The sequence below is a fragment of the Anopheles bellator genome, chromosome 1 (genome assembly GCF_943735745.2).
Source record: "Anopheles bellator chromosome 1, idAnoBellAS_SP24_06.2, whole genome shotgun sequence".
NCBI lineage: Eukaryota > Metazoa > Arthropoda > Insecta > Diptera > Culicidae > Anopheles > Anopheles bellator.
In genome coordinates, this window is record NC_071285.1 from 49,795,541 (window position 1) to 49,932,343 (window position 136,803).

The window sequence follows — 136,803 nt, forward strand, 5'->3', positions numbered from 1 at the left end:
GAGAGGGGGGACTGGCGGGTGGCCGGGGCACCAGACTTTCTTTCGCCAAGATCTGCCATTCCTTGATCCTCCATCCAAAAGCGACAGCAAAAAGCGGCGACGACGTCGAGGACATCACGACTTTTGGACGGGCGACCTGACACGATCTTCTTCCGCGCGGTTCGCCGCGATTCTTCACCCTGCCGTGGCCCGCGGGCCTGCGGGCCCCGTGAGCGTTGCCAGACGATTGACGCGTCCTGTTGACGGCGTCCTCCGTCGACATACGCACGCAGCCCGCACGCGGAGCATCTTCCGTCGCATAACAAAAGAATTTTTTATCGACCAAAATCTTCGATTGTCTTCGCTCGGTCGCGGGTCCCCCCGCGTGGTCCGTGTCCCGCGCCCCACGATTTTCGTTCCGTTTTCCTGTCGCTCCATCTTGTTCCACACTCTTAATTTTGGCCCTTCAATCCGCGGCCGAGGAACGCAAAACAACGTACCTCACGGCCGAAGGCGACCGGCTACAGGATGTACCGATCAGCGGCGATCGGAAGAGGATCGGCCCTCGGAGCCCGCCGGGAGCGCCCCACCCCACCTTGCAGCGAACGAATCCGGAATTCGTCAACGTCTCGGCGTGGTCCGTCATCAATCTCTGAGTTTTGATTTTTGCCAACTTTGCTTTCGCGAGCGCACCAAACGGAAGATCGAGAAGGAAAAAAACACGGCCGCCGCGTCCCCGGTAAATGTCAACGCGGAACGACCCACCACAGGACGGGCTGGGCACCCGATGTCCTTCGCGCTTGGTTTGCGGCTTTACTTTTCGGGGCCCGCGCAGGTTGGTGGCCGCATTTCGGATCGCCCGGGACGTGGCATAAAAATGGAAGCCATGTGCCCAGGTTTGTCAGCGGCCGCTGGGCAGCGTTCGATAACGAATAAACATGTTAAGAAACGCGCCCCGATCTCCCGAGCAGTAACTCCCGATAGGCCGCCGTAAGGGTCAGCTTGACCATTGTTAGGAGCGCGTCGCGCTGAAGGGATTTTTTGGGGACGCGCCACGGCGACAGCGACTCCTGCGGAAGCTGTCAATCACTGTGAGCGACGCTTCGAGCGACGCACCCAGCACACCGAGAACCGGCGCGCGGATCTTCGCTGGTTGACAAGGGGATCCGCTTTCGGTCCGCGCCGGGACGATTTTTGGGCGAAAGATTTGGTACTTAAAGGGGCGAGAGAAAATTTGCTTCCCCGCACGGGGGATTACGAGCTTTCGCTTGCGATTCCTGTCGCGAGAGGTTATTTGGGGCGGGTGTCTTAAAACCTCACCTAGCCGTGTGGGGGCCACAAGAGTTGAGCATGTTCTTTTGGAAAAGATGCATCCATTAGGTTCTCTTTAATCTCTTTATTCAAGCATAAATTAAATGGCCTTCCAAATGGCCACCGGTTTCATAGAACCAAGAAGAGCCCTAACTTTTAGAGTCATTCGTTAGGATAGGAGTCGAAACGAAGAATGTGCTAAAGTATGTTCCAATAAAAAAGCTTGTGGGACCCTTTGACTTAGATTTAGAAAAATAAAGAAATATTTCTCGTTTTAAGCAAATTCTTCATATTTTCTGGCCACATTAGTAAGATGTTCATACGATAAAATAGGCATAAGCATAAAGCTTAGTCATATAGTCAATGTTAAACCGTTTTCTTAAAATAAACGTTTTGCTTCGTGGCTCTTTTTTGTAACTAACGTCCTAAACTCTTCGATCCTATCGTTTATATTTAATGATTTCAATACATAATTGGTAATTCAAGAAAATGCAATAGAATGTTTTTATACCACTCGGTTTGGGACTTAGAGTACGACTTTTGCCAACTTCCGCAAGCCAACTCAAGCAAATACAAATCTCTGCAAATTTGGCTTCTCGACGGTTTGTCTACAAACTGACTTACTCAGAAACTTAGAATCGCTTCTATTCACTGACTCCGGAATACGGGATAAGAATAGTACAAAAGACAAACACCACGTTTCTCACGGCGCCTTAACCTGTGACTTGTTCCTGGCAGATCCTGCCGCCTTAAGAAGTCGCACATGAATAAATAAAATCTGGCCCAATGCGTTCGCCCCAGCACGTTATCCTTCATCTCGAGACATCGCTCCATCGGTATTGGTGCGGTCGGCTGCACACAGGGCACCAAGAAGGCTCTTTGACTTAGGACACGTTACGTAACGTGAATTATGACTGCCGCACGGTGATGCTGCTCCTGGCGGTGGCGGTGGCGGCTTCTGCACCGGTGGATCATTCCGCTAGGACCCAAATCCAGAACCGAACCCACTCGGTCTGTCTTGCATTGTGACAAACTCATTGGTTCGAATTAATTGCCTCTGTTCTGCTGCTGCTGTGGAGTGGAGACGCTGGAGTTCTGAACCGGATGCCGTCGACCCGTTCCGGTCTTCCGGCAGCCGGGTGGAACCGTGAAGCAGATCATCTATTCAATTGCAACTAAACCGGAGCGAAAGGAGTTATGCAAACTAATCGGAATCGGAAAGTCTTGCCGCACACAACCAACCAACCAGCCAACGGATGAGACCGTCAAGGCGTTTGCATAAGCTGAAGAAATCCGAAAACTAGCCCTCCGCAGCTCCTTGGCGGCCCAAGTGGGTGCTGTTGTGGGGTGTGTGGGGGGCTCACTAATCTGTATGTAGCTGACGGGCTGGGGCCGAACCATCGTTAGACAAACCACCGAACCGTACCACGATCCGTTCCGACTTCCTACGCAAACAAAGTTAGCACGGAACTTCCGAGCCTTCCGAGGCAGAGATTCTTCGCTGGCTGGCGTTGCCGGGAAGGCGCTGCCGGGGCGCATTGTACCAATCGTATTATGTCATAATTTTATTAATTAATTCCTCGACAAAGTTCCCGAGCGAGGCCAAGCCGGCGGGCTTGTGTTCTTGCAAGCATCTATCAAATTCTCAAGAAGTCAGCGAGCTTTGTGTTGCCGCTGCCAGGATCTGTGGGGCAACTTTTCGAAACTGACGTCATGCAGAGCTGTACAGTTAGCACTCGTTTACACTACGTGATGGAACTGACGTGACTTTTGGGGACATTTTTTGCCTTACTCAATTCCTGTTGACACTAACCTTGGGTTGGCTTCGGATTCCGAAATTAAATAAAAATTAATGAATGTTTGTTGCTACAACATGCTAGGAATATTAGCCCCATAAGTCCTCCCTGAAGACCTGCCGATCCGAAAAGTGGCCACGAGTCCGAAAGTTTGAACCGTCCTGTTCGGGCAGACTCAATCTTCAAGTGGCAATTCGCAAGGCACAGCACCCATCCGGCGTGTAATCTGTAAACCCCCGGGGGGCCCGATCACTGTTTGCTCACTTGAGACCATCCCCCGGGACTGGCGGAAGTGCTTCGGGTGCACTTCCGGTGTTGCTGCAGCCAATTTGACACACTCCAGTGACTGCTTGCCGAAGCCACTATCTTAGAACATTCCTTGGATCTCCCGTTAGCCGTGGCCACCGCGTCCGGGTAGCTGGAAATGATTTCATCAACTCCGGCGAGTCCCTTCTTGGAAGTCGGCTCGGTGATTTATCGATGCCCTGCTACGGGACGACAGCAATGTAATAAGCCAAGCTCAGCCACCTCCGTGTTGTACATCTGTACTTTGTATTGATTTTATATTCAACGATTGCTGCAAACCGATTACACGTGGCAGGGAGGCACGTGTCCACGGGATGTTGTTCAATCAGTAGCAGAAGCAGCAACAGCGATCGTGACGATCGATTTCAGTTAGCCACGAGAAGGTGTTACTTCCTGGCGCTTCCGAGAAGTTACGCCGGGTCCACCATTAACATTCAACCATTTAGCAGCGGCGATCGTTAAACGCATAAGCGTACTACTGTTTGTCCCGCGTCAAAGGTACGCCATTGAAGGAAGCAATAGAACGACCGTCCGATTATGATCTCTTCGGCGAAGAAGTGCACACATGAATGGGGCACGCAGCGGAGCGAGCATAAACCAGCCAGCACGGTACGTGAAATATGTTTCTCTCGGTTCGGGTGGTACTTAAAAATGTGACCATCCCAAAACCGGGCCCGAGCCCGGGACTTATCACACGTAAAGATTGCCTTTCTTCGTTCTTTGCTTTAAGATGCACCTTCCGAGCGGTGCATCGCTGGACCGTCTTTCGTAGGGCTCGAAGAGATTGTGTTGTTCGGTGAATTTATGGTTTGTTGAGCGGAGCGGAAACTGCGATCATGGACACGATAAGCCGGCATCGTTTCCCGGTATGACACTCTAACGCCCCGAATGCTACCGCTGGCTGGCTGAATTTGTGAATGAAACGCATCCACGGTTCAGAACCGGAGAAATATGTGCTTTGTGTTGTTTTGTCTGTACTGACATGCATCATTCTGCGCTTGATTGCCAACGGTTTACGTTACGTTAGCGCGGGGTTTGAACACATGAAATTGGATTCTGGCCACTGCTCCAATACCTCCATTTTCCAAAGTATTATAAAATCTTATAAACGTTTAATTGCACACCAGAACACCGACCGGCCTATTAGCTGCGACCAGTGCGCCGTTTTGCCGTCGGTTCCCTTTTCGCTTTACCGTTCCGCAATCATCTTCATACGCACCGTGTTTATCAACATTTATCATCTTCAGACGGCTGCTCCGCTCGGCTGCACCACGATCATCATCAGGCTGCATCGGCTGCGGACGCCATCGCCGTCGTCGTCGTCGTCGTCGATCATGTTTTGCGTATCGCCAGAAGCCAGAACATAATTATCGGCCGATCATTTCATGCCATCGGTCAACGCGCAACGGGCCAAATCAGGGCCCCGGCCAGGGCCGTGCCGCGTGACCGGGAGGGAAATAGGCTCATAAAGCATCCTTTTTGCCGGGGACGGTTCCCCGTCGATCGGTCGGTCGATTTTAATTAAAACATGTCTTGCGCGGGCTGGCCCAGGTAGGTGTTCCGTGTTTCCCTCCGTCCGACCGACCGGCTTTCCTCCATCGCCGAGTCTGATCGGCCTCTTAGAGAAAACAATCACCCACCGAAGGTGCAAGCGACCAGTTTTCTGCGCCGGCTTTTGCATAAAAAATAATAATCAGGGAAGGTGTTTTGTGGAACACACAATCTGTATCGCCGAATGTGTGCTTCAGTCCTACGGAATTTCTAGCGAATGTTTATAAGAATAACATAAATTTGCTGTAGGTTTGTGTGAGATTAATAAACCGTTTATCAGCACAACTATTCGCTTATCGTTTCCTACAAACATTCTCTTCATTTCAAACGGAGCCAACAGATCACAGTTCAGTAGCCACGTGGGCGAAGAGCTTCCTCCGGATCATCAGGTCTGACGCACTTTACAAACTCGCCTATCACCTCACACGAATATTGTTAAGTTTGCCTACGTGATCGTAGAGACTTCAATAATGCAGAACGCAGTGGCGACGAATTTTAAACCAAAAAATCTCATTTTCTTCCTTCGGCCCGATACTTTTCAGCCCACGTATTGTATTGAGCGATCCCTTTGCGCTGGATATTTTAAAACTAACTTTAGACATATCCCCTCAAACTGGGTTACGTTGGCAACCAGGTGATCATCCCGTACGCTTCGATCCGGCTCCCCAAACGTGCCGCTGATCGAGCGACTTGTAAAACACGATCGCACACGCGCATCTCCCGGGCCGCCATCGTCACCAATTGCAAATGCTCAATTTGTAGAATATGCAATCGTACCACGGATTAGCATAACCCTCGGACCAGGACCCCGTTTTGACTTTCATCAGCCAAACCTCCGAAGCTCCGAAAACGAGACACACACGGTACGCGGCGGGGGCAAACCATCAATCAGTGGTCCGAACGGGGTGAATCTCGGCGGCCAGTATTTAAATCAACTCCGAGATGCTGCGGCGACTGGCAGGATCTCCCGATCGCCCGGACGGGCGCGTTTACTTTCTCGTCTTTCCGATAATCTACACCGGGCCAGGCCGCGCGGATCAACGCCCCGGATCGCGGCCCGCGGACAGCGCGGATGAATATTTAACACTTGCGGGTCAGTTCGACACATCGCCGCCACCGTTCCGATCCCAATCGATCACTCCCGTCTCGGGGCTCCATTATGAAATGTTCCAGCATTAATTGCCCCCCGACAAAGAGAGAGAGAGAGAGAAGGAGCGAGAGAGAGAGAGCGCTCGAGGTGATGACGACAGAAGTCGGACAAATTTATTGATTAACCCTTTCGCGCCGCTTGGCCACAATTATTTCGGTCCACAAACGCCAGGACCCCCAGGGGGCGGGTGGGGTGCAGTGGGTTCAGAGTGCCTGGCCGGGCCACTTCCGAGCGCCGCCCGCCGGCCACCGGGATCCGAATGCAGATCGGAGATCAAACCGAACCGAGCATCGTATAAAAGTATGTTAATCGCTTATGCATAATGTATCGCCGTCGCCGGCCGGCGAATGAGTGGCAGCAAATGGTTTGTTTGTGAGAACGGAACCACCGTGGCACACGGAACGGTAGCAAATGTTTTAAACGATTTTTTATTCTCACCACCCGGCGATCGCCTTTTGGGGTCGCCCGTCTCCCGTGCAACCCACCCACCCGGGTGGCTGCACCAGAGAGTGGAAGAAAAAAAACCAAAGAGGCCAGTCGGTTTTCGGGTGTTTCCACGCACAGCCTCCGCTTAATTTAATTCCTGTTCTCGCTGTTCCATATTTATGCTGGCCCCGCTCTTGCCAGCGGAACGTATTATTTAAAAGTTTTATTAGGATCAATTTGGATCGAACCCAACGCCCGCCCCGAGCTTTGGCTTTGTTTTTTTGTTGGTTGTTCTTTTGCTATGTCGCGGGCCAGGGGGCTGGCTGGCCGTGTTTTGTCACCATTAGGATTCATTTCTTGCGCGCTCCTTGGCGAATATCTAATGAGGCAGAATGAGGTACACCCATTCGATGGCACCTTTTTCTTGTTTTTGTTGCTCCGATCTTGGACCCCTTTTTTGCGTGGAGTGTTCCGCTTGCTGAAGTGTGCTTTTTTCATGTGATCGCTCCGTTGAATGTTGTTACAAATGTTCCCTTTTCCTTCCAAGTAGAAAATCCGCAGAACAATTGGTTTTCCTTTTCATTGATCAATCATTGGCGAAGAAAAATCATCACTACTGACTGGTAATCGAGTTCAAAACTGCAACGATTGAGTGTGGGAATGGAAAAAGTTGATCTTTGATGGTTAGTTTCGTGAGATTAATTGTTTCTTTCTTGTCGCATTAGCTGTTGTTTTAGACCAAACAATCGTAACGTCAACCATGGAAAGATCAATGAGGTGGCTAAACGTTTTAAATACTTTCCGAGCTCGGGTTCACACAGAAAAGGACACGTGGCTTACATTAGTGGATCGGGTAGATGTCTCATCGGGGTCCACCTTCCGGGAAGGAGCCCTCACGTGTCCGGGCGCCCACTGTCCGGTTGATCACACTCCGCGTCGTCCGCGTCCAGCACCGCAACCCGGGAGAAAAAAGTCCGAAAATTCGATCGATCTGCCCACGGCGAAAACGACATTAATCAACATTCATTTTCGAATTTGAATTACCGATTACCGACGCGAAGGGCCGGCCCGTGAAAACCGTGCGTGCGTTCGGAGAATCGGATACCACGCATCGGTCGGAGTGATGGAGTGCCACTGGCCAACCGCAAGCTACACACGCGCGAACGCGATGAATTGATGATAAAGTTTAAATTATGCTCCGGCTACGCTTCGATTGCCGGAATGCAATTGAACCGTGGAACCGACGGAAGGACAATTTATTCCACCCGAAACCCGACATTTGGGGCGGGCGGGTGCTGTCTTGGCCTCCAGCCAGCCAGCTGCGCCAACGGGGATACAATTAGAGCGATTCGCTGGAGCAATTGGTGAACCTTGAGAGCAACCGTATAAATGAAAGAAAACATGGTTCGAACAGTCCTCGGAAAGGACTCGTGTCCTGAAAAGAAAGGGAATTTCTTTATTATTATTTACGCATACGTCAGCCATCGAAATGCGAGAGTTATAATCAAAACAATCCTTCCACAAATATTGGCAACCGTTGTTCGTACGGCAAAAATTAACTCAGGACAAATTACGAGCCCTTTAACCGTGAGTTCTTATCGACCCAATGGAGGCTTCCAGGAGCCTACAGGAGCTTAGCACAAATATTATTCATAGCAAAAGATTTAATAGTTCACCCGTTTCGCCCTCAAATATTCTCTGACGTCAGCCCACGGACGCCGACGGCCGCGCACGAAGAAAAGAAGTCAACTACATCCTTCGCAAGAACTTCGCCCGGTCCACGAATCCAGCGGCCGGGGACACGATAATCCGCTCCGCTCGCTGCACGCTATCGGTGTCAGCATCTCGAATGTGCGTGCTACACTCTGCACAATTATGGTTGGCCGCGGCTCACCCACCGCTCCCTCCACCCCACCGGGCCACTCCATCCGGGTGACACCGTGCGGCGTGCGTGGTGCTCCAGAAAGTCCACCCTAGACTCCGAGGACGACCACCAAGAGTAAACCGCGTACGCCGGGAGGAAGGCCCGAAGGCCCGGGGTTGGATCGGTGGCGATAGGAAACCCTCCTCCTCCCCCCCCCCCCCCCTACGGCCCCCTGGCCACCTTCAGCCGGGCGACGGTACATGTCAAGAATGTAGCTAAATATGTAGATAAATGTCACTGGAAGGAAGAAGCGTTTAATCAAAATTCATCATCTCTCTCCGACGACGACGACGACACTTGGCCCCGCGGTACGCAGGAGGCCACGCGGCCCCCTTGCCGCACCGATGCAGACACCGGTTATTTTCGCTTTATCCACGGTTTGCATCATTATACTGCAAAACGGGGCGGCCGGTCGCCGAGTCGCCAGGGCCACAACCGAAGATCTGGTGGCCTCCCGTAAGGACATTGCCAGCGGGCGGACATCGCCGATCGCGAACGCCCGCCAACCCTCCGCTGCCGCTGCCGTTGCGGATTTTTTATGCACCTCCCCGAGTTCTTCCCGGTTCTTCGCCGTTCTGGCGGGACCGGCCGGGGCGCGATGATAGGCCGAGCGCGATATGCTAATGTCGATGCTACTGTTTTTGTGCTGCGCAATCTGCCGGCCGCAATCCGGCCCATCGGAGCACGCTTCTCAAACGGAGCCAGAGAGAGAGAAAAGCGAGGAGGGATTGGTCCTGCTCGGTGGGGTGGATAATTCGTCTTGCAGCATTTTGTGGAGCAACCGACTCGGCGAGGTGCGTAGCCGATGTCCTCCGTTGATGTGGAAGTCCAGGTTTTAGCGAGATTGATGCAGCCTTCGGCGGGGTGGGCAATGGGAAGTCCTGCTCTACCGTCTGGAGGACACGCCCGACGAAGAGGAACTGCCCGAAAAGGGGGGCCACACTTCAGTCACTTAGGAAGAGTTAAGCGGATTCTTCGATCCGGTAGCCCCGTAGACGATTTGAAATATGTTTTAACATATTGTCGCTTTGCCCGTTAAATTCCACAATTATGCCGGAAGAATAAAATGGAACATTACTTGTAATGTCTGTAATAGTTTGTAATAGCCTTGTAAAATGTAGTCGATATGAAATACATCTCTAACAGTCGTATAGAACTGAGTTAAAATATGAAGAATCATTGTTAATAAATTTTAAATATGAAACAATAAACAAAACAGATTTAAATGTTGGCACTAAAATTAGTAGTGGGCTTTACCAAAAAGCCTTGTTTACTTCTGAGTCCACGAACAAACAAATCGATTAAAAGAAACATTGATAAAAAACTGAAAATGAAATATTGAAACCTCTACTGTCAATCTTACAGTCAAGTTAATTACATAAAAAGGAAACGTTTATTTTAAGTATCAACACTTGAACCCAGATTTTTATGATAGGCGAAATTTGAATAGAAAGCACGAATAGTTTAATAATAAACGAAAAATCGGCCACCACTTAGTACCTCCAAGTTCTACCAAAATAAAAGACACGGTCCTATCCTGTGAGCAGGACGATTTCAAGAGACCAAACACTTGTGGAGTATTATCAACTGAAGTGTTGCATAGTTGTTCTTTCCAAAGAGTTCAAAAGAGGGGTTTATCCCCAATCACGTGCTGGCTTCGGCCGGATGCTGACATTCCGAAACGGCTTCCACCGGTTACTGCCCCACCACTGGGGGGACTGGTCGCCGTGTGACAGTACAACATAATTAAAATCAAAAAATCGTGTTAATTACCTCGCCTATCACCGGCCAGCAATCCGCGAGCCGCGATCGAACACCGGGACACCCGTGTGATCCCTCCACCCCGGGAGACCCGTTGGCGGACCAACGGGCAGGATTTGTAATTCCTGGCGTCACGAAACCAGCGACGGCTGGCGACGGTTCGATGGGAAGCGCAAGATAGGCGCTTAAAATCGAGCGAAAGCGAGCGCGCACCGCCATAGGACACGCGGCGCGCTAATGGCAGCAACATCCGAAATCACGCTTTTTTTCTCTTCCACCAAACACCCAACGGGCTGAAAAGGGGGGGGCCCCGGGAGCCTCCAGGACAGTGGCTCATTGCATCGCAACCGAAGCGCAATCTGATAAATTACTCCACGGTCGTTCATGGGCCCCTGGCCGGCGAATGTTTGGCGCGGAGAGCGCGGAACCCGGAGCGGAACCTTGGAGCCCTTCAGGTGCGCTCCCGAGATTCACGAAATGCAGCAAATCATCGGGAAACATCTTAATTTCCCGGCCCAATCCGGCGGCCATAGTTAGCGGCCAGGAGCTGGAGCCGCGCCCCGGTGTTGGCTCCGGGTTTGTTGTCGTGTATCCGCCGAGATGATCTGCGCTGCGCCGAAAGGGACGAAGCGCACGCGCGTATACGATCGGCGCGTTAGCGGTTGGCGGGTCGGGTACCGGGGGCCCCGGAACATGATCCCGAGGGCGCGGGCTTAAGCCAAAGCGCAGCCGGCGCAAACCGGCGCGGCTGCCAACCACCGGTAATGAGCTGACCATTTCGTGTAATTAGCACTACTTACGGTTGCCACATTCTTGTCGCCCGCAACGGGAGGAGGTTTTATGCCAGGGGTCGTGCCAGGAATTCGGCCTGTGGACACCGAGACGGAAAATGGCAGAAGCGTTAAGGGGAAAAATGTGTGAAATTGGTGCAATTTTCCGCGACGAAATGGTTTCACGTTGTGGTGCCATAAAAAGATACCGAATTTCCGAACCAACACTAATTTGCTTGTTTGCGGATGTTAGTTTCGACCTTTTTCGCTGACTTTCTTTATTATCTTTGAATAATTGTATGTGTTGAGTAGGTTAAGTATTTTAGAATAGTTCAAATAGCAAACGATAGCATTGGAACTAAGGAGAGCGGCAAAAACAAAGAAAGACAATTGATTTATAACCAAACGATTGTTTATTGTTTTCACAACTCTTTTTAGTTCGTGCAATGATCATAACACTTTCAAGCATTACAGGACCTCAGTGCGATTATGAGGCCTTGCTATATGCATGCGATACTAATTTGTCGGAGCAAACTTTGAATTCTTTTTCATTGAATCTAATCTTCATCGTTATGAACTATTCAATATTATAGTTCTATTAATTATTTGTATGTCTTGCATCCAATTTAGCTTTAAACATTTTCTAATAATTTTCTAATAATAACATAATTCTTGTTGCAGCTTTAAGGATTACAGCAGACCATAGATCCGGGTATTGACCCACAACTGTTGTTGAACAAAAATCATCAATCATTTGAGCAGTCGTAACGGCTTATGCTCTAAGAATTGAAATTCGATCGAAAATAGTACAGTACCTTGGGAGCGATGCCAGAGGGCTCCCGGTTTACTGTATCAAACACTCAAGTTCCCGATTTTTTTTCTGATGTCGTTACATGACGTTCGTGCGCTCGGCACTACACGCCGGACGGACACGTTTCTCACTTAGAGGCCGCCACCGCGCGTTCGAAAGTCGTGACCGAAATCGAAACGAAATCCGTCCTCGCAACCCGCGTGGCCATCGGGGCCAAAGCTCTGGCCCCCCGAACCACCGCAACGAAGGCCGATCCCGACGCATCCCATAGGCCGGCCAACCTGGATGTGGCCACAATCGGCGAGAACAACGACGACGACGACGACGCAGAGGACGACAATCGTATTCATATTTGGCTACTTGTCGACTATTATAAATGTGCTACCGGTATTTTCCATGCTGGCGCAAAACGGTTCACGAAACCAGGCGCTGCGTGACCGCGCGAATGCCGACCATAAACCTGGACACTCGGACCCTCTGCCCGCAGGAGCCGTCCGGATCGTGGCCTTAGGGGCGACCTCGCTACACTTTATGGGTTGTTTGTGTGGTTGCTGACCACGAAACGACGGGTTGGTCCGAAACGAACCACACATGCACACGGTCGCTGGTGCTCGCCGTTCTTGTTCAGCCACCAGCGTCAGCCCGTGTCCTATTGATAATGGTCCTGCCGAAAGACGGTCGGGAAGTGTCCGGGTCGGATAGACCATGTAAAAGTCCAAGTGAAAAGGTTTACTTCTCTTAAAGTCACTAGAATAGAAGAATACTCCGTTACCGATGCTGTTTAGAGTTAAGATTATGTTCTTACATTAGAACAAAAAATCGGAACAAAGATTCCCAGATTCCAAACAAGATTCTCAAAAAGTTGTTAGATTCGTTTTGATTCGATTTGGTGATGATTCGAAGAATAGTTTTGGCGACAAGTAGATCGCGGGAACTAATATGATCGAAACGAGTTCTCAGGAGCACCACCCAAATGGCAACCCTGACTCACCGTGCCCTTCGGCCCGCCAAGAATGGGCCATCGAATGGGACTACAAATTCAATTGAACCGTTTTGCGCCATGTACTGACTGCACTCTGCTGCGCCACTCGATCGATTATTATTTCTGGAGCTGCTTTTCCGCCGGCGTCGATCGCTCCGTGCACTCGGAATCGAAATCGAACGAGTCCAACGATGCCTCAACGGCGCGAGTGCAGTCGAAGACAGGATAATGGGGGAGGGGCGCACAAAAAATGGTAGCAATTGTTTGTTGCTACCGAATTACAATATCATGTGTTTTATGTCGTTGCTCCCGGTGTGCCCGGGCGGCCACAGTCCGGCACTCCCGCGGGCCCAACCTTGTCACATCCTCCCGAGCGGGCGCGGGTTCGCCGCTTGCCCGGCCGCCCGAGTCTCTCGCCACGTGATCGCGCGCCACTGCGGCCGTGGATGCGCGCGGGAAGGACACGGCACGGACAATGTTTAATTCTTATTTGGATTTCGTGCTCGTGCTCATGTTTTGCGCCCTGAATCGAGGTCTGCTCCCGCACGTGTGTTTGTGCCACGGTTGAATATGATTTCGGAGCTGATTTTCCCTCGGAGCAATGCTGGCGGGATCCGAAATCGATCGGAGACGGCACCGCCAACGGTGGCGGAGCGCGCAGAAGGTGTGAAACGGCGTGGCGTGCAGTTGAAAGTCATGATTTCTTAACCTCGCACTTCGCGTTCCCCCGCACGGCACCCCACAGTGGAAGTTGGATGGTGGGACCATCGGACACGAAAGGCAAGGGGCAAGGGGACCGCACGGGTCCCCGTTCGTGACGTGCACGATTGATCCAAAAAGTCACACGTCGTTACGTCGTTAACAACCGTCGCACCGGGACTGTTACCATTTTGGTAGCAGCGCCAAAGTCTACAACGCGCCCAACTCCACTCCCGGTGAGGTTAATGGGGAAAAGGTCACTGCGCAGTGTGTGCCTCGGGGAACCGAGCCGGAGGAAGATCACTTAGTGTGCGTCCTGCAAAAAGAAACTCATCCCAATGGGAGGGCGGGCAAGTTCGAGAGAGTTTTGTGTAAAATAATTAAACATCGGTGCAGGTATTGGTACTTCAATGGGTCATAAGAATCAGTTCGTCAACGACAACAAAGATTGTTTAAGGACCTCTTACAAACGCCAAATTTAAACGCATTTGTCTTACAAAAAGCATAAGAACCACCTTGTGTCGACTCCTATTTCTATAATACTCAAATGCCAAAAGCGATTCTGAATACGGTACATAGAACGAATCAGAATGAATTATAGGGTTGTTCGTTGGTCCATATTTATTAACATAAAGGGAGATTTACTTTGGCGATAAAAAATTGCGATTAATTAATTTGGGATGTTGAGTACAGCCACACTCAACCATGCACTGATTTTTTTATTAATCTTAGAAGAACAGACCGGGCCGTATTTATGATCAAGCGCTAATATTGGATACAGATTTATTCTACATGGACTGTAACGGCCAAACGAGGTTGACTTAATGTAAATTCGAGTACCAAGTTCGCTCAGTTGCCTATTGCACAGAATTGAACAACAATCTACATGGTTCCGGTATGTGAAAAGTAATCCTGTAGATTCGAGACGGAAAAGTGCCGAATAAAGAGCGCTTACTCAAACGGTAACAACATCTTACCCTTTTGGAAACTGAAAATAAGAAGATTGATTCGATTGAACTGTGAATTTAAAAAATCATTCAAAATATAAACGGCTTTTCTAGGGCCCGAAAAAGGTAGCAGATGGCGCTGCCTCCGAACGAACGAAAAGCTCTCACAAAGGAGCTTCGAGTGGCTGCGTACTTGAGGTGAGCTTTTGGAAGTAGCTCGTCTCGCCTGGCGCTGGCTGCGCACGGGCTGATTTTAAATGGCGCGCGAACGCACATTGCCAAAACGACAACGAGTTTCCATGGTTTTCGATCGTAGGAAGCATAAACAGTTTACAAACAAAACAGCGCATAGAGTGGAAAATCGCAGCTCGAAGAGGACGGCCGCGTAGGAATCTTGGCGAGCATTTCGAACGACGGGCCCATTTTGTGTGGTGAACCGATAATCACTGTTCAGAGCGAAAGAATAAGAGCAATCAAAGCTACATCATCTGCCAGAGAGATAGTGCTGTGACGCCAGCGAAGCTAAATCGTTCGGAAAGAATTCTAGTTGGAAGGTGAGGTGCTTGGCGAACATTAAATTGACCTTCCACGCAGCGCCTACAGTGGGGCGCCCTTGGCAGCGACATTCCACAAATCGTTCGCCCATCCGCGTGGGCCAAGTAATTTGCATGTTTCGCAGTGACATTTAGCATAGTTTTCAAGTGCAACAATTATTAATGGCAGCCCCGCGTTTGGCGCGACAAAGAATTCCAGTTTTCGTGCAGAAAGCCGCCGGTGAGTTATAGCGCTGCAATTTCGCTTCGCGTGGCACTTCAAGCCTACTTTGCTCACCGCCGATTGAGGCGTTCGCGAAGCAATGTTCACTGACGCCACCGTAAGCTAGGTGGAGACGCTATTTTCTATTCGCGAGTGAATGCTTCCTTCGGCCACCATGGCGTAGCACTGTGGTAGGAAGTGTCCTGGTCCCCACGCTGTTTTATTTCCTTTTCCATTCCGTTCCGTTCTCTGTGTGGCCACCAAGAAAGGGCGTCCCGGACTCGCAGTGAGCGTTGCTTGTGAAGAGGAAGTTTTGGGTAAACTATTTTAACGTCGTACGTCCTGCGGCAGGAGTCCCTGTCGTGAACTAAGTGACCATGCCAACCACGTGTCCCGCACCGCTGATGGCCCAGAAAAAGTGTGGCCCACCGAGCGGAATCGGGAAGCCAGAAGTGAGTCAGCTGCTGGAGCCGAACTTTCCCGATCACGTCGGAGCCGGCCCCAAACCGGATGCCAAGTGGAGCAAATGTTCCCGCAACGGCCAGCAGCAGGCGCAACAGCAACAATCGCGCAACGTGTACACCTGGATCAGTGCACCACGTGCCATCTACAACAACAAAAGACTGATGCGAATGGGCACCGAGCGAAGGGGGTAAGTTCTGGCACTACTCTGTAACTTTTTACTATCACCAGAGGTGGAAATATTAGAACAGAAGGGAACATATTTACATAATACTTTGAATGTTCTAAATTGAACATTTTTCGTAGAGATGACTTTTGATGAACAGCATCACTCACGAGTCAATTTTCAACAAACGAAATGCTAACATCTTAGTTTAGCATGTATCCTTACAACCAAATTAATGGAATGAAGAACTCAGAGTCGGCCGTGAATGAGGAAGGACAATCAATCATTCACGTCCAAGAGTGCCCCAAGGGTAATTGCGGCAATCGTCAAAACATCGAATAAATTAATGGTACAGTGAACCTACCAACGCGAGCGGGAGATGAATAAAACATTAGAATTAGAACTTTCGTGGCCATCGTCAATCGATCGAAACAATCTGAATTAAAATCTCTTCTTGGGCTCACTTTAAACTCGAAGTATATTCTAAATAAAGATGGGATAAAACGAAGCGATTCGACGGTGGCAGAAAATCCTTCCCTGCCTAAACATAGACTGTTCAAGTCAAAAGGAGACTTCGTAGCGTAAATGTCACACAAAAATAAAACCACACGTTTATAGCCGACGGATGGTCATTACAATTCAACCTTTAACCACCGCTCGGTTCCGCTGACTAGTTCACAGTCACGGTGGCGAAGGAAGACAATTTTTTTGTCACTGATTTACGGCGCAACCTATTCTTGTGTTACCGTGAGAAATATGTCAACCTACCGCTACCGCCTGTGGGTGCCAAGCACCTTTGGCGCAAATAGTTTCCAGGAATAGTTTCCTTCCGGGTGCATTCGATCACTTTCGCAACGGTTTTCCTTTCAACGATTCGAACCGTCATTGCAGATTACAATAACGACTAAACTTAACGCTGCATTCGCGAAGAGTTTGACCACTTTCTGCATCATGTTTCATGTTTATATTTATATTCACTCGAAAAGCCTTCTAATTTTAACTGAAACGAATTTTATTTCCACCATAAAAAGTGACCAGACAATGTGCAAACAGGTCGCTTTTAAAAGAAGTTTTTGCGATATTTATTGTTGCTGTATCAAATTTATAACTTGAACATTTCCTTTCTATCCAATGTTCATGTCGGGGCCTTGGTCGCCGAACACAAAAAGCACCAACCACCCCGTGGGTGTCGGAACATAGTGGCCGGTATAAATAACCATCAGCATCAGCACCACCACCGGCCGGTTCAAGAGCCACACGACCACGGCCCGTTCATCCGGTGGGCGGGTCAGCCGGATCGGGCTGCCAAAACACAACTACCGGCAGGACATTTCACAGTTTGTCCTTTGAAGGTCAAGGGTTTATTCCTCCATTACTTCGTACTCGGGACCCCAGTCGGAGGCCTGGTGAATCTACTCGGCTCCAGTCCCTGATTCGAACCGGTCATCATTCGATTCCTACGTTTTTAGCCAATCCGGGGGGTTCATAGAACTCCCGTGGTGAGGCACGTGTTGGGAGTCTTTCGCCACCTTCCCAAAACCCATCCAACTTCATTACCACCTTCGGAGCATTTCCATTTTCGATCAGAGCGCTCTCCGTCGAAGGACCTCCGCGAGACGAACCGGCACTCGACACTCGACGGGCTCCTTTGCTTTTCGGAAAATCCTTTGGCCCGCCCACTGGCGGTTACTGGCGGTCACGCCGGCTTTGACCGGCCGGATAAACGACCTCACCAACCGGCCCGGCATAACCTTGAATTTAATGGACATCCTGTCGCGAGATAAAGCGTGATGCGAACGAAACAAATCGGCATCCGAAACAACAATACAAAAGTCATTGGCCTCCAAAAATGGGGTGCTCGGGTTCGGCCAGTGTAAAATGACCACTCCCGGCCGGCCAATTGATCATGAACTTGAAAATTACACGGATTAGCCAACGCGTTGATGAAAAATTATAACGACCATTTCTAAGGTTCCTCTCGCCAAACGGAAGAAACGCGTTTCTCATGCGTCACCGCAAGGCTTGCGTGTCAATCGTAAGCCACCCGCCGTAAGGACCTCCGAAGAAAAAGGGGGTTCTCAGTTGGGGCGGTTGGAACCTTGGAGACAGCAACGCAGCGGTCGCCGACGTTTCGTGCATTTGTTTATCATTTCCGTTCGGCCTGGCCACCGGGAGATCCGGTCTTAACTGGTCAGTTCGCACGAACGGGTGTCCTGTGGGCAGCAAATGGGCATTTCTTGTCGCGGACCAACCGGACCCAACCGGAGAACTGATTTACGGATTGCGAGGGTTACAGACTGTGGTGCCGCGACACAATAAATTTGTCTCGATTGCCTTATTTATTAACACTATATTTAAATCAACAGCGGGAGTTTTGAAGTGTTTTCGGGGGCCATCTTTAGGGCACGTAAACTCAAATAGAGCACCGAAAATAAAATTAAATTAAATAAACAAAATTGTTCAGTTAGACAACGAACGGTTTTGATATCTCGGCACATTCCTACACCATTTAACAAGCAAGAGGTATTCAATCGTCATTACTAATGATTGGTAATTGGTGGCAATTGTAAAGAACATATTTAAAATCTTTAGTTTAGTTGCTTTAAGCCATCTTCAACTGACCATTACAGTTGCTGCGTGCCCATCTGAAATACTCATTCTAAAGACAAGCTCATGATTTTTCAAAAAGAAAAAGGTCCATAATTTTACTAATAAAAAGGATGATCGCGCAAAAAGAATCCGTGCCTGCGGACGGTTCTCTTCCCTCGCGCACCAAGTTTCGCTCTTGTGTTGGTGGTAATTAAAACACTATCCTCTATGTACCAACCGGTCCCGGCCGTTACATGGCGATGGTATGTGCCGCACAGTGCCTCAGCGATTCCGAAGCTATTCGCCGTTGACCGCTCGGGACCGCAGAACGCCAAGTGGCCGTTGGTCAAACGTCACGCGAACCTGCCATCGGGCTCATAATTTCCATTTACTTCACTCGCCCCAAAAGGAAGGAAACCCCCGGAACAACGCTAGGCCCGTAGGGGGTTGTCCATTACACGCGCACACACAGGGACACACATTACATAGCTCCATTCGCTTTTCACTCAACACCTTACCGATTCGTAGTATGGAAAGCGAAAGCTCGGAAAATTCCTCAACTCCCTCCGTCGGTCCAGAAGGCTGACCACATAACCGAGCGTACGGCTCCACTCGTGGGTCATTCGTAGCCGGATCGTTGGGCAGTACGGTTGGTCCGTTCGAGTCCTGCGGCCAGTGTCCTGTGCATGTCCTTTGTGTTGTGGGTGACCACAGTGATGTTAGTGATGGTGGTTTAGTGCGACTCCCCGGTGCATAGCTAGGCGTGGGCCGAAAACCTTGAGCCGCAAGAGCCTTCGGATGTCATGAGGGCTTCCTACCAGGACCGACCAAACCCGGTGACATACGAGATTGAACCCCAGAAGCTATCCGCAGCCAGTTCGAGGTTAGGTCAAGCCACCGGAGGTTAACTGCAATTTGGGTCACTCCAGCTCCAGAGAGCGAGACAGAGAGAAATATTCCTCAATTGCCGCACACAGAACGGGAACGACTATGCCACGATGTAGGCCATGAACATGTGCGATGCTTTAACACTGGCCATATCAATGATGCAGACCTGACTGGACTACCCGAAAGCTGCCAGCGATTTGCGTACACGTTAAATAATAAAATTCCCTAGTTCCTAGCCCGGAGAGCGCGTATGCATAATTCATCACCACGGCAAATCCCGTGCTATGACGGTGATTGAGAAGGTCTAATTGAAGGGCACGCGCAAATCCCACCACACTGGAGGCGGAAGTGGAACTGGAGGCGTCGCCGCGCGGTGCCAGTCCCCCTCGGCCGGCCTCGGATCGGAAAACGGCCAGGATGCCTACGTTATCGGCGCACCGCCCGCCACAGCCGGCCACCCAGGAACGGCCGGAGCAGCTGCTGGAACTGGAAAGTCCAGCCTTTACGATCGTACCGAGTGATCAGTACCAGCGGAGCATGATCGGTAAACCGAACGCGATCGTACGACCCCTCAGACATGCCGGGCAGCAGCCTCAGCAGCAACGGGAAGTGATCGAAGGACAGCACATCGTCAGTCTTCATCCGGACTACAAGCTTTTGCACGAGCTCGAGCAGCAACTGATCCGGAACAATCGGAAAAGCCGCCGGAGTGCTGCCAGCGAGCCCAAGGATGACCCCAACCGGCAGCAGCAGGAACTCCATCAACACCCGCAGCAGCAGCAGCAGCAGCAGGAGAACCGTCCTTTCACGCACGAGTTTAGCCGCGAGCTGGACGCCAAGCTGCGAATGCTGCAGGGTGACTCCTCGAAGCGTTCGTCCAAAAATGTAGGTGCCATTTTCGACTCTCCGTCCCGTCCCGAAGGTCCTGTTGATCGACCCCCGCCATGCGTCAGCAAACGCTGCGCTATTTTTAACCACCTTCTGGCGGTGGACGTTGGCGAGTGGAAGTGGAAAACAGGTTTCCCATTTTTCGGGTGGGAAAAGTGAAATATTCCGGTGACTGGTGAAGGTGGTGACCAGTTGGTTTGGGGTACATACACCAGAGCGATCGAACGGATGTTGTATAAATCATGCAAGGGCCTCCAGTTTCAAGGACCTTTTGTTTGTTTAATGCTGAGGCCCTCCCGAGGCCTCCCGAAGCCTCGCTGGACGCGCTTTTCGCTGAAAAACGCAGCAGATCTAAGTGGTAAACAAATTACTATCGTACTTTCCCATCTGCCTAATGATATGTTAGTTCACAGAAAGGGAAAACAGAAAATTGATTGATTTTCCAACACACCTACAGTGGGGGTGTTTTCTAATTAGATGAACAGCAGACACAAAGTCTTCAGGATAAATTATTTCTGTTGTTATGATGCTTAGATTATTTTGAAATAATTCATTATTGCTTCGTTAAATTTGAAAGCCTTTGTCAAGGTACTCGATAAAGAGTAATCCGTGTGGATTCCTTAAAAGGGAGACCATAGTGTTCCCAGCCAGGCATTCCCAGACGACGTTTCCGATGTATCTGTTGGACATTTAGTAGCGTCGGATCAGAAAGCCGCTTTGATTGGCTCTTAAGACATTTTTGGAACCTGAATTCTGGTGATGGAACTCATGCATTATCTTTTGATATTTTGAAGCAACTTTTTTCGAACCTTCCAAACGAGTCCTTGTTAGAAGGGAATAAAAAGAAGGGTGCTCCCGCTGACCTACTGACCGGGACCGGGTACCTTCTGTTATCTTCGCCTTCAGCTTTCAACGGCCCTTGCATGACGCTAATTGGAGGCATCGTTTTAAAGCCCGCTCGGCCCTTTGCCCCGCCATTAAACGGCGGACCGATCCGAGCGAGTAGCAAGCGAAAAGGTGCCAGCTTCTGACAGACAAACCTACCACCTGCCGCCTGCGGATGTCCCTTTGGCAGGACCTTCCCCCCGTGTTAGAGCCACCTCCCGTTTAACCCCTTTTCTCCGTACCCACCCGGTTTGCGTCACGCAGGGCAGCACGCAGGAGGTGAACGCCAGGAAGCGCCCGCTCTTCATCACGACCGTCCCGAAGGGTGTGTTCCTGAAGCCGTGCAAGGATCTACCGGTCCTGCACGCGTCCGCACCGGCCGTACAGCGCCGCCTGTACGCGTTCGAGAGCCGGCCCCGTGTCCTGCCGGCCCACGGTCCAGCCGGCAAACCGCCCGGTGCTCCGAACAACAACAATGACACCAGCCACCCGAACTACAACCATCCGGGTCTGGAGTACATCTGCAAGCACGGCAGCCATCACTACAACAAACCGTTGGCCCGTGGCCCCGGCATCCAACCGGAAGTGCCGACGGAGACCACGATCCGAAAGGTGGTGACTGCGACGACGACGACGGAGCTACAATCGATCGGAGCGGCCGCTCGGGGCCACCGTACGGCAAGGTAATTGCCGCTTTAACACTTACACAAATACACGCCAAGGTTACCGCCGAGGAACGGGCGGAGCGCAGTTAATGATTTAAGAAGTAACAAAAAAGGAGTTATTTTATTCCCGTTTTCCCGCGCGGTGGTTGGACTCGAACGCCACAAAGTCCTTCAGTCGTGGTGCGAAATTTGCATATTGTTTTGTACTTTCAAGAGAAGAGAAGGCAGACTCAGATGGTCATCGCCAGGACCACGGCAGCAATGGTACGATTGCACCCGAGCGTGCCGTATCATAATTATGTTGAAAGAGTTTCGCATGTCACACCACACGCGGCCAGGGATGGACCGCCAGGAGCTAAAAATGGCAGCAAACGGGTCCGCGGTGATCGGGTCGGGTTGCCTTCCCCAATCACTCACTGCGCTGCGTAATATAATATTCCAACTATCGATCGGTAGGTCGGTCGCTCCGAAAACGGCGCGCGACCTTCGGCTCGCCACGTCGTAAAGGGCGCCACCGGGCGACACTCCATCGTCACCGGAGCCCGCGGAGTTGATTAGATTTCAATAATTAATCTTCCCTGCGGCGTTGGGCGGCCGGCACCGGCAAGTGACGGCAAGGCTTTCGGGCCGACACCGTGGGCCGTCTAGGAGTCCCTGGATGGCCTATTTCCGAGACCGGCATCGATTTGTGTGGTCTGTGTCGGAAACGAATGCGAGTCCCTGCTGGGTTCGGGGCGCAAGTTTTGCAACAACGATTTGGAAAAAAACAACAAACTAAACCGCAACCCAACTGAAGGAGGCGCCTGGTACGCCAAAGTTATGGTTCCGAGATTCCGAATTAAGATACGCTAGCGGCGTCGGCGCATCCCATCGGAATCGGAGCCTCGGAACGTGCGGAAGAGTGTGTTGGCTACCCTCCGGTCGGAGTAGGCTTTTTGGGTCATCCCTTTACCTTGCATGTTGCCGAACTGCGAAGCCACTCGAAGAGGCTCCACACCCGGTCCCGGTCAACATATCGTCTCATTTCACGCAATGGCGCCCTGCGGAAAGGGTGAGCACTCCCAAAAAAAACGCATGAACCACAGGTCATTGTATTGTCCGGCCGCCTGGCGGTTGAACAGATAGTTGCGCTCTCGCTGGCCAGTAGGTCAGTCGGCCAGCCAGGACTTTCAACCCAGACGATCATTAAGGAGTCGTACGTCACGTTGTATTAGTCCTCGGTTCGATGAGGGCACATTAATCAAACATGGGCCATCAAGCCGAGTGACATATCTGGGAGACCCCGGTTTGATAGCCGGCTACGGTCTGCACCAATTGCCGACTTCCTGCTACCGAACTACTGCACCCCTAGGTGGGGCCTCAGCTTGGCAATTAAAAACTTCAACCCAACTTCTTAAGCACGATTTTGTCGGAGATCCCCGCCATTATCGGCCAGTCGGAATTAGAATTTAATGGTGGCACCGAACGCACCAGAGTCGTTAGGATTACTTTGTTACGTTCCTCTGATTAGGTACTAAACAGCGGGCATATCAACTCTCATTAAATACGCTAGAATTTGTACCGCTTAAATCAAAGTGGAAGCACTTTAAGTAATCGGACTTTGGTTGGACTGTATGTAATTAGTTTGGTACGTAGAACAATGGTTCCCATTGGAGTCTTACTATATCCAACGGAGGGTTCAACACGAGAACTGTTACAAGATTTCAAACAATCATATCAATCAAACCCGAACGTCTAATATCTTTAGTTTATTAATTTAAACTTAGAGCTCACCCTTAACAGTGTAGATTTATTACAGCTCAGCTGCACCATAAGCTATTGTTGATTAGATTAACCAGCTGAAAATATCTAGACAATTTTACTATACCTAACAAAAACGCGAGTCTGTTAAGTCAATGCGATTTAGTAAAGAGAAAATGCCTTGAACCAAGCAATGATAGGAATCCTCGTTTGACCCTTCATTTCATCGACACGATGTCTCTGTGATTCGCGAGATACTAATCCCATGAATGGACTTTGTTGAATGGACTTAAAATTCCGATAAAAACTTCACACAATTTCGTCATATGAATTAATCAAATACAGAAAAAAGATCAATCCATTCCATTGCGATGGCATAATAACCGTAGCAAAGTTCCTGGCAGGCACATTGACTTGGGACCCTGGCCTCGTAATGTGTCAGAAAAAGGGGCCCACAGAAATCCATCCATATTTGTTTGCCAAGGTTCACAGAACTTTCGCTTCGCTTCTCCACTTTCTTCTCTGCGGGGCCAGTTTTTCTCGTGCCGCGCGCCTAAAGGGTCGATACGCAGGCGGGCAGTGGGCGCTAGTACATAAGAAGGCAGACCAAGGATCGTTCACCTTTCCAAATGGCCAACTGGTCCATTAGCGTCCTCGTCTGTGTGGGCGACGGCGACGAAGGCGGGTTACGCGGGAGAGCGGATGCGTAATCGGCTGCGTATTTCGGTGTCCCGACCGACCGAGCAGTGTGTTTATATGTGTGACGGTAACCATTTTCCCTCTCCGATTCACCGTTTCATTTTCCAGAGACCAATCGCAGCAAGGCGGCAACTACCAGAACGTGATGCACGATCGGCGCGTCGTCCGGGGCAGCAATTATACCTCAAGCAGCAACCTACAGCTGGTAAGTGTGACCAACCGTGAACGTGAACGGGACAATTTTGGCCGGCCAAAACCGGCCGAAAGTGTTCCCCGGTGGTCAGTGGCGCGCGAGTGTAGTGGCGTTCAGTTCTTTGGATGTTTCCCGTAGCTTCGTAGTTCGTTCGGCATTTTTGTTTTCTTCTACACTCCACCGTGGAAAATGGTGTGAATCTTTCGTTTCGTTACTAGCTTTGGCCATTTCCCTTTGCCAATCAACTCCGAGGTTCCGTGCTCCGTTCAAAACGGTGTCTCTAAATCTCAACTTCCTCTTCTCTCTCTCTCTCTCTCTCTCTTTGTGCGTTATTTTTATCCTTCCATATTTGTTGACCCTTTTTGGCGACTTTGGGGAAACAACGACCCTAAATCCTGTCCGCGGTTTCCTTTTTTCACGCCCAACACCAAACCAAAAGCCGGAACATGCGAACTCCTGTGGGTTGCCCAAGTGGAATCCATATTTCGGTTACGCTGGTCTTCTGTCAGGAAAGGTGAGTCTGTGATCCCCGGGTCGGGCGCGATGCAGCGTGCAAGATTGAACCAAAATCTCAAACATAAAACTCACTCACCCACGCACACGCTCTCGTCTTTCGTCTGCCTTGCCCACCATTGCGCCCTGGCTCATTGTTGTTCACTGTAAATTGGCGATTTGGCGTGGCCCTGCCCTGCCACCGGCCTGACACAAGAAATAGCTGCTTCGCGCTTTTCCTTGGTTTTCCACCGACCCGCTTTTCGGCTTTCGTTTGGGTTTGCTGCGCCGTTGGCTGAAATTGTCCAGCCCCTGGGGTGCGCGTGGTGTAAATATTGTTTCGGTGCTCCTTCGTGTGGCGAGTCGAGACGGAACGGAAGAGTTCCGATGGTTCGGAACGCATCCTGGGTGCCACAATTAGTGCCAAACTTTCTTCTACCTTTCTTTCTCCTCTTCTTGGTTTAATTTCATTTAGCTTAATCTGTTGATTGTAGCACAAGTAGAATGGAGAGCAGCACTGATTACCTTTTCTTTTCCAATCATTTCCCTACTATATAACAGATCTTTTAATTTAACATTGGTTTATCATTGCTTGCTATCGTGCCTAAATAGTTTGCAGACTTTCGTTGGATTAGAGTCATTTCACTTAGACTGGAATTGGAACCACGATGGAGAGGTTCCAAGTAGATTCACCATAAACATCTGGTATCGTCGTCTGGGAGTTTTACATGCAAAGGCCCCGTTCGCATCGCTTTTACACCTTCCAGTCCACATTGGGCTTCTGTCCACAAAGTTACCGGCTGTTGAGTTTTCATATTTGTTCGTTGTCCACAGGGCGATGGCGACAGCACGCAGAAGGAAGCGGAAGCCCGACGGCGGCAGCTGCTGCGCAAGAAGTACGTCTCCCGGAACCAGCGCGGCATCATCGGGACACCTCCCCCGGTGCGTGGCCGACGGCACGAAACGGTCCAGACCGAAAAGTACCTCGAAGAGGTAAGAAAGTCCGCATGCGTCGGCGAAGTCCCTGCGGAGTCTAACATCACCCAAATTCCCGCCCGAAACAGCTATTTCTGCACCCGCCCGAGCTCGATGCCGGCTGCCAGACGGATCTGTTCCTCCACCGACCGCCGTCGCCGCCCTACATTCCCGCCAAGAGCGGCTGCGATGCGGCCACCGAGATTCTCGATGGTGAGCTGTTTGACTTCGACACCGAGGTGCAGCCGATCATCGAGGTGCTCGTCAGCCGGACCCTTGAGCAGGCGCTGGTCGAAGTGCTGCACGAGGAAGAGATTGCCGAAATGCGCCGCCAGCAGCAGAAAATCCTGGCACTGCGCGAAGCGGAACTGGCCGAACTGCGGCGGCTCGAGCTCGACGAGCAGAAGCGCCAGCGGGAGCGCGAGCGCCGCTTCCTACAGGACAAGATTACCGGCGACCTGGACCGCGAGATGCAGGAACGCATCACGGCGGCCAAGCTGCTGGAGGGCAGGATCGACGATCTCGTACCGGAAGTGATGGCGGCCGCCGACCAGCTCGACAGCGAGAAGGACCGCGAGGAGTTCGAGCGCCAGATTACGCCCTGGTTGGCGCGGGAAGTGGCGCACGAGATTGGCCAGTGGATCGATTCCAGGGAGTTGCTGGAAGGTACGCCGCGCTGTGGCGCCGACCATCCAGCATTACTTCATTAACTTACACCATACTTTCAGATATTATACGCGAAATTGTAAAACACAAAAAGAAGCTTCTGGTGACCGAAGACCAATACGATGAAGTGGACCCAGACGACGACGCCCCAGACGAGTCTCTGCCGAGCGATGCCGGCGGTGGCGAGGAAATCGATGGGACAGCTCAAACTGTCGAAGCACCACCGGAAGCCAAGGGCACCGAAGAAAGTGAGGCGTAAGAGAAGGCCGGAGAAGAACACCAACCGAATTTGTGATATGGATGGCGCCAGTGTGGGCCCGCTACTAAAGGGTGGCTTTTCCACGGCGTAGGGACGCTTCCAAAAGCGAGAGAAACTTTCTTCAACGGCCGGAAGGAGGTTCCAAAATTGCGTGCGTGTGCCGTTTGTGTGTGAGTGTGTTTCTTTGTGTATGTCGGAACAAAATTCGCTGCCAGGTCCGGCCAGAAGTGCCTTTTCTACCGTGACGGAAGACTAGAGGATGAGGATGCGAATGTTGGAGGGTTCGATCACTCATCAGTCCCCCGAGCTGTTAGTTGTTTGTGTTGGTGGCCGGATTGGGTCACCGGAAATTTGAAAATAAAAATCACTTCTCTTTACTCTTTCCGGTTCCGTAGTTTCCGGTTTGTTCAATTTTTATTCCAGTCCATTCCGCGAGAGAGAAACCATTTGAGGAAAGTTCTTCTTTAGATTTGTATTGGATTCAAACTGCCGAATTATTAATCCATTATTTAGCATTATTTCAACATTAGTCCTCTCTTAATAGCCGTCCGACTGCAATGAGGAGATTCCAACAGTCTATCTCCCCGTAGATCGTAAGAACAGTAGCGAACCGTGTCTTTCGAAGGGGTGAGCGAAGTGTGTCTGGGAGGCCACACGAAGCGTAAGAATTGGTGTAAAATTTGTAATGGAAAATCGTGTACGCTCGTGTGGCAGCAAAAATATAAAAATGAAATGTCAAACGTGTTTACATTCGTGTTTTTGGTCCGAGAAAACAGAAATAGAAGAGAAATAAAATAAGCGCAGCACTTTGGCATTAATCTGTAATGCCAAATACATTACGTTACGCTTCGTCTGTCCCCGCAGCGTAGGCATATTTCTTGGGCGATCCATGACGTCACCGTCGCACTACATGCCATGTATAGTTACGAAACGGATTTTGTTGTGTGCCGCGCGTGTTAAGTGAGGTTATGTAGTGATCCCATGTACGGCGTGCATGTATTAACAAATTTAGGATGAAAGAAAAATTTTAATTAGCATAATGAATGAGTATAATTTAGACTTTCAATTTTGCGATAATGTCTCCTCTGCATTTTTTTATTAATGAACCTATTTAATAGCCGAATATCAGTTTCTCATAATCAACATTACACTACTTCAAATTCCTTTCGCTTCCAATTGCAGCACGACAACTTTAACTTCGAGTTAGTAAAGCAATAAAAATATAGTCGAAAACTTGAATTAAAAATAATAGCGTGAAAAGTTCCACCGCGTTTCAGGCAGTCTGTGGGTGAAAATATTGTTTTAATAGCAAACATAATAAAGCAATTCGACATGTCCTTCTTGTACTATTTTTGGTATCACAATCAGGCAAAAGCGACAGAAAAACCCCGCGCTAGGTGGTTTAGATGTAAACAGTCACTTTCAACAGTGACCTCTGTTTGATACCTTGATTACTTTTCACGGCGCTTCCCTTGGTTGTCATGGTTACACAGGGAGACCACACCAAAAAAAAATCCCTTCCTCTTTCCTCCCATCGGCAACAATTTTGACACGTCCGATACATGTCATGTATAGTCGAAAAATGGATTACAGGTACGGGCGCTTTTACGGCGCTCCTATTTCAACTCATACATGGCATGGTATGACCTTGAAGCACGAAGCAAACTAAATCCTGAAGAAAAGGGTGTTTTGTTAAGGTGATTAAATCTACTTACCAAACGAATACATTGTTGAAGCGAATGGAGAGGGAACTTACGAGTTACGAGGTTCCTCTTTTGTCGCATAAAGGTTAGGTTAGCATACCAACGCACGCCATGTATAGAGTCAAAACGGATTACGGATTTATTTACACACCTACGTCGCAGTCGCACCGATACATACAATAAACGTAATTCGGATTAATCAACATATGTAATGAGCAAAACAAAGCTTACTATGAATGAATAGGAATATGAATTCTGTGAATTTCCTGCATCACAAGCCTAACGATCGATGCGGTGACGATGGGCGCGAGCACAACAAACCATTCAATAATGGGATTAGCGGCGCTGAGCAACTAAAACCGGCTGTGACCTAGGCAAGGCCCGCGGTTAACGCCATCTGGCAGACATTGGCTGCTTACGTAGTTGGCGACCACAACAAACGAAAAATGACGGCCAATCGAATAATAGGAATAGAACAAGAATAACTATAATACCGGTCGCATAAAAATAAAAAGAAAATTAGTCTCTGAACTATCTCCCTTCTACCGAACCGCAACATAAGCTACGTTTGTTATGTCACAGTATATTTCAAGTCATCACCGCGGAATCCATAATCGGCCGAATCCTTGCGCATCCTGCATCGCCGTTTTGAGTCTAAGATACGATCCTACCGGAACTATCTGTAAGCCGTGGCTGTTTAGACCTGTTACTAATGCTTTCGGATGTTGATTGCTGTTTGGCAACCGCAGCCGCAACCTCCATCGGTCGCTTCAAGCTCACCAGCGAAGTAAGCGGTTCGTCCCCTTCCCCTGTTGCGCTGACGCCGCCGACGCTACGACTCAGGAACGTGTGTCTGACGGGCCTCGTGATGGGATAAGTGCGCTTCGGAACGAGCATTTTGATGAGACTAGTACCAGACGAGGCCAGAGTGACGTTGTTGGGTGGGTTGCTATTCTCGGTATCGCCGTCCGCCTCGGTATCGGCTAGTGGTTGCTGCTGTTCGTCGGCGTCGGTAGCGTTGTTCAGATCGGTATGGAACTCCTCATCTTCCATCTCTTCCTCCTCGAACTCGGGATCATTTAAACCGTCTTCCGGTTCTACAATCAATCTTCCTACAAAATTAAACGTAGCGATCATGCTCATTGCATTGCTTTGTCATTATTCGTGTTCTTACGCACCGTCCTGTGTGGGAAATTCTATTTTGGGCAATGGCAGCTCCTTTGGATTGTGTTTACCGATTAACTCTTTGAGCAGGTTCGACAGATCTTCCCTCTTCTTCGTAACGGTGAGTGTGTCAAACCAGTTTTGAAGCTGCTTGATTGGAAGGTTGTAGTCCTTAATAGGATGCTGTGGTGAAGAAACGGACATAATTTAATGAGCACCCAAAAGCGTATCCAAAACCGACTGACTGTTCCCAAAGGGCCAAATCAACTTACTAGGAAAAAGTGTTCCACGTACTGCAGCAAGTACAGGCCACAGTCAGTGTAGTTGTTTTGCTGTGGCACCTTCACACAGTGGCCCGGCATGTTGAGTTTGTTGAAGAGCTTTGGTGGTTTGCCCGGCATCTTCACCCGATACTCGCACGTCAGATAGTCACGCAGTGTCGCCACTACCCGACTACGTGATGCACCGGTTAGCGAATCAAATATTAAAATGCATGGTCTGCGAGGTGAAAAACAGAGAGATATGATTGGAAACCGTCGGACGAAACCGTCCTTGCCGTTGCCACTCACTGTTTGACGGCTGTCCGTGCATCCGTGGGTTCCTCATCCTCCGTTTCCTCCGTTTCGCTGGCCAGCTCACTTTCGTCTCCTTCGGCTTCATCCCGCTCATCGCAGTCATCGTCCTCGCCCAGATTGATCGATTCCAGGTCGCGCTTAGAAACGGGCGTAATTGTTGTGCTACCGATCTGCAACGAAACGTTGCCAGGCGGCTTCGTCGCTTTTGGTGTCGATTTCACACCAGACTTTGCTTTGCGAACCGGCGTCGGTACATTGCTGGTCATCGAAATTGGCCCCTCCAGTCCGGGAAAGCAAATGATTGCCAAGAACCAATGCGATTGCTCGTTGATAGGAATGACGATGAAGTCACGATCGAAAATGTTCTCCCGCTTGGTCCAGCTAGCGACACGGGTATGTCGCTTTTGAGCCGCCGTTTGCTTCTGATCTCGCTCGCTCGCCGAACTGTTGTTGCTGCTGGCCGTGGCAACGTTGTGCCCTCGTTGGCGTGACGAAACCGTCGTAAGCCGATTGTAAAAGAACGAGCTAAAGATGTGCACGGCGCTGCGCGCTTTCTCGCTGAGCAGCTCCAGGCGCAAGTAGTTCAGATAGAAATCTATAATCACGTCGTTCAAGTATTGATCGATCGCCAAGCACATATAATCCTCCGTGTTGATCGAAATACCACCCTTGCCTGGTGGGTAAATGAGTATCTTGCGAATTTCAGTGGCATCCAGCATTCCAGCGCTGTCGATGCCATTTGCGTGGCTACCATTGCCATCACCGGACGCCGGCGATGCGGAACGGACCGGTGAACACCGAAGCAGCAGCTCGTTCGCATCGCGCACACTTATCTCCTCCAGCTGCTGGCCAATGAAGATGTTCTTAAGAATTGATTTTGATTCTTCAGTGATACGTTCCATCACAAGTGTAATTCGTTTGTGCGTTTCGTTCGTGCGACTGATTGGACTAAAGTACGGAACTGGAGGAGAAAAAACCAAGTCCAGTGAGCTTAAAACTTGCGGCGGAGATCATGACGACCGAAGGAGAACACTGAACTTACGCTTCTCTTCGCTCAGATCCATCTCCAAGTGCTGGCGGACGTACTGCCCGCACGAGGGCAACGTGTAGACAAACATTGTGTTGAGTGCCTTCGAGAAGTGTACCACAACCTTTACAATTTCGTGCATCTGCAAATCCAAGCTGACGAACTCGGTCGGTCGCTTTACGTTCGGCGCTACAATCCGCATTCCTTTCGACGAGAGCGTGACCTTACGGGAACGGAAGAGCAACGGTTAACTAACGACACACGTTCCTTCCATGCGGCAGTGCAGTAAGGACTTCTTACCTTCTCGTTGGCCTCATACTTGAGCGAACCGATGCGAATGGTCGAACAGTCGAGCTGGGTAATCTGCCCGTCGGGAAGAGTCTTCACGTCTGTGACATCCAACCGGGGTTTATCTGCAAAACGGTTGCGTACCAAAGGTAGAAATGGGAATGAAGAAAAACACACCGGAAAACGACCCGGATCCAACACCAGGAAAGGGCGCAGTTCACTTCCGTTCGTGCGCCTTTTGCTTACATCGATCACCCATTCCGCTGACCGAAGGATGTCGCGTTGATTGAGCACCAATTCTGAGGAAAACTTTTATTCGCTGTACACGACCCCGAAAAAGGGCCGATGCGATCGAAACAAGCGCGTCCCTGAATTTGCCGATAGTTTGAATGCCCTTCAATAAGCAAAGCGACTGAGGAAACAAAACTTGCGGCCAGTAGTTGACGAAACGTGTCTGGAGCAATTGGGCTTGTCACCTTCCCCGAAAATAAACCTTTCTACCGAGCGCTTTACCAGCTCAGTCGCAGAACCGGGGCCACCGCCATTGCAAAAAGTCGCGTCAAAGTTGACGTTTAAAAATGTGCATGCAATGTGTGCGAGTGTGTGTGCATCAAGCAATGCTTACTCTGACAGCCTGAAGGAGGCCCGAAAATCGGTAACCTCTTATCCGCCAGAGGGCGCTACATCCAACCGTTCACCTTTTTAAATGTAAATTTTCACACCCATCATCAGAAGAAAAAGCAGTTTATTACTTACCAAGGGTTACTTCGCCGTCGCCGATGATTGGTTCGCACGGCAGAGGTTCTCGCTTCTCCGACGACTGCGATGCGTTCAACTGTGACCGAAATGGGAAACGTATGGAAAGAAAGCGGTTGGAAAGAATGCCACGGATTTTTTTAAGTTTTCCTTTCTTATACAGAAAAGTACAAATTCGACAAAGAATAATTCAAAACCAACACAGAAACACGCATTAACCCGTTCTTGTCAGCGTTTTTTTGCACCAATGTGATCAATGCAGCCAATATACAAAAATTTCTTTACGAATTTTTCGTAGCAATAAATGCAGATTTTACACACTGGTAATCGAGGTTCCAACTTAAGGAAAAAAATACTTTCAATGACCAAAACTAAACACCACGTATAGCTCACCTTGGAAATGTTGTTTATGGATTTATAGATGGTTTTCGATCGGTCGGCGGAAGTGGAATCTTCATCATCACTGCTCAGCGTAAAGACAACCGGTTCCGCATCGGCATACTTGCTAACCATCGCTGCGTTGCGGCTTCGTCCGCGACCGCTCCGAGATCCGCCTCGGCCGCGCATTGCCAGAATGATGCTCATCGACTGCTTTTTACCGTAGATGTCGTACTTTCTTGGCACGATCGGAGTCGAAGTGACCGTTGGTATGAGTGGTGGCGGGTTCAACGAAGCTGGAGATCCCTTTTCCGGTTCGGCGATACGCCTCGGGGCCTCGGTAAATATTCGCCGACACCGCTGGCATTTGGCGTGATCGGCTCCCGTGTAACCACAGGATGCGCAGACTGCCAGAAAACCTTTCACCAGTTTCACCGGTGGTTCACGTTTAGCTTCGGGCGTACCACCATCGATAAGTGCTCCTTTCGAGTCGCCAGTTGATAACGTGACCCCGCCGGTTGTTATCGTTTGACAGAAGCTATCATTGAATCGTAACGGTGCCGACTGTTGTGCCGAAAGCACAGGCAGTTGCGGTGGTTGCTGCGGTTGTAACTGATGTTGTAGAGTGACTGTCACCTGCTGGGGAAGATGTCCCTGCTGCATTATACCGGCCGTCGGTAGCAACTGTTGCTGCTGATGCAGCAGTTGTTGCTGAAGCGAGTGCTGTTCTTGCATCTGGAGTTGTTGCTGCAAGTTGTGCAGCTGATGGTTTTTGATGGTATTCTCTGCCTGTTTGATAACTTCGTTCGTTTCCTCCGTGTCAAGACCCACACAGACGATGTAGTCGATTTCCCCGCCCAGGTTTGCGATACACTTGATGTTGCTGTCGGGAGAGTACTGCACTCCCACCTGCTCCAGCAACTCCTGGACTGTGCAGCTTTCCTTTGGCAGCGTAAACGTAATCAACCGCTGTTCACCGCTCTGCAGGATAACCAACATCCGTGCACTTTCGCGCTCCTGTACGACTTGAATTGGCTCCTGTACGACTTGGAGCACCGACGGTGCGAGACCCGATGGTTGAAGGGACACCGTTTGCAGTTGCTGCATTTGCTGTAAACCAGACTGTCCGACATTCATCGTCTGCAACAGTTGATTAGAAGGAATCTGTATAGGTTGCTGTATTGGCGTGGATGATAGCGTGACGTTTTGTTGCACAGATGTAGGCGGTTGCTGTGGGACGTGCATTGCAACCGTTTGCCGACCCAACGGCGCTCGCGACCTAATCGCGACCATGGTTCGCTGCGGCATCCTCACACGCAATTGCTGGTTAAAGCCGCCAATTCGTGCTTCCTGCTGGCGAAGGTGTTGCTTTTCCTGGAACGTCCGGTACGCAGCCGGCGTCACCAACCGCCCATCGGGCAACGGAATGAAGCTGGTCGACCCTTCCGGAGCAGTACCGTCCGCCAACGCCACCGGAAGCTGTGACTGCACCGGAATTGCAACTTGTTGGTTCATTTGCTGCTGTTGTGCAGGTTGCTGTGATTGGTAGATAAGTCCAGGAGCGACACCGCTCGAAGCGGGTGTCGAAGCTACTGACGGCGATTTCGTAGCATCAGAAGATCGTTTCTGTAAAAATACAGCTTGAATGCTATCCTCCAAATCGACCAGCTCGGTATCGCCACCGGGAGCGGTAGACGCGACCAGCGACTTGGCAGCAGCGGCAGATGCTTGGGTGACAACTAATGGCTGAACGGTTTGGGCCACCATTTGTCCCTGTTGCAACGGCTGTTGTTGTGGTTGTTGTTGTTGTTGTTGTTGTTGCTGTTGCTGCTGCTGAATCGGCTGTACTTGTTGACCCAGCGGTCCACTGACGGTACCGGTCCGGAAGATTGCCAGTCTCGGTGTCGCCGGTGGACGATTGATCGTCAAAAACTTCTGACGTGGATTTGTGAAGACGTAGTTTCCTCGTCCCGTAATTTGTAAAGTTGGCTGTTGCTGCTGCGGTTGTGGCTGCTGTGCCGGTGCTACACCAGGTGCCGAAGCCCTAACTGAGGGAGCCATAACTTTTACGCACGGGGCTCGCACCTGCACCACACCAGGAGCAGGCTGTCGCGGTGTCCGGGAGACGCACGCTTTGCTCACCCGCGATCGTGCGGCTCGAGTCCGAGTTGCAGCCGTGCTTACAACCGTAGTAATCTTAACTGGCTGTTGTTGAGCCTGCGTTTGCTGAGGTGGTTGCTGCTGCACGAGCAACGATGATTGAGGCGCCATTGACGACTGAACTTGAATGGCTTGGGTCTTCTGAGAAGGGGGCTGTTGTTGGGGCTGACTCACGCCGATCTGAGACTGGGGACTTTTCGTAACCAAAAGCAAGTGACGCATTCCACTCTGGTTTAGTATCGCATTGCCTGCGGTGCCAGGCTGTGCGGGCTGTTGCTGCCCGTGCATCGTTTGTTGCTGCTGTTGTTGTTGTTGCTGAAATACCTGTGTGGCATATACGAATAAGAGGGTAAATATGTGTGAGTTGGCGAGCACGGCGTCAGTTGATGATGATGATAGATAATGATAGAAATAGACGAGAACGGTTGTGCCCGAGAGCTCCGGGAGTTGGTGTGTATATTGTAATAAAGCACGAGGATATCACATTGGCGATCCTGCCATGTAAGAATTTATGGCAGTGAGAATTGGTAAGAGAGCAGCGGCCGGTTTCGGACCATGGGCGCTGGTAAAGAATGTCCTGGCTTCGGGCCGGAGGAAAAGTCGATCGAGCTCAGACCATCGACACCGGTGAGAGGGGCAACGACCCGGTTTCGGACCACAAGCGTTCACCCGGCCAAGGCAAGGTTCACCCGGCCTCGGGCCATGAGGATTCGGAGACAGCGGTGAACACGCGAATATTGCAGAAACCGGTGATTGGAGGGTTCAGCGCCCACCAGCGTACCAATGAAATGGGCCTAAGACTTATCGACTTTGCCACCTCCAAGAACATGGCCGTACGTAGCACCTGCTTCCAGCACAACCTCCTACACAAGTACACCTGGCGGTCACCAAATCAAACAGAGACACAGATCTACCAAGTTCTGATTGAATGTCGACACTTCTGAGACGTGGACCATGCTAGAGAAGGACCGGCGAGTACTCGGAGTTTTCGAACGACGAGTACTGAGGACGATCTTTGGCGGCGTGCAGGAGAACGGAGTATGGAGGAGAAGGATGAACCACGAACTCGCGCAACTTTACGGCCAGTATCCAGAAGGTGGTTAAAGCCGGACGGATACGCTGGGCAGGGCATGTTGTAAGAATGCCGAACAACTGCCCTGCGAAGATAGTGTTCGCCTCAAATCCGGTAGGGCAGAAACGACCAGGGGCGCAACGAGCGAGATGGTTAGACCAGATGGAGCGAGATCTGGCGGAGAGCACTCGGTGTCTCAGGGATTGGAGGACGGCGGCCACGTTGTAAGACGGAAGGCCAAATATTATTATTATTAATATATTAGTGGAGACATGAATTGTTCACCTGAATGCGTTGCTGCTGGGAAAGAGTAGTTGCGACCGTCACCCCTTGATGTTGCACCATCTGTTGCGGAATGGCAACATTTTGTTGATTAGGAACTTGCTCGTAAACTATTTGTTGCTGGTTCTGCTGCTGAACTGCTTGCTGCGTCTGCTGATTTGGTTGCTGTTGATGAATTTGAGACTGTGGTTGTGTTATCGGCGGCTGTCGGTGCATTGTCGGAGTCGTTCCCGGATGTGGTAAAATTACCTGCGTCGTTTGCTGTTGAGCACCCAGCACGTTTTGCAGCTGCGATTGATTTATCGAAACAGCTTGCTTCGTCGCGTCGGTTTGGCGAAAAATGATTCCTTGCCTTGGTATAGAATGAAGCTGCACTACCTGATGTGATGAAATTGGTGGATGATTAGGTTGCTGTACCAACTCCGGCTGGTGATGCTGCGGTTGTATTTGTTGTTGCTGCATTTGTTGTTGCTGTTGTTGTTGTTCCTGCTGCTGCTGGTTTGAAAAAAATTGCTGTTGCTGGTTTTGTAACTGCTGTTCAGCAGCCGTCTGCATGGTATGAAGTGTGGATGGTTGCGAGTTATCATGCATCAACTCGTGATTTTGCGCAACATTTCCCGTGTGCACCATCTGCCCGTTTGTGTCATCGGTGTAATAAATCTGTGGTTGCTGCGTTTGTGGAAGCTGTGCCATTGGCGCCTGAGGAGTCAGTTGAGGGGGCATTTGTTGAGCAGTGCCGCCAACGAACGCGTCAGTCATGGTTCCATCGTCTTGCTGCACCAGATAATTCGATTCGAGAATATTTTGTTGCGGCTGTGGCTGCTGCTGTTGCAGAGGTATTTGCTGTGGTGGCGGTGCCGTCTGCGGCGAGGCCTGGTACACGATTTGCTGAAGATGTTGGTTATTGGAGTCGCCACCAAGTTGCAGCTGCAGATCGTTCGTTGGCTCCTGCGACAGGATCACTTGTTGCTGGCCAAACTGCACTTCATCGCCCATAACGAGCTGGATTCCTTCATCAAGGTTAAGTTGCGGATACATATTCTTTAGATCTTCGCGTTCCACGATTTGATAGTACTGAGCCATTTTGCGATGAGTACAGAAATGCAAAACAGCAGCTTACCGTTTTCTATTGTTCATATTATTCTTCAAAACGAGCCATTATCTCGTCTTGATATTGTTTACAATTCGAAGACAAGAGATTTGTTCCTTCGGAAGCTCTTTTACTTTTCCGTGCAGTAGGCCTATGGCTACTTTCGCTCCTTGACACAGGATGCGTGGTAAGCAATTTAAAATTTGTTCTATTCTAATCGACTAACTGATTTCACTTATTACTATTAAAAATTGTACAAGATAATCTATATTCAACGAACAGCGAAAAAGTCCAGCGGCACCACGAATTTTTCACAGCATCTTCTTGCGCCCACTTTCACAGCCTGCTTTTTGCCATGGACAACCGATTGCAGCGGTGGACTTTGTTTCTCACACTGCCGCGCCGCCTAGCGGAATCCTGTGGAACTCGTGCTGTCTCGCAAAATGACGCTGCCGTACATGGGATTCTAAGGAACATAGATTACACGGGAGGCTTGGCATACGAAAATATCATAAGCGAATTGCGATACTTTCCGCGCCCTTCCCAGAAAGTTTGCTTCACCTCTGCTTTCTTTAACTGGCACACGAAAAATGGACCAGCACGAGATTATGTAAATGCTGCACAGTTTTTATGTACGCTTCAGGCACACGCATGCACACACACGCACGGTCGACACACTTCTTTGTGATCGATAGCCAAATGCTGCGCTTGGCGTGCGTCCTATTCACACTTCCTCTAACCGCTGTACACCTGAAGCACTGCTCCACGATACCCTGTCTTTGTGCAAGGTATTATCGCAATATCTCAATCGGTGACGTCACTAAAGTTGCTAGTGGGACCACTGACGCTAAAGGGACCACGCGAACAACCACGGGACCACTACGCTGCGATCTGCGGCAATGGCTTCCAAGCAATGGCGAATGAGAAAAGTCGTCTGACACATACTGTCAGTGCGCCTTTCAGGAACGGATGCCAATATTTATTGGTTTCCTTTCGCAACGTATGGAATTGTTTTTGTTACAATTTGTGAGATTTTGAGTGTGGAGCTTCTTTCAGTGGGCTTTTTGATTTATTTCTCATATACTATTTGTTGGCCAGTTTTGATTTATTGGTTAGTTGATTTATAGTTTATGATAGAGGTTGATTTTTCAAATCTGCACAAAAAGTTCGCTTCCGCCCCAAAAGATCACACGGCATTGCTTTGCCGTCTTTCATGGTTTTAAATAAACTCACAAAAATACGTGAAACAAAAACGCAAAATACCAGCGAACAAATTTAGGACGGCCAAATGAACGCTTGCAAGGGGAGGATCCCGAAACCAAACCAAAGGTGGAAAGGAATGGTAGGCAAAAGCACAGAGACCATCGTTTTCGTTATTACATACTTTATTCGATTATCAACTTATTGGTAAACATATTGGCAAAACAATACGCATGAACAAAGGTAAGATCTAACATCAACGGTTCACCAAGCACATGCTTCATGTGACCCCTCGCAGAAAAATCGAAACCATTTATTTTTTCTTCTTCAGCTCCTCAAAACGACGCGATAGGTCATCGAAGTCGATGGTGTCCTCGTCGGCATTTTTGTTGTCATTGTCGTCCGGAATGTCGGGCAGATCAAGTGGCACGTTCGGCAGTGGCGGGAAGTTGAGTTCCGGGGAAAACTTTGACCGTGGCTGAGGTTTTGGTTTAGTTGAGTTCTGCAAAGCAAAAGAAGCAAAAAGAAATATTGAACCAGATTGCGCCAGGATTGCGCCCTAGCCAGGAATCAGCTTACATCGAAAGGCTCGAAAAAGAACATGAGTCTTTTGGGTTTCGTATACTCACAAACAATCATTCCAAAATATAAGCGAACCCAAAGAAAATAAAAATATTACGCCACGGTCTGCAAACTCTGACCATTTGAAGCGGGATAGCAAATGGTAGCATCTCCAACATTCACTTACCTGCATATTGTCATCTGGGCTGAGGGAAGAATAGCAGGGCGGTGGACCTCCCGTGTCGCTGGCCCCTTTCTCCTCCTTGATGAAGTTGGAGTTGATGTTCAAATCCTTAATCTCCTCCTTCTCGGACGAATTTGGTGGGATGTTGTAGTTAAATGGTGGCGCAGATGCTCCTCCAAATTGCATTCCGCTCGGACCGGCCTAAAGCATAGAGGACAAACATCGGATTTGAAAATATGGTCAGCATCAAGGCATGCTTTTCAGCACTCACCGGATACTGGAATGGAACGGCGGGTGCAGCGGTCGGAAGCTGAGGAATTGCCGGAGGATAAGCCACAAATCCCATTGATGGAGGAACTGTTGCTGTGTTTGTCGCCACCGAACCACCACCGCCGCTTGCTCCTCCGCTGCCGGAGCTGCCCCCGCCACCACTTGCCCCTCCTGAGGAGCCATCTAGATTGTTCGTATCGGCCAGATCGATCAGTTCATCGCTATCCAACACACTCGATCGGTCGTCCTTCATCACCGTAGGATCCGGATTGTAATCCACGTCGAAAATGCTCGCTATTTCGATCAAATATTTCTCCACCAGCAATCGCGCCGGAGCCTTAATGGCCAACTTGTGCATCAGCTTGTCCGATACCTTGTGCGGCGGTATGGCCGCCCGCACCTGTTCCGCGTATTGCTTTCCGTACTTGGCGGTGAAAATATCCGAGCAGATTTTCAGCTCCTGAACATCCGCTTGCAGCCGTGGGGCAACCCAAATGATGCTGCTGACCGCTTCTTCGATGCCTTCGTCCAGTTCCTTCATTTGCGTTACCATACCGAAGCGGGCAAGTATCAAATCGCAGTACATTTCTACTATTTCCATTGCCTCTACAAGGTAATCCTCGCGAATAATGTGCTCCACGCGAATCTTGGCCCGCTCAGGCTTGCCAGCCTCTAGGTATTCGGCGATTTCTTTACGGGCCTTCTGCGCCAGCTCACTCTTTTTTTTCTCGAGCAGCTTCAGCCGATTCACGGCCAGCCGCAGATTCGTTTTAAGCTTAGTGTAGTTCGGTGCGCTGGAAAACATGGTGAAGGACACAAGCTGAAATTCACTTCAATTAATGCCTGTGACTCACACAGGTTCCGCTGTTTTTCTTGCGTGGGGCACTTTTTTTTGCTACTCCGCTGTTGTGATGATGAAAACACTCGGCTGTCAAACTACGGACCGATGATGGATTATAGAAACCTACCCACGATTATAGGAACTACGCTTTAGCTCGACCCTGACGCAACAGAAATCAGAGTACAATTCATTCTTATAATATCATGTTCGTTCCTTAAGAACTTTTTTACTACTTCCCGATGATTTAATTAAATGATTTAAATTAATTAGTGCTGAAAATTAACTTTTCAATTTGATTTCCCTTGCACGATAAACGATACGAAGAAGCTTTCTTACCGCTGAACTGTCAAATCGCGGGAGCTTTGCTGTTGATGTTTGAGGTTGAGCAAGAAGAAAATATCGGCAAACTTTCGTCGCTCGTGAAACTTTTTGAAAGTGAACCAAATTCCGTGTTCGTAGCAGTGATAAAGGCAATAATTCAGTTAATCAACAGCCAAATCCATCCCCTAAAGGCACCCGGTTCTAGCGTCAAGTTGGATGTAAGTCGAATCGTGCAAACGTCTTCACTATTACACGCAGCGCACAGGAAATGAGTTTTCCTCTGCGGTGGGTCGATCGTGGGCTCCGCACGGGGATCTTCGCCGGATCAACGTTGCTGGTGGTGCATCTCCCCATACGCAACATACGCGACTCATCACTCAGAGTTTCTATGAAAAATATCCCAATACCGTACAAATCTTCAGCCTTCTTTTTCGCCTTGCCCCTGGTGACATTTTGAACCATTTGCATTAACAATGGCCAATCGGCGTAAGCAATAGCACGCGACGGCTTGATGGAAGAGGTAACGTTACGATGTCTTCTTAGTTTTTGCATCCTCAATCCAGCCCGCTTGAGTAGGTTTTGCGGTTGTGCGGTTTTGGATGTGAGGTACATCGCCCCTCACATCCGCCGTCATCGATGGATAATAAATCGGTTAGATTGTGACGAGTGTGATCAAAATGTGGCACAGGGAAAGGCAGTGAAGAGAGCAATAAAAGAACGTCTCGGTGAACAAGGGCACCCTTGCGAAAGCAAGGAAGAAGCAAAAGAAAAAGAAAAAAGCATTCGTAACACGAATGGGGTGCGAGAGTTCGCGTTTGTGAGAATGCACTTTCCGTTTCGACCATTCCGTGTCCTTCCTCATGACCATTTGTTGCTGATTTACCCGATGGTGTCAGATTACGGGTAGTAGGAAGTCAGGTGGTGAAGAGGATTTTTTGGTTCATTTGGTTTTGGTTGCTTTATAAACTAAAGCAGCTATCTTCCAGATGGTAGCCGATTGCTGTTTGTTAAAGTAAAAGAAAAGCCTTGTTGGCTGCTAAGGCTCGTGAAAAAGTTATCAACCAGCCCTTAATGACAAGCGCGATGCATTCGATGGCAACTCTTATGGCTACAACCACGGCTACCGAGTTATCGCATTGGGGCAGTGCAGTTTTCGGAACTTTTATCTAACGCCCTGGGATGGGCCAGAATCACGATGACTAAGAGGCTGCAAATTTTGACATAAAAACCAATCCTGTTATCTGCAACGTAGCTTTGGTGGTTTGATTCGTTAAGGGAAAACCAACGATAAAGAAAAGCAATACGTAGTAGGCAGCATAGTTTTTTAAACAGAGCAACTTATTCCCTTTCAGTAGACCATGCAAGGCCGGCAATTGTTCTCTAACCATTGTTTTTCTTAACCTCCTAGACTAACAAAATGGACAGTCCGTGTGAGTCGGAAAGCTCACTCGATGGCGGGGCCATGCTTCCACCAAGCCCGGTATCCCGGGAGCAGCTCAAAAAGCGCATCGAGAGCCTTACCCAACAGAACAAGTAAGTGCAATAATAACACTTCGTTAGGCTAGACTTTTGAGACGAATAAACCCTTATTCGACATTGTCTGCGTTTTTTATCTGCAACTAACTTCTGTTTGTCTTCCCTTGATCAGGGTTTTGAAAGTAGAGCTGGAAACATATAAAATTCGCGTCAAAGTCATCCAGGAGGAGAACCGCAATCTGCGTCAAGCATCCGTTTTTATTGTAAGTTGACAAACAATTGCGGTTACGAATCAGTTGCTGCGGAAGATCAGCTCTTCATAATGCACGACGCTTATCGATCATCAACCTTATGTTTGTTTTGCGATCGCAACTATTAATGTGTTTTGTAGCAAGCGAAGGCAGAACAGGAGGAAGAGTTCATCTCTAACACGCTGCTCAAGAAGATACAGGCACTAAAGAAAGAGAAGGAAACGCTGGCACATCACTACGAGCGCGAGGAGGAGTGCCTGACGAACGATTTGTCACGCAAACTCGACCAACTTCGCCAGGAGAAATGTAAGCTGGAACAAACGCTGGAGCAGGAGCAGGAGTGCTTGGTCAACAAGTTGATGCGCAAGATCGAGAAGTTGGAGGCGGAAACTTCCGCCAAGCAGAACCATCTCGAGCAGCTACGGCGCGAAATGGTGGAGCTAGAGAACACTCTCGAACAGGAGCAGGAAGCGTTGGTAAATAAGTTGTGGAAGCGCATGGACAAACTGGAAGCAGAAAAGCGCTCACTGCAGATTAAACTCGATCAACCGGTTTCCGATCCGACTAGTCCAAAGTAAGCACAGCACCTCTTTTTTACCCTTAAGCAAAGTGTTTCGGTCTAGCCAAAAAATTTCCCTTTTCAGAGAGATCAGTCACCATCGGAATGAGAACGGCAACGATACGGCGTCGAAACTGACTGCTCATATCACCAACCTTCGGTCGGAGGTCGACCAGCTACGTAGTAATCTGGCGGCGGCTGAAAAGGAAAGCCAAGAAAAGACGCAACAGTTTGCGCATGAAGAAAAGTGCATTCGGGACGAGAATAAGCGGCTGCAGCGCAAACTGCAACAAGAGGTCGAACGGCGAGAGGCACTGTCCCGGCATCTGTCCGAATCGGAGTCGTCACTCGAGTTCGAGGACGAGCGACTGTTCAACGAAAACGTGTCGGCCCTTGCCAGCCAACGGCCAATCAGCCCCGGGGGTCTAACCCGTTGCATAGCCTGCGGCCAATTCGTCAGCCGGCGGGCCAGTGAGCGGTTCATTAAACCTGCCATCCCGATCGGATTGAACACATCCGCACCGAACGTGCTTTCCTCACACGTGGCCGCCCCGTCCGCCGGTTGTGGCGCTCAGGGTGCTGGCGACAGTGGCCATCTGTTTCCGTTGCTCACTGGAGCGAGTGTGAACTCGCTCAACAGCATTGGTTCCAGCTCGATCAACACTAGCAGTAATATATCGTTCACCGGCACTAACACGGTGGTTTCGGCGTCGACGACGTCCTTTGTGCAGCCGGCCAGTCCAATGGATACCTCGATGTGCAAGGATTAAATGTATGTTCGTGCGGGACAACTAGGAAGGAGACAGGAACGGTTTGATGTGGTATGAATCCCCACCCGTTTCTTGCTTTGCCACGGCACGATCGAATCCCTTTTGTCACCGGTAGGTTCTCTGCCGTCGGCTAGTTAGGGTTTGCGTGAACTTTCGAAACAAGCAAAAAAACTTTAAAATTCTACTGTATTTCTCTGTAATTTCAATACGCTAACAATTCCTCAAAACATCACCGAAGACACACAAACACGCAAATTCGATCGCACTCGTTCGTCGATCGGGTGATCATTTCTTATCAGCTTTCTCCTCACCTACCGCCACTGGCCGGCGAACATTATGCAGTGCAGTGCATAATAACAAACTGCGTTTTATGTGTTTCACGCCTCTTCGGAATCCCGAAGCATGTGGCCTCCGTAATCTAAAAGACATTCAAAAACAACCACACGGCAAGCGCAAAACGTGCCACCGGTCTGTACACGGTTCATTCGATTCATGTGTTGTCCTCTTGAACCTTACACGCGATAGACACGTCATTGAGCAGGAACTATTGCTCACCGGGATAGGTAGAATATTTACAGTACTGAGCCTGTTCCTCGAACGTCTTCGAAAACGTAGTCTTATGTTTCAATTTGTCATATGGGCCAACTGTATGCCTCTTGGGAATTTCTCCCATTCAGCACACGTCTATAATATGTCGCGAAAGAATTGTTCTTGCAAAAACAGAAACAAAACAAGTTACTAGTAATTGTCGTGTTTGTATGTGAGTGAGTTTACGTTGAAATGGGTTATGCAAAACCGGAAATAACGAATTTGATGTGTGGATCTTATTTTTAAGTGCGTCAAGTGTCCAAAGTCAGCACACAACGAACGAAATACGTTCCAACGCATCGTACTTATTAAGGCAAGATTAAAGACGACAAAGGCATAACAGGGGCGAATCGAAGGATTTAAAATTATACATACGGGGGGATCTTTCGGGTGTTACATTTTCCGGAGACGATAATGAATGGTAATGCAGAAGGCGCGCGCGTGTAAATTAGTTCCGGGTTCGCGGTTCGATGGTAAGCACGGTAGAGTTATGTCTTTCTACTTTTTGTTTGGCTCAAAACCATAGAATGGTTCGTGGTAAATGCGGAGCGCCATAAAAAAGGTTAAATATAATAGTTCGGCTATGTAAATGTAGCACCAAAACCCGCGAAACGCAAATTTCAAAATGGGCAAAAGCATGAAAAAAATAAATGTAATGATTCCGAAGGATGAAAATTTGAGCACGTCGTGTGACGAGCACTCTGTTTGCTAATCGCTAAACTATCTTTCTCTACTCGGACTCTCTATATACCTTGCACACGAACACAATAGGAATGATGGACTCTTAATAATGCTACAACTCGAGAGAAGGAATGTCGAATGTAATCATAGCAACCAGAGTAGAGTCAATAGCTGAAAGCTTACACTACACGAGCAACAAAAAATGAGCACAGAAAAGTGCGCATAGTAAAACCTTTTCCGACGATAAAACAGCTAAGACGAGTAAACAAAATTGCTTTTTAAATTCAAACATGCTACAAAACAGAAAACAGTAACAAGAAAAACATAACAGAATGAAATAACCATAAACATCAACTACCACCGGGGTAGAATAGCTAGCAACCGTTACGTATTCAAACCGACATCGGGAAGAGGTTAAATCGAAGGAATTCAAATAAAATAGGTACCGGCGTTCGAACAGGAACTTGAACAGGAACAACACGCTACACGCTATAACACAGCACAAGAAACAATTGCATCTTTCTCTCACTTCGAATGTTAAACTGCAGCTGTTACTGTAATGTTAGTTGTATAGATAATCCAATTCATTCTGAGCTGAATAAGAATCGTATCTCAATGTTATTTTATCGGGGGAAAGCGGAACACAAAATCGAAACAGCACGTTACCGATATGGTACGGAACTAAGTACTGAGTAATCCGCTTTCGCAAAAACCCCATACGACCTACGAAGCTCGGAAAGGAAGCAAGAAGATGAATAGAAATTATGTAAAAACAAGGTAAAGGGATACTGAATGATGGAAACAGCAATGGTCGTGCGTTGAAAGTTGGTACTCATTGCGATCCTTAGCATAACGTGGGGCACTATTTACAATTATACGCAAACTGTAATACGCACTTTCGATACTTGTTTCACTACCTTACTTGTAACGCTTGAAAGGATATAATTTTCCGGTTTACTTTCGGCTCGTGTAGTGTTACAATTTATGATGCCTTATCATGCTATTATTTTGTTTTAATTACACCATTAGCATTGAAAAGCAAGTTCAGTCGCCGATAAGCGCAATAATGAAGAGTGCTGCAAATGAATGCAAATGAAAAGGAAGAGAGAAAAACATACAAACCGAATGTAACCTTGCTTACAATATTTAACCCGCCCAAGTGTGACAAATGGATCGCTCACGTTGTACTTTCTCAAAGTCTTTCTACACGTAACCACGGAACATTGTGTTCGGCTTATATTTTGGCCATAAATGTGATGCTTGTTTAAACCTGGACTACGATTAGCGCTAAATTTATGGAAACTGTTAACGAAATTGTTCTACGGCAGAGGAGGAGGAGGTTTTTGAGAATCGGATAACTGTTTGGCCAACACACGGTCGACCGGCGGGTTGAACCTGAACGAAACGAAAAGCTGCCTGGTTGATATCCAACAATATACCCGTTACCGCCGGCGAAACACCGTTCGCGTTCCTGCACATTTTTCACAGGAAGTCACAGGAAGGAAAACGCCTACGGGTCGATCGCCACGTACTGCGGCAAGAGTTTAGCTTGAGTTTCTTTACACAAGACACACACTTTAAAAGCCAGAGCCAGACAGGGATCCGGACGTGTTGGGAATGTTTTGTACTACATATTACTAGACACGACAGCTTACTGTGTAATCATTCTTATCAGTACGAATACTATATTATTGTATGATTATTACATTTTTTGCGATATTTTAAAAATGCAAGAAGATGGAAAAATAAATAATGGTCAATAAATGTGGCTGCTGTGTTTGCCTTATTACCACTCAAATGGGACAGCATATGAGGCTGTACAGTGAATCGAACAAATCGTGGCTTCCGGAAATACATTTGGCCGTCCAACCTAAGTAATGTTCCTAACAATTGACCTGAAAGACGACAGGTGAATTCAAAATGAAGTGAAACGCTTTGTACGGTTATTTCAGGAGGCGCCTCAAGCGGTGTATGGTATTGTATAATATATTGTGTATGGTATTACATTTATAATTAATAATGTTCCTAACAATTGACCTGAAATACATTTCGACGACGACGGGCGAATACAAAATGGAGTGAAACGGCCGAGACGAATGAAGCCCCGTACAACAACATAGACCGCTGTCGAATCTAACGAATCTAACATGATCTAAACAGAACTGTTGGAATTTGGATTTGATCCAAACTGTTTGAATAATACACCCACCCGTTGGGTAGGCATAGTTGGGCAGTGACAGTTGAATGACTGCTGAGAAAAGCAACGATGAGAAGAAGAAACAAAACATTGCAGCTCCACCCGAACAAAACCCGAACAAACCCGATTCAACCTACGAAAATCCCGAAGTTTGACGTTTCGAGAGATGTTTTTTTCGTGGTTGCGAGACCTGCGATTTCTACGGGGGCATGTTGTGTGCCTCAAAACACTGGACGTCGTAGACGGAGCGGAGCAACATAGGAAGATAGGAACATAGGAACAGAGGAACATAGGAACAGAGGAACATAGAGCAGCAACGCAAGAGTTGCAGTGGAAGAAATCTGCCTCCGTCGCAGTGTGCCCGTGTTAAACTTGCCCGATGTCAACTCGGGTGCATCGCGGTTACGTGGTGCGTAGTGTGTGCGAAAAGTGAAATTAACCTACTTCCGCCCGCTCACGCACATTCCCGTCCACTAGTGAAGTGCCTTTTGGAGCGAATTGCAACACAAAAAGCAAAATCGCCGCAAAAGCTCGAACATCGTGGTGGTGACGTTCCGGTGCTGCTATTTGTATGCCCGTCGACGCGCCTGCTTCGATGTCAACGCAAAAGGTGGCGTACGATTTTGGGCAGTTGCTAAAAAACAATGCAAACAGCTCCTCCCCCAGTGTTGACGGCGGCAAAATGTCCGAGGCACCGAACGTGTTGAGCTGGTCCTGCGAGACGGTGAGTGAGTGGGCCCGGCGGGAGGGCCTTTCGCGGCGCATCATCGAGTGGATCGCGAAAGAAGACATCGATGGTCGGTGTTTGCTGACGATCACCGAGCAGGATGTGCACGATCTTCCACGCCACTGTTCGGCGGAACTGCGCTTTGGCGACATCAAGCGGTTCTGGTTTGCGACACGAAACCTGCAACGACAAAACTTGACCACCATGGGACCCCTCGGACTGACAGGGCTGTGGGCTGCGGATCTCATGGCCGGAGGCCTGCCCGACATGCCGCACCATCACCAGCAACAGCATCACCAGGCACACCACTTTCCGCACCAAACGCATCCTCACGGGCCAGTGCATCCCGCGATGCAGCATGCGGCCAATCTGCACCATTCCCTGCTCGCCAGCATGGGGACGAGCTATGGATCGGTCAGTTATAGCTACAGTGACCTGGAACGGATCTCTCCCCCGATGTCCATCGACGGTTGTGCGACCTGCATTCAGCCAGAATTTTTCAAAACGATGATAAGTTTGGGTAAGTCTACTTATCGCTGCATCCGCAGCGAGAGCGATTTATTTACGACTGGTCAGTAAGGTCGGCGCTTAGCGGACGTGGCGAGCCCTTTATTGAGCCTAATTGGTGCGTCGGAACCGTGGAAACTGCATGAGAACGCCACGTCGGAAACATACATCACTGCAAGCGAATGTTCTCAATTGGTGGGCCACAGCAATGAGAACACTCCCAAGCATCGCCACAGTGTAAATTGGTCGAGAATAGGGTCTCTCACCGTTGTCAATGACCCGATATACCACTTCCGCACACGGTTAGTTGGCGGTTTATTAAATGGTCCCCGTCATTCGGAGTTCCATGGTTTTAAATCAATTCCCTACGATAGATATGTTGAATCGATAGAGCTGAAAGGTATTCAGGCACTGGATTAGCTTACCGTGCAATGTTTGGTGTTGACTCGTTTCGAAATAGCATGGTTCTTGATAGATACATTAGATTTCGGTGGCATATCAATAATGAAAAAGTTGTAGTGCCAACATAAAATTGATGTCCAAAAATAAAAAGAATGATTTGCTACCCCGTTCGCCCGGCCAGCTTTGGCAAGATGCCGGTGGATATCGTATCGGTGCGCGCCTCCTGTCGACCGGACATGACACGCGATAGGGCGGCTGCGAAGCGGGCAAAAGCTCCCCCGGCCAGTAATTGCGTTGTTCTACACGCGACGTCTATTTTTTCAGCCCATCGACCCGATTTAGAGAGTTCTATAATGCAAAAACCTATTCCCCGCGAGCCAGGCGCTTGGTGCTTTTGTACCGTGGATTTATTTTTAGCCCCGCTCGGTAGCACCTTTCATTGATCAGTGCATCAATTATGTGCGGTTCCGACCTCAACAGAGCGCCGCACCAAACGGGAGGCTCTTCGAATTGCGTTTTCCTCCGTTCCGGTGTGCGATTTTTGGTTTTGCTTTCACATAGCACCGGCGGAAATGAATTTCTTGACACCCAAGCCCTGGACCGGATTATCGGTGGGCGAATGAGTCAGCGTTTGGGGAAATGCAAAACTTATCAGAGGTTTTTGCAATACTGATTCGGGCGCTTATCTCTCTACACACCCATTTGATTTATGGCGTTTGTCATTTTGGTCACCAAAACGGAACTGCTGACACAAAGGATGACTGCCCGGCGTCATTTGATCGCAGTGTGCCCGGTGAAGTGCTGCTATCCTGGGCCGGTGAAGGGTTGAACAGGTTTTCTTCGGCAGCGGTACCTAGCAACGAACGCAGTCAGCGATAAAAGAAATTACGCAAACAATTTACAAGCTCTACTTGCAAGTACATTCAACCGTCACCAGTTTGCATTAAAAAACACGGAATGGTACCCGATGTACTTTATCTGTCGTTATGAATGATCATATTTTACTATTGTAGTACTGTGCTATTGTATATATTAGTACTATAAGAGTTGTGTTTTACGTAATTTTTTAAATTAAATTATTATTAGTTATACTTCGTTAATAGAGTAACGCTGATCGTTGTCACGCAGGTGACCTAGGTTCGATTCCCTAGACCGGCCTGACTGGGGAGGGGGGACAACAACCCCTCGCATAAAAACAGAACGTTGCAGTAAACAACAGACTCTAACATTTTCTTTGTTACTGGCCAAGCCGTTGTTATTGCCGGATAAGAAGAAGAATCACTTATCACGGCCGAGGGCAAAAGAAAGAACGAATATTAGGTTGGGCATATCTTAAAAGCACGTCACATTTTTGCCACCGGAACACAAGTTTCGCCGAAAACGCACGGATTTCCTTTTTTATTTCGATAAACAATTTCAACCCGAATGATCTGTGCTCGGCTAATCGATAAATTACGATAATCGCTTACGTCAATTTGCGTTGCGCTGTGCGCGCGATTCGAGAACCGAAGCTGAAGCGCGCCTATTTAGAGAGTCTAATTAAAGAAGAACATTAAGCGCTTCGCAATTAGTGGCGTCTTTGACTCGAAAGCTGCAAGCGCTGCTAATATGCATGACAATCGCTAATTATCGGCGGTGAAACCCAAAAGTCCGCGAGTGCAGAACCGATCCTGATGAGGTCAAAAGATGCTTCCACAGACGTACAGAAGAATTTCTTTTCTTTTGATTGATTTTAACAAAAGCTTCTTGTGCTTCGAGCAATGACATTGACGATGCACTTTTTGAACTATCCTCAACTCTGTCGATAGCGTTCGTGTCCCGTGGTTTGGCGGTGATTTTAATGAATTTTGTTCACGTATCACGATTTGCATCGCGGTGACAATTCGTCGCCTAATCGAACGCCCATCGAACGCTTCTCGCGCACCATCCGGGAAATGTCTGCGGTCAACCAGCGGCCACCCGAACGCCACGCAGCGGGTGATTCGCGATCGGTAGAAGGGGTGAGGTTGCGTGACGACCTTAATTCGTTTTTCAAAGGCATCCGTTGGCGCGTTTAACTTTATTTACTTTTTTATATCACCCACAACACTGCCTGTTGCGATTTGGTTTTGCTGCCCGTGCACAGGCGGGCCATTCGAAGGCCTTCGGTCGGTTTGTTGACGCTAAACGGTAATCAGTGTTTATCAGAATTGTTTTTAGTGTGCCAAAGATTGTGCGCCGTGGCCGTCGCAGTGGACCGGGCCATCGATCGAAACCCCGCTGTTGATACGGATCCGAGCAGTAAACAAAGCTCACATTCGCAGTCCTGACTCGTTGATGCTGATGGCTTGATGATTCACCTCGGTCGCCACATGCGGAACACGCTGAATGCGTCGCGATGCTCACCGTCATCGCCCGTCCGTCTGGATGTTGCGTTATCGAAAGTTTGTCTACCCTTCGTTTGATGGAGGGTAAAGTCCACCCGTTCACGCTGAAACACTTCACAAAACACGTCTTAACACGAGTTCCTTTGGCTGCTTTGTTCCGGACGATCCTTCGTAAGCAATCCACGAACCGGTCCTAAGAAAGCACCCTCAGCGGCATTAACGATAAGATAAACGGGCAAGTGTTAAACCCTAAGCCATGGATTTTCCATTATTCACGCGTCTGGTTGCGCTCCGTGCTCGTTGTTTGGGTCCGTGTCGTCTGCTCAACAAGATGTCTCACTCTCATCACGAAAACAGCTGTTCGAAGGCCAGAAGAGGCCACAATGCTTTCACGTCGCTCAAACGTCCACGAAGGAATTGACCGACAATCAGTGGAAAGATGTTGATTTTTTCTCAAGTTTTGCTTTGTTTGGTTGTGATGATTTTCAGCTTTGATATTGTTTAATCAATAACTGATTCTGCGTTTTATGTTTTTTTATAAATCGTTTTATGTTCTCATTAGTCGTAATTTTCGTAGACGTACCACGAATCGAACGCTAATGGCACATTGTTTCATGGACACACTACCAGGAATTCGGCCTGGCAAATTTTCTTACGATGTTTGACCATTTGGACAAAGAAAATGCATTCCGGGAACCCCCCTCGCTGGGTACGCCTGGAACTACAAACTCTGTGCATTGTCGGTTTCCGTCCGTGGTGTACGTTTTTGGTGCCTTCTGAACAATACATGTCTTCTTTGTTGCTGATGCTGTTTAGGACATGTTTGTGGTAATAAAAACAAAAGTCAGTTGAAAGGAGAAGCACTCGGCTCGGCTCTTCTGTTTTACTGCATGTTTCTCGTGGAGTCTACGCATTGCATAACCCCCCGAGAGCTTGGGTATTCGCACGTTGTGTCATGGCTTGACCACGCCACTGAGGAGCAAATAAAAAGCTCGGCCGTGGGGCCACACGATGGTGTGGTGCTTGGTGGTGATACAACATAATACTGTGTGCTGATGGATGGATAGTGCAGAAAACTGCCGCCCGGTAATGGTGACGGCAACCGGCCACTTGCTGTCGCTTTCTCCGCCGGCCGCTTACTTCTCGTTGCATCCGTCCCAAATTGCCCTCCTACCCACCTCGGCGCCCAAGGTGCTCATGTGTTCCGTCTGCGTTCTTTTTCACTTGCAGGTTATGCCTTTCTCGTTACCTGGATCACGGCATTCGTGATGGTGGTTGTGCACGAGCGGGTGCCGGACATGAAAAAGTATCCCCCTCTGCCGGACATCTTCCTCGACAACGTGCCCCACATTCCGTGGGCGTTCCATATGTGCGAAGTGACCGGAACGTTGCTGTTTTGCATATGGGTTTGCGTCCTGGTGGTCCACAGGCATCGGTAAGCCGCTCTGGATGTCCTGCCGCCCTGGTGCAATAATGATTACGCGTGTTTGAACCACTTTTTTCAACTCTATGTCCCTCGCTCTCTTTCTCTGCCCACGTGTAGAATGGTGCTCCTGCGACGGTTCTTTGCACTGGCTGGAACCGTGTTTTTGCTGCGCTGCGTAACGATGCTTATCACCTCGCTGAGTGTTCCCGGGACACACCTCGAGTGTACGCCACACGATCATAAGTTCAACGATAGCAAGTAAGTTTGTGTGCAGAGTCCCAGAAAATCCCAAATCCGGTTCAATTATCACTACCGTCCTAGAACTGACTGACCGTTTTGTTTTTCACTTCTCCTACAGCGTTCGTATAACAGAAATGATTTATCTCCGAATCAGTCGTGCCTACACCATCTGGAGCGGACTCGGCATGTCGATTCAGGGAGTTCGGACTTGTGGTGATTACATGTTTAGCGGACACACCGTGGCCCTGACGCTGTTGAACTTTTTCATCACAGAATGTACGTCGGCTGTTTCATCTCCTCAATTCCTTACGAAGTTGGCTTAACGGTTGCTCTTTCGTTACTTTTTCACTACAAACCACAGATACTCCCCGGAACCTCTACTTCCTGCATACGCTCACCTGGTTGCTGAACATGTTTGGAATCTTCTTCATCCTGGCCGCCCATGAGCACTACTCCATCGACGTATTCGTGGCATTCTACATAACGTCGCGACTGTTTTTGTATTACCATACTTTAGCTAACAATCAGGTAGGGCGGCGCGGAACAAGAGCGAGCGAGAACCGCGAATACTTTCAAGCATCTTCCCGCATTGATTGCGTTGTTTTTCTTCGTGCCTTTCTTCCTTCCCAGGCTCTGATGTCACACGACTCTAATCGGACCCGCATATGGTTTCCGATGTTCAGCTACTTCGAAAGTTCCGTCGATGGCATCATCCCGAACGAGTATGACACCGTGTACGGCGTACTGTGCAAGGCGTTCAGCTGCGTCCTGTACGTTAAGGACGTTTGCATGCTAACGGCCCGACGTATCTGGATCGCTAACATCGATGGCAATTTGGCCAGGAAGGCTAAACTGCAAGTTTACCAACATGTAACGAACCGCCGCGAATCGGAGAAGGTACCGTGTGATGATGATGAAAACGATGTCACCGATCAGGTGCCTCAGCCAACCTGTGTGATTCCAAATAATCTCGAACGAAAGCCAGCGAACAAAAAGCCGGTAAAGTGTAGCAACAGCATCAATCCTTTCGACACTGACGTGGCCAGTCTGAAGCGTAAGTCGTTCAGCGGTAGTTCGGCCCAGCCAAAGAGTGGTAATAGTTCGCCAAAGTTGAGCAACAACGAGAGCAATAATCGACATCTTCCGGTCGGTGATGAGCTGCCGGCCAACGGACCAAAGGGACTAGCGAAAAAAGCCCTCTAAAATGGGCCCTTTGGTGTTTCTTCCTCTTACGGACGAATTTGCGTTTGCACACATTTACTTCAAGTGTCACCCGAATAGTAGCGTGAAATTTCTCTCCTCGAAAGCGACAACGAAGGCTTCCGTAAAATTGCTATGAATTTAATGTTAGAATGGGTTTCAAACATTTACAAAATTTGGCGGGTGCTTGAGAAGCGGCGGTTTTTCTGAGCACCGAAAGCGGGTTTGAAAACGTGTGGCGTATGGAGAATGTTTTCAATCATTCGATTAGTTGGTTATGATATTTATTGTAACATCTCTTAATTAGACATTCGGGGGGGCTAAAGAGGTTGGTAAAGATTTTTCCTCACTTGCAATCGTGCCGGTTGCCCCTTTGGTCAATCGAATACGTGTTTTGTGATATTGTTGTAGAATTATTCTGAAAGGCTGGGTGAGGATAAGCGGCCTTGTTATAAATGCATTCCCGGCATATTGAAAGGTTTTGTTTTGTTTTTCTGTCCACCACACTAGTTACGCAGCAGTTTGTGCAACGTTGTGCTGTTTCGTTTTCATTTGAATCGTTACCTCATACCGTTATCTCGATCTATTTATTATCATCCATTGTAGGTTATTGGTAGAATTTGGCGAAAGTATTAAACCGATAGCCTGGAAAAGGTGTTGGATGAACCAACGGACAGGACAGTAGTTAGGGTTAATTCGGTCGTTTGGCAAGAACGAAGGTCGCAGGTTAATTTTAAGCTTGTATCTCCTTCCACAGCCCAGAACTATACCAGAAAGGGTAGCTCAAGAAATGATATATAGTCCGTAAAACTCGAGATGGCAGGAGGCAGTTAAATCCGGGCCTTTTTCAACTGGCTCTCTTGCCTCTCTTGAGAAAAACATAAGTCTCGCATAGTTTCTAAACATCCGTTATTCCTCCAGAGGGTTTGAAGCTCTTGCACATAACTGACTACATATTTCCAACCAACCATCTCCACAACTGTGCAATAACAAAAAAAACTAAAGTTTCTTCTTACGATTTACATACGTTTCTACAACTAACGCACAATAGAATTTCAATGCTGCAAGAGCTTCAAAGTGCACTTTGTTTGATCAATACTCCGTCTTCTCTCTTCGTACGTATGCGGTGGATAGTGGGCTTCTTGGATTTGTCGAGAGGTTAGTAAAAAAATAAAACGAATAAAAAGTAAATAAATGCTGAGTATTTTTAAATCGACTTCAACTGTGAGTAGGTCTGTTAAATTGTGCACCCTTTGTTTGGTCCTGGTGTACGGTAAACAGTGAAAGAAATGTCCCGGGACCCGCCGACACTCTCTCAAAAGCTTTTCATTTCACCATTACGTAATTGATAGCAACTGATCTGATGACAAATAGGTCGAGGCAAAGAAGTGCTCGTCCTTATTTAATAATTTTCAAAACCCGTGATGTTCAAAAAGCTCATGGATTTCGTGCTCAACTTTGGTAATCGTTTCTGAAGGGCGTAACACTTCAGCAGTTGACGTTTCGGCGGCTCGCAAATGACAGCTGATCGCAAACACCTGCGAAATTTCTAATTTTTTGCTCGGCTCGTTTGTTTCGTTTGTCGTCATTCGGTTCGGTTTGATTTCGTTAAAGTGCTCAAGTGCTAATCAATTAAAGTGAAGTTATCTTAACCTTGTGTTTAGCGTTTGAATACAATATCTTCAATGTGTACCTTCCAAAACGCGTTGTTTATCCAACGCCGTGCTTAGCGAAAGGCGTCGAAATGTGACCAATTGAATATTGCGGTCTGAATCAACAGTTTGTGCTTGTGAACGCGTCTTTAATTTCGTTCAAAGTTGGTTTGGTTGGATTCAGTTAATGACAATCTCGTAGAGGTGTGCGAACAGCAATCATATGACTGGCGGAGGGTCATCACGACGTAAGCAGAGCGTCACGCAGATTGTTTTTGTTTGTCATACACCGATTGTAACTTCTATTCATCCGCAACATCGCGGTTCTTCTCGTATTGCAGCGGCTTAAAGGCTGGGCAGCGTGGACTGGAGAGGAGGTGCATAATCCAGGTGGTCTAAGGATGGACGAAAGCGATCCGTGGCCTCAACAACGTATTTAATGACAACGGCGCCGATGTGAACCACTCCGGCCCGACCGGAGCTTCGACGATCCCAGTGGCCAAAGGTGGCCACAATACGCGCCTGCGCGTATCAACCGTGCGCGCAATATGCGAAGTGGTGTGCGCAAACGTCGCCACAACTGCTTCGCGCGAGGGTTCGGGACGACGAGTTTTATTTTTTGTTTGCCCGTTTTAAATTGCAAACGGCCGCCGATGTTGCGGGTGGCAGTGACGACTGCGCTGCCGGCAGTTGCGATCGTACAGCACCAACGGATGGTGGCAACATCTCGCCTTTGTGCCTCATATCATTACTTAGACCCGGGCGCCACTTAGGCGATGCGCGCGACAGTGGAAAAGGACTCCTAGGATTGCCGCATACTTGAGAACGTATCCCACACTGCTTTTCGGAAAAGATGTAGGCACTTTTAGCATTAAATTAGCGTGTGGTTATCAGTGTGATCAGAATAGAGCGCTAGAGTAAGAAGAGAAAGGATATTCCTACCGAACTTAGTCACTGAGAGTACAAAGTATGGCTGACCAATAGTTGTGGAACCTTCCGAAAATGGATCGAAAAGTCGCGCACAAGATGCGCGCGTGCTGTGCATCTCCGTGGAGTTGGTGCTGTGATTGAAAACGTGAATCAAATTAAGCCCAGTGCCCGACGGGCAGCATCAAAGTGTGCAGTGGATGTGGATTGTGAAGCAAACCTTTTTCCGTAGTTTTTCAATCTCGGTGGCCGTCGTCGGTGGCAAAAAAGCATCATCGAGAACGCTCTTGGTGCGCGGAGCCGATCGGATACAAGCCGGCGAAGGATTTACATTATAGGACTATTAATATATAATGGCACTGCTCAATAAGCTGCTGTTCAACAAGAAACGAAGTGCAAACTCATCGTCGTCGCAGAAGGCGAGTCCGGGGTAAGTTTTATGACGAGGATCGGGGTATCGGACTTTTCGGGATGGGTGGTCCGTTCTAGGATTTTCAAGGCTTTCCTTACGAAATGCAGTGCGGAATAACGATTTTGGGATATTAGTTTCTATTTGCCGGCCACCGCCGGCGGATTGTGCATTGAGCAAGCCATCGCTAAAGGTGAAAGATCAATCAAGTGATTGGCGGTCGTGCCTTTCTCTCCGAACCGGTGCATCTTTGGATTGATAGGAATTACCTAATCTTCAGCGAGCGCCCCTTACCATCAAACTCTTTACGGTACAGCTGGAAGGCAAAACAAATATTGGGCTTCACCGCCGACGTCTGAATGTCACCTGTTGGTTGCGCTTTTTAGCGAATACCAATATTTAAAACCAACCGTTCAATGTGCGAAAGTAGTCAGAGCAAATGTTAATTTTTACAAATTTTAATTTCCACTACAACGGTCAGTGTTCTGGTGATGGCAAATCGATGATAATCACATTCCAATTGGGTCGACACGATAGCGTGGATGGTGCGCAACCTAATTTCATTTGCGAGTCTTATCATTGGCGTGGGAAAAACCCGACCCGAACCTCCCTCCTACAATGCGGGACGGATTTGATGATTTAATTTGAGGCTCGCCCTTATGCAAACAGTCTTAATTCCCGGCTTCGCGGTCGCAGGGTCGAAGCAAAAAGTCGTTGTCTCTGCAAATCCGTTATCGTATATTTCAGAGCAAAAAAAACCATTCAACAAATGCCATACTGAGCCACGGGAGACGGCCAACCACCTCTAACGCCGCTGCCGGTTTCGCGCTCGCGGCCACCCCTTTGGGTGGTTCCGTAACGTTTGTTTGTGCGTGTGGCTGTGTTGAGTGACTATCCGACTGTTTGATGATGACGCTACCAGGTCACGAGAATCTTGCCAGTCTTGTCTTGTCCTCGCTATCCGTCTCTGTCCTTTCCGCCGGCTGACACGCGGACCGTTGTGCCGTTTCTGTTGCCCACGGAGTGGAGGGTATTTTCCTGATCTGTTTTTTTTTTGTTTTTTGCGGGGGCCTGCCGATGATATGGAACGGCAGGAAGCGTTGCGTCTCTGTATTGTAATCTGTTCCTCTGTCTAGCGGTTTATCGCGATATGCTTTGTCCCCAAGAGGTAAACTTGTTCCATAAAGGTGGATAAATCGAAACTATAAAATCGAAAACGAGACTGGTTTGAGGCTAACGTCGTTTATTTAACGTTAGTTTATTTAAATTATCAATCTGGGTATCAACCAAACAATTGATTATTATGTGTCTATCCGAAATAAGCTGTCGGCGTCCCACTTCTTTTAATACAATAACAGGCGCCAAGATGCGTGCGAAAGTGTTGGACGTCCGACACACACCAACGGTGATCGACGACTCTACTCATCCTTCTACCCATTGACGTCCCCGTCCTGCGGTCAGTTGAGGAAGGTGTTTCTACGCGTCACGCCTCGCCCCGCGGCACACTTCCGTATCCTTCTGGTGCCATCAATCATCCGCCCCGTCGGAGTGTCGTCGTACGGAAACCGAAAAATCACGTGCTTGCCTCGCCGTCCGCCGCCTTCGTGTTGTTGTGCAAATTTATTCCGCTCCGTCGGAACACGGCCGAAGGGTGGGTGTGGGGGGATCGTTGTATGTTTCGTGTTGCGTGTATTTTAGATTGCGACCATAGCGGCCACGAATAACCGATGGCGGCGTCCGTGTGGAGCATTTAACGTCGACCTGGGAAGCTGCGCGCTGCAGCAGTTTGTTTATAGTCTTGTTTCGTTCGCGTGCGCGTGTGTTTTTTGCCATTGATATTGCTCTTATTTTTAGCGCAACGAAACCGAAAACCAGCCAAGAAACGTGAACGGGAACCAACCAACCGGGGGTGGGTCGGCGAGACAAGACACGAAACCGCAGTGGGAAGACGATCACACTCTCGAGGCGTAGAACCAGACGCGCGCGATATGCTTCACTTGATTGATCACCGTCGATCACCGATCAGCGGCAGGTCGTATGTGTTGGGCTCGTGTTTTCTTTTCCTTCTTCACCTCCCGAGACGGACCACGTGCAGCTGGGGTGTTGAGTTTCACCGCAGTAAAGGGGAACACCTCCATTGTCGTCAACAAAATCGGAAACATTCGAGCTGATCGGCGATGACGCATGCACTTCCGCCGGTAGTAACCGAACCGCATCGGTTGCACAGCCGATCCCATGCTCTAGTGACACTCGGGCTCAAGTGTGCTAGCTAATTATGCCACCGTTTTGCGTCATTACTGACCGTAAGCATTAGTTTGTATTGTTTCGAGCACAGCTCCATTCGCTCGATGGGCAGCTGATCCTCTTCGAGTTAAGGATGCTTTCATGAGTCATTTATCGACCGACCTTCGTCTTGGGGATTTTGTTATTATTATTCATTATTTACTTAGAACGGGCAGACATCTTTCACATAGAAAACGGTTGATCGGTGCAGCGTCATCGTTGCGATCTTGACCAAAAACTGTTCTTTGCGCACCGCAAATAACGATGCTAATGGTCTGCTGTTTCGCGTGGCCAGCATCAAATGAATAACGCACTCAATCCGCGGGTGCGGAAACACCCACCCGAACCCGAATGAATTGTCCCAATTTTCGCCAAAGCGTTGCATCTGTTGGCGACTCGCGAACCACGCCGTGCGGCACCAGCTCGTGTCGTGTCTTAAGCGTTAGTGTTAATTATTTCTTTCGCGGACCCATCGTCACTCGGACGGTCACAAGACAGCTCCCAGCCGTGCATCACAAGACGCCTATGCGCGCGTAGCTTGCGTAAGTGGATCAGGGACCATGGGAACGGAACGAGTCCGACAGCTGCCATTCTGTAGCGTCCGCATTGTTCGCCGTCTTTTGTTGAAAGTAAATCTCTCCAAATGAACTGTTATTTGTTTTGAAATTTACATCGCTCTATATTGTCCATTTTAGGAACGGTAAGTTATGTGAATCATGGCACATGATCTGCCAATTGCCACGACAGCGACCGATCAATGAAAGCCCGACCTAAGTAAACAGGATGAAACCGTCGCCCTCTTTGCACAAAGTGTGCTCAAGACTCTCGCCACCTCGTTGTGTATAGGTGTATTTAACTATCTTTAAATAGGTTACAAATTCACTGACGAATTTGCGTTGATCCGCGTCCTTCCCACGAAGCCTGTAGCTCACCGATCGAGATTCATTCATGGGGATCGGTGGCGACGGCGCCGTTATCCTTCGGAACGCTGGCCGTGCTGTTCGATCAATGATCGAGAACTGGGTCGTTGCAGGGTTGCACCAACTCGTGCGGTCTCGTGTCATGTGCCACTGGCGTCACTAAGCGGCCACGAGGAATGTGTGAAATTCTAACTATGCACTGGCGCGAACGAGCTGCTGGTTCGCACACTGCACTTCATTCGCATTCGGCAGCAGCACTGTTTATGCTACAGAATTAATCGCGATATCAATCGTTGCAATGGGACTCAGGGACTCTATTATTTACTTCCTCGGTCTATAAACCCGCGTCGGTCAGTCGGCGGGAGTTACGTGAAGAACGAAAAAAAAGTCCCCCCTTTTAGAAAGAATTGTGAATGAAAACTTTATCAGGACTCGGTAGTCACCACACCGTTTGGTCTATTATCGTTGGGGTTTTGCGAAACCTAAATATTATCCTAAAGCTATTTATCGCCCGGCGCATCGCTTTGTTTTTGTTGTGACGCTATAACAATCCACGTGTTATGCTAAACTCCACCGCAACTCGGGAAACAAATTATGGTTTACGAATATTGGTCAACTCTAAGCCCGAGCCTGTTGTAAATTAAACGATATCACCCGCGATAATCTGCCTAGTTTTGTAACGCTGGGCAAGGTATTACGGAAAATTTTCAGCTGAACAGGTCACTGAGTATTAAGGAGAACGGGCCACGGCTGAAACAGTTTTTCACGAAGAAAGAATCTTAAAACAAAGGAATTTGAAGTGAAACGATAAGTGGTTTAAAAACCCATTCAAATCCCTTTTCGCGCCATCCAGCGGGTGGCCCGCAGCTAATTGGGAATGACACACACATTTCGAAACGAAAGATATAATTAAAAGGCGGCAAACGCGGGAGGGTGGAATCACCCACATCAACAGGTGCCCCCCTCGGGCGCCCAAAGTTCAGTGTTCGGGCGGTGCAAAGATTGGTTAATTGATCGCCACGTGACCGACGCGTTACGTCTTCGAACGTCATGTTTGTTTGCCCAACTTTGCTTCGCCGGTTCCACTGTCGTGTCATTCCCATGGGGCCGACGTCACAAGTACCGTGGCTTACCGGCCTCACCGGTTGTCGATTTTGCCTGCAGCCGAGCTGTCTACCCTATCACTATCGGGGAAGTTGCGCTGATTTACCCCACGACTCGGCTGTTTTGGCTAGATACGATCATTTTACAACGAGGTCCTGTTCTGATAAATTTGCTCGGATTTTACCACAGGGGTTCCCTGAACGTGTTAGGATTGAACATTTTCTATTATTATTTTCAAAACGTTTATCATTTGGTCCAGTCTAGCCAGAGCGCTCACAGACGAAGGAGTGTGGTGGACTTAAGCTAGCCCGTACTGTAAATGCTTTATCACATCGCTCCGGAAGTTTGTTTGGCCAGTGTTTTTTGGACTAACTTGCATAACCGGTTCGTAACAGGGTATGGCTTTGCCTTCACGCGGGGGGCGTGTTCAGTTGGTACGATTACCGTGTGTGAACTAATCTGGATTCGGTCATGTGACTGTGGTTAGGAATTTCGCGTGACTACTAAACATTCAAGTCACGCGCAGCACGGGCCATTAGTGCGATAAGAAGTGAACCGATGTCTTCAGCAACCCAAGACCGGCGTGGGAGTATCGAGGATTAAAAACTCATTGACTCCATTAGTTCGGTTTCGAATGTTTTCATTGACTTGCCAACGTCATGATCGGACGAGGTTGACCCAAAGCAAGTGCGCCGTAACCTAACCGGATAAGATTAGGGGGAAGCGGAATAGTTTGGATTGAAAAATAATCAATCAACCCTGTTTACGGGAGCACTTTTTGAAACCATCGTCGATTGACCTCTGGCGTTGTTATGCGAAGGATGGCGGTAGCAAAATTGACGAGATATGAGCCAGGTACCGCGGTTCCGAAGCTAGCAGTCGCGTCCTGCATGTTGCAATACTCGGAGGGTCTCGTTTATCGTTTTATTGCCTGGTGTCTACACTTTCCCCCTGGGGGGATACCCGGGCTTTGGACAGAGCCTCGCTGTAATCACTACCGAATCACCCGTGAAGGTTGTAATCCATCCGAGGACGTCCGCCACCTCCCTCGACTGCTGGGATTGCGGATCGTCATGTCAGCTCGTGTGGGACACCGTCGGAGAATTATCGTGGCTTCTTTATGGGCGAGGAGATCTACATCGTAAGGGGTGCCCCGCCGTTCAAAGTTCCTCACGCCGTTCCATTCCAGTAGATTGCTTCAGATTTTTATGAAATGCATTAAAACAATAAAAAGCAGTATCAGAGCGCGTGGCACTGATAGGCTAATGTTTGCTTACACATCCCCTCTTATCTACTGTTCCTTTTCGTTTCTTCCACAGACAGTTCCCGTTCAGTGCGGATCAGGTGCGCATTTTGCTGTTCAAAGAGTGCGATCTTCGCGGTCGTAAGCTTCTGTTCGATTCCAGTGCGGTCGAGAAGGTACCGGCGGACAGTGTGAGTGCCGCAACGAACGCTTCCGATCACCACCCGGCCTCAATCCCGCAGGTTCAGAAATGTGATCACTGCAACGTGGTATACCGGGTACGGAAGGTAACATTACGCTATATAATATCGCACTGTACGATACTTACGCGAACAGAGTAAAACCGTTCACTAAGGTTCAGTTTTATGCACAAAAAGTTTAGAATTAAGTTTGAGCTCGACAATTAATACAAATTTTGTCTTCTATTTCACACCAGCAAAACGATGGGATCAACAAGACGGAGGTTAAACAGTTCGAGGAGATGATCTTCGGGTCGGCACCGATCGCCTTTCGCGGTAGTAGCTTCAAGGTGCACTGGATGAAGGCGCCGAAAACGCTAATGTGCTCCCTCGTTTTTCCCGCACCGATGTACACCGGGTCGAAGAAATCGTCCGTCTCGACCTATCCCGGATCGGACAGCCCCATCGGAGTGCCGGTGGTCGGTGTGGGTGCCGGTACAGGAAATGGCGATTATAACCCATCCGTGAGCGATCTCAGCTCGCTCGGGACGGGATCGTTGCATTCGTTCACGGTGTCTTCGTCCACCGCCACACAACAAGATCCCTCCCTGCAGCATCGCCTTAGACCGGTGCTTCCGGCCGAGTTCTGTAACTTTGACCGGTTCGCCGATATGCGCCACTCTTCCCACAGCGGTGTCGACTCGGGCTATGGTGGGACGGATCCGTGGGTTCATTCGTCGGGCGCTTCCTACCGCCATCCGGCGTCCTCGTCACACCGGAGCAGCCTGTCGTCGATCTACAGCGACTTTGACTGCATTCGGCGCATGAGTGCCGACAACTTCAGCATGGACATTCCACCGCCGCTGAACTGTGTCAGTTTGGGTGACTGCCAGTCGTACGGAAGCTTCCACCGGCGGGTGTCAAAGAACCTTTCGACGTCGTTCGAGAATCGCCATACGATCGCCGATCACGTGGGCCACCTGGATGAGTTAGGGCCTATGCTGGCGGTGGCGGCGTCGGCGGCTGGTCAGACGAATGTTACTGCCAGCGATGGGTGCGTTGTGACACGCAACCGTCGTAACAGCGAAACTATGGAACTTGCTCGGCGGAAAGCGATCAGCGGGGACTTTTTGTCGACGGCCACCAACTATCAGGGGAAAGCGCCAAGCAAAAAGCAGCGCCTAGGGGTGGCGGTTTGCATCAAACTCAACGATGCGATGCTGCAGGACACGGACACGTTTTGCTCGGAGCACATGACCGTGTTCGAGACGATCCTGTGCCGGGTGCGGGTTGCTGTCGAAAAGGCATACATTCGCTGGAAACTGTTCCTACAGGTAAGCCTTGTGTCCCTTTCGGCGGACCAATGGCACCTTTCATTCAGGCGCCGCACTTAAGCAACAGTCGATTGATCCTGTTTATTCCGGTTTCTGTCCCACTTCCAGATTATGCTCGGGGCTTGGCACTGCGCACAGCAATGGCTAGGTGATCTCTTTACAGCCCCGCGCCTCAACAACCCAGTCTGGTTAACGCTCAGCAGTAGTACGCTGACTGATCGCAACCTGGCTACGGTGGCCGGCACGTTTATGAGTGATCTATGTTCGCTTCTATCGTTAGCCGATACGAAGGACACGAACTTGTAAGTTCTTCTCAAGTCGGATGACGAAATGTACGGCAGTTACAATAGATTAAACGAATGCTTGCTTCCTTTCATTTGGCAGTTTCATCAGTACGATGATTACGGCCGTACTGACGCACCATCTCGGTTGGGTGGGAACGATTGCCGCGATGACGACCAGCGATGATACGTCCGCGACCAGCAAGCTGGACCTAATACGGCGCGAAAAGACGCGCATGACGGAAATAACAGCCAACCATCCGTATAGTGTGCTGTGGGCGCAGCTAGGCGATCTGTACGGTGCCGTGGGCTACCCGACGAAACTCTCAAAAACCATCATCTGCGGCAGTGGCCAGCTCCGGAACATGATGGACAAAATACTGAACGTGCTGTCGTACTTCATCCGCTGTTCGGAAATCAAGCGCACCGTGTACGTGGAAGCGTTCGATGAGGACAACATTCGGACAGCGTTTGTAACGCAGCAACTGGTGGCCAACGTCACCAGTCCGGAAGAGGATCATCTACAATCCGTTGCAAATGAAATATCATCAGCGGGGCCATCTGGTGGAAACTTACTTCCTTCACCGAAACTATCACGTGTAGCTTCCAGCGGGTTAGTTCGATCGGCAACGCGGATGAAGAATCTGGCCACACTCGGCGATGGAACAGGAGCAGACGATGCTCAGGAGCAACGGGATGGCAAGGAGGCCGAAGCCGCCCAAGGTGGCAATGAAGAGGTACAAAAAGCGCTCAAGAAAAACGTTATGAACGACATTCCAAACGTGCTCGTGTACCGTGATTCGCGCTTCGTCCGCCAGGAGCTTCGGATCGGAAACAAGAGCATGGATACCGGGATCGTGATGAACGATCGCGAGAAACAGTATCTCGAGGCACACTATCAGATCGGAAAGACGGGTGCCCTGCAGGCGGCCCAGGTGGCAGTTCTTTTACAGCAACAACACCAGCGACAATCTCCACCGGCTGAGCTCGCGCAGGAAGCACTAGCCCTGGAAGAACACCCCGCCGAAGATGACAAAGAGCAAGCTCGAGAATCGGTTCACTTGTCGTATCTCATCACCGAAAACAGTTTGGGTCAATCCCAACCGGAAGGTGAACCACAGCAGCGGCTAATCTGGGGTTTGGAGAAAACAAAGGAAGGGATCGTTTTCGAGCAGTTGAAGTACATCCACTGTCTACGTGGGGATTTTAATCTGCTGAAGGGCTCAACCCACACCGAACAGGAACAAGTGAGTCCGAAAGAGGACAGCAAAGATGAAGTAGTGTTTGTGCTCGGGGACAACGATCGACTAAAAGATATCCACCGGAAAGGAGCGTCAGGAGCGACAAAGGAGCAACCATTACAACACGTAGCTGCTCCGCTGAAGTACTGCTGCCATCAGAAGCTGAACCGGTTCGATAAGTACCGTCAGATAGCGGCCAACTTTCTCAAAAGTCGCAACCTTCCAGACTACCATCTGCTGGAACGCAGCAAGCCGAAGGATGCTTCGGCACCGAAGACCGTTACCGCAACCTCCGGGCTAGTCGTGGATCAGGATGAATGTGCCACATGCCGTCAGATACCGTCCATGTTTTGCCTGCAAACACCAACGAACGCTTCGGAAACGGAGTTTGTTAGGGAAGTTTCTGAAGCCACCTTTCGCTACCTGGCCGATGTCGGACTACCGGAAGCGGGCGATGACCCGAACAAATGCGATGAGAATGATAGCTTTCCGTCGTGGCCCGAACACAACATTCCTCAGATTGTGTTTTCGTCCCATATGGCCACGTTGGATGAGAACGATGAACTGAAGGTGAAACATCCGGGCAGCATCCTGAAGCTGATTGACATACCTTTTCCCAAGGGCTTACGAGCCACCGGGAATGATGAGAACAACAACAGCGGCGGCAGTAGAGGAAGCAGTGGTGCAAGCAGTGGCGTAACAAACGCTTCACCATCAAGCCACTTATTGGAAACGGCTGGAATGGGAAGTGGGCGGGAGAGTGACAAGACTGACAAGGGACAGGGACTGCGTTGCTATCGAACTACCGGATTTATGCCGTCATTGTTCAGCCGTATTACCGACCATTACATGCCGGATATGGTGCTGCAAGCGACAACAGCACCGCCTTCGAGCTGGGAAGTGACCTTGAAGCGCGATCTGAATTTGGCGGCCAGGTTTACGCTGCTCGAGCAGCACCTAACCGAGAACAACGCCATCATCGCCAATCTGGACAAGCACGAGGTGCGTTTGCTCTCGTCCCAATCGCTAGTGGATGGCTACACCGTCGGGATGTCCCAGCTGGTGTCCTCGATGCTGGAAGCCGTTAGCGCAATGTGGACGGCGGGTATTTCGGCCTATCAGGTATGTGTTGGCCTGTGTCGACGATCAATCTGCCAAAATTTAACCAACGGTAAATCTGCTCCTAGCGCTAACTTTCCATTCTATTTACTCCTCTTTGCAGTGTATGGCGTTTATCGAATCGAAACTGCGCGAACTGTACCTGCAGTCGGAAACGATCGCCAGCATCATGCTGGCAACGGACTTTTGCACGACGAGCTCCATCACCGGAGCGATGGACATCACGGCCAACGATATGGATCTGCTGCTCTCGGTCGCTTCCGTTCACACGCCGGAGGTCACCAAGCGGTATCGGGTGTTGATGCGTTAGCGTTACCGCGCAAGACTTCGTCGTAAGCGAGCCTTACCTTCGCTACTTGAGCTTGAGATTTGTGAAAAATTTGATTGTGATATTAGAATAAGGGTTTACTGGACATACACAAACAAAGGACGTGGTACGGAACGCGTCACTTTACGGAAATTTTTTTCGCACTCGCGCCCAACGCCCCGCCGTGCACAGCTTTGCGATCAGTATTCCGTCACCCACCGACCGGGGGAACCGGGTGAAAGATGATATTGCAAATGCTCTCTTTCAAATGCCATACGCGATCTGCGCAGAGTAAACCGAAGCAGGAATCCTCCATTACGCTGGTGTGTAGCGATAAGAAACGCGACGTCCGGAGCAATGTAATTGCGAAGCGAAAGCTACTCCATAGAATCGCAGAGTGTCTAACGTGCACTCGGCGGCGCAGGTTGTGATCCGCCGATCCGGGCGGAAAGAGCGGCCTACTCTGTAACAGGCTACTAGCCGTAGGCTACGGTAAGATGTAATCTTAAGGTACTTGCTGCTACACATCAAGCGGCAGCCAGCTTTCTAAAGTGGGATATTTATTGATTTTGCAATAAAATCTTTCTATAAGAAAATTACCGAATTACCGCGCCTATTATTCTTTTAGTTTTACTTGAAGATTTATTTCTTTTTAATAAATATATCGCTCCGTTTCGTGAACCGACGACGTGCTGGCTTAGAGTAGAATCACTTTCATCGGCGTTATTTTTTCGGGTTCCGCCGATGGTGATAACAATGTTTCCGACGTGGCCGGGCTCGGTTCCGACATTTCGATGAGTGAACTGCAAAAGATAAGCAAAGTGTATAAGATTCAGTGCCTTTTTCCATCCTGCGTAAACTCCTACCTTGGTTTCGTTTGAACGCTGGATTCGGTTGAGGCTTCGTTGAAGAACAACCGCACGACGGGCACGTTGGACATCAGCTGCCCGAACGAGCTGGAAGCCTCGCTATCGTTCAGATCCACAACGGCCGGCGCTGCCTCGTCCGCCGGTTTGGGAAACGATTTCGACAGCAGATACTTTGCGTACAACTTTGGCCGCTCGAGCGCCTCGGAAGCCACACGCCACGGCGACAGCAGCGTGTAGCGCACCTGATCTGCAACGCTCGAAACGGCATCACGGGACGTCTCGAGTGCGTTCTGTGCCCTCCTGTACATCTCCTCCTTGGCTTGCCCGAGCAGTTGCTCCTCCCGCTCGACTAGCGTCTTCTGTGCCTCGATCGCGCGCGTCAAAATGGCTGCATTACAGTGCTGCACACTGATCGTCACCACTAACATTGCCGCCAAAAGCGCGCTCGTGGGCAGGGATAGTCGTTGGGCTGACGCACGTTTGGCTGACATTTTGCACTTCTTCCGGTGTTTGTGGCAGAGTTAAAGACTTTGGAGTGTGGCGACGTTGGTGTCCTCTGAGGTAATGCGAGCGGAATCCGAAGGTCGCATGCTATTTATACGGTCAATAAGGTGATCTTCAAACATTTCCACTCGATACCGGTTATCTGCCGGTCAATTATTGACCCTGTTCCGGGGAGGCGGAAAAGAACCGGATCCGCTAATGCAATACCGAAAGTTCTTCGTTCCGGAGCGACCAAAGAGGGTTGAAGTGCCCGTGGCCAAGAGTCGATTTCCCGCCCCTGTCTAGTCGACGGCTAGAGAATGGCGACAATAGCAACAGGTTCGCTATCACGACATCGCACAAAACCGTTCCGATGGTACCTGCTTGCCTGCACCACTTTGTGTCCATCACGTCATCGTCATCTATCACCGCAAGCGAACTGGCTGCCGGCGTCCTCCAGGCCAGATGGATGAGCGTGTCGGAAAGGTGCGAAAAAATATCATAAACATCCATGATATGATCTTTGCATAAAATTTATCACGCGCTCGGTAGTCACCGTCAGTCTGCTTTTACTCGTCGAATCTGCCGGATCTCGTGCCGGAGCTTGGCTAGTGGCTGCACGAGGCTCAGATACTAGATCCGAGATACTCAGATCAGTACCAGCGTAGTTAATTCATTTTCTCAGTGATAAGTGTTTTGAGATTTCTTTGTGTGAAGTCGATTCGGAACCGAAAATCACTTTCGGAAGAATGGCGCAATCATTGCAAGTGAGTTTTGTATCTTAGTTTCCACAATGCTATTCTAGATGCGGGAAATGCTCCAGTATCTTACTGTCGCCCGGCGTTCTGTTATACTATAGCGGAGAGGAATTACAAGAAATTATACAAAACGACATATACTAATCAAACATCATTGAAAATCCCACATTCTCTGAAATTCCGTCAGCAGAACGATCACGATCGTTTCATACCGGAAATGTGCAGATTTGGTTGGCACTGGTTCGCACTTGGCCACTAGAGTACTCAGGTCAGAAAGACGACTTGTAGGAAGGAATGTCGACACGGTTGACCGAACCGGCCTGTTAGCATTAGGCCGCTAATCGGGGGTTCACGGTGCGTTACTTAACCGTACTTTGCTGACCGACATCGGCCCGCTGGCAAAGTGTCATCGGCAGCGAAATTGTCAAGGGCAGCTTGGTCATTACCGTTTCGATGGTTCGAGTTCTTAAAGGAAAAGTTCGCAATGGCATGGGAGTTCGCGCGACCGCACACGGCACAGAAAAGAGTGAAAGTGTGATAACGGGTTTTGCATATCGTTTAGGAGAGATCGTGTGTTTCGAACGCCACTTTCCTGCGATTTGGAGCTGCACTAAGCTCATTTGATCAATCAGCTAGGGTCAGCAAATTTTCAGCACTCTCGCCACTTGTTGGCAGCAACATAAAATTTTGCACTAAATTTGAAGCCCAATCAAAACCTAGGGGACGAACTAACGGTTTTCTCAAAGGAATCGAAACGGAAATGGAACGGTGCAGCGAAGAGGTATTATCCCATTTCTTCACGCTCAGATCGGGGATGGCGTTCCATGGCGATAAAAATCGAAAGTGTTTGATAGTGTTTGCTAAAAGCATTTCTTTTTAACCCGGCACCCGGCAAAACCCGTTAACATTGAAAATGTGCCAAATTGTTACCATGCGTGGCGGGCGAAATCGCGGGACACTCACAGATTGCAGCGAAGCTTCCAGTTCGACGAGCATCTATTACGCAAATGGTGCTAAAATTTCTACTTTAATGGAATTGCAAAGGCAAATCGCACCGATCCTTTGTGCAATCGATCATGAATCATGATGGCTTAGAAGACCGGATTCGTCCGGCAAAAGCCTTCGGTTGCAGTGCGACGTGTTAATAGGAGGAACCATTTCTCGCTGGCCTTTGCTGCATTAGGCATACGGCTGCGTTCTGTACTCTTCCAAACATGAAAGGGTATCCAGCAAGGTATAAATTTACTAATTCCTTGTCACTGTTGACATGTTTTCTAGCTTCTCGTGGTTCTATTGGTCTGTCTGGTGCATGATGCTGTGTCGTTTCCACAAACCAACATCCAACTGCAGTACCCGAACGGAGCATTCGATGATCCGGTACCGAACAACGACCACAACCAGAAGTTCCACGACTATGCCAGCGTCTTGACCCGCTTTGATCCCTGGGTGACGGGGCAGAAAGTGCCGATTCCGGCCGACCCAGTGACGGATGCCTTGCACCAGGACCTGCCACCGGAAGCAGCCTCCCTGGGATCAACGCGCCACGTACGAACACCGGTCGAGTTTGCGGACTCGGTTCCGCAGGGAAGTGAGGCAATCCCGGCCTACAACGAATACATCCGTGTGCTGACCCGGTTTGACCCGTCGGTGACCGGACAGCGGCAACAGGCAGCTCACGAACATGCCGTCTTCAAACGGGAGAACGAGGAACGGGCAGCCGATTCGTTGATTAGCAAGGATAAAGATTTTGGCGAGCAGATCGAGGACAAGGTACCAGAATTGTCCACGGAGACCGCCGATCCGGTCTACGGAGATTTTGTTAAGGAGCTGAAACGCTTCGATCCGTGGCTGGTGGGACACAATGTGTCCATTCCGCGTAACGCCAGTGCCGATGAACAGTGGATCAGCGAGTCCAAGGAGTAGATTGCCACCGGAGGAGGTTGCCTACCCGCGAAATTGTGTAAGAGTAATCTTACAGCCATCAGCCATTGCCAACCGTCTCAGTGAATTATTAACTAATAAAGAACAAACTACAAAGCTTTGCGCCTAAAAGCATGCTATTGATGCACACCACATCAACGGTTATTACAAAACACGTGCTTCAATCGCTGCGATGGCTACAATTTTACTGTGCACGGCGCATCTTTTGTACGCTTCTAATGCAACGATCAAGCCATCAATCAAGCTTAATCTTAACCTAAATAATAGTATTCTACGGTTCTTTTATGCGCTTAAAATATGGAGATCATCTTTACATTTTTTTTCAAAATCAAAATGTTAATATTGTAATATTTTTCAGTAATTTTTCGGCATAAACATCACTATGTCCCCCCCGGATCAACGTAATATTTTCCTTGACTTTCAACAATATTTCCATCATGTAAAACTCCAGCTGGGGAGTGGAATTACCGATTAATCTTTTCCGCACTGTGAATCAGTTGGTGGTTTCCCGGCAATTGCTATTTCACGATAACCTTTGACATTGACATCGTGCGTTGATTATTTGTCGTACCATTTCGTAATTGTGTTGTATTGTGTCTAGGCTTTGTTTGTAAGCACTCGGAGTGTCATCGCAGTATCATCTGTAGGTCTTCCCGAACATTTTGTTCGTCAGCTTGTGTTCCATTTAAAGTTTAGGTAACCCCCATGTTATCAGCCTCAACAGATATGACTGAACATAGAAATCCTTGGTTCAACGAAGTCCCGAATACATTCCCTTGGCCAGTCAATTCACTTGGCAGAATACCCGCTCGGCAGGGGGTTACCTTACATTTGTTATGATAACACGCTCCATGCAAAACTATATAAAACATGAACACGTCACTTTGGAAAACATCATGCACATGCCGATGTTGAGTTCGCGAGAGATTGCCACGCGGATAAGCTCCAGCTGCAGAGTGAAACTATTGCCTGAGGCCTGAGGGAGGGCTATAAAAGAGGCAGGCTTGATGCCCTGCGCATCACTCTACCGGCTTCAGAAGACGTTGAAACATAGTGCACTACTTGTGGCATCATTCAAATACTAAAACCATGGCAAAGTTCTGGGTAAGTTCCTCAGGCAACACAAGGATTGTGCACAGCTTTGAAATTCAACTATCAATGTGTGTTCCGAACAGGTTTCTCTGCTGCTTGCCGCACTCGTGATTGTGGCCATTGCGTCAGTGCAAGGTACGTGAGAGCATCGAACCGTTGCGAGACAGCAAACAAATTAAAACAGCTGATCTTACCTCGTTCACAGCGGATCACGAAGATGGAACGGAGCACGGAGGTGAATCGCATGGACACGGTGCACACGGCGAAGGGCATGGCGATGGGCACGGACACCACCATCATGGAAAGGGTTGTGGCAAGCACAAGCACGGTGAAGGATTCGGCAGTTCACATCACGGAGAGCATAGCAAGCACAAGCACGGCGAAGGATTCGGCAGTTCACATCACGGAGAGCACAGCCAGGACCACGATCACAATCACGAGCACAACCATGACAACTCTGGACATTAGCATCATCACCGAACGTGTGGACCGTGCACAATGTTGTTTGCTTAAATTGTATAGCCTTTTAACCAACATGTATGATTTGCGTTGCAAAGCATTTCTTTAAGAAACGAGTGCATTTATTGACTATAATTTTGCGATACGTGTTTGAGTTTTTCTAATGAATCATCGATACTTCGCTCGATCTACACTAAGCGGCGAATGATGACATCTTTGAGGAGTGCTTTATTGTTCCACTTACAAGATCACACCAGAATCACGATCATTTGACATATTAGTTGCTGGTTTATTGCACCCTAGACTCCAAGGACATTTACAACAATAAATTCAACTGACGTGGCTATTTGCGGCTGAAAAATGGGGCGTCCTTGATGAACTCGCAGGGCTGATTAGTGCAATCCGGTTTTTACACTACCGGTTTGATTGGCAGTCAACCTACATTTTGTTCTGCGTCAGGACGCGATGAATAATGCCGCGGGCGCGGGCGATCATCAACGCGGATGGTTCCTGTCCGAAATCCCTCCCCGATCCGACGGCATGTAAACAAACCGGTATCTTGTAAAAACATTCTAATCACCTTCCGTTGGGCCGTGTTTTGAAAAACGATTTTTGCTTTGTTTTTTTTACGATCGTCTCGTCGGTCGGTTGGTTTGGGTTTTTTTTCTTGCTCAATTTGTTTACTGTTTTGCCCACTTGAGCCGTTGCCGCTTCTGTTTCTTATGGGCAGAGTAGTATAGTAAAACGCAACAGCGATCTTTAGTTTGTCGGGCAGTCGAGATACGTGCAATCTGGGGTTGCCCTTCGATCCGATCTGACCGGCTTCGGTTTATTGCCGCGTTCTGGACACGCCAGAATCTGCCATGTACACACAAACACACACCGGATGGACCACCGAAACAGGTTCGGCTTATATCAACAAGATCGCTGAATGATCGCTATATAAGAAGACGACCATCACTGAGCTTCTTATTAGTCACGAACAGAGTGCGTTAAAAGTTGGATCATTTCGGTTCGTTATTGTTTCACGATGGCAAAGTTTTTGGTACGTGCGGAACTGCAGCTTACGGCATGATCGTGAGCCCTGTATACAGTGAAAGCGAGTGTTTTACCGGTTCGATTTTTCGGTTTCCCTTTCAGATGTCGTCCATTTTCCTGCTGGTTGTCGTCGTAATGGTGGTTAGCGCCCAAGGTAATTACTGTGCCTCGTGAGCTGTCCTTTTTCCGGCAAAGTGCATGAAACGGAATGAACAAATTGTTTCACAAGTGGCTAATCTGTTCCAAGCTGATTCTTAAAAGTATACTTTCGCTACATGTGATGTTCGCTACATGTACAAGTGATTCAAAACATCCGCGTTCTAAATGATAAACTACATTAACCTTTGGCAGGAAAACTGACCGCAATAGGCGTAAAAAGTAAAGCAAGAGATCCTCAAACTCCCAAAATTTCTACAACCATTGTAGGTCCTGGAGGATTTGGAGGTCAGGGCGGCGGATTTGGAGGTGGACACGGTGGCGGTGGACACGGTGGCGGCGGACACGGTGGAGGGCACGGCGGTGGCTTCCAACACGGTGGGGGACACGGGGGTGAGCACGGAGGTTTCGGAGGCCAGAGCAACTTTGGAGGCCAAGGGCACGGGCATGGGGGCGGCGGTCACGGTGGCGGTCACGGTGGCGGTCACGGCCACGGGTACAAGAAACACGGATACTAGGCATATTTGAAACTACGAAATAAATGTTGGTTTACTGTTATCTACTCAGTTAAATTGTATGAACGCGTAAAGAATATCACAAACTAAGTTCTAAAGCTTATCGCCTTTCCCAATCGGCCTGGGAGACGCACGACAAGAAGACGAAGGGTTTAGGCGGAAAAATGGGCAAAGCTCTCTGACATCATCATAAAGTATCAACAAGCAGTTGAGTCGCACAACAATGGCATAAAATGCCAGAAACGACAAACACATCGAAGTTCTATAACGATCAAATGTTTGATGATTCCCTCATCAACAAGAACGGACAGAGTCACATCAAATGTTTGGTCATCGTAAACAAATCCTTGTATCCGAACTGGTAGCCAGGAGAAAAACATCAAAATGTATATTTGAATACTGTTTTACATGCTGCTCAAGAACAAGCGTCCGGTGGTCCACAGCCGAAGTTCGGTCAATTACCCTACCCTCTGCGAAGAAATACGCACACAATTTGGGAGTAAATCTGGGAAACATAAGGCAAGAGCGAAGCCGAACGATGATAAGGAATCCTGGACTGGAGCTGAAGGGTGTGAAGACTATTTATCGAATACCAAACCGGTTAGACGGGTTTGTTTTTTGTTAGACTTTATTTCAAACATGCAGACAGCATCATCATCATCGCCACCCTCCCAGCACCGTCTGCTTCAGGCCCACCACCTAACAGCATAACGTAATTCCGGTAATCAGCGGCAATGGTAGATCGGCAGAGGAGAAGAACAAAACTGCTAACAACACTGGCCGCGGACCAATTTCGCTGCTGATGCCCCCGAAGGCAGTGATCTGAAACAGATCATTCGCCGCTGCGCTAATCATCACCAAAGCTGACTGCGTTTTCTTTTCTGTTCTTTCGCTATCTCTTTTTCTTTGCCTTTCAAAGATTACCTCTTCATACTGTCGTAATGTTTTAAACAATGTTTTGTTGGTGTAAATAGTATAAAATTCATGTCCTTTTAAATCTTAGAAGAAAGGATCGGGCAGAATTTATTAAATTTCATGTTTGTACTAGTTAATTTTAAAACCAGCTATGACATCGCTAAAATTCAGGGTAAGATACTTATTGTGTTTATTATTTTCGAGAGATTTTCTTTCGTTTTTTCATTGTTTCTTTATCTTGCAACTCATCGAACGGTGAAACATGTAATATTGTGAAAAAAATGAATATATTCAGTTATATTTAATTATATACTAATCACGTACCTTATCATGACCATCCAAGTTATGTTTCTTTTTTTCGAATCCCGGAAGAAATCCGCACGAGAAGAAAGATAGGAAGTCTTCCGCCATTTCAGGAAAAGTCTTTCATAGACTCCTTTCTCCATTATCACGGCAGCAGCTTGCATTATCCTCCGCTGATAAGGTTTTGTCTCTTGCTGTTGTAGGTTGGGACAAAAATGGAACAATAAAAATATTAGTCCATTTAATGAACGGGGACGTCACATTCATAAGAAACCAAGACCAGGAAAAAGAAAAAACAGGTATGTTTGGGAAAGAAATCGCTAGAAAGAAATCGAATAAGAATAGAAATCGCTGTAATCTAGTGGTGCAAACCGTATTTGCACCACTGTGGTGGTATTCTTTTAGATGGACATTCCGTCGAGGGTTCGTATGAATCTCATAGAGGATGAGACATATCCGGCTGAGGATAGGGCTGAAATGATTCGCGAATGTTGTTGTTTACAATGTACAAACCCAGGGACGCTGTACATTCAGTCTGGCGCAACGCACAAGTGTTTCCGGACCGATCCAATACTTACCACAGGAAATACTTGGCGTTGTTACTTCGAAGCATGAATTTAAATTTCTTGGCACATTCGTTACGTTTTCGGTTGGCTTTTGACAGCTCAACGTTGATCTGGTTGATCCGTCTATAGGTACGGTTTGGAGCGTTAGTTGTTGTGCTTAATTGTACGTGGTAAGATGAAAACATTCCCCAAAACAGCATATTTCATTTGATTTCTTAACTGATTGTAAGTATCGATCGTAGCGATGGTACGTAATGTGTTTCCTTAAAAGGCATCCAAACGATCAACGAAACGAAACTGAATTAAGCAATGTGACCCAGACGAAGCAATGGGCAAAATGACACAATAGAACAAGAGCAAAACACAAGAAAACATGGAACGACAGAGCATTAATAAAATCGACATAAATAGCGCAAGCTCAACCAAAGATTTATCTGTTTGTTTACGAGCCTGGCAGACGGAGTGCCGCGATTAATCGATTATGGCGCGATCCGCATACACGGCCATGGGACACGTGGCTTACGTTTTGCGCGCGCGAATCACTCCCTATTGAGTAGAGAGTTTTTGAGACCGGTAAAGTGGTTTCACAACAGGTGAGCAATCGACGATATTTAAGGGCTGATCAACTCTTGAACATTACAGATCGTATGTTTAACGATCGTATGCTCTCCACGTAAGTTCACTCCAACAAAGTATTTATTTTTGCGTAGTGTCCAATATACACTGAGTACAGTTTTAGTGAGTGGTAAGGTAAAATAAAAAAAGCCAGCAATTAGTGCAGATTGAAGAATTTATTGTTCCATCAAGTTGTAGATATTAGGGGAAGAAAACAGATCGTGACAATGATCACGCTACTCGAAGGGTGCACTGCAAACGGGCCACAGCATCACTGGTTCTGGTTTCGGGTTTACCAGGCGTTCCAGCGGTTGGCAACACCGCCTTGCCATCCGGCAGCGCCAGGGGCTCCGGCTGCACCGCTGCGTCCGGCGGCGTAGTTGTTCCAACCGGCACCAGCACCAGCACCTCCCCAACGGTTCCACGGATCGGCCTGCCAACGGTTGGCCGGGTCATAACCTATCGGACGAGAGGGTAGTTCAACAAAGTTTAAAGCCGGTCGCACTGTAAAAACCTGGCTTTGCTGCGATCATGTCATTACGGTTGTTGTAGCCCCGGTTCCAGCTGTTGGCGTTCCACGCTCCCGGATGGTTCCAGGCCGCATTCGGGTGGTTCCAGCTTGCCGGATCCCTGTTCCAGGTGTTCTGGCTGTTCCAACCTCCAGCCGGATTGTTCCAGGCCGTTTCGGCCTGATCGAGACCGTCGCCACGCTGGCCGTGCTGGCCCGGCTTATTATCGGCCGGGGCGGCAAACACGGCCGCAACAAACAGGGCACCGATCAACACAAACTTGAACATCTTGCTCAGAAGTGAATCGTAGAACTGCGGTTGATTGCAAACAAATTAGGATCGCCACGTTAGCTCGCTAGTGTCGTACTGCTCGTTCGATACTGGATGAAAATTAAGCTAATTGGCCAGCTTTATATAGTTGGACGGGCAGTAAAGGATACGGGCAAACGCAAACAACTGCAGTAGCCACAGCCCGCTGCGGAGGAGGGATGCACCTGATGCACGCAAAACAGTACTAACCGTCAACCGATTCGCGTGGCGTTTCCGCGGGCGATTGGCTGAGTGAAATATTCAATGTCGTGGAGAAGGAGGAGAACTTTATTCTAATACCCTCTCAGTGCGAGCCTTGGCCGGTGGCCCGATAAAACGAGCCTCCAGGAAAGGTTAAAGTGAGCGAGCGGTCAGACGCGCAGCTGGTCACAACCGCCAATCGACGTGGCGCGTACCTGCTCAATGTTAATTGTGGAGATAATTTAAAGTAATGCTTCGCTTTATTTGCTCTACAGCGTGCCCCCGCCTGTGCGAAGCTGACTTTTCGCACCACGATCGTGGTCCATTTATCATCCGAACGACAGTCGAAGCTCCGTTCAGGCGATTAATAGTTCACCAAATAATTAGTCACATTTTAGCCACTGCCTGGAAGGAGGGACGGGAGCTCTGCTCGATCGCCTATCGATTATGCTTCGCGCAGCGATCTGCGGTGGGAGGATGCGATACGGAAAAGTGCACAATGTTGTCGGGGTGGCGTGCGATCACATGTCTGGGAGGATGATTGATGATGAGCCTCGACCCCGTTGCGTTGGCGAGGGTGTTATTATTTGCAGCGGGAGCGGATTTGTTCCCAGCGTCCCTACCCCTACCCCTACCGCAAGATGGCCTGTACCGGAAATGCATGTTCTACTAATCCGACATTTTGAAAACATAAAAACCTGCATAGTGATTCAAGATAGTGGAACTTTGGAAAAGCATCCGTTTTGGAAATTGATATACTATTTTGCAACGTTTATCATGTCTTTGGAGTTGTGCTTGGCTGATACAGGAAGGTAAGAAACTTTAAAACACAAATTTTTGCGTTACATGAGCGATTACAACCTAATGAATTGTTTAGTTTAGTTTTAGTACATTAGAAATTGGACTATGCTATAGCAATGTATCTTCCACAATTTAAAATCTTAGTTTTCAGCTTTGCTGGCATGATGCTACCGATTATAAGGTGATTGGAATTTAGCAAATGCCATGCTACTCGCACCGCATTCTCCTTCTGCATTTAGTCGCGTACTGGTAGTTTACGTGCAGTGCTTGGGCGACGCTGGAGGCCAATACTCTTTGGCTTTAATTAGCCCACAACCAACATTAGTCTGTGGTCTTTCTCGAACGCAACAAACGTAGGACAAATAAATGAAAAATGTGATACGTAATTACGGGCCACGACTTTTATTGGCCGAGCCAAACAAACACCATATGCACATCAACAAATAATAATCGTTCGATTAGCATAAATGATGAACACCAGGGGTCCAATAGAAAATAACATCCAGCGAATTATGGACCATCTCTGACATTTTCGTTGCTTGCCATTACGTCTTCGGGCACGGTAGGCGGTAATTAATGGGAAGCTGCTGGGCGACACCGATTATGATTAGCTACAATCAAAAACCGAACTGTGCCCTTCGCAGCACTACTGCGAAGTGGCACTTTTATCGGAATGGCTGTCGAAGGGATTAACGGATTCTCGGGCGGGTGCACCTAAGGTCACATTCTCTGACATCATTTCTTGCAATCATGTAGTAAGGCTAAAAATAGAATCGAATTGCATTTTGCTTCAGCAACGCCAGATGCATTTCGCCTTTTCCCTACCTCTACACTGCGAAAGGCGTTTCGGATTAGTTGCTATCCAAAACAAACGCTATTGCCTAAAGTAGTATATTAAGAACCCGTGCACGTGTTCGTCAAACGGGCAACGTTTGAACGTAATCCTGTTCGAAATTTGAACGTATCGAAAGATTTCATCCCACACCCGAGTAGCAAAGCATATTGCTCAACGTAAAACAGACCCCATATTTCCTTCTAACCTTGTTCAGTTCAGTTTAGTTCTATTCAGTTTAAATTCAAATTAAGCAGTAACGCCCTGTAACGCAGGGGAGTGAACAGTGTCACAACCTATCGGCTAGCACCGGAACTACTTTCCCGCTTGCGAGCGTTTGACAGCTCGCGACGTTTGTGCAAACGTCAAGCTGCGACAGCAACACATCGGGACTTCTGGCTTGATCATTGCCTTTTTTGGGTTGATCGTGGTACATTAAAAATTAGTCCACCCCGAGTCATTTCAGGACTGCATGTAGGTAAAAGCGGCTCTCGCTCGGCGCACACTAGGGCTGCTGTGCATTTTGTTACGAGTGGAAGATTGATAAACAAGTCACCATCGTAGTAGTGTTCGTCATCGGGTGTCGCCGCCGCCTTGTTATCGTACTCGGTTTGTCGTTCCGTTCGGTTCAGAGCTGCGTTCGCCGTAAGGATTTTGGGGGTAAACGAAGCGCTTGACGGGGCTGTGAATGGCTTGCCTTGGTCGGCTCCCGGCGAACGAACCGTGGGAAGTTTCGCGTGTGTCTCCGAGTGATCCGAGTGCGATAAGCCCGTGATAGTGGCACGATTCCGACGGATTGCGTTTCACGTCGGTTGGTCAGTCACAGGCCGTACATTTCAGATTCACCCTTGTCCCTTGCGTCAACAGTTCGCGCCAACGAGTGATGGATAACAAAATCCTCAATCTGATCCTCGAAAGCGAGCGTGTATCGTGTGTGCGGATCGTGGTTCTAGGCGCTTGAACTAGTGAAACGTTGGCAAGCGCGAGTGGGTGTGTTTGAGTGTCCTATAAGTTTTTATCTACCACCTCCAAACCAGTGCCGTTAAAAGCGTAGACCAGTCATCGCGGCCGATCAAGTGGCGTTCGTTTTCTTCATAGTTTTGCTCCGTCTTCAGCCGTACGTTCTGAAAATATTTGACCAAGGTCTGTCTCGTGAGCCAGCCTCCGCGAGTGAGAGGTGTTTCCTGCGAACGTTACTTAGTCAAGACGGCACGTCATCATCGTCACCATCGCCTGCTCTGCAACGAAATCCGTTCTAAAGGTTGTTCACGGTGGTTGTTGCTGTTCCGTCAATTGTTGCTGCGACAAGGGGGCCGTGTGCATGATAATGTTGGCCGCTTTTCTACACTCCCTGTGGCCAGTTCTCCGCGAACAACGAACCAAGGGCGGTGCCGAGGGCGAGCAAGTGGCCAGGAGAATTGGGTCATCCGTCCGGAGGTGACGGCGACCGTGTGGAGTGTGATCCACTTCCATGGACCGTGATAGTGGTTTGAGGTTTTGTTTCTCAAATTGTTTTTATTCACTTTGTTTACTCTGCAGCAACCGCAAGACGGCGGTTTGTTTTAATTTTGGTCGCGTACACCTGGCCCTGCGGCAACGGTTGACTTGTTGGCCCATTTTAGACTCGCCACAGTGTCCAGAGTGTGACACCTTCGGAGGGGTCGTTCGGCACACCACGAAATGCCGGCTAAAGAAAATTCCTGGCACCGGTCACGTCCTGTAGCGCTTGAAATTTTTCGATTCGGTCAGATGTGAAGAAATAGTTCGTACAAGCCATCGGAGGCCTACTTTGGCTGTACACTCTTTATTGGCAGTAGTATGAGAGAAAGTGTTAAATGCCACCGTCGCAGCATGCATCGTTGCTGTTCTGCATTATGTCGCAACCGGGTCATCCGCCGTAAAATCGCTCCATCAAACAACCTGCCGATGGTTAAGTGCCCGGTGCTTCTCAACTCTGACAAGAACGACGAAAAGAGTCAACTTTTTCACGGCACTCTAAGGACACAACAGGACCGACTACTGCCTACTAGAAATCGAACGCAATCGAGTGTCTCCAGCGATTTTCGCTTCCTTTTCTGTTAACATCGGAGAACCGGCCCGGTTCCGGGGCGTTTGAAATACCCGCTCAAAAAGGGGAGGCGAAGAAAGTGTGCGAAGGAAAAGACTGCCGGTTTCGATTCGCGTATTGATTGCATTTGTGGGAAATGGGAGCAAACGCAACGCAAAACTCCAAATAGCCGGTGATGTGTGAGATGTGTACGCCGCGCGGCCGCGGAGGATGGTTGGGCGAGATGGAGAGGAGGGTGTCCAGCGCCTGTATGGCCAAGAAGATGTACAGCGCGCACACCACACAGATGCTACGCCGCGGAGAAACTGGCCCGTGCCTGTATTTGGCAGCAAACCACTTTCGCGTTTCGTCCAATTTCCTTCGCTTCCGGACGCCGGACGCGCCACGGAGCTGGCTTTTACACGGAACGAAGATTGCCAGCCGGAATAAGTAAATCTGTGGTCGAGTGCGTCACGAAGCCACAAAGGCGGCCAGTGGTGGCCGGTTGTTGCTGGAATTGCGACCCAGCTTAGCTCGTGCCAATGTGCCACCATTACGCGGACCCAAAGAATGGACCACATTTCGAGAGTTGGCGACTCCTCCCGGGACACACGGTCGTAGAAATTTTCAGTCGCCAAGGCACGTCCCGTGGCGACTTCTATATTGGCGTCCGTCGCACACGCGGACTGACTGACTGACTGACTGACTGATGATATCATCACACATCCGGTTTTTGTATAATTCGCCGATATGATGTTTCTCAAGCGTCGCGCACGAACCGCGAGGAATGCTGACGCGACGCGACGACGGGCCTCCGGTGGCCAAGCAGAATGAATTCTACTATCTGTGCCCTTTTTCGCTGCCTGTGTCGTCGGTGTCTGCTTGCATCGTCTTATGATTAGTGGGAAGGAAGTGCAGCATTCGCCCTCTACGTTCCGGCCCATGGCCCATTCAACAGTTGATCCCGACCATCGTGACGTCATCGGTCGGGGATTTGAAGGCCCGTGCAGAACTGTATTCACGACTTTACGACCGAAGGTCAGCCGCTGGTAGGATGATGTATTGGTTGGATTGGTGCCGATGTTACTGCCGACCCCGATGATCGGCGCTTGGCATTCCGTCTGCTGCGGAATGTCGATTCCATCATCACGATAACATACGACCCCAAAAAATGAGCTTTGAAGAGCAAATAGATTTATTGCGCTGACGTAAACCATAAAATGGTGTGACCAAAGATTGGTTTCGTGTTGCGCGTAGCGGACCTAGTTATCCCCGTTGCCACCGGGATCCATTTTTCAGAAGAAAGTGAAAGACCGACTGTCACTGTTTTTCCTACAATGATATAAAAGACCATCCACCATGGGGATGGTGTAGAGGCCAAACACCTCGCGGCAATTAATGCTCCACCCATCCATTCGATCGTTATCACACACTCACGACCCCGTTCGGCATCGATCCGATAAATTTCCGACCGCGCGACTTGTCTGCGGATTCGTCGAACTAATGGGACATATCTCTCGTGTTACACCCCCGGGTCGTCACGGTTGGCCGTCCAAGAAATGGCTCGGCACATCAGCGGTGCGATAAGCGCGCACTGTTTCGGCGTTATGGAATGAAGTGATTAAAACTACGTAAACCCACCACACCGTCCGGTGGGGGGTTACATTGTGGCGGCCAATCCGTCTGCGATTCGTCGTCGTCTTTTGCGCATCTTTTGTTAGTTTGCGAAAAAGGAAATAACGGTGCGGTTGGCAGATTATGATGACGATGGTTGAATAGATTTTCGGTGAAATGTCGAGCCACTTCTGGCCACAACAGCTTCCGCAACGCTGGCACGGCCGGGCCGGAAATTGATATCCTATCGGAATCGAAACTTAATTAGGTACACGGCTGGTGGTTTAAAGAGAGGCTGCTCGCCAAACGTTCGGAGGTTTACATAATCAGCCTATTCATTGGCGAGGCTTTTATATAAACTCGTCCGTTTGAAGGTGATCGGTCCAGCAAATGAATGATGGGCTCTCTCCGTTGTGTCACTACCATTTCCTGGCCTCCCCCTAATTAGTCACCAAAGCGCGAGAGGTTCTCTGCAGTAACCTCCTCGGCATCTCGCCGAACAATGCATTGATAGGAAACACAATTCACACGATAAACCGCCCGTGCGTTGGGCAAGAGCGTTCATAAAGGCAGTCAACTTTATCGCCCATCGCTTGGTTAGCTTCGGAAAGCGAGAATATCCCCAGCCACCTTGGATCGGATCGACGGTGGTGACGAAAACCCGGGCGCGTAGTAACATGTTATCGCCCCTCCCCGGAAGAGCGACGACGGAAGGACCCCGGCCTGGGCCCGGTTTGCCCCGGTCTGGATAAGTGATAAGCACGCCGTGACATTGCTTAATGTTTGCTTCAATCCCCTTTGTTAACGCGCAGTGACGTTTCGGACCAAAAATGGACATTCTCTCTAGCGCCACCCATTCGCTCGCAATCGAAGACTACTTTGATGCTTCGGCGGTAACACTGACGTGTATCGTTTTGTTCGCTTTCACAGGATTAGGGTGTGACCAGGGTTCGGTGACTGAGAAGGGTCTAGGTTCGTGTGCACCCGTCCGTTCGTGAGCTCTAAAATATCCTGCGGCGAATGACGGCGTGCCTTGGGAATACGTGCTCCCCGGGTCGATAAAGAGAAAGGCAGAGTGGTGAAGTGTCAAATTTGGTGTCCGTGGTGTTCCGGTTGTTGCTGTGCTAACCCCAAAATTGCTTGATCGTGCGGAGGAAAGCTCAGCGTTGCGAATCAAACATCACACGACCCCCGACCGAACCAAAGCAGTCTAACGTGGCCACTCCAACGGAACCACTATGTCGTTTCGTGTGGTTAGAAGCTCCAAGTTCCGGCACGTCTACGGCCAGGCACTGAAGCGCGAGCAGTGCTACGACAACATACGCGTCTCGAAGAGCAGCTGGGATTCGACGTTCTGTGCCGTTAACCCAAAGTTCCTGGCCATCATCGTCGAGTCGGCCGGTGGCGGTGCCTTCATCGTACTACCTCACAATAAGGTAAGAGCAATTCGGTGCACGTACCAGACGATCGTTCGCGATCGAGCGGGAAACAATATCTGGTTCTCTCGGGTGGTTCGGGTAGTTCGCTAACACCTTCTTCAGGGCACGGCAAGGACCACTTTATAGGATTCCCTTCTCGTGAGCTGCACGATGGCGCGCGCGTGACCGGACCGAGTGCAATACGCACGGCACGGATCGAAAGAAGGTCCGGGTCTCGGGCGAAGTTCGGTCCACCGGGTGGTAACCGAAATAGAACTTACATCGGTGCTAAAATTGGAACATTCCGTCTGATTTTAAACTCCTATTCACAGACCACACACACGCGCACGCACGCACGCCCGCACGCCGCGATCGTGACGTGAGATCGATCGCAACGGGGGGCGTTTTCAAGATTTGCGCCGATTTTTCGATACCGCACGCTACCATCTTCAGACGAGAGAACGTGTCGGATGTTGAGGAAGGACAGTCGCACACCCGCCATCGCCCTGCGTGACTCATCATCGTCGTCGTGTTTGGGCGCAAAACGGCAGTTTCCTTTCGCCCAAGACAGGCCGCGACTGTGTGTGTGCGTGTTGCGAGATCGGGATGAATGCGCGCCAAGTGTGCGCCGTGCGTGCGTTACTGAGTGGCTCGGGTTTTTTCTGTTAAGGGCACGATCCATTTCCTTTTTTTGAGTCGCCGAATGTTCGGTAAAGAAGTTGTATTTTACTCATAGAAAGGCAGAAAGGCTTACCGAAAAACCATCGCATGATTCCTAAAAACTTCGACGAAATTATGGGTTCAAGGGGTTCGCATATGGCTCGTCCGTGGCTCATTGGGAAATTTAGTTCCATAAGTTGTTGATGGCTTTGCAACAGACCAATTTGATAAGACGTGTAGGGACGGGCGAAAATAGTGTTCCGCTGTGAGTTTTGTCTTATCATAATCGCAACGAACAAAGGGCAGCAGAATATCCAGTGTGAAGCTGTAGTTCAAGTTATTCGACTGCTAAAGAATTGCTTGAAAAATCCCTAAAGCTGTTTTCCTTATCATTCCAAACCGGAAAGCGGTTGGGAAACCCGGGAACCAGTAGTCGATCGAGGACAGAAAATAGAGTTAGATGTTAAACACCCTTATTTCGCTCCTTTTGATGATGGATGGAACCCAACTGGCCACCGACGAATACTCGAATACCCAAACGGCGTAGCATTCCGCTCTAACGCTGATTTCAAGGTTTACCACCGGAGTGCAGCGCCTTGTGTTTATTTGTTTTGGTTTGTTAAAAAGCATAGACACGCGCACATTGCCGGGTGCCCTTGGTGGCGTAGTGCTGCGGTGCGGTGTGCGTGCGTGTGGGACGTGGTGTCATATTTTCACACTCGGTCCACTCCAAATGCTTTTCGACCGCCAACGGCGAGCGACGCGGCTTACGTCTTCCAGAAGGCAGGTTTCAATTTACTGTTTACTTACACTCCACGAAAGGCTAGCAAATTCCTGGTCTTTTAGAGTACACGAACGAACGGTCCGCCGTCACATGTGGCCCATTACGATCGGCCCGCTGTGTTCGACTATAACCAATGATCGAGAGCCGCCGATGGGTCCGGGCAATGGGCCAAATGTTTCGCATATTTCGTCCTTCATTCCTTCGAACCGTGTGGCGATCGGGGTGATTTGATCGCAAATGTGCACACCACGCGTGCCGTGTGGGTGCCAGTTTAGCCGGTGGCCAACCGCGAAACGCATCACGGCCGGGCCTCGTTTGGCGGGTGGGAAAACTGGTCCACCGGGGGCAGGATAATGATGTTGATTGGGTGCCATTTTCCAAATATTTCGCTCGCTCGAGACACGTTGGTTGGGCGGCGCTGCACCGGTCACTCGGCAACCGGTGCAGTAGTAGTAGGGCCAATAATATTCTATATTCGAAACTGTCTGCGGCTGCCACAAATTTCCCTATATGGTGCGAGACCACTTGCTGCTGCCTGCTGGTCCCATTAATTCGCGGCCGAGCGGAGCGGATCCTTAGGCCGGGAAAGGTTGCTGCCGGGGCCAGGAGGACTTTATAATGATCCTGTTCTACGCCGTATTTAAAGCGACGGCGCGTAGGTGCTAAAGGTGACGGTTGTTGATCATCCATCGCGTGGAGCTATTTTCGTTCCGCGACCGTTTGACTCACATTTCTCTTCACTACGCCATGGCGCGTCATCAGCATCCTTGACGAAAGGAGCATGGAGCGGCCCTTCGGACGCAGTGCGCAGCAAACGTCTGTTGTGGATCAAGTTTATTTTCATTGGAAAATATTTTTCTGCCCTTCGCGCTGCGAAATAAACAAGGGCCCAATATGCACACTGTGTTTCGAGAGTTTTTCCAAATCCCTTCAGGGATTTCCCTGTTTGATCTCAACTCTATTTGTTGCTTCCGAAAAGGTTCCGAGGTTGCATGCTGCACCCGTCACGAGGCCGGTTTTGTAGAATCCGAATCTTATCCATCGTTTCGGGTCCCGTTCATCGCGAGCAACTCCGGACACCGTGCGGCTGTCCGTGCGGCGATCGTGTGCAAAACTATTTTTATATGATCTTCTTTTTGAGAGCCAGCGGAAAATTTTCTCGTTTCCACGCTGCTGCTACGGTTCGCTCCGCGGGATTGGTAAGAGGTCGATATGTTTAAGAAGGTCATTCTCCGCATGGTGACCTTCAACCTTACACCGCCAGGTTCAATTAGTTCGGCCTGGGGAGATGCTAGCTGTCGGCCGTAGGAACCTTCTTCGATCACTGAGCGCGTTGCGATCGCTCGCTGTGAACCTCTCCATGTGAGATGAAAATGTGTTTTATTATATTTTAAAGGTTTTTTTTATCATTCCTAAGATACAATTTACACCTTAAAGCATGGGTTGAACAGTGTTTTTATTAACTAAGTCTAAAGTAATGTCGGTGCAGAATTTTAAACATTGAGCAAAAGAATCGTTTAAATGTTGGCCTAAATTTATCAAGAAATGAGATATTAGTAGATCGATGTTGGTCACATTTAATTCCATTGAAGCCAAGGATGATCATTCATCACTTTTACGGTGGTAAAAGTCTTTCCCCAACGTTTATGGGACAGAGGAAAAACGGGGTCAATGCTTAATTGCGTCGGTGAGCCCCCCGGGGTGGCCAAGTGGCATACATCCTTCCTTCTTTGTTCTAACAATACGATCGTGAGTTAAACTTTCTGTCCATTCTCTTCGCCCCGTTTCAGGTTGGACGCATAGCGGCGGATCATGCGTTGGTCGGTGGACACAAGGGCCCGGTGCTGGACATTGCCTGGTGTCCGCACAATGACAATGTTATCGCGTCTGGATCGGAGGACTGCGTGGTGAAGGTGAGCATTTGACCGACTTTGACGGCTCAAGGTCGGCGGTCGGCGAAAGTGTTTCGAAACTGGAGCACATCGCCAGCACATCTTTATGAAGATTTATTTTAGCGGGGCCATCAGGCAGATTTGTAATATAGATTGGTTTTAATTTTTGTAACAGGTGTGGCAAATTCCGGACGGAGGACTGTCGCGAACGCTGACGGAACCGGTGGTGGATCTGGTGTACCATCAGCGGCGCGTCGGGCTCGTCTTGTGGCACCCAGCGGCACTGAACGTCCTGCTGACGGCGGGTTCAGATAATCTGATCGTGGTGTGGAATGTGGGCATGGGCGAAGTGCTGGTGCGTATGGACTGCCACCCGGACACGATCTACAGTGCGTGCTGGAACTGGGACGGTTCGCAGCTGGTGACGACGTGCAAGGACAAGAAGATTCGCATCCTCAATCCGCGCACCGGCGAAGTGCTGAATGAGGCGCTGGCCCACGAAGGCTCGAAAGCAACGCGTGCGATCTTCCTGCGCCACGGACTGATCTTTACGACTGGCTTTAACCGTTCGTCCGAGCGGCAGTACTCGCTGCGGGCACCGGACGCCCTCGGCGATCCGATCGTCATGGTCGATCTGGACACGTCGAACGGTGTTATGTTCCCGCTGTACGATCCGGACACCAATCTGATCTATCTGTGCGGCAAGGGTGACTCGGTGATCCGGTACTTCGAGGTGACACCGGAGCAACCGTTCGTCCACTACATCAACCAGTTCCAGACGCCCGACTCGCAGCGAGCCATCGGTATGATGCCGAAGCGAGGCTGTGACGTCAGTACGTGCGAGGTTGCCCGCTTCTATCGGCTCAACAACGGTGGGCTGTGCCAGGTGATCTCGATGACGGTGCCCCGCAAGAGCGAACTGTTCCAGGAGGATCTGTACCCGGACACGCTTGCCGACGAAGCATCCGTTTCGGCCGAGGACTGGATTTCTGGCGTCGACGCCGATCCGCAGCTCATCTCGCTGAAGGTAAGCATTGGAGGGAAGGGAGCGACCACCACAATGGACAAAAACATCATTCGAACAGTCATCGACCACACCACGCCAGCTTTGCACACTAGAACCAACGTGTCCCGATGGCCCCGATGTGTTGACGATCGACTTTGGATGAAACATCCCGTCAGTCGTCCACGCGGGGTCACTGGACGGAGTGGATCCAACATCCCACGAACCCGGACAGGCCGAAAGATGCTGTCGATCTGTCATTCAAACGGAACCCTTCAAAAACTCTGCGCCAATCAAAACTCCACAACACACTTGCTTAGTTTGTAAGCTCTGTGTTTCGATACGTAGCGCTAGGGCACCTCTCTTAAACCCGCTGAGTGTAGGACCGTGTTTTTCTCGTACAGGGCGGCTACGTGTCGCAGGCGCAAAGCACCACGCTCACCGTGACGAAGAAATCGAACGTCCTCGACAAGATGGGCTCGAAGACATCACCGAAATCATCGGGTCTTTCGGCCAGTGGTGGCGGCGGTTCGACGGTCGCCTCGGCCAACGGTTCCCCCGTGACGGTAAACAATGGCAACAGCACGATGGGCGGCGGCGGTAGCACATCGCCCGCAAGCAATGGCGCACAACCGCAAATCACAATCAACGGCGTTTCGGTACGTCTTTTCCCGCGTTCACGTTTGCCTCACGCTAAACCTATTCTGCGCGCCTCATTCTCTCTATTGTGTTCAACAGGAGCAGCAGTTAGGTGAGCTGAGGACAAAGTTCGAGGAAGAGTTCCGGAAGCTAAAGGCAATCATCGTGAAGCACGAGAACCGAATCCGAGCACTGGAAGCGACGATAAAGGTCATCACCGACCGAGGGGTATCCGAGGTGGATGGCGGCGTTGGTGGAGGTGGGGGTCTGGTGGCCTCCACCAACAGTACCTCGTCGCCCTCTCCCGCGAACCATCCGCCCGCCGTTCCGTCGCACCCGCCAACGAACGCCGGCGACGACGGTGGTCACTATCACAGTGCCATCGCTCCGGATGAAGTTTAGGTGCCTTGCCCGCTCGCCTGCCTGCCTGTTTGCCTTCCTGCCCGTCCATTTTCTCTACAATCCTCGTTTTCCCAGCCTCTCGACCCTTCGCGGAGTGGACACTCGTTTGCTCCCGGTGGCGTTCTGTCGCGAATTCGAGAAGCACATATCGCCTTTCAGCGCCTTGCGCGGCCGTTGGCCCGTTGTTATGCCTGCGTGTGGCGCCGTCGCTTGCGCTTTTTATCGGAAAGCATTGCTGTAGCTGCTGCGCCCCGGTGCTTTGTGCTTGTACATGATGAAATTAAACTACAAAACTGTGTTACTCTCGGCCACCGACCCACATACCTCAGAGTGATGGATGTTGCCGCCCGAAAAGAAGACTGTTACCCTTCGTGGCAGCAGGAAGCACTTCGGAAACCGGAAGAGAGCAACGCATAACGTGAAAGCGGCCAGCGCAACAGGACCTTTGCAACAGCAAAACAAAGAATAAAAATCACAAATGCCTTCAACATGCTTAAAGCGAAGTTAGATAGGTAGATCATAGAGTGTGGCAGGAAGAGAGACGAAACGAGATTTGTAATTTAATGTGCCCGGTTTCTTCGTATTACTAACCCTACTCTCTCTCTCTCTCGAAAACCCGGCACAGGTCGCCCCGGGTTCACCGTGAGCACAGCGCATATCCACCTTGTTTCGCTTTTTGTAACAAAATTTGAACTTTGTATTTTAAGCTTAAGCTTAAGCAGAATCCTGCAAAAGTGGGGCCGTTGGAGTAAAGAGTAACTGACTGTGCATATCGCCCGGTGTGTCACCCAAGGTCAAGAGCGACCCAGGGCAGGATGATATCGGTAAAGCGGTAGAGAATGGAAGAACGGTTTGTCAGCGCGCAAAACTAGGGAACAGAAAGGAAAAACTATTGAACTACTGAAAAAGAGATCGAAAGAGAGAAGAGAAAAACAATAGCAGAGAAGGCTACAGTGTATCAAAGAGGAAATGGAAAGAAGTGAAACTTATCAAAAGGGAACTGTCACAATACAACGAGACTCAAGGGCACCGCCCGGGGGCCACTGAGCGCGCCGGTTTGGTGTGTTTGGTGGTCGCCCGTGTGGAGCGGAGCGCGATTAAAACTTATTATTAAATTAATTCTTATTACTTGTTTTTATGATTAGAAGAATCAAACAAACAAAGAGAAAAATCGAGCAGAAACACTGAAACAAAGGTATAATTAAGTATTTTAATCTGAGTTCTTTTTTGTGCACCTCCCCTGGTGGTGCTGGATATGATGACACTAAGGAGTGGAGCATTGCAGAGCATCAGGTAATGTGGAACTCCTCACCATCAATGTCAACATTAACCCTGACATACAAACCTTTTCCGGTGCTCGACGTTAGTAGTAACAAAAAAAAAACCCGGAATACAGTCGGTGTCCTTTTATCAATAGATTTGTAATATGTGTATTTCAGTAGCTAGCACTTCACTTTCTCAATTCATTACCAGTGATACAATGATACTACGTTGTAGCTATGTGCTCCTCCGTGCCCGCTAAACCCAATTTATATAGTGATTCACCTATAGTAGTTCGCATTTTGGGGCCCAATAGAGGGGGCGCCACTATCTAAAGCTAATGCACACGCCGGCAGGGACTCGTGACAATAAGAAGAGCGTTGTGTACACACTACACCGTTGTGATCGGTGTGAATGAAACACTTGATCCGTCCCGATAGAGCACCCGATCGATCATCGGCTAGCCGCACGGTTTCTGCTGCCGATCCGTAGAACAACCTTCTTTCACTCGTTTCAGAATATTGCGCATAATTCACGCGCTGAACCAATTTGCCCTGGTTGTTGGTGTGCAGCAACAAACATATCAACATTCTTCGTTTGAAAATTCCTAGTTTTCCGATATCCGCATGATCTACTCGTTACTCTCATTTCTATTAGTGTCGCCTCGCCTCTTATTAAACTATTTCCACCGATTCTCGAACGACAAATTGAAGGGTTGTGTTCTCTACATTGCAGTTTTACAAAGTACACCAAACGGTGCATTTTTTTAGGATTTACGAGGCCTTTTTGCACCTTTGTTTGCCATCCGTAGTAGTAGATCGTTGCCCACCAAACCCCGGTACGCGCCGTGGTGTGGTTTCAACATTTCCATAACCAAGTTCTTGTGCATCGCGCAACGGAAGAGAAGCGAAATGAACGAAGATGCTGTGGAGCAATTGTTCGCAGGACACAGTTCCTGCGAAGAGGACATTCGGTGTGGCATTCGATAAAACTAGAAAATTGGAAGGGATTAATCCGGGAAGGGAAACGGGAAAATGGAATGAGAACGGGATGTAACTTTTTTTGGTAATTTTCACTCAATATTCTTATCTAGCCTGCTCCTAATCTGTTGGTATTTCGTTACTCATTCACTCGACGATCCATTCACGCTTATGTTTACTTAAATACCCAGACACGCCACAGCTCACTAACATTTGTTTTTGTTTTGTTGCTTCTTTTGTTGACAAAACATCTACAGAAATCGCTTACACATTCACAGCAACTCATTTCTATTGCTTCCGGTGAGAAGGAGAGAGAAATAGACAGAAAGAGAGAGGTAACAAAAGTTTCACATTTGCCGGACACAAATTGGGCACTCGAAGTGTAGAGTTGGTGACAAAAATTTAACAAAAAGTTAACACTTGACGCAAAAAACAAAAACCTCTGTCCCGTACGATTGAGTACGGTTTCTCACCGAGTGGGAAATACAAAATACATACCATAGAACCAGGACTCAAAAACCTCCCCACAAACACACACATGCATAAAATGCACACAAGTAAACTCATACACACTAACACTCGCTAAGAATGAGCGCCCAGCACCCAGTCGAAACAATAGTAAGTGTTTGGGGTTAATAAAGATCGGAATTTGGTTCCGGTTTGGTTCACTCATCAGCATTTTCTTAGCCCTGGTCCGGTTCCCTAGCCTTTGTTTAGTTTGCTAATAATTCTGTCTAGACTCTCTGGGGCCCTACTAGTTAGTATAGTAACTATATTCTTGCTGCTATCTCAGTTGATTTTCCCTATTCTGCTAAAGCTTACATCCCTACTATCACCTATCGGCCTAAACCTAACGGACGATGCGAAGACCCGACACGATCACGAATACGATACCGACGACGACAGCGATTGCGCGCGAGTTTAACCCGATTTAACGTTTGATTACCACCACGCTTCACTTTGAGAATACTACGCGGCGCGCGACGAGAGATTATTGGTGGTTGGTGGTGGTTTTTGGTGTAAATTACGACACGACCCGAGAATTGTCCTCTGCCTAGTTATTGGGTGTAGTAGTTTTTAACGTGGCGACGTGCCGACGGGAGTGGCGTGGCGGTGGATTGTGTGTTGGTGGAGATGGGTAATTTAGCTGAAAACTGGGACTAACTTATTTGCATAACCCTCTTCCTAAGCCCTAAGATTCGATCCTAAGTTCCGGTTAAAGCGTCAACGGGAAACAGAAAACAAGGCAGCGTTTCCCTACAACGTGAAAAAGCTAGTTTCTGCCTCTTCTTTCTTTCGTCTGTCTGGTGTACACGCAAAAACATTAACAGACAAGTTTCGTGCGTTTTTGATGTCAACAATTGAAAGGAACACAACAAACGGCTGGAAAGTATAACAACAATGAACGAGCACGCAGTGTGGCGCGTGTCGATTAACGGGCGAAACATCGCTGGCAGGTAACGCGGGTTTCTTTTGGCCTTGTTTGCTTCTCCGTTCTGCTGCTTCTGTTTGTGCTTTAGTTTTGCTTTGTTTCTGATCAACTTTCCATAAATATAGCTTCCATTCAATATAGTTCTAAGGTTTTCCTCTGCACGCCTACCACGCGATAAACAATAGTTTTGTCTTTCTTCATCGTTTTAGATCCCAGACCATAGAGTTTTCAGTTCTTCCCACAGCCAGGCGTATTTGTTTTGCGTTTTCAAAAATTTTCCTGCTTCACTATGCCCTCAAAAACCTAACTGCTGCCCTTTTTTGTGTGCTCGCGTGTCTATGTACCCTATTACCCTAAGTACGCTAGTGGTTTAGTAGGATTCTACTCATTTGGCTTGGCTTTGATTCCTTGTTGTGTTTTGTTTTACTTCCTTCCGTTACCTTAACTTTCTGAGATTTGTTGGCCCAAGAGCCACCACTATCACATGCAACGCGCGTCCGACCGAGAATGAAGACGGGAGAGTTGGTAAGCAAAAAGTCGACAAACCAAGCGATGATTTAAAAAAAATGTCCACATTAGCGTCGGTTTCAATTGTAACTGCCTATGGTGAGAAAGCTAGTAAGAAAATATTTTTTTACCAAGACTTAAAAAAACTGCGCGAAGCTACGAATTTCCCTCGGATTATTGTTTGGCGGGCGTAAAAGTGACCTCTTTCGTAATTTGACACCCTGCGCTACTCTCGCGGTACGCGCCCTGTGCAGCTTCTTTTTCAATTTGTTCTGGAAATATGTTCTGCGTTACTGGTTCAGTCTTTAAGTTGTTTTTGCTGGCCAAGGGAAGCGAAACGCGTGTACGATCGCTTCCTTCTGCCACAGTTGTGTTGAATTTCAGTTAATATTCACAAATTAGTTTCCCTAATCAGGCGGCTGGTGCCCTCTAAACCCTGCTTGCAAATAGTTAGCAAATATAGTCCCTATATAATTAGTTCGTTAGCTCCGGTTGTGTCCCTAACTTGTAGCTAAGTGTAAAGTTCCTGTTTTGTTGCACGGTATTGTTGTCCTTTTGGTTTGCTTTTTAGAATACTTTTTACTTTTGGAACAGACGTTCAGACGTTTTCAGACGGCCACGCACCTGCGGTCTGCGGCAATTGGTTGGTAGATTTGTGAAAAATACTTTAACAGCTTCCTGGTCACTCCCTCTTAAATCTCGTTTTGCACGTGTAATAAATAATGTCTCACTATCTAATGGCACACATTTCATCCGCTTTCGTTTTACTTTGCTCCTCCAGCGCTCCGCAAACCGGGGCGCCATCAGCATTAAGAATTGTGCAAACCAAAAAGTAACTGCTCCGTCAGCGCGGACGGAGACGGGTGCCGAGTGGAATATGCCTGCTATCATAGAGTTCCAGCAGCAAGTAATTCTAAGTACCCTACACTCTTCGGGAAAAGTGAGCGCCAGCCCCGTCTTTCATACGTAATTTTGATACAATTATTTTCTACTTACATAAAAAAAGTACACTCGCGTTTAAAACGATAGTTTCTGTTAGCTTTCCTCTCGCCAGTTACTCGATAAACTACTAAAAAATGCAAAATTGCGATAGTCGGAAAACAGTCGTATAGAGTTTCAGTTATGCAAACCGATTAATACACACGCTCGCACACTATAGTATCGTGTTTCTGTCCTCTCCACCAAATAATAATACCACCCCGTTTAAAACAATAACAGTTTCCACTTGCGCCGACCTAATTTGTGTGTAATTCACGGACGAACGAGAACGCGATCCTAATCCTAAGCACGAGACGCGATACCGTTTTGTTTTTCACGACGACCCGAAATCCTGACCCGACGCGACGCGATACCGACGGTAATATTACACGAACAACCGAACGCGAGCGCGATTAATTCTTTGTTTGTTTGTTTGTTCCTACCCCTAACTGCCTTAGTTTCCCTGCTTAAAGTTTGTTGTCCTACTATTCATAATATCACCTATCACCTTCCTTCTCTGTCCTCTGCTTTGTGTTATCTATAACAAAGAAACGGGGAAAAACTAGATCAACAAAATGGATGTCAAAAGTAACGCATTCGTTAGGAATAGTTCTATAGAAACACTATCACGATCAGCACGGAAAGCACATTCATTCTTACACACAGTACATTCACACCTACATTCGGCAATTTCCCTACTAAATTTTCTATTTCTCGTTTTATACCCTGTGTCTAGTCTGTCTGTTAGAATTTAAATAAAATTTGTTACAATCCTACCCTTACTAACTCCTAGTGTCAAAGCTACGTTTTCCTTCCTTCTCTTTGTTTACCTTGGCAATGTTTAACAAAGGATGACTGACCCTGCTGCCTTCTTCCTATTATGCTACTGAGTACGCACAGCCCCTATCTAGTCTAGTTTTATGATTCATGTTTCCTTATGTGTTTGACTCACTTTGCCTTCAATCGATGGTTCCTTCATTCTGGCCCTACCGTTACTTGAGTCTTCAGCCCTAATCCTACCACCTACCGTCGCAGCCCGTCCGGGCGGCATCCTACTGCCTCATTCCTGGTTCGCAGAGGGATCGTTGTTGCCTTTGGATGTTTTGGGGGAATAGAAAGAGGAACATGAAGAGGGAAGTTCATTGTGTTGGGAATTTCCTAATACAAACTACTACTAGTATTGACACCGCTAGGGGCAACTCCCAGTTTTGGTTGGTATGGTTTAAAACAGTAAAGTAAAAGGACTCTAAACTTAAATACGACCCTTCAAAGCGCTATACGGCGAAAGCCAAACGATGCGATCTCTGATGTGACCTCAATCGGAGACTTTAACGGTTGCGGCATTCAAGAGCTGGTAGTTCTTTACGAGGCTCTGGACACAGCTTCTGTCTTGTAGTTGCTTTACATAGCACTCCTTTTGGTTCAACGTTTTATTTTCATTCCTCACCATCATCCAATGTGTTCATCCAAAGGGTGCCACATTCCTCTCCGAGCGCCGTTCTTCCAATCCACCTGCTGCGACTTTCTACAGGATTAACATTCAAAAAGGAATTGAAGCGGAGGAAGAAAATAAACTACCGTATGCATAGCCATTCAACGTCATTGGCTCATGTCAGTGTTGTTTGATTAAAAGAAATATCTTCAAAAAGTCAACATCCCCACGTGGGGATATTGTAAAATGTCGGCAATGCATGATTCTAGTGTAAATTGGAAGAAATTAGTGTGTGTTTCATTCCATTCGTTCCTGCAATAAATCTCCCATCAGAAGGTCTTTGTTCAAGACTCGTTTTTAGCAATCATAGCAATCCCCGGATTTACCGTTTATATGTTATACATCAGGGCCAACCGTTCGCTGAGCTGCGGTGGGAACTGCTCCACGAAGCGACTCCAATTTTCGTCTCCAACCTGGATCTTGAATCCATGCAAAATCTAAAAAGCACTCGAAAAGGCCATCAGACAATCGTTAACGGCGAGCGCCGAGCGACACCACTCACCTTCTGCAGCATTTCGTGCAAATCTTTTTTCGGGTTCATCCACGAAGCGGCCGCGTCGCAGAAGAAAATGAAATCGGGAACCACACCGACCGGGTTGACTGTGATCATCTGGCACATACCACGGAAAGCGGAATCCTTCTCCTCGTTGTCCCGGATGTTACGCAGCGAAGAGCACCTAAATGGGGGGAAGGTAGTTTTGGGTATAGCCGAACATTAGAATAAGGGGGGGAGTCCTTTCCAAGTGCTACATTCTACCCGACTAAAATTCTAAACAGGTTTCAAACGAATCAAGCCTTTTGAACATTTTGTTGTGTGGTTTTGGTTGCACCAGGGACACTTTTTAGCACCGTTACACGGAACAGTAACTGACAGCAAACACGTCGATGATAAAAAGTATAAACAGCACAACAAAACGCTAGCCGATAACGCGGGAGTGCGCGAGAAGGATAGTGAAGTAGACGAGCGGGAGGTGAAAATAGAGAATTTAGTTACACACCACTGTCGCACAAACTGTTGCAATGATGGAGCCACCTCTACGGGACACACGAGACCTAGACGTCCGATTGTTATAGCTGTACGAGGGAGAAGAGAAAAAAAACGGAAACAAGATAGAAAACGAAAAATAGGAAAGTAATTATGAATACATATGACATATGACACATGATGCAGGAAACGGATTTGCAAGGGAGCTTTACGGATTTGCAAGGGACTTTATGTAAATTCTTATAAATTTGGCTGCAAATGAGACACCTCAATCGATGAAAGCACATCAAAGCAACCTTTGACAAGGATAACTATGTCACCGCGTTCGGTTTTGGCAAGCCCCCGCTACGGACAACATGCGTTAGCAATAAAGGAAACAAGCCGGAATCACGTGTTGTTTCATCGAACCGTTACACACGAAAATAGCTGCCATATTAATATTTCAGTTTTAGTTTGTTTTTTTTTCGTATGGTTTCGCCACGATGATACAGAACAAAAACTTGACTTGTCACTTTTGATAATGTACGGCGAGAAAACGAAAAATGTTCATTCGCTCGGAAACACTTCTATTATGTATAGAGTAATTCGTATCATTAAACTAACAAATTTTCACAAATATGAAACTTGTGTTATTACAACAACAATAAGAAAAAAACACAAAACAATATTAGGCCTGCAATAAGACATGGATCGATTCGCGCAAACTACAAAAAAACAGAAACGGGGCCACAGTGTCACATTTACCACAAAAATGAATGATCACCACTGGGAAATTAGTGACCTTCCGACACCGGTTGCTAACCGCTAGTTTAAAAAAATATTTAGTTGCTTGGTCCAACTGTTTACAATGTTTTTTTCGAATACATAAACAAAGCTCTGCGTTAGAAAAGCAAATCATTTCCTTATTTTTAAGCATAAGAGTTCGAAAGGCCGAACGGACACTCACCGGTATTTTCGAGCAGCGTTTTCGGCGTGCTGGTGTTGTTTATGATTTCTATTAACTGTGACAGCACCATCGGAATGTACGGTTTGGTTTCGTCCGCTGTGTTTGAGCGTGAAATAAGATAGCCATCAACAATTACTGATTCCAGGTGACATGACGGCACCGAAGTGACTACTTACCTAGCTTAATGCTGAGCTCACCAATGGCCCACGTTGCGTTGTTGCAGACGGAGATGAACTCTGGGTTCAGATTGTGGCCGAGAATAGGCAAAAAGTCCGCGATGTGAGGATGGACATGCTGGAAGCAGGCTTTTGTCAAATCACCCAGCAGGGCGAAGGACGATTGCCGGACCTTAAAGGAAAGATCATTGATGGAGGTGTCCATTGGCCATTAGTACACGTTGCTTACCTCCGGCATCGTGTCCTGCATGCACTGGTAAAGGAGCTGCATAATGTTGCTGCTCACCACGAGCGTCTCTATGTGTCCGTCCAAGCCTTCCGCCAATCCCGACAGCAAATCCAATGCAACAATCATAAAATCCTTATCCGGTGCCTCGTACTGTCCGGGGCTAGTTGTGCTAGCCAGGTCCTGGTTGAGCGTCTGTTGGATGAGCGAGATGCATCGCCGGTACACCGGTTCGCAGTACGGTAAAAATCCCGACTGCAGTGCCGTGGCCACACTCGACAGACATTCGAGCAACGGAAACAGATCCTTATCTTCGTCCTTCAGCATGTTCCATTTCTGGATCAGCGGCGGCATTAACATGTTAATGTACTCGGGCTTGTTGAGGTGGTGACCGACCGAGTCGGCCAACGTTCCGATCGCATCGTACAGTATGAGCAGGTTTTTGTGCTGATACTTGCCAAACGCAAACACGAGCGTCTTGAGGATGAAGCTTAGATACGGCACCAGCTCAGTGCACGCCTCTTCCTCGAGCGTGGCAAACGCGGAACAAGCGGCCTCCTGGACGCGCTTGTTTGCGTCCAGAATGCGCTTCAGCAACTCCTCCATCAGCGGCTTTAGGTACTGATCGTGCGGCTGACTGACCACCCAGTGAGCGTAGCGGGACAGGGTCCAGCAAGTGATCGACCGGACGAGCGTTTTCTTGTCCGAAAGGCAAGCGATAAGATACGGTATAAGCTCCGGCAGATGGGGAACCATTCCGTTCATGCACCCCTCGGCAATGGCGCCCAGGGCAAGGATGCCACTTTCCTTCACCACCCATTCCTGGTGGAAGAGTGTTTCCTTCAGGATCGGAAGCAGGATCGGCAGGAAGTCGTCCTTGAATACGTTCGCCAGCAGATCGAGCGCGGCCGCGCTACACTTGCGCAGGTTCCAATCAGACAGGTTCGTATCGTCATCCATATCGTCGTACGGATCATCGATGTCCTCATCCTCGTCATTGCCATCCATCGAGCGCCCGACCGCACCGGCGCCATCTCCCCCAAGGCCCACTCCAAGCGCTCCGACACCACTGCCAGAGAACTTTTGCGTGTGCGTTCGTGACTTGTGGAACCGTGGCTTGATGTCTTCCTCTCGATCCGGAATCATTTCGTCCTCCTCGACGTCCCCTTTCAAAATGATGATGTCAATGTCGCAGTACTTCATACCGCGCACCAACACCGGTGCCAGCCGGGCCAAATGGGGCGTGAGCACTTCTTTGCAGATGCTCTGCTCGGCCAGCGTCAGCCAAAACTCGCAAGCTTCCAGCGACGTTTCGTCCGAATCCTGCGTGCGGATCAGCATGTACTCGATGATGTTGTTCATGTGCGGCATCAGGCGGTCCATGCGCACTTCCAGTAGCATCACCAGGCCACGGCACACATTTTTGCGCACCTCACGGTCATCGTCCGACGATAGGTGGAACAGATTCTCGATGAACGTGTCGATGTGCACCATCAGCGCTTGAGTGCGATTGATAATGAACTGGTTGATGCAAGCGATGGCGTTGGAGCGAATTTTCGGGCTTGAGTGGCGGAAAAATTGCAGAAACTTCGGTATCATCACGTTGAGCGGCCGATTCAGGGCATTGCTGTCGAGCGTGTCGGCCGAATCTTCGCAAATTTTCTGCAGAGCGCCAAACGCACCTTCGCACACACTGTAGTCCTGCGAGTCGAGCATATCGCACAGAGTGGGCAACAGTTCCGGCCAATTCTGTAGACCGCCCTTGTTGGCGATGGTGGTGATAAGGATGCCGGCGGTGGCTCGGATCAACGGTGACGGGTCCCCGAGAGCCATGAGACACTCCTGCTTAATATACTCGATGATGGCCGGTTGCAGGTGCGTACCATGGATGCGAATGTTATTTTTCAATATCAATCCGGACAGCGAACGGGTCGGTTCATCCTCCGTCGTTAACTTCGTCAGCACGTAGATCAGATAGTTGTTAAAATCGGGGTACAGGTTGAGCTCTTCCAGTTTCTGAGAAACATGAGAAAGGAAAAATTAAACGCAGACCGATGCACAACCGTAATTAGGCCATTTACCATTTGCACGGAACGCTGCATCGCGTTGTCCGTCGATTGTGACTGCTTCAAAAGGGTGATGATCTGGTTTAGACCATCCGGCTGCGGTTCCCACGTCATTTTGAGGAAAGAGGAGAATCCTGCTGTGCACTACGCTCCCGACGGACGGTCTCACTACCGATCGTGTATCCTTTGTTCTTTATCGAAGCAAACCACGACCAATATCAATACCAGCAGATCCTGTCGTTTCCACTACGAACAGTGCACGCAGATATGGCGAGAAGAGAACGGCAAGATTAAGGTTGAACTCTTCACCGTCCGGGTGACAAGTGAGCCCAGACGAATGTGGCGCCAGAAAACTGGACCTCTTCCACACTCTCGGAGGCCGCGTGGCCTTTTATGCCGAAAACCAATTCGAATAACGAAAAAAGAACCGGATAAATGGCCGCGCGGGATGACTGAGCCTTTCACAACAGTTCCGGCCCAGCAAAGAGCAGCTTTCGTGCGGTTTGTGGCTTTGCAAGTGCACGCGTGTGCGTGCGTGTATGTGTGTGGACCGCTTGCTGGGTGTAATCCTTTTCTTTTCCTTCTGTGACCTCCGGCTCGGCAGCCGCTCAAACACACGGAGGAAATAATGCCACCGACACTGAACGTGCGGAATGAACGTGCAACGACCGAGGTACGTTTTTCACCTGCCCCTGGTTGGTGACACTTTTCTTCGCACGGTGTGAAAACGTTTTTCACTCTTCAATTTCTGGGCAATGCGTGTGAGCAACTTGCTCTGTGTGTTCAATGGACGACTGATGGGTGAAATGCAAATCGAAGCAGACGTCGGGCCGTGTTGCCAAACGGTGTAAACTTCGCGCCAAGCCTTTGACGATGCGATTATTAAATTGAAACTAGGAACCGATGCCGTTTGCAAAATAACAGGAACGGTGGAAAATTATTCCATACGAATTGCTAAAGTTTATAAAAATATTTCGCTGGTCATTATTGAGCGAATCGGGGAGTAATGAATGAATTTGTATGAGAAGTGTAACCGCCTGGCATCCCTGTTGAGATTTGGCCACAGGGAAAATGTCAACGTCCAAGGGTTGCCAAACACTTCATTTCACGATCTTGTGAAAGAAACAGACAAATATTTTAAATGCTTTTATTGATACATCGGTTTGAGAAATCATATGCGATTGGGTAAATTTGACAAGGGTTACTTACTAAATTCCATCAAATGCCAATCTTGGATCATCTTTATCGAGTACCATTTTCATGTTGTACATTACATCGAAAAAGGATTAATCGAATAATGGTGCTTCTTTATATAACTAAACATTGTTTTTTGGTTTGAAGTAAGTACTTTTAAACTGTTTCATACCAGTTTATGCTGTGAATTTTCAAACATGAGCAACAGATGAGCACCCCAGTGAAAAAAACATGCACTATTTATGACTTGTTTATTTGCTCTACAAGCCGAAACAATCCGTCAAAACACAACAATTTACAACCAAGCACATAATTTTGCCATCACGACAGAGTGATTTAAGAACAATAAAGGCACAGAAAACAACAATGACATCGAAATTAGCCGTAAATTTTCGAACTCTCATAGCCCAGTGCGAAGAAATGGTTGCGGTCGATAAGCAGGACTGGCGCTTGAAGAAATACATTCGCTCCCTCAATACCATGCTGAGCGAGTTGGAGGAAGATTGTGAGTAAGTTTCGAATGGCAGCAGTTCGTGGAAGCCTTGATGAATGTCTCTTAAAATGACTGGCACAACCTTTCAGGCATTCCGAATTAGCGATGATAGACGAATATAAAAAGCGGTTTGTTGCGCTGAAGCAATCTGCCAACTACGTCCTCGAAGCCGATGAAAACAGATATAAACTACAATCGAAACACCGAGGGAACGATACCGCCGACGATGTGCTGCGCGAGGTACGACAGATCAATAACGAAAAGTATCAAAAAGAGCAACGCAGCGAACTGTTTAATGGCAACTTTTCGACGATACGAAGGCGGGCTGGACAGAAAGTGGCTGAAAATCTAGAGCAGACGGTGAAACAATACTCAAACGAGCAGGAGCGGCTGGCGGAAGACATGCTACGGGTAAAAGCAAACGCGAAACGTTTGACCGAGGGACTGTCGGTAATGAAATGTTCCTTTGCCTATTCGCAGCTAACAAGGAATCTAAAAGAGCAAACGGAGACTGCAAACAAAATTATCAAAAATGACACAGAGGTACGATGCGTTAATTCCAATCGGTATCTCAAACGTTCACGCCTTACCGGCATTTCAGGTTCTAATGAAATCGAGCAATTTAACGGACAAAAACACTTCGGCGCTGAAAAAGGAATCCGGAAAGTTGCAAGAAAGCTCGAAAAAGGCATGCAAATGTTGGCTGTGGATGATGATTGCATTTGTTATGATGGTGTTTATTTGTGAGTAGCCGATCGATCGATCGATCGATCGATGTCGTCGATTCGTAACTCGCCTCATAATCTGTCTTTGCATCATTCTAGTTATGGTAATGTTCATGAAAATTATGAAAAAGAAGGCGTATTAAAGCGGCTCAAGACTCGACCACATATTTTCTTGCTACTGCAGAAGATAAGATTGCGAGACATGCGAGTGTGCTGCAGGACGTCGTACCCGATACTGCTGCTTTATCCAATGGCGATTCGCGTAATAAGCTGATGACGAAGTGTTTTTTCGGGTTCTTTCGTTGATTATTTAATTATTCTTTCGTTAAAAACAAAACTGTGTTTTTTTGTTTTACGAGTTATTGCTCTTTGAAAATGCCGAAAAATAGTCCATTCCACACCGCGGAGGCTTTCACTTGTACACGGACAACTTTATTGCTTACAAAAATAAATTCGACTCGGCACACAGCTCGCGCCTTGCAGAGACATAACGAAATTTCGACAACCTGTTGTGCTGCTCACATTCCATTGTAGGCAGGTCCGCCACCACCTTCCGGGACAACCCAGTTGATGTTTTGGGTCACATCCTTAATGTCACACGTTTTGCAATGGATACAGTTTTGAGCATTAATCTGCAGCTTCATGTTGCCACCTTCATCATTCGCCACAAACTCGTATACACCGGCAGGACAGAAGCGCGCCTCGGGACCATCGTAGATTGCAAGATTATTCGCCACCGGTATCGTATCATCGCGGAGCGTCAGATGAGCAGGCTGGTCACCCTCGTGATTGGTGCCGGTCAGGGCGACTGACGAGAGCAGATCGAACGTAATCTTTCCGTCCGGTTTTGGATACTCAATCGGTTGGCACTCTTTGGCTGGCCGAAGGCGGGCATGATCGGGAGAACCGTGGTGTAGGGTCCATGGTTCGCGGCCTCCAACAAGAATGCTGAAACCGCTGTAAGCCACTCCTCCGTACAGCCCAAGACCCGTGTGGAAACTGGGTCGAGAATTGCGCACTTTGTAAAGATCCTTCCACACGTACGATTCTTTGATGCTGCAAAACGCACACAAAAGCCGAAAGTTTGTATTCGAATGACGCTGCAAATCACTTTGTTTCTCTTACCGTTCCGGATAATGTTTCGGTTCCAGTCCAACTGTTTCCTGTGCCGCACCAGAAAGGATCGCGTCGCACGCGCTCTCCGCTGCCAACATACCGCTCTTCATCGCGTAATGACTTCCCTTGACGCGTGGCACATTCATGAAACCGGCCGCACAACCAACCAAACAACCGCCAGGGAACGTGAGTTTAGGAATGCTCTGAAAACCGCCCTCATTCAACGCCCGGGCACCGTAAGCGATGCGATTGCCACCCTCGAACGTACCACGCACTTTCGGGTGTGTTTTGAAGCGTTGAAACTCCTGGAACGGACTTAGGTACGGGTTGACGTAATCGAGCCCCACCACAAACCCGACGGCCACCAGTGGCGTCGGTTCGTTCAGGTGGTACAGAAAGGAACCACCGTATGTGTTCTTGTCGAGTGGCCACCCGATCGTATGTTCCACCAGCCCGGGATGGTGGTTTTCGGGTTGAATTTCCCAAACCTCCTTCAGTCCGATGCCGTACGTTTGTGGTTCGTTTTGGGCGTTTAACCCGAACTTGGCCATTAGCTGTTTCGACAGATGCCCTCTGCAACCTTCGGCAAAGATCGTCGTCTTGGCGTGCAGTTCCATGCCCCGTGCGAACGTGTCCTTCGGTGCACCATCCTTCGCTATTCCAACGTCGCCAGTTGCAACACCCTTCACGGAACCGTCTTCGTGGAACAGCACTTCAGCGGCCGCCGTTCCGGGATATATTTCGACGCCGAGCGCTTCTGCCTGCTGGCCTAGCCAGGCGACAACGTGCCCGAGCCGGACCACATAGTTTCCTCGGTTATCCATCGGCCATCCCGGAAATACGGGAATCGGTAGCTTGGCGGACGCGGTGAGGTAGGAAAATTTATCGTGTGTTACCGGTGTGTTTAGTGGAGCTTCCTTGTCTTTCCAGTCCGGTATCAGTTCGTTCAGTGCTACCGGATCAAGACAGGCACCGGACAGTATGTGGCCCCCGACCTCGGCTGCCTTCTCCACCAAGCACACTCGCAACTCTTGGCCGCTTTCTGTTGCTATCTGTTTCGCGCGAATAGCGGCAGAAAGACCGGCCGGTCCTCCACCGACGATAAGGATGTCCGCCTCATCGACGAATCGTTCCATGTCGACCTCTGTTTAAGGGAGAAACAAAAAATCCCGCTGGAAATCGACCCCTCAAGCCATGAAAGGAGAATCTTGCTTACCCGTCCATCGCGAGTCCTTGTCTCGTGGTTTTATCGTGTAATGGGTCGTAATTTTAGGAAACTGTGCCGAGGCATCCGAAAAGCAGCGGCACTGCTGCCGACCGAGAATCGTTCCGGTATCTACAAAAAATGCAACGCCGTTTGATCATTGGACTCGAAGGGAGCGGGATCAAAGTCCACGCTTCGCAAACAAGTTGTGTATGTGTTGTGAATATTGTTGTGGAAGGTTCACTTACATTTGGCAATGTTTAGAATGTTTCTTGCCATGTTCGGCGGATCACTTTACGGTCGAGCACAATCTTAACGTTATGTAACTACCGCGGCACTACCAATCAAACACGATGCTTCCCGTTGCCCGTCAGAATCCGGAGTAGCTGGAGGATTTGATGATCACCGACGATCGTCGCGCAATCGTTTAGTGCCTGAAGTTTCTCACTTCGATTGCACAAATGCTTCACTCGCGTGATTACGTGGGGGCCTCGGGTTCCTGCGTTCCGTACAACGCCCGATGGCCAGATAGCGATATTCCAACGAGAACAGCTGATAGAGCCAATAGACAGTGTTTTGTTTTGTTGGAGATACGTAGCTGATGCACTGTGGGAATTGTGCATACGACAGGCGGACATATTTTGTTTTAGGATTAATCTATGGAGTTAGGATGGACACTTTGTTTAAATGCATTTAATTCAACATTTAACGTGTAAAACAGGCGTTCAAGTATAATAAAAAACCTAGTGTATTGTATTTAATCCTCGAAATCATTATTCAAAATCACACAAACTTTCGATATACATAGTAGCTGATTTTTTTCTGTTTGGAAAGAGCCATCTATTGCAACAAAGAAATCATTTATCATTAGCTCATAGCCAATTTATACAGTTTTTGAAAATATAGTGAATGTCCTTTCTTTTTAATGTTATTGTAGGACCGGTTTTTCCCATAGTGTTGCATAACACCGCTTTTTGCAGTGGAAAAGTGCTGACGTTTCAAATGAACAAGTTCATCCGTCAAAGGAAAGAATGAATACTTACCGTGGCACAGTGGAATATTGAGATCTGCAACTGACCAAAAGTATATTTTCAAGACATTTGGCTAAGGAACTTATTTATGTTATGTTTTGATACATCTGTTATGCTATACAATAAATAACTATTGTTTGTTAGAATTTGTCTGCACTAATGGCACTCAGACTAAAGTAAGAGTTTTTTTAAGCACATTAATTGCAAACAATTAGAAGGGTATATCAGAAACACAGCCTTATTCAAATTGGAGCGTTCGGAAAGATAAAAAGGACATGAAATTCCACTTATTTGTGATTTTCCAGCAGACGAAGCGTAGCGTGTTCTCACGCCAATCCAAAGAATCCTGGCATTTAAAGGAAAACCTTACCATTCCCAAGGAAATGAGGTCATCCACTGGCTTCAGTAGGTCAGTCTGCTGAACAAGCCCAAGTTCAAGAGCTTCATTGCTTCGTTGCACTTGTCGCATTAGGCAAACGATCGGTCGCTTTTGCCGACAAACGCGATCTCAATTTGCTGTTCAAGTGCCACAACTACGATGTACCTACACATGGTCTGGTGACACAAAAAACTGCCGACAAATCACCGAAAAAGCTGCCGCCATTTTCCGACTATCAAATGGTACATCGCGACATTAACCGCGGCGCGTTACCGTGGCCGCGTTAAAGTGGCCGCTTCCTTTTCGCCTTCTCGAGGCCTGGCCGCCGGTCTGGCCGGCGCTTCTTGCTGTAATTAGTACACTTAAAATTCAATTACGGCCGGCGCGACGTTCCGCCACTTCAAAGCGGTAGCGATACCGTGACGCCGTGAGCTGCGAACTGCGCCAGCCATTTTCCAGCCGGTGTCTCGCCCTTCTAGACCGCCGCTACGCGATGAGTTCCCACACACCGCCGAAGGAAGTCTATCAAATCACAAGCCCATGACCGAGCCCCGGATAGTACCCGGCGGTACCGCCCACGAACTAGCCCGATCCTGGGACCCCGTCGGATCGTACAACTTCCGATGGTAGGGGTTTTTGTTTGTTTTATTGACCACCGCCGCGAATCCCGGAGCAGGTCCGGATCGAGGACCGGATCGTTAGGACCCATTAATCACCGGCCCGGCCCGGCCCGGCCCGGCCTGGTTCGCCCCGGTCCCGATGTTGCTCGTCCTCCCGAGGCGGATCGTAAATGTGTTGTTAGTTTTTCGATTCACCAACCGTTATTAGCTCAGACTTCATCCTCTCCACGCACGCCCCCTTTCGGTTGGGCTATTTCCTACGATCTAGGGTCCTTTCCGCTCGGTGCCTGCTGCCCGTGTCTCGTTTCATTTTCTGGCAAGTCATAATTATAATATTTCACCGATTCCGTTCTAAGCTATCTCCGGTGGGTTTGTTTTACGTTACTTTTTCGCTTCGCCCAGATCAGGGCGGCCACACGCGGTCACAGGTACGGGATTGGGACACTGGTCGGCGTAGGGCAATGCAGGAAGGATCCTCATTACCGGCCCCGAGCTGACGTTGACTTCCTGTTTTGTTCGGCCACAAGATGGCTGCACAGGGAATTACAGTCACCGTGTGTGTTTAAGGGATCATCGTCGACCGTGCCGTCCAAGGTGGTTATAATTTGGAGAAATGGAGTACTAGGGTCCGAATAGAGATGCAGCTGTGCACATTTCTGTGAATTTCAATAATTTTATCACTCATTCTGTTAGTAGTTGGCCTTTGGGTAATAATGACAATTTTTCACATACTTCATCGTTTGTTAATAAACTTCTTGTATAGTTCTGTAATAATAGCCCAATAATGATGTCCTTGCGCCTTATTAGCAATGTAGAAATGCAATGTCTATTATCTCCCACATACTCGTATTTGAACGATTCTCTGTTCAACATTACAAAGCCTTCATTTTATTATTTGATGCGTAATTTTGTAATTCCTACGGAACACAAAGTTTTGTGATTTCTCGTAAAACTTCTATAAGTAATTTTGCAGTACCTGGTCGTTGGCTCTATGTTTTCCCATCAATTGGTGACAAATTATCAAGTGTTCAATTATCGACTTATTTCTTAAAGGGGGCCAGATAGCTAGTTGCAAAATCACAACACTTTTAGTGATCGGCTCACAAAAGCAGGGCAGTTTATCTTTTAAACCTACATTTTAGAAGCATAAAAATCATAAACCGTTAAAGAAATTTCCGAAAGTTTCATGAAAGTGACAGCATGAAATGTTACCTTCAACGCTGTCAAAAAGCGCGGATACTTTTCCATTGACCCAACGGTGCTCCAGAGTAACAAAAAAATCCCCAAAAAAGGAGCATAAACGATGAGCTGATGCGCTACACTCGCCATACACTGTCTTCGCCCCGCGTAGGGCGTGTGGTGGAGCCTTAATCTTCATCGTTGCCTCGTAGCACGGGCACGGGCAGGGGCCCCACCGCGAACACCGGCTGGCGGCGCGACGGACTCTTCATTTTTCACGACCGGCCGGCCGGCCGACCGGGCGCCATCTTGGCCGGCCCCAGAAGCGAACCGACTGGCGAAGAGCGAAATTTAACAATTATTCCATCACTGCGGTAATTTCCAGTTGTGAACGATAACTTCCCCAAATGGTGGGACCCCCCAACGATTGGCCGACCATCGTCGGTCGAATTGATATTTTATGCCTTCTTGCTGCGTGCCGTGACGTGGCACCCCGGGCAAGGGTTCGCGTCCTGTCCGGCGCTGCCCTGCTGGGCGAGCCGGTGTTCGTTCTTGGCGGTGACGCCGGGCTTTTCGGAGCCTCTCGCCCCGTCAAGTTTGATTTCTTACGACAGTTGGCGTCACGGCGCTGTTGCGCCAGCTTTGCCCACAGCCACGGCCGATATAGAACCACTGATAAGAGTTTATTAATTTACTTCCTTCGGCTCGGCCAAACGGTGTCATCTTTTCGCCACACGGTGGGGCAAGCCGCAGGATCGGGTGGAAATTTCGAACGAAGTGCCACTAATTTAGTTCTTTACGACGAAAAAGGCACGGAAATGATAATGGCGCCATCGTTCGATTTCCGATCGGTGATTTTTGGCCGGCAGAAACGGGACCACTAATGGCAAAGTGGACGAAAGATAGACGCCGCTTCGAAACCGTAGCGATTGCTTTGTGTTTAAACCCAATTATATTAAAAACCAGTTTTTTTAAAAATATTCCAACCATAAAATGAGGCACCGTGAAAATATTTCCTCCGCACTTTTCGATGCTTTCAGACACCGGAAGCGCGCCGATCAAGTGTGACCTTCAAAGAAGGTGATAAAATTCCTCACGAAACCCGGAAATGGCGATACACACTTTGCATGGCAACCTTATCTGGTCTGCGCGCTTCCTCTGGTTAGTTTGTTGCAGCTCCGAAATTCCTCCGTGTGGCGTTTCCGGTTGCAGGTCCTTATCGGTGGACAGTACGGTAATTGTCGTTGCAGAAAATGGCCCACAGAACCTCGTCGTGCAGGGTAATAAAATGTGCTCTGTACCGAAGCACTTGGCACCGGAAGATCCGTCCAGACAACGGAAGTACACACTCCAGGGGGGCGGCAGAACGCCTTCCGCCACAGCCGCTGTGTCCGTAAAACAAACAACCGGTCAGCGGGACACGCAGGACAATAGGTGGAAGAGCAGCAGCAACAACCAAAAAAAAAGCAACCCAAAAGGAAACCCATCAAAACCCGAAACGGTCAGCGGCGCAGACAACACCATCACCGACGCTGGCTGGCGCCGTGAAGTGCAATTTTCAAATTTGAGAAAACTAATACCTCTCAAGTGGATTTGTTCACATATTTCCCAGCTGACTTTTAACACTCGGAGCCGGCCCCGGAGTCCGAGGCGCTGGCCGTTCGGGTGCACTTTCGGCACCGGGCGCCGCCGCCGTAGTCGCCGCCGCGGCCGGACAGTCACTTGCTCCTTGGACATTTGGGACAGTTTTCGGGCGCAGGTTGGGTGGCGGTCAGCGCCGTCGCCCCGGTCCGGAATTATGGGTTTGGAATTTCCTACTTTTCCCAAACACGCCCCATTCCGGACGCGGGTTCGCTGGTGCTGACGGATGACGCTCGAAAGGTTGGCTATTTATTTATTTTACTTTTACTCGCTGCTCTCTACGCGTTCGGGTTTTCCTTCCCAGCTGAGATCCTAATTTTAGCAAAACCAACAACACGCCCGTTCCGGTCCGCGAGGAGCCGACGGGTCAGTTTAGGGAGGAGCGCACAAAAGGGATGGAAAGGATGTTATTTTTATGATTGGCAAAAATGGATCCGACCGAAGGAAGGTGAAAGCTGGAAGCGTCAGACTTCGGCAACAAGTCACTTCCTCGAGTGGTTTGGGTTTTCTTGTTCGAGCGGAAATGCAAAAAAAAACTCGAAGGTCTATGCTGTCCTTCGGACGTGGCGTCCGAGATAGGCGGATAGAAGGCGGAGACCCGTAGAGCGTCATGGGTTAGTGATTCCGATGTACCGTAGCGAAGGTGAGTCTCCAGTGGATATCGGATGAGAGAACATTCCGAGATGTCGTTGAAGAAGATGTTTTTTTTTCTAAAATGGACGGCCGTTCTTTGCGAAACCCAGAACTGTTTTGGGCGCCATCGGCAAATAGAAATACATAATAACACTCTTTAAATACTCGGTTATAATACTCGATTAAATGTTTTCAATTTAAACAATTTTAGACAAATTGCAGAAAATAACAATCATATGATTTTCAGTTCTTAGTTCTTTAAAATCCATTTGTAGATAATTTTATCGTTCGCAAAAACACGTTCGGCTTAGCCTAAGTTTGATTAGAAACAACTTTCTGTTGAGCTTTTATAGCGATACTTTCGCAGCATTATGTTTTGGTTCACTTCTTTTAAATCTCACGTTTGTTGCAAAGGAATCGGAAGAAACCGTTTAGGCTGGCCGCATCTTGGCGGCTTTGGGCCGGTTTGACAAAACGCCGGTCGCGACACATGTACGACACGATTCTTATCTTAAATGCTCTCAAGTTCGCCTCAGATCTGAGATTGGCCAGACCACAGCGTAAAGGAGCGCCACGGTTCCCACCACTCGGCACCGGGCCACCGGGCGAACGATGGCTTTCGAGAGCAGAGCAGGGCTCTGCGCCAAAGTCAAACCGATGGCGAAGAATGGTTCCACCCAAAAAAAAGAAAAGCAAGAATGGGAAAAAAGCATAACCAATGCGTCGCCTGAATGGCGCGCCGGCTGGCTGACTTCTGGCTATGCCGGGTCAACTGTCGGGCGTTTTCCTGTGGCGCTCCGGTTCGGTACTTAGTGCCTCACCCCGGGGCCGTATCGTTCGACAGCATCTTCTGCATGAATGACGCGCCTGGAGGCTGTCGCGCCACCGATACGTCACAGTTGTCGGTGTGTCACTGGCCGGCAGCATCCCTGTCCAGCGGTGCCAGTGCTGCAAAGGACACACCGACACTCCCGACCATCCGGAAGACCAGCGGCGATGCGCTGCGGGAAGCTGCCGGCACCAATCCTTGCGACCGACGGCGATTCAGAAGTCAGCCCGGCTCGTCGACCCACTCGATCCTAGGACTCCAACCAAATGGTGCCAACGTGGCACAGAGAGAGAGAGAGAGAGAGCGGCCGAGGTTGTGAATGGTTTTGCATGGTTCGGAATTAGCATAATTTCGGAACTGATGCGATCAGCGGGTGTCTGACTGCTAGGTGCCGTTCCAATCGGAACTGACGCCGTCTTCGTCGGCGCTGCACGCCATTCATGAATGCAAGAGGCGGCAGAAACCCGGACCAACACAGCGCCGGTCTTTCGCGGAAGTGCGACCGAGCGAAAACCGGGTCTCAAGTGGTTATTGCGAAACATTTGCATCATAATGCGCCAGACCTTTTAATTCTTCGACGCATTTTGGGACATTTTCGGTAGGCGCCACGGTGCGGGACGGTTTCTGGTGGAAACTATTCCAGGGTAAAGTGTGTAAAGTAAGCCTTCCAATAATTGGCTTTTGACGAATAAATAAACCTTCTTTTTTGGTGCAATATTGAACGTTGAAACGGAACTGACGAAGAACCCATTTCATTTGCTTTCAGTTCAATAGTGATCATTTGTGGGAAGTTTACGAACAATCTGAAATTTTAAATACTAAAATGCATGTCTGTTTGACAATTTTTCGTTTGTTCTCAAATTAAAGCGGGATCAGGATCGACTCATTCCTTCTTCATATTCGTCGATACTAACCAATATTTCCGTTACTATATTCACATTTAATCAATCGGTCGATCATTTGCGCCAGGCAGATGAAACCGAATTCCCAAAAACCGTGGCCAGAGAATTACTCCCATGGCCGTGCTATACGCGTTTCGGCTTTCGATTTCACGTCACGAGCGGCATCTCTCTCCGATTTCCCGGTAAAAATCTTCCCCATCGGTGCGTGCCGCACCATTTCCTTTTCCCAAGGCACACAATCAACGAGCCCCCACGCTCCCCTTCACTTCGCTGCGGGAGCCCTGGTTTTCTTGGCCCCACCGGTTCGGGGAAATGTCGTTTACGAGGAGACGACTCCGACGTCGGTTCCGGACCACCGGAGATTCGAAGTCCGCGCGACGTAACATCTTGCCGTGCCGTTCGGAGGGCCCCGGGAAAGGGGGAGAGCAGGGCTGTGTCAGGGCTGTCATCTGTCCCACAAGCCCCTTCGGTCCGCAGAGACCCCACTCAGTGTAATACCCGACGGTCCGACTGTTTTGACTGAAATTAGAGAAAATTAGCTTAACGATGGCGAGCGTAACGAGCCCGGCCGATGGGGTCCCTTCCTTCGTTTCGCCTTCCCTCCCCCCGCCCTGGTTTGGGGTCGATCGCAAACGGTCAACGAGATCCCCGCGAGTAAGTAAGTCATTACTCCCCGCACCCAGTCTTCCAGTCTCTCGCTTTCTCTCTCACCGTTTCTCTCTTCAATGAAAATACCGCCCGAAAGTAGTCCGAAGCCGGCTAATGGGCATCGCTAGTGTGATGTTGATGATCTATCCCCCCCACCCAGCGGCCGGATGGGGGCCAGGCGGCTTAGTTAATGTGATTCCTGGCTGGCCTGCGTGTGGCCCAGCGCACTCGGCGCTGCGGGCTATGTTGCGACCACCGGCGCGCGAGGCGCCTCCATCGGTGAGCCACCGCAGCCACCGCAAAGCACCCTTTTCTCGGCTTTGCGTGAAGCTCGCAGCCTCTTTCCGCGGCTCCGTGTTTGGCGTTCCGTTCGAACCCGGTGCTGATTGGCCAAAAAGTGATGCTGCTGCTCGGGGCCCGCGCACCCATCTATGCCGTGCTGCTAATCAACGCGCAATGACGACGATGATTTTCCACCATTTTCGTGGCCACGACGGCGAGTAATCGATTTCGTCGGAAGTTCTGGCCCTCTTTACTCGCTTCTCTATTGTTTTGTTCCTCCTCTCTTTTCTCGCTCTTTCTCGCTGTCCGGATCACTGTGGAACGATCAGTCAGAGGGAAAACAGCAACGTCATAATCAAAATGTGATAATTACCGACCACATCGCCGAGGCTGCGGCGGGCCATCATCTCCTCGGAGCGACCGGGACTGGGATGAGAGAGAAAGAAGAAAATCATAATTGAAAATTAGAAAATTGGAAATGGATACAAACGCATCGCTGGGGCCCGCGGGTCAACGACGTTCTAAGGAGCCAAGACGCTTGAAGGCGACGGCTCGACGTCTTTAGCCCCCGGGTGGGGGCTATATTTTGGCTTTCGACCGTTCCAACCATTCCGATTGACATCCGGTGTGGGCCCGTTTGGAGCTCTGGATCGAATGTTGCGAGCAAACGCGTAAACACTCACGAACTGGTGACCGGATTACTCTATTGGTTTTTTGTTCTCATTGTGCTACGCTCGCTTCCATTTCGCTTCGCCTGATAATCATTTCCTGTGATAGAAAAGTGATTTTTGCCTCTCTCTCTCTCGTCCTTCGATCGTTCGATTCTAAGATCCGATTAATCGAACGCGATGCGTATGGTTTGGGGTAGTGTTGCGATCAACCGATCAGTGATGCTGTAAAAGCGGCACGTGCGCCGCTAAACATATGCTCCGAAGTGCGGCTATTGTGGCGTGCGTTCCATTGTTCAATCGCCTCGTTGTTCACACCCGTTTTATGTTGCGGGGATCGTGTTAAGGAACTTTGTGTGAAAAAGTGATCACATGATCGGTCCAATATTGAACACGGTACACAGCCCGATTGAATATTGTCAAGAATAATATAATCATACTACTTTGAAGATATGAAAAATATTCTCCCTCCCGCCGATTCAACCAGATGTGTTTTTTCTCTCCTGGCGGATTACTTTGTCTGTCCGAATCACCGTGGCCGGGCACCCTGTCGACTCTAATTATGCTTCTAGCAAACCCAAACATCTATAATCTCGTGACTACTCGATCGGACTGGCACAACAATGTTCTACACGGCCGACGATCACATTTCTGTGGAGCAACTCTCAACTCCGATGGTTCCGCTAGTTCCACGCCATAGCCCATTCCCTTTCGGCCAACCCTCGGCTAACTGCCAATTTAATACGGCTATTAGGCTGCGGCCACGGGCTAAGGTCTACGATCTTTCTTCCGTTCGGGCTCTTCAATTTCTTTCGCTCCACCATATTCGGCCGAAGGGGTGTGCGGGTCGAAGCGCACACTGCAAGTCCGGCCAGCGAGTCCGTCCAGCGAGTCCGGCCATGGCCCGTTCGCCCGTAGGGCCTGTAAGACACAGTGTTTTGCATACTCACAGCGCGATCATAAATCATTTCATTCACCTTCGCCAGCTCGGCACGCTGCTTTCGCCGGTGTCCATTCAAGGGTTTGTGGTGTTCGCGATGATGCGGGACGATCGACATCGAACAGATCATCATTCGGCGCGCTCGGCAACGTGGCCCGACCAACCCGTCCGCCGTTGGCTGGGGTCCCGTGATTTTTGGGGGCATTTTTTTTATCGTTGCTGTTCGGGCCCTCTTAGCCCTGGCGCCAACGATTAATAGCAACAGATACGCTTGGTTCGTGCTGAAAATGAGCCATCCCGGCGGCGTCGTCGCGGCGACAGGCGTCGTGTTCTGAAACAGGACCCCAAAACATGGGCACGAAAAAATAATAATAATAACAACCGGGAGCGCAAAAACCGGGGCGACGCTCGCGCTTTGACGCTGGTGGCTTTGCAGTTCCGTGGAAGGGGCTGATTCGCTCGGAGGACATTGGCGCTAATGAAACGGTTTGGCGCTTGTCGCACATTTTTGTTTTCCGCCACATGTGTCGGCGAACATGGGAATTTGGCCAAGCGCAGCCAAATGATAAGCCGACGACGGGTGCGTTTTGTCGGGCAGCCAACGTGGAATGATTTACGGACCGCATCACACCGTGTGGCATGATCTTGAAACTGCGGACAAAGTGATAACCGTGATTTAGGTTTGATCATTTTTGCATAAAATATCACTGTTTGGACATCGAATAGAAAAAGAATTATTGAATCTCTTTTCCTTCGGGGCCTTCCTTTCCAAGTAGGGCGAGCCTTGCCCGGTACGGGTTTGCCCACAACGAAGATGATAAATCATCATCCATTTCACCTTATTTCGGCGGAGAGAAACAGACCGCTCGGTTTATGGCTCATTAGCGAATGATTTAAATATCCGCCCCAGAAACATCCCGAAATACAGAACACAACAAACATACAATCCGCGGCATTGTGGCGCTAAATTTGAGATTCCCAGCGAGACCGCCAGAAGTGGAACAGATGGACCGGTAACACCAAGGTAGAGCACCGGGAGCTAGTTATGAATTCAGCCAATATCTTCGCACACTTTATTTATTCCAATGGCTTTCCGATTCCCACCGATAGGCACCGAGCGGCTTCCGAGTAGTTCACGGAGCGCACAATGATGGACGGCGGACCGTGGCGAAGACATGCGCATAAACCCTGTTCGCCAGATTGAATTACATCGCAGCTTCGAATCGAATCCCCGGCACTTTGCCGTGGCCGGGCTGTCATTTAATGGTCCGGACCGGGCTGCTGCTGAGCTTCCGAGAACCGATCAACTGGCCGACCGATAACATAAATACCAATCTAGCATACTGAACCAGGCCCAGGGTTCCAGGTTGGCCCCGGGTCCGCGGTAGATTGATAATTCAATAAAATTGATTTTAACGCCTTCGCTTATCGCGCTGCTTTCTCAGGTGGCCAGCCAGAGAGCATGCATAGTAATAATCGTCCACTTTCCATTCCATCGAATGCCGGCAGAAAGATTGGGTGATCATAAAAGTGACCATAAAACCATAAAACGGAGACAAATACCGCTCGGTTCACGGTTCAGCGTTTGGAGGGTTTTTTTTATTGACGAGTAAAGAGTAGTGTTTTACATAAATTTATCTACGCCCGTAGCAGCAGCAGCCACACGAGAGCGAACGATGGTCGATAAATTCCTGGAAAGCGGTCCACCTTTCTCTACTTTCTTCTAGGTCCAGCGCGAAGGCGGGCGAACTTGAGACGTTGTCGCACTCTCGTCTGATTGAGGAGCAGGCGCGATCGGACAGTAGTCGAAGGTGGATTGATTTCCACCTACGGACTGGATGGTCCGTCCACGTTCTCGGTCCTTTATCGGTTCACGGTAATCAGATATCGGACGTGCGGAGTGGCCGAAGGATCGGTACGGAATTCTTTCTCCAGAGCTGCTGAAGTTGGAGGAGGTTTCCTGCAGGGCTGGGCGAATCCGGGAGCTACGCTTCGACGAGCAGTCCGCCGTCGGGGGGTGACGAAAGATCAATTTCCCACGAATTGAGCGACGTCGATCTCGCCGATGATCGATCCGCTCCCGGTTGCGGTTGGCGCTGCACCACCAGCACCAGCCAATCGTTCTAATAGTTAGAACGGCCCTCTCCCGGGGTGGGTCTTGCCGGTGGAAGTAGGAAGGCGCAGAACCCAACCATCAACCAGAGAAGTTTGAGCATCAAGCATCGGGCGATCGGCTGAGAAAACTGTCAGAAAACAAGATTTTAAATGCCAGAAAACTCGTGTAACTTCATGCTGGTCGCGCTGGAGCAAACCCACGGAGGGTCCCAACACGGGGTGCCGCGGTCGTCGCTGTCGTCGTCATCGGCGTGTCTCGATCTCGTGATCGTTAGCATCACGGACGGGTTCGCAAGGAAAAAAGGAAGCAGAAGGAGAAGAAGAGGAAGCGGCCGAGCGCCTCGCAGCGATCCCGAGACACCTTTCCGTCGTCCGACCGACGGACGGACCAAAATTCGTTGCGCAGAGCCTAGATTTGACACAGACCGGCTCCGGCCAGAAGGGGGCACACTTTTGAGGCCGGCCGGAATGTGGAATGCTCAACTGTTTTTCTGCTTTTCGTTGCCCCGGCTCACGGCCGAAGGTCCTCCGGTCCTCCGAAATCGCGGCAAGGAATCGCCGCTGCCGCAGGCCTCCCCCTCTCGGCACTGGCCATGAGCCGGAGTCTCGGGGCTAATGAAAAGTAGCTCGCAGGCGCCATGCCACATGCTGCGCCCAGACAATGGTCTGTTTGTTCTTTCGATCATCAACATCGAGCATCGGCCACAACGCAGCCCCCGGGGGTTGCGACGCACCAGCACCGGCAGCAGCAGCAGAAAAAAGGGTCCCGGGGTCCTGTGGTCCCCGGGGACGATTTATCGTTTTGAAATTAGCTGTCAAGTTGGTCGAGAGGCTGAGCGAGAGGCTGCAGGTTTCGCACGGCGCCCGGCTCGAAGAAGAAGACGGCGTGGAGGAGGACGATCACTATCGGATCTCGACCGGAAGGATGGGTGCCTTTCCCGGGGCACCGGGGCGCCGATATCGACCGACCGTCGTCGGCTGATACGGCCCTCAGTGCCATATGCAAATTACTCAATCTTAAAACCCGGCAAAAAAGGCGCCCGAAAAGGAGACCGAAAACGAGGGACCGTTCCGAAGACGGCTGTTGAGGGCGCCGCCTTGGGCGTGTAGTGCATGAATGGTGAAATGTTTGTCAATGAATTCGACCCGGCCAAAGTGGGGATCGCTGGTGAGAAAGTTAATTTGGTTCCTATTAGCACCGATCGCGATCCGTATCGCTCGTGCTCCGTTGCTGCCGGCTGCCGGTAAATAATATGTGTTTAATTATTAGAAGCTAGGAGCTAGCAAATTTGTAGCCAAGTCGGTCATATTTTAAACGAAATGATGATCGCGTCTTCAATGCTGGCCGCGGCTTGAGTGGGCTTATAAATTAACCATTTTATCGAAACGAAGTTAAGGAACGTTTTTTGCACCTGTGAAAGGGTCAGCCAGGGTCATTAGTTTATTTAATCATCAAGCTTGGTTCGATCGGTCAGTTCTATTTGAGGATTGATTTGCTGTTTTTTCTTAACAGCTTTTGAGTGTAAAATAGTTTATTATGTAATTTTGTCCTAACTTCTGATGCTCTTTATTCATAATTTTACACTCTATGAGTCATTTGCTTCTTCTGAAGTCGTAGCTACCAAATTTCTGTGAGGGCTTCGACTAATCCTTATTGTTTTAATAAAATGGTATTTATGTATATTTCTTTGAGTGTTTTAATGGACCAAATTCCCATTCAATGATAAAAGGGAAGGATGTCGAATCAAGGGCTAATTATATTTAATCAATGAATATGGAAAATATTCAATTTAATTCGTATTGGTCAAATATATTTTAAGCCAATTCTAGAAAGAAAAATTTGTTCACCTTCGTTTGAAATCGACAATAGGTCCGATCGCACGCATGCCACAGACTCAACAGGTAGCCGAGTTGCTGATGAAATTGTCTCAATTTAGGTGTTTGCTCACGTAAATCATCATACCGGGGCACATACCCATCCCTGCCGTGGTCAAAGCTAATAAGCGAAGCAAATAAAAAAAAAACAGAGAAAAATGAAACAATAATGCCGCAGACCGTTAAGACAACCGTTACACCGACCACCGACCACGTTCCAGCGAGCGGAGGTCTGAAAGTAAATCGATCGTCCAATACCTTCACCACGCCGGAGGGGAAAAGTGGCACTTTACTTCGCAGACCTACGGTGGTCTGCGCGGGACGGTGAGAGTGCGCAGGAGAAGAAAGGAAACGGCCACTTTGGGTCGGGAAAATCCGAGACCTAACGCCAGCGGGCGGGCAGTCGTTTATTTTGCGAACGGCGCGACGGAGGACGTCCTCGAAGGATTTTGTGCGCCCTTTCTCGAGAGGGCACACTCCGCTGGCGACGACGACGACGACGCCATCCGGCCCCGTCCCGGGCGTAATTTATGTTCAGTTTCATGCGCTGCACTTTTTGCGCTCACTGTTTGACCCTCTACTCGTACTTTACATTTCTCGAAAAAGGTCGAAAAGTGTGCACTTTTGCATCCAATCGGCCAGCGAGAGAAAGGTGATTTCGATTTCGATGCTCTCAAGAGGGTGGGGGGCATACGCAATTAACGGGGCCAGGGACCGGAGAAGGTCCTCTGGCTGGTGCGTCGATCGCCAGCTGACAGGGCGCAAGGATTATAAAGGTGGAAAAGGAGAAAGATAAAGGCGCGATCAAGGCCCTGACGGCGAGTGGCGGGCAGAATCGAATTACTCGTATCCTTTCTACATCGAATCACCCCCGAATCCTGGGCACAGGCTGGGGTCCAGGGGCGCTTTAGCTCTCACCACGGCCCAGCAATCATCTAACAGATCCCGCAACGCGATAGAAACATGGCTTTTCGGTGTCGGCGCACGGATGTCGACGATGGTGCCGATTGCATAACGACCACTTATGCTCACGGTTCCTTTTTCTCCCTTTCCGGGCTCACGGGTCACGGGATCTTGGTACCAAAAACCGACGAACACAATCCATTTACACCTTACACAACAGACGGTTGACATAAAAAACGGGGAAAAAGGTGACCGATCGTATCCCAATCCGACCGGCCGGGGATGCGATTCCGGGCTATTCGTTTTTTTCCTATACCGTCGGTACGTTACACTTTACATCCTCCCGGTATCTCGGTAATGGTGCTTGTAATGGACACGACCCGAACGTGTGCCCGGCCCGGCCGTATCATATCTTGCTGGTCGAAAGAGGATACTTTATGGCGGTTTTCCTGCCCATTTCGGATTCGGAAGATCGTCCTGGCGATCGGTTTATCTTTGGCCGCTGGAACTTCTGAATTTTGCGACCGGTGCAAGGTGTCGCCGACGATGTCGTCTATCGTCGGGCGATGCCAAAGGGGTCATAAATTACACTAACAGCATGCGACACAGTTTGGCCTGGAGCTCCAGGAGGCTGTGGCACCGTCTGGATGCTGTCCTACCGAAGATCGCTGATCAGGTGCAACGCAACGATTTGGCGCCTGTGGGTTTCAGCAGGTGACCGGCGGACCGGCTATTGTTGAGAGTTGCGAAAAGCATTTTATGAGACCGAAGTCAGATCCGATGTCTGATTTATGGGGAGTTGTTAGCTACTGGTGGAGTATCCAATTGTTTTACAATAATCTATTGCCCGTTGCCACCACCTAAATCTTACTCAATCGAAAACTCGAATTCCACTCCACTTTCTGTGCCGAAATAATTGAAATTGTTCAAATTTCCCATTCACTGATGCCAATTTGGGAGAACCCTTCACTCAACGGTATCGGACGGAGCCGGATGCGTCGAAGTCGAGCTCGTCCGGAATAAATTAAAAATCGTCATTGTCCGGCCAAGAAGTCGTTAAAATTTTAATTAAATACGCCACTCGGCCAGCAAATGCCGCGGATTTTCGAGCAAAATGTCCGGCATTCCGGCAGGGCCGCTCGAGTCCCTTGAGAAAAATCGAATTCACACACGACACAAGCAGAACATTTACATTATTGCTTCATTATTTACCATTTTCGGCCCCCACGGTCGGTTGAATATTAATGTCGCACGTTGGACGGTGCGTTTTCGCCCGGAATGTTTTCGTAATGAGGCCCACTACCTTCATTAAACGATCGAGTACGGTTCGAATACGGGATACTTTTTGTCCTCCTTAGGTAAGCTCCTTACGTATCGTCGGGCTTCATGTTTTAAGGAAAAGCTGATCGCGCGCGAATTGAAGTAAAAATGCCAAACAGCCCGGGCACGCGAAAGAGTGTGCGGCTCGCAAGGAGGTGCTTTTCTCAGTGATCTTGCCAGTACGGTGTACCAGTGGGACCTTTGCGTCCCACTTTTTTTCGATCGGGTTTTCCAGCCCTTTGGTCACCAGGATCCTGTCGCCCCTGGTGGAGTGTTACGGGCAATGGTTTTTCAACGCTTTCCAGTGCCAGTTCCCCAGGGGGACCAGAGGGAGAGAGAAACAGAGAAAGAGTTTGGCTTTCCAACAATTTGTCAACCCTTACGTCGGTGACGCGCAACACTTACCGCGAATTCTTCGTGACAAAAAACTTAACGCGCGCCTATTAGGTCCGTTCCAGATCGGAACAAAGTGTTTGAAGTTTTCCCTCAACAACAAATGGAAGTGATCGATCCTAATCTGCGATTTCGGCGGAGTGACCCCAGAGTGCCCAGGTCCCTAATAATGCCCATCAGCCGCTGGTCAACGATGTGGTTAAAGAGCTGCCTTCCGGAGAGCTCCGGTGGCTAATTATAAATTTCATCACCTACGCGGCCCACGGTTTCGCTTTCGCGCTGCTCCGACACCTTGTGCCTTTATGCTCGGCCCAGACCGTTTCTTTATGTTCGTCTTCCGCCTAACGCCACAGCCGGCCGGGCGATCGAGAAATGGATCCGAGCAGTGCTGTTAACCGATCAAAGTTGGAAGGGCCAACAAAAATAAGGCAGACTCCCTCGAGTGAAAACAAATATCTCCAACTCCCGGGGTCTGGGCATCAATCAAGTGCACGAAGATCACAAGTCGAGCAGTTTCTTTTCCTGTGTGTGTTTTTTCCCCCTTCGATCGTTCGATCTTTCGATCTTCAGCACTTTAATTCACGGCTTAGAGAGAGGGACCTCTAAAAACGAATGCTGCTTTAAGGGGTCCGCGCAGTTTCGCCTCACTTTGGGTTCGGGCGCGTAGCGTTTTCTGTTAAAATCCACGCACGTGATAATTATACGTTTTCATCTCCAATTTCCCAGACCCAGAGCGCAGCCCAGTCTCATCGCGCGGTAATGTGTATATAATGCTGCCTCATCAAACGGGCAGCACACGCTAGGAGAGGAGGGCCCAGGAGACAAGGACCCCGCCAGGAGCGCGCGCGGCGAGTGTGATTCTTGGCGAGATGCTCCGCTGCGTGTCCGGAAGAGAGGGATCGAGCGAGAGAAGGGAAAAAATGTATCTTAGATTGATTGTAGGTTTTTGTTTGCTTATTTCACTCGCTCGCCTGGCCTGGTGTTGAGGCTGAAGTAGCACCTCATCTCGCAAAGCGAGGCAGCTAAAAGGGCCCCCGTGCCGTGGTTAGTGGCTAGGAAATGGATACCGCATTGTAGCGCTTCTCTCTCTCGCTCACACACGCAATCTCTGTGGCCACGCTTAAGTAATGGTGGCCAGGGCACCTTTTACCGATGGGGGCCCCCTCACTCAACGGAGGTGGGTCAATAAATACCTCCGCGCAAGCGAAATTACCTTGTTAGGTTGCATGAAAACTTATAATTTAACACATTCTCGCTCGATCGCGATCGCGCCCGCTGAAGACGCCGAGTGATCCGCGGTGATCTTGAACGCAGCGCGGCACAAGCAGACAACCGAAGACCGAAGAGGTCTTCCGACGATCGATCGTCACGAAGGTATCCGCTGGGGTGGATGGTGGAACCACCAACGAAGGCTGCCCGATCGTCACAGCCTCACCGAAACACGAACGCTGCGGCTGTTCGACGGGATGTTTTGGGGATGGTTTACTTTTCTGCAAATTCTGCAAGTGGAACAAGAAAACACCGAAGAAGCTGGCTTTAATTAAGTTCGCTTCTCGGTGACACACAATATTTTATGCTTCGGGCGCTGCTTCACGGGCCCCGTTCACGATTTAAATTAAGCTTCACCGCACGGGCGTCCGATCCCGAAGGGTGCGAGCTGGTTGGAATTGTTTAAGCAAACATACCATTTCGTAAATTACGCTCGATGCATAACAATTACGGTGTGCGAGAGCATAAAACGGGGAGAGAAAAGCGCTTCCATAATTGCACGTTGTCGGTGCAGTTCTGTCTCACATTTCTGATTGATTTTCACGGGACCACGTCGGGACGGGATCGTCGTTGTCGCCGTCACCAGTGATCGGGCGGTAAGTGGCTTGCACCGCACCGCATCGTAATAAATATGATAATAGCTGATAAGCATCTAGTGATAACCTACCCCCTCCACCGAACCATCCAAACACCGCCCGCTGCCGCGTGAGGATCGCGTTCACGCTGCGGGCCTAATTATACGCCACGTTCGTGTTCGGTCAGCCCAACCATTTAGCGCATTTTATGGCGATCGATAAAGGTTAACGGGCAAACGTGTATGGTGTGTCACCGTTCTGTGGTCATGCTTCGATTATGTAGCCTCCCGGGGGGTACATGATCGCTTTTATGCAAACAATCAGTAGCAGAAGCCATCATTGTTGGGCAGGAATTTATTGACAAATTATTTGTTTGCATACCGTACCGATCGTAATGAGCTTTTGATCGAACCTCAAATTGAGCTGTCGATTATCTTCACCATGGACGCGCATGCGGGTGTGCGTCATCAACTTTCAATTATGATCGTGGCATACGTGGCAACATACCGAATCCAGTTGGGCGCCCTTCAAGATCGGGAGTCGCCAACAACTGCACACCCTATTATCGGTCACCATAAATTTTGCGCTGTCCCGAGCCTCCCGGTCCTGGCTGGTCACCCATCGATCATAAATAATCTTTACATGCCATTGCCGTTAACACATTGCGCCGAGCGCAGGGCGCAGGGCGAGTCAACAAAGTTGAGCCCGGACACTGGCTGGCCGGGGCCATCGGCGCCGGATTGATACGAAATTGGGCTCAATTTACGATATTGATATAATTAGTCCCGTGATTCATTGGCCGTGTTTTAAAAGACTATCATCATCGTACCTTTTCCCATTCTTGTCTTTTTTTTTGCTCTCCACTCTCGTCATCCTGCTCGGACCCTTGTTAGCGTGCCCGTGTTCGTCGTGAGCACGGTTCGTGAGCGACGTTGACGCGACCTGCGCACGCTAATGACACCTTCGAAGGCCACCTTCCATCTCTCGGTGGGTCTATAATTTTCGTACCAGTTCCAGGCCCCCAGAAAGCAAGGAAGTTCGCTTCGGTTTCTGCGGTGAGTCTCTCCCGAAGGAAGGTGGCCAAGAAAGCGAAAACGAGAAATCCCCAGCCGAAAAACACACAGATGGACGGTCGTGGACGAAATGATTGAATTCTCGGGAGTCTTCTTCACCACGGAACGAGCAACAAGATTCCAAAAAAAAAAAAACAAAACAAATGTCCCAAATCATCGGCAGACCTCGGAGGAAGATGTTTGTTTAGTGTTCCATTTCTAATAAGCCGTACGAAGCTTGGCTAATGCGGCCAACTGGCCCGTGTGGCATGTGCCGTTTGTTGCTCTCTTCCCAGAATCTCCTCCAAAAAGGCGCACGCAGTAACGATTTGGGTGGCAGTCCCTCGGAGGGCCGGGGCAGGCGCCAACCAACATGTGTCGTGCTGGCGTATCGGTGGCGCAGAAAGGAGTACGGAGGTGCCCTTCCCGGTCCGGGAACCGTGTGCGGGATCTTTCTTCACCTTTCGGCGGCACGCACTGTGTGAGCTGTGAGATGACAGCTCCGACGACTGCTCGCGTATCTCCTGGCCGTAATCTCCCGTTGCAGCTTAGCCGTTGGGCACCGAGCCGCGTAGACCCCGCGGGAATTCGCGGGAATCATGCAGAACGCGCGCAGAATGATGTTGCCCGCCAAACAATGATGTGGCCAATCCGGCCAACAGGTATTCCGCCAATTCTTCCTTCCTGGCCAGTGACGGGGCAGGCGATTGTGCGCTGAAAAGCTGCGAAAAAAGGCATCATCGGTCGCAGGACGCAGAACGCAGAACTTGGCGTGGAATAATTTGATTGAAAAATTTCCGAGAATTTCACTTCCACAAAAACCTGCGGTGGGGAAGTTTCCGTAACTAAGAACCTCTCACATCCAGTGCCGTGCCAGGAGGTCCGGAAAGCTGAAGCCAAGAAGCCGAGCGAATGCTGTGGGCACACTGGGTGATTATGGAAGACGTTTGGGCAAAAGTTGGCAAAAGCCTTAGGAACAGTATTCTAATCAGGAAAAGGATTCTGATCAGTGAATAGCCAAGCCGTCGACGCTGCTTGTTTATCAATAATCTTCAACTTTTCGACTTCTCAGCTGTGACTATCAATTTTGAGCTTCTAAAGATTTTTTTCAGTAAAAATGTGATAATTTCTAGCATTAAAAGCATTAAAAAATGACTTAAATAAGGGTAACTTATTATACGGTGTTTGCGTGTAGGTTCTCTGGTTCCACCGATCAATGTCTCGTTGTCCAGCTGACCCAACAAAGAACCAGCAGACGGCGCTCCCCGCCGAAGTCGGCCCATGGGCCTCACACACTAAACGAGATGATGATGATCACTTTATCTTGCTAAAAAGTTGTTAATACCATTTCACAACCCGGCCCGTTCTCGGTGGGCCGTCTGCGACCCCCTCCGGCCAAAGGGCAACCTTGTTAGAGAGACACGGCCCAAGAAAGAGAGAGAGAGGGAGAGAAGAGCGAACGAAAAGCACACACACGATTCAGAAGGCGCCTCCGGAGGCGATTGTTGGTCGAAGGAAGGAACGGGTCCCGAAGGAACCCTGGGCCAAGACGGAAAACACAAAAACATAATCGGCCCGTACGATCGGACGGACAAATCGTTGCTGACTACCATCGACCGCGGAGGGGGGGGGGGGGCTGGGGGTCTGGGCGAGCTGGGCGACGAAAGAATCCTGGCGGTCTTCATCGTCCGCAAGGAACCCGGCTTGGCTGCGGGCTTGCTCGGGCAAGTATTATTTTTCCACGCAAGACGAACGCCATGGCGCTCGTTAGAAACCGAATTCTTGGGAAGTGCCTTCTGATTCACCCGAGGCAGGGCAGGCCTGAGAAAAAAAGGGCTCAGCTTGTGCGTCCTTGTGTGTGCACGAGCTGCGTGTGCGTTCCCTGGGCGCCGAGACCACCAACAATTCAATAACTCATTTTTATATTCACAAACGTTTTCGTCTGACGCGCCCGACTTTGCTTCGCTGTTGTTGTTCTTCCTCGGGATGCTTTTGGGCTCCAGGGCTCCTGTCGCCCGTCAGTCAGGGGGACGGGGTCCGAGATTGGGGCTTCATCACAGTTTAGTTTACGACTTAGATGATTTGGGTGCACTGGGTCGTGGCACACCCCGGAGGGCAGTCGTTTTCCCAGGCATAGCCCTGGACCGGGCTGTGCGTAAGGAATGCGGCCGGGGTCGCTGGGGCCGCGCTGGGTGTGCTTATAATTATAACCTGTAATATCTTCATTCCCTTTGCACACTTCGTGATCGCTGACCGCTTCGGAAACGTGATTATGATTAGTGTTAATTGTGACAAGTTCACAATGCATGCAGCTGCTGCCACGAACGGTCGGTGGCGTTAGGGCAGGAGGCCATTTAGCAGAGCTGGTTAGCAGGGCCGGTTTCGGCCAACCCCCGAACCCCGGTCCGGCCGGAACCGGCTGGGGCTGGGGTCGATTTACCTTTCCGAGGGATTAGCGATGGCACACGCGTTTAGCAACCGACCGATCGCTTCCTAGAAATGATTCAACTTACTGGCCCGGTCGCAACATGTCAATGGCGGGCACAACATCAGGATTTCTAGCTCTATGTAAATTCGCTGAAAAGCCTCTCTTCCACGAACTACCTTCATTATGGGGAACATTTGGCCGAATACATTAGGTTAGCCAATGCAGCAAATTTTGGAGAAGAAAGTTGAAATGCTTATAAATCAACATTGTAGGTTGAATAAGGTTCGATCCTTTGACTTCTGACTATTCGCTAAATTTTTACTAAACATTTTACAGTCAGTAGATAGGAGCCAAAACGAAGAATGAACTTATTTTATAGAGTAAGGATTATTTTAAAGGTAGTGACGTAGATTTAGAAGAAAAAATTAACATCTTTCGAGTTATTATCGAAATTCCGATATTTGTAGGACACAGTAGTGACATTTTTATTCCCCTGCAGTGTCCATCCATCCTGGTTTCCATCGCTTTAAGCAAACATAATTTAAACGCTGTATCAAGTTAATTAAACTTTACGGTTATCGAACAAGTCAACTGTTTGATGGATTCCATCCTAGGCCACTAAGTCGCCGAAGGTGTACCTTTTCCTAGATGCACACCCAACTAATTCCGATCCTCGATCAAGCATCCGGATGGATGCAGAACGCTCCAAGCAGAGAGCTAGAAAGAAAGAGATAGAGAGCGAGAGCGAGAGAGCCCACTGGAAACAATTTTATTGCTTGTTAACGTCAGCCCTTAACGGCGCATTAAGGGGGCCGGCCACAGTCTCGGACGAGTCGAGAAAATATGTGATACTTTCGAAGCCTCGCTTACCACCCTCGACGAAACAACAACAGACCACGGGCCCTTTTCCATACGCGATCCCTTCGATCGGCGCTCGGTATTTTTCGTAATGGCCCTCGGTTGATCCTCGGTCGGTCAGGATCGCGACGGAGGTCCAGCCGCAGCCGCCACAGCAGCAGCATGTAATTGGATCGCCATCGCGTTTGCTTTGCTGCATCCTTTTCCCAGCCCTTAAAACAATGGTCGACGCCTCAACAGTGATCGTGTTAAACTCCGGGCGCCTACTTAGTTGGGTCTGGGATAATTAAAATATAATCCAACGCACACACGGTTGATTATTTATGGCGGGTTTTGGTGCCCCTTTGGTGGTGGTCCGAATTCAGGCTCGAGCCCCGAGTTTTCCAGGTGGGCCCGAGTGTTCGGTGTTCGGGTTTTGGGCCAAAAGTCAGCCAAAGTCAGCCGGGTGCCGGGATAAATATTTGTAGATTATTAATAAAGAGTGGCACTGGCAGGCTGCTGGCGCCAGTCGGCCGGCGTTGATGCGGCCTTTCGGCCACCTTCGGGTCGCCCCCGGGTTTCGATCGATCAGCCGATCTGTTTTTGATTAGTCAGAAATGCCGGACGCACGGCGGTTGATAACGTGTTCGGCGGTTGGGACCGGGTCGAAAACCCGGGCAAAGGGTGGTCCTGTTGGTCCCGGATCAGCTTCAGGATCAGCGCCGGTGTGGTAGGTAAGCTTATCAAGATCAAATGGGCCCCGCGTAAGTGGCCAGCAGGGCCGATCGGTGCCAGACAACCGGGAAAAAGCCTACGATGGCGCAAGGCGAGAATGGAATCCTTGGCTTCACGGTTGCCGATTAGGATCGGGAGTTGGGGCTCCGGCCCTCCTCACCGGCTTCTCCCCACCGGGCCGCTTCGGCGAAGATATAATGAAGTAATTAAATTTGTAAACTCTCCAAGGGCCCGGATAGCGCGCTCCGCTGGCGGTCGGACGACGGGCGTCGAATCCCCCAGGGGAGTGTCTGGCGTCCCATCGTCACGCATCCGGACGTGGCATGTTTTCGTGACCATTTTTTCTGTCTCTCCTTCGCGGCGGCAAGCCTTGGGTGCTGCGGGAGCGCGAAAGAGGCACACACTGTTCCGGAAAGGAGAGAAAAATCCGTACAACAATTGACCCACCGGGCGGGCGCGCGATCGATCCACCGGGGGGAGGCCAAGTCCAGAGCAGGGGGGGCGGGAGTTCGGGGAGTCGATTTTTGGGAGGTCTCTTCAATCCATTCAATCCGCCGCGGCATCACGCGGCGTATGTTGTTCGGTGTTAGTCGATTTCTTTTGGTTTCGTTATACGTTGGCTCGATCGTTGTCGGGGTTTGGGGGTCGCGAAGAGTCTGCTAGAGTCTGCAGGTCCCTGTAGTTCTGGAAGTTTCTTTTGTTATGCGACCAGCAGACTGCCACAAAATGGTGGATGTAACGTGGAAAGAAATCGGCGAGTCCGATGTATGTTTCGAGTTTCTTCAATTGTAGCTTCTGAACTTGTACAAAACAGTATTTTATTGGTCACAATATTAGAATGAAAGAAATAGATGAAAATGTGGAAAAATCAGCCTTGGTGAACGTTACTTCACACGTGACCTACAAAAGCGATCTGTCGCAACATCGCCCACAATCCGCATGGCTAAACCATAGTTGTCGACGGGGTCCACTAACCGTGCCAATTCTAAACACTCGACCGACGATCGGCGGTTGAAGATGGCATAATTGAGCAGATGACCAGAGACCGGGTCGAGCCTTAAGCATCGCTTCCCCAGCTCACCCGTCAATTGTGGCTCACTTTGGCCAAAGTCTGAACTTTCAACCGGGCCGCAGCGGAGCGCTCCCGAAGGTCCGAAGATTAGCGACCTGGGGCGATCGGTGCAATTTGCCTCAGCACCTGTGGGCCAGTAGCATCGGACCGATTGATTGGTCCTGATTTCGAAAGCTCTCCTAAAAGGGTACCGGCCTTTGGCTTGCTTGTGTGCAAACAATCAAATAGACAACGGGCTGGCCATTAGCGCAGCGTGTGGTGAGAAACCGACTGTTTTGCGCGGTGGCTCATTGCGCATACGGCTCCGCTCGTATTAGCATTAAATTCGATCGAGATTTAGCTCTCCGTGGTCCGTTGCGTAGCGGAATAATTGTCGGCCATTCTGCTTGCTAATACTAGAGGGACGGTGTGGGCACCGTTCGATTAGTGTGCTGACCTTTCGCGCAGCAACCGCTTAACCGATGGCGCAAGCGAATCCATTCGATAGCACGTGGATGATCATCCTTTTTGTTTTACTGCCTTAAAGTGCTAGAAAACCCTTTCGGGCACACTTTGATCAGATGTTTTAATGTGTGTGATGATGTAAGAGTGCACTTGAACATGTTTATGATCTCCCCGGGACCAACCTTCACGATGATCAATTGCAACTTGCGACGGGGTGTCGATGAAAAAGGTACGCGATAAAGAGTCTGCCCGTGTTTACATACTGCGATCGTTCGATCGTCGAGTGGAAAAGAATCTATTTCACAGTCGCCGGTTCAGCTACAGCCCAAACATTGGCCCCAAAACCTGCGTCAGCAACACCTTTTCCGGGGGGGCTGGCGTGTTAGCAGCAGCACCCATCGATGTTGCCAATTAACCCGTGCGGTTGACACGATACGGCTAATTTGAGTTCGCCTCTGCCCGGCGTGAGTTAGCGACGGGCTCCAGAAAGAGGTGCCAAAAAAGTGATTAGCGTTGGAGGGCGAATTCGTTTGGAAAATGTTTTCACCACGGCGTGATGCTGTTTCGGGATGCATTTCGGATGTGCGTACACACGGGTGGTGGTACGGGCGCGGGCAGCCCGAAAACGGAGCATAATTCATTTTAGCGACCGGGTGTGAACGGCAAATAGGAGCCTCTCGGTTTAATTAAAGCCTCGGTGTGAACGTGTTGAGTGCTCGGACGATAAACGATGCACGATACTATTAACGGTGGGCCCGGATGCATAGAACCGAGCGCGAGCCCCAAAAAATCTGTGGCACTTGGTGTCTAGGGGTTCAAGCCCAGGTGTTTAGGGTCCCTTTGCATAGTTGTAGCTGATGCGCGTTCCGTAGCACGTTCTATTTAATCTCATAACATGTTCCCAGTTAAAACAACCCGATCCCGTGTGACAGATTTGATAGTGAATCAACCAAAGAATAGTTAAAATATCGAACGCCCCCGGTGTGGCTTCTTGGCGAAATTTCAACCTCGCCCAAGTGGTGGCCCCCAATCCGTGTCGGTCCGCAATAAAATGGCCACGGGAGGAGATTTCTGCAATTGATTCGTCACCAAATCTGACAGCGTGAAAACCGTGGGTAATTAATTTGAATGCGATGAAACGATGCTGAGGTGAAGAACTGTCCACAGTTCCAACGTGCAGATATCTTCCCTACTGAAGTGGCACTCGAGCTCCGTGTGTATGTATTGTCGCTCCCCGATCAAGGCTCCAATCGTTTTACGGCCCGGCCCCAGCACGCCCGGTGTTGATGTCTTTCGATTACGGACGCAGCCATCATGTGGCAGGAACAAGTTGATTTGGAGTTGAAGTTTTCTCCACTCCCAAAAACGGACAGGCCTCCCCGCGTGTGTATATGTGTGTGTTGTGAGTATATTGATTTGAACAATAAAAACAGCCATAAATTTCCCTATCATCCGATAATTAGCTCCGAGCCACATGACGTCCCAGCAGATCACCATTTTGCTTCGCATCGCGTTGGGTCCAGAGGGGTTCCTTTTTGGTGCCCCGGTGCCCCATACTACCCAGCGAGAATTCTTCACCACCTACGGGGTCTATCGCTGTGGTCGTTGAAGTTTTCATCAACCTTCAGCGAACCGCAACGCAATTACGGTGTCCGCTCCCAAAAGTCCACTCCGGTGACTCCGGCTCCACGTGGGATATTTTTTATGATGTGTGAGGTCCTAACATTGGCTCTCGAAGCGAAAATATATTCCCCCGTGAGAGAGAGAGAGAGAGAGATCGGAGGGGTCGAAGGTTCACAGGTACGCGTGTCCGTGCCAGATGGGACTCGCGGGTTTGGGGGCCACTCGCGGAACGCGGAAAGTTGTTAAAACGCTTGCCAAATTTTGTTTGCCATAAATTATGTATTAATTAGCAGCGTGTTTTTTGTTTGCTGTCCTGGGTGAACCTTTCGGGGACGATTCGGCATTGTGGGTTTTTTGTGGTTCGGTTTCCGCCTCGCGAGGACCTTCGCGCGTTCTCGGGCGGGAGAATCGTCGGAATATCGTCGTCAATCGGCGGACATTTATATTTGCATTTCAATCGCCGAGGTACGAAAACTAATTTTGTGCCGCGGACCGTTTTATGTGTTTTAATTCCCAATTTCGTTGTGGTTCGGTCCTTTTTTTCTCCTGTGTGCCGTGGCTGGGCTTTTATTTGATTCGTTTCTGGCCCGTCGTCGTCGTCGTGGGCCCGAATCGCCCGGACGTTTAATCGCTTCTAGCGGTGAATAATTTATTGGATCCATCAATTTACAAGGTGCGTCCCCGTGTGTGTCGGGCTTTGGTCCCTTGCGCGAGGGGTCGTGGTGGCGATTTTATGACTTAACAATTTCGTTAACATTTCCCTCATCGCAAGTCTGGGTCTGGGAGCGCTTGGGTTTTGTATTTGCCAGTTTCGCCAGTTGTGAGGGGGGGTTAGAGGCGGACAAACGGACCTCCGGCGAAGAATTTTATTTCATACCCCGGCCGTACATCTATCCGGCGAGCCGGTGTCGTGTCGGTCGTGAGCGGACATGAAACGGAAACGCCGCGCCTTAAAGTAGTGTTAAGCGTAACACTTGTGCGAAATTAACTTCGACGCCGTTTTTCACGACGCGCGTTAGCTCACGCGATGCCCCAAACTCACTCGGAGGATTCTCCGACGTTGCGAGGATAACGCCGGAGCGGAGCGAGGCCACGAATGAAGCAATCAAAATCAATCTAACCATCGTTTGCCGCCGACCCTTGACCGAGAGAGCGAGAGGAAGGCGGAGAGAGAAGGAGAGTCAACGAAGGGCAGTGACGTGATCGTTCGCCTAGCCTGGCGAATATTTGTTAATAGCCGACACCGTGCAATGGACGAAAGGGGAAAAAACGGCTAAAATCGCCGGAAATATGCTCGAAATTGTGCCTTCGACTTCTTTTACTTTCCGAAAGCTCCTAACGCTAATAAGGCAACGGAGGAAAAGTGTACAAAACATTCAATTATCGACCGAACCGGTGCGGTTTATGCGGAGACCGAAGCGTTTCATTTTCATTGCACCCCCAACGGTAGTCCAGCGCCAAGTCACTCAGCCACGGTTGGTGAGGCCAACGATTTCGGTGGCCAAAATGGAAGAAATGAACATTGAAGCTCGAAAAGAAACTAGCAACGGAAGTCTCAACACTAACGGGCTTTAATTGATCGTTTGAAAAATATAGGAAAATTCTTTTAAACTGCTAATTGGCAAATGGCCGTATCGAATCCTTTGCTTATTTGTAACCAGCGACTTGCATTGTAATTTCGTTTGAACAATTTCTAAGTCCTTATCACAGCCCACAGTTCACGGAGGGGAAAGAAAACCGATCGATTAATTTAAACACTTTCTTAACACTGTGGTTAGCGCGAGCCACGGTGCCGGCTGAAGGCACGATGAAAGCTACTCTAAATCAATGATCCGTTGGCCGCTGGTCCGACGATTCCGTAAGACGGTCCGCGCACTTGCGGCTACCAGGGCGGCCGACCGGACGTGGCTCGTTCGCTTTTCGTGGCTCGGAACGTTCCGCCAGGGCGCGCCCAACGAAAACCCCATTTCTAGCCCATTAGAATTGGGGCCCTTTCGGGGTGGGAGCCCCGTTAGAGCTTCGAGCGTCGGTTAAAAGCCTTCGATTAACCGAACCGGGACGTGTCCCGGGCACCTTTTTCTAGAAGCCCAATCGTTCTAACGCGAATACGCTGCGTGCTGCGAAATTAAACGCAAAGCCTGGTGCGTATCAGAATCGGCCGATCGTTTCAGGTTCGGATCGAAGTCGATGCGCAATAATAAAACCGTTTAGGGTCAGGCCCAACGAAACGCGGGATCGGGATTGGAACCAGAATTGGGAGTATCGTGCGCACGTGCACACCATTTTCGGGGGCCCCTGGTGGCAAATATTCTTTCAACCGGAAGCGGGCGTTTAGCCGGCCCCGAAACCCGGGGTTAGAGTCCCGGTGCTGAGAGTAGTGAGCGGCGTAATTTTGCGGACGCAAACAATCATCGAACCGGTAACATGTTTTTGTCCTATTTTGTGGCGAGTCGAGAACATCGACCCGTGTTTTGGGTCATGCTGACCCCCGCGTGGTGGGGTTGCCAAAGGAAGTGGTGAGTTTCCAGTTGATACTACGCTCCCGGTAGCGTAATCAATCTTGGCGGTGGAAACGATAGAATCATGTACCGTTTTAAGTGATCGAGCAGGATCGATCCGAATCGGAATGGGGATAACAGCGACGAAATGGGTTTAACCTTTTCTGTGGAAAAAATAAAATGCATTTCGTGCCCTAATTAGACGCTTGTAATTGTACTGAATCAGGTTGCGAAGGGATGTTCCGTAGAAGAAAAAAGACATGACGCGGCCATCGGAAAGCCCAGTAGCGCCCATAAAAACATATCTGTGTCACCAACCGTATCCGCATTTGTCACCGAAATCGAAAGGAGAAAAAAAATGTCCCCGAATGTTGCTCAGCAGCAATTATCACCGTGTCAGCCTTCCTTCGGCCATCCGGCCCTGGGAAGGAAAACGAAACGGAGAAAATCGGCTCCGCCCCGACAAAGAATCCACGGCGTCGCGGCGTGTCCCGAAACCCTGGCGTGTAAGCAGAAGCGCCGAACAGCACAATCCGGTGCCGGGGTGTTCCGCCGCGATCCTTGGGCATGGCCCACGATCGTGGCGACGATTCCTTTCCCTCTGTTCTCTGTTCTGGCTCCGGCTCCGGCGGCACGATTCCAGCAAATCGGGCCCGACCTACGACCGTCCTTCGGCCGTTCGGCGCGGACACGATCAATTTATTGCGAAGCATAACGTGGCGCCTAAAAAGCCATAAACTATATGCAACCGACCGACCGACTGCGGCCACTTCGACGGGCCGTGTGCACTTTCTGGAGCACCAGAACGCCAGACACGCGGAGCCCTTGAAAGCGTGAGTCGCCGACAGTGGCGATCGGCAGCGGTAGACGGCAAGTGCAGTTGCCGGGTCTCAGCTCGGGTTATGGCCAGATTTAATGGTTGATAGCCTGATAGTGCGATGCGCGATACGAAAGCCGTTCGCTCAGGTAATGGGGTTTGTCTCGAGAGGAAGTCAGTTCCCGTGGCTCGGTAGGTACAAAGGCTTCTCGGCAGCAGCCCCGGTGGTCTGGTTGGAAGCCGTCAATAATTGCTTGTTACTTACGGGTTGTATGCGTTCTTAAATGTTTATTACAATGTGCCCGTTTATAAAGCACATAACGTTATGCGGTTCCGGCGATATTCAGTAATATTAACTTCAGAATAATTTTATAGGATTTTTGAATAGAGTTTCGAGTTTCGATTTCACAATTTTTGATAACATTCTACATGTTCTAATGTGCTCCGTTCGATCATTAGGATGTTTGTTTTTCTCAAGGGTAAGTGTACCATACGTACCTGTATCGAGATTCGCTGGGCCAATTAGTCTACCATCGGTATGGCTACGTAATGCTGACCTAACCGACCCGTCTGGCAAGTGTTTCTGCCGCACGCTAATGGCTCACGGGGCCCGATCGCTGCCAGGTTACCTCTCAACAGTTTCCTCTCGAGCACAGGTGACAATTGGGATTAAAACAAATCCAGCCCTTTCTCCAGAGCAGAGGACAATTACTCACCCTTATGTGTGCCTTAAGTGTCTCCGGAGGCTTAGATCACCGTGCAAAATTAGAGTACTGGCCGGACGGGCGGGCCCGCTGCACGTGGACACTTGTAAGGTGGCAGGACTAATTGTTTTATTGCGATGGTACTTGAGATTTGGCGAGTTCTGCCCGTACGAGAGCAAAAGTACGGAGATGTCTAGCGTAGCTGAGATTGAACCATTACGGCGAGGATGGAACAGTTTACCCCGGTCCGGCGGGTACACTGTGAGATGAATTAAGCATAGGCATGGAAATACCCCATTCAAATGAAACGCTCAAATTCGTGGCGTAGGCTGCACCGTCGCTGGTGCCGTCAGCGATCAATGTGCGGCGGACAACATTGTTCGCATAAGGTACATTTCCGCCCCATGTCTGCGGTGGTACAAGTGCTACAAGTGGCTTGGGTAGCGATGGTTCTGAAGGCAGCAGCTCGAGATCGAGTGCGTCCTGGCGACAGGTTGAGTTTTGAGTCTCAAGGGACGCACGAAAAACTATGAGGCCGCGTGGAGGTACAAACTGGACGATTTACGTTTCAAATGTAGTGAGTTTAGGGAAGTCAAGCTAAGAATTGCCAGGAGGAGAAATTCATCGATCTTTTTGAACTAAAATAGGAAATAGAATTCCAAAAAAATATTTTTTATCGACATTAAACACTCGGAATTAGAGTATTTCCGACAGTTACAAGTTACAAATAGTACAAATACTCTAACATAAAAAAGCCCTTATTGAATATTGTTTGACGTAACGTGCCTAACAT

At 49.2% G+C, this 136,803-nt stretch overlaps 15 protein-coding genes across 26 annotated transcripts; 9 read left to right on the top strand and 6 right to left on the bottom strand.

Annotated features, from left to right (window-relative positions):
- Nucleotides 1-19,691: 19,691 nt before the first annotated feature.
- LOC131215782 (radial spoke head protein 3 homolog) lies at nt 19,692-26,736 on the top strand. Its single transcript, XM_058210178.1, has 7 exons — nt 19,692-20,159; nt 21,312-21,730; nt 24,260-24,356; nt 24,784-24,858; nt 25,671-25,829; nt 25,901-26,477; nt 26,540-26,736. Exons 1-7 carry the CDS (start codon nt 19,692-19,694, stop codon nt 26,734-26,736), a joined length of 1,992 nt encoding a protein of 663 aa, XP_058066161.1.
- A 1,817-nt stretch (nt 26,737-28,553) lies between these two features.
- LOC131215783 (uncharacterized) lies at nt 28,554-37,224 on the bottom strand. Its single transcript, XM_058210179.1, has 13 exons — nt 36,656-37,224; nt 35,272-35,281; nt 34,812-35,111; nt 34,476-34,712; nt 32,643-34,373; nt 32,265-32,328; nt 31,506-31,618; nt 31,221-31,428; nt 30,649-31,139; nt 30,173-30,609; nt 29,876-30,101; nt 29,618-29,786; nt 28,554-29,551 (listed from the first exon to the last, which is right to left on the bottom strand). The coding sequence occupies exons 1-13, from the start codon at nt 37,222-37,224 to the stop codon at nt 29,094-29,096; spliced, it is 5,013 nt and encodes a 1,670-aa protein (XP_058066162.1). The 3' UTR covers nt 28,554-29,093.
- A 1,384-nt stretch (nt 37,225-38,608) lies between these two features.
- On the bottom strand, nt 38,609-40,333 carry LOC131210835 (IST1 homolog). Of its 5 annotated transcripts, none has more exons than XM_058204168.1 (4): nt 39,594-40,333; nt 39,442-39,533; nt 39,258-39,377; nt 38,609-38,936 (listed from the first exon to the last, which is right to left on the bottom strand). In XM_058204168.1, exons 1-4 carry the CDS (start codon nt 40,249-40,251, stop codon nt 38,745-38,747), a joined length of 1,062 nt encoding a protein of 353 aa, XP_058060151.1. In that variant the 5' UTR covers nt 40,252-40,333; the 3' UTR covers nt 38,609-38,744. The 5 variants fall into 5 exon arrangements, with proteins under 5 accessions (XP_058060151.1, XP_058060118.1, XP_058060143.1 ...); XM_058204135.1 differs by adding an exon at nt 39,011-39,055 and having other exon boundaries at nt 38,609-38,933; nt 39,180-39,377; nt 39,448-40,333; XM_058204160.1 differs by having other exon boundaries at nt 38,609-38,897; nt 39,180-39,377; nt 39,448-40,333.
- A 351-nt stretch (nt 40,334-40,684) lies between these two features.
- On the top strand, nt 40,685-46,678 carry LOC131206173 (coiled-coil domain-containing protein 6). 2 transcript variants are annotated; one of them, XM_058198611.1, is made up of 5 exons: nt 40,685-40,826; nt 42,017-42,141; nt 42,257-42,347; nt 42,476-42,909; nt 42,980-46,678. In XM_058198611.1, exons 2-5 carry the CDS (start codon nt 42,026-42,028, stop codon nt 43,662-43,664), a joined length of 1,326 nt encoding a protein of 441 aa, XP_058054594.1. In that variant the 5' UTR covers nt 40,685-40,826; nt 42,017-42,025; the 3' UTR covers nt 43,665-46,678. The 2 variants fall into 2 exon arrangements, with proteins under 2 accessions (XP_058054594.1, XP_058054595.1); XM_058198612.1 differs by lacking the exon at nt 40,685-40,826 and adding an exon at nt 41,255-41,259.
- A 706-nt stretch (nt 46,679-47,384) lies between these two features.
- Nucleotides 47,385-55,166, top strand: LOC131206245 (ceramide phosphoethanolamine synthase-like). Its single transcript, XM_058198762.1, has 6 exons — nt 47,385-48,377; nt 52,363-52,567; nt 52,676-52,816; nt 52,917-53,074; nt 53,160-53,326; nt 53,429-55,166. Exons 1-6 carry the CDS (start codon nt 47,702-47,704, stop codon nt 53,999-54,001), a joined length of 1,920 nt encoding a protein of 639 aa, XP_058054745.1. The 5' UTR covers nt 47,385-47,701; the 3' UTR covers nt 54,002-55,166.
- Nucleotides 55,167-56,755: 1,589 nt separating this feature from the next.
- Nucleotides 56,756-67,104, top strand: LOC131213820 (uncharacterized). Its single transcript, XM_058207972.1, has 6 exons — nt 56,756-57,007; nt 62,613-62,823; nt 62,973-64,049; nt 64,158-64,351; nt 64,434-66,693; nt 66,794-67,104. The coding sequence occupies exons 1-6, from the start codon at nt 56,931-56,933 to the stop codon at nt 66,998-67,000; spliced, it is 4,026 nt and encodes a 1,341-aa protein (XP_058063955.1). The 5' UTR covers nt 56,756-56,930; the 3' UTR covers nt 67,001-67,104.
- A 590-nt stretch (nt 67,105-67,694) lies between these two features.
- LOC131215784 (uncharacterized) lies at nt 67,695-68,294 on the bottom strand. The gene is made up of 2 exons (XM_058210181.1): nt 67,864-68,294; nt 67,695-67,800 (listed from the first exon to the last, which is right to left on the bottom strand). Exons 1-2 carry the CDS (start codon nt 68,292-68,294, stop codon nt 67,695-67,697), a joined length of 537 nt encoding a protein of 178 aa, XP_058066164.1.
- A 635-nt stretch (nt 68,295-68,929) lies between these two features.
- Nucleotides 68,930-71,413, top strand: LOC131216548 (uncharacterized). The gene is made up of 2 exons (XM_058211064.1): nt 68,930-69,116; nt 70,386-71,413. Exons 1-2 carry the CDS (start codon nt 69,099-69,101, stop codon nt 71,028-71,030), a joined length of 663 nt encoding a protein of 220 aa, XP_058067047.1. The 5' UTR covers nt 68,930-69,098; the 3' UTR covers nt 71,031-71,413.
- Nucleotides 71,414-72,046: 633 nt separating this feature from the next.
- LOC131216582 (zinc transporter 7-like) lies at nt 72,047-72,734 on the top strand. Its single transcript, XM_058211113.1, has 3 exons — nt 72,047-72,152; nt 72,224-72,275; nt 72,346-72,734. Exons 1-3 carry the CDS (start codon nt 72,138-72,140, stop codon nt 72,606-72,608), a joined length of 330 nt encoding a protein of 109 aa, XP_058067096.1. The 5' UTR covers nt 72,047-72,137; the 3' UTR covers nt 72,609-72,734.
- A 658-nt stretch (nt 72,735-73,392) lies between these two features.
- LOC131216810 (uncharacterized) lies at nt 73,393-74,353 on the top strand. Of its 2 annotated transcripts, XM_058211390.1 has the most exons (3): nt 73,393-73,644; nt 73,740-73,791; nt 74,064-74,353. In XM_058211390.1, the coding sequence occupies exons 1-3, from the start codon at nt 73,630-73,632 to the stop codon at nt 74,309-74,311; spliced, it is 315 nt and encodes a 104-aa protein (XP_058067373.1). In that variant the 5' UTR covers nt 73,393-73,629; the 3' UTR covers nt 74,312-74,353. The 2 variants fall into 2 exon arrangements, with proteins under 2 accessions (XP_058067373.1, XP_058067372.1); XM_058211389.1 differs by lacking the exons at nt 73,393-73,644; nt 73,740-73,791 and adding an exon at nt 73,808-73,897 and having other exon boundaries at nt 73,989-74,353.
- Nucleotides 74,354-76,864: 2,511 nt separating this feature from the next.
- LOC131216235 (bifunctional endo-1,4-beta-xylanase XylA-like) lies at nt 76,865-77,613 on the bottom strand. Of its 2 annotated transcripts, none has more exons than XM_058210669.1 (2): nt 77,222-77,613; nt 76,865-77,166 (listed from the first exon to the last, which is right to left on the bottom strand). In XM_058210669.1, exons 1-2 carry the CDS (start codon nt 77,502-77,504, stop codon nt 77,000-77,002), a joined length of 450 nt encoding a protein of 149 aa, XP_058066652.1. In that variant the 5' UTR covers nt 77,505-77,613; the 3' UTR covers nt 76,865-76,999. The 2 variants fall into 2 exon arrangements, with proteins under 2 accessions (XP_058066652.1, XP_058066654.1); XM_058210671.1 differs by having other exon boundaries at nt 77,249-77,611.
- Nucleotides 77,614-79,788: 2,175 nt separating this feature from the next.
- LOC131206377 (coronin-1C-A) lies at nt 79,789-91,010 on the top strand. 3 transcript variants are annotated; one of them, XM_058198911.1, is made up of 6 exons: nt 79,789-79,833; nt 83,951-84,456; nt 87,673-87,795; nt 87,950-88,801; nt 89,161-89,436; nt 89,516-91,010. In XM_058198911.1, exons 2-6 carry the CDS (start codon nt 84,259-84,261, stop codon nt 89,816-89,818), a joined length of 1,752 nt encoding a protein of 583 aa, XP_058054894.1. In that variant the 5' UTR covers nt 79,789-79,833; nt 83,951-84,258; the 3' UTR covers nt 89,819-91,010. The 3 variants fall into 3 exon arrangements, with proteins under 3 accessions (XP_058054894.1, XP_058054893.1, XP_058054896.1); XM_058198910.1 differs by lacking the exon at nt 79,789-79,833 and adding an exon at nt 79,943-80,004; XM_058198913.1 differs by lacking the exon at nt 79,789-79,833 and adding an exon at nt 79,943-80,004 and having other exon boundaries at nt 89,182-89,436.
- Nucleotides 91,011-96,783: 5,773 nt separating this feature from the next.
- LOC131215738 (transportin-1) lies at nt 96,784-101,019 on the bottom strand. Of its 3 annotated transcripts, none has more exons than XM_058210142.1 (8): nt 100,882-101,019; nt 99,851-100,816; nt 98,804-99,790; nt 98,575-98,746; nt 98,399-98,494; nt 97,466-97,541; nt 96,970-97,144; nt 96,784-96,904 (listed from the first exon to the last, which is right to left on the bottom strand). In XM_058210142.1, the coding sequence occupies exons 1-8, from the start codon at nt 100,978-100,980 to the stop codon at nt 96,797-96,799; spliced, it is 2,679 nt and encodes an 892-aa protein (XP_058066125.1). In that variant the 5' UTR covers nt 100,981-101,019; the 3' UTR covers nt 96,784-96,796. The 3 variants fall into 3 exon arrangements, with proteins under 3 accessions (XP_058066125.1, XP_058066133.1, XP_058066118.1); XM_058210150.1 differs by having other exon boundaries at nt 99,866-100,753; nt 100,882-100,980; XM_058210135.1 differs by having other exon boundaries at nt 98,804-100,816.
- Nucleotides 101,020-102,391: 1,372 nt separating this feature from the next.
- On the top strand, nt 102,392-104,246 carry LOC131206051 (vesicle transport protein USE1). Its single transcript, XM_058198426.1, has 5 exons — nt 102,392-102,569; nt 102,643-102,964; nt 103,034-103,096; nt 103,155-103,296; nt 103,378-104,246. Exons 1-5 carry the CDS (start codon nt 102,427-102,429, stop codon nt 103,419-103,421), a joined length of 714 nt encoding a protein of 237 aa, XP_058054409.1. The 5' UTR covers nt 102,392-102,426; the 3' UTR covers nt 103,422-104,246.
- On the bottom strand, nt 103,659-106,156 carry LOC131206050 (electron transfer flavoprotein-ubiquinone oxidoreductase, mitochondrial). Its single transcript, XM_058198425.1, has 4 exons — nt 105,847-106,156; nt 105,611-105,730; nt 104,404-105,538; nt 103,659-104,334 (listed from the first exon to the last, which is right to left on the bottom strand). Exons 1-4 carry the CDS (start codon nt 105,875-105,877, stop codon nt 103,797-103,799), a joined length of 1,824 nt encoding a protein of 607 aa, XP_058054408.1. The 5' UTR covers nt 105,878-106,156; the 3' UTR covers nt 103,659-103,796.
- Between the last annotated feature and the right edge of the window lie 30,647 nt (nt 106,157-136,803).

Coding starts and splice junctions, on each gene's coding strand:
- LOC131216235 (XM_058210669.1), bottom strand. CDS start 77,504: ATGTTCAAGTTTGTGTTGATCGGTGCCCTGTTTGTTGCGGCCGTGTTT. Junction 77,167..77,221: donor CATGATCGCAGCAAAGCCAG/GTTTTTACAGTG, acceptor CTCGTCCGATAG/GTTATGACCCGGCCAACCGT.
- LOC131206050 (XM_058198425.1), bottom strand. CDS start 105,877: ATGGCAAGAAACATTCTAAACATTGCCAAAT. Junction 105,731..105,846: donor CATTCTAAACATTGCCAAAT/GTAAGTGAACCT, acceptor CATTTTTTGTAG/ATACCGGAACGATTCTCGGT. Junction 105,539..105,610: donor CAAGGACTCGCGATGGACGG/GTAAGCAAGATT, acceptor TCCCTTAAACAG/AGGTCGACATGGAACGATTC.
- LOC131216582 (XM_058211113.1), top strand. Junction 72,276..72,345: donor GGCCATTGCGTCAGTGCAAG/GTACGTGAGAGC, acceptor CCTCGTTCACAG/CGGATCACGAAGATGGAACG.
- LOC131206051 (XM_058198426.1), top strand. CDS start 102,427: ATGACATCGAAATTAGCCGTAAATTTTCGAACTCTCATAGCCCAGTGC. Junction 102,965..103,033: donor TGGCGGAAGACATGCTACGG/GTAAAAGCAAAC, acceptor GCCTATTCGCAG/CTAACAAGGAATCTAAAAGA. Junction 103,097..103,154: donor TTATCAAAAATGACACAGAG/GTACGATGCGTT, acceptor CCGGCATTTCAG/GTTCTAATGAAATCGAGCAA.
- LOC131215738 (XM_058210135.1), bottom strand. CDS start 100,980: ATGACGTGGGAACCGCAGCCGGATGGTCTAAACCAGATCATCACCCTT. Junction 100,817..100,881: donor TGCAGCGTTCCGTGCAAATG/GTAAATGGCCTA, acceptor CATGTTTCTCAG/AAACTGGAAGAGCTCAACCT. Junction 98,495..98,574: donor TGAGCTCAGCATTAAGCTAG/GTAAGTAGTCAC, acceptor GCTCAAACACAG/CGGACGAAACCAAACCGTAC.
- LOC131206245 (XM_058198762.1), top strand. CDS start 47,702: ATGCCCGTCGACGCGCCTGCTTCGATGTCAACGCAAAAGGTGGCGTAC. Junction 53,075..53,159: donor GAACTTTTTCATCACAGAAT/GTACGTCGGCTG, acceptor TACAAACCACAG/ATACTCCCCGGAACCTCTAC. Junction 53,327..53,428: donor ATACTTTAGCTAACAATCAG/GTAGGGCGGCGC, acceptor CTTCCTTCCCAG/GCTCTGATGTCACACGACTC.
- LOC131216810 (XM_058211389.1), top strand. CDS start 73,846: ATGAACAAATTGTTTCACAAGTGGCTAATCTGTTCCAAGCTGATTCTT. Junction 73,898..73,988: donor TTCCAAGCTGATTCTTAAAA/GTATACTTTCGC, acceptor AACCTTTGGCAG/GAAAACTGACCGCAATAGGC.
- LOC131215784 (XM_058210181.1), bottom strand. CDS start 68,294: ATGTTAGTGGTGACGATCAGTGTGCAGCACTGTAATGCAGCCATTTTG. Junction 67,801..67,863: donor AGCGTTCAAACGAAACCAAG/GTAGGAGTTTAC, acceptor TATCTTTTGCAG/TTCACTCATCGAAATGTCGG.
- LOC131213820 (XM_058207972.1), top strand. CDS start 56,931: ATGGCACTGCTCAATAAGCTGCTGTTCAACAAGAAACGAAGTGCAAAC. Junction 64,050..64,157: donor GCTGGAAACTGTTCCTACAG/GTAAGCCTTGTG, acceptor TCCCACTTCCAG/ATTATGCTCGGGGCTTGGCA. Junction 64,352..64,433: donor GATACGAAGGACACGAACTT/GTAAGTTCTTCT, acceptor TTCATTTGGCAG/TTTCATCAGTACGATGATTA.
- LOC131215783 (XM_058210179.1), bottom strand. CDS start 37,224: ATGGCTCAGTACTATCAAATCGTGGAACGCGAAGATCTAAAGAATATG. Junction 31,619..32,264: donor CGAACCAATCATCGGCGACG/GCGAAGTAACCC, acceptor ACCGTTTTGCAG/ATAAACCCCGGTTGGATGTC. Junction 30,102..30,172: donor GCACGGACAGCCGTCAAACA/GTGAGTGGCAAC, acceptor TTCACCTCGCAG/ACCATGCATTTTAATATTTG.
- LOC131206173 (XM_058198611.1), top strand. CDS start 42,026: ATGGACAGTCCGTGTGAGTCGGAAAGCTCACTCGATGGCGGGGCCATG. Junction 42,348..42,475: donor GTCAAGCATCCGTTTTTATT/GTAAGTTGACAA, acceptor TGTGTTTTGTAG/CAAGCGAAGGCAGAACAGGA. Junction 42,910..42,979: donor TCCGATCCGACTAGTCCAAA/GTAAGCACAGCA, acceptor TTCCCTTTTCAG/AGAGATCAGTCACCATCGGA.
- LOC131215782 (XM_058210178.1), top strand. CDS start 19,692: ATGCCTACGTTATCGGCGCACCGCCCGCCACAGCCGGCCACCCAGGAA. Junction 21,731..24,259: donor CGGGGCCACCGTACGGCAAG/GTAATTGCCGCT, acceptor TTCATTTTCCAG/AGACCAATCGCAGCAAGGCG. Junction 24,859..25,670: donor CTGGTCTTCTGTCAGGAAAG/GTGAGTCTGTGA, acceptor CGTTGTCCACAG/GGCGATGGCGACAGCACGCA.
- LOC131206377 (XM_058198911.1), top strand. CDS start 84,259: ATGTCGTTTCGTGTGGTTAGAAGCTCCAAGTTCCGGCACGTCTACGGC. Junction 84,457..87,672: donor TCGTACTACCTCACAATAAG/GTAAGAGCAATT, acceptor GCCCCGTTTCAG/GTTGGACGCATAGCGGCGGA. Junction 87,796..87,949: donor CGGAGGACTGCGTGGTGAAG/GTGAGCATTTGA, acceptor TTTTTGTAACAG/GTGTGGCAAATTCCGGACGG.
- LOC131210835 (XM_058204135.1), bottom strand. CDS start 40,251: ATGTTTTCCAGCGCACCGAACTACACTAAGCTTAAAACGAATCTGCGG. Junction 39,056..39,179: donor GCCCAGATGACAATATGCAG/GTAAGTGAATGT, acceptor ATTGTTTGTGAG/TATACGAAACCCAAAAGACT. Junction 38,934..39,010: donor TCTTTTTCGAGCCTTTCGAT/GTAAGCTGATTC, acceptor TTTGCTTTGCAG/AACTCAACTAAACCAAAACC.